At 59.8% G+C, this 139,799-nt stretch overlaps 2 protein-coding genes across 2 annotated transcripts; one reads left to right on the forward strand and one right to left on the reverse strand.

Moving 5' to 3' along the window:
- Positions 1-1,260: 1,260 nt before the first annotated feature.
- On the forward strand, positions 1,261-7,363 carry GINS2 (GINS complex subunit 2; the record flags this gene model as incomplete). Its single annotated transcript, XM_080704049.1, has 5 exons — positions 1,261-1,350; positions 1,659-1,773; positions 2,969-3,068; positions 6,783-6,909; positions 7,238-7,363. 5 exons carry the CDS (start codon positions 1,261-1,263, stop codon positions 7,361-7,363), a joined length of 558 nt encoding a protein of 185 aa, XP_080560175.1.
- A 4,972-nt stretch (positions 7,364-12,335) lies between these two features.
- GSE1 (Gse1 coiled-coil protein) lies at positions 12,336-108,658 on the reverse strand (the record flags this gene model as incomplete). Its single annotated transcript, XM_080704362.1, has 16 exons — positions 12,336-12,470; positions 13,117-13,220; positions 16,635-16,907; positions 18,999-19,370; positions 20,165-20,281; positions 21,691-21,961; positions 22,150-22,262; positions 23,539-24,149; positions 26,469-26,793; positions 27,604-27,926; positions 28,266-28,457; positions 29,006-29,203; positions 29,619-29,791; positions 33,741-33,940; positions 43,241-43,459; positions 108,622-108,658. The coding sequence occupies 16 exons, from the start codon at positions 108,656-108,658 to the stop codon at positions 12,336-12,338; spliced, it is 3,663 nt and encodes a 1,220-aa protein (XP_080560488.1).
- Between the last annotated feature and the right edge of the window lie 31,141 nt (positions 108,659-139,799).

The following is a 139,799-nucleotide window of genomic DNA, read 5'->3' on the forward strand; positions in this document are numbered from 1 at the left end:
GAGGAGAGGGGCGGGCCTTAGAGAAGACGGGCAGGCCCCGGAGGGCGGGGCTAGAGGAGAGGGGCGGGCCTTAGAGAAGACGGGCAGGCCCTGGAGGGCGGGGCTTAGAGAAGACGGGCAGGCCCCGGAGGGCGGGGCGGAAGGAGAGGGGCGGGCCTTAGAGAAGACGGGCAGGCCCCGGAGGGCGGGGCTAGAGGAGAGGGGCGGGCCTTAGAGAAGACGGGCAGGCCCCGGAGGGCGGGGCTGAAGGAGAGGGGCGGGCCTTAGAGAAGACGGGCAGGCCCTGGAGGGCGGGGCTTAGAGAAGACGGGCAGGCCCCGGAGGGCGGGGCGGAAGGAGAGGGGCGGGCCTTAGAGAAGACGGGCAGACCCCGGAGGGCGGGGCTGAAGGAGAGGGGCGGGCCTTAGAGAAGACGGGCAGGCCCTGGAGGGCGGGGCTTAGAGAAGACAGGCAGGCCCCGGAGGGCGGGGCGGAAGGAGAGGGGCGGGCCTTAGAGAAGACGGGCAGGCCCTGGAGGGCGGGGCTTAGAGAAGACGGGCAGGCCCCGGAGGGCGGGGCGGAAGGAGAGGGGCGGGCCTTAGAGAAGACGGGCAGGCCCCGGAGGGCGGGGCTGAAGGGTGGGGCGGGCGTTAGAGAAGACGGGCAGGCCCCAGAGGGCGGGGCTGAAGGAGAGGGCGGGCATTAAAGAAGACGGGCAGGCCCCAGAGGGCGGGACTAGAGGAGAGGGGCGGGCCTTAGAGAAGACGGGCAGGCCCCAGAGGGCGGGACTAGAGGAGAGGGGCGGGCCTTAGAGAGAAGTGGGCCTTGGGGGACGGGACTGGAGGAGAGGGGTGGGAGCAGCAAACTCCGTAGGGTGGGACGGGAGGAGAGGGGCGGGCCCGTGGAGGGGAGGGGCAAGGCCTGGGGGCGGGGCGTGACCCGAGGGGCGAGGTCTTGGAGGGGAGGGGAAGGAGGGGCGGGCCTCGCATGGGAGGAGCCGGCCCTGGGGGCGGGGCAGGAGGAGAGGCGGAAGCTCGTGGGGGGCGGGCCCACGGCGGAGAGCCGGGCCTGCTCAAAACCGGGCTAGGACCTGCCAATGCGTGGCCCCGTAGCAACCGTAGTCACCACCTCCTGCCGCCCCGCGGAGAGCGCCGCGTTCCCATTGGCCGCTGGCGCTGTCTTCCGGCCGGGGGCGGGCCGTGCCGTGGTGGCGGGAACAGAAGCGCCGCGGCGTCTTCCGAGACCGTGGGGCTTGGGGACTGTTCCGGCCCGGCCGCCGCCATGGATGCGGCGGAGGTGGAGTTCCTGGCCGAGAAGGAGCTGGTTACCATCATCCCTAACTTCAGCCTGGACAAGATCTACCTCATCGGGGTGAGGGCCTTAGCCGTGGGGCTCCGCGCACAAGGCCGGGCGGGGGGGCGGGGTCTCCTTGTTCTGTGTGTAATGGAGGTCGAGCCCAGGGGCAGTCTCCCTCCGAGCTGCCCCCCAGCCCTGTTTTAATTTGACACAGGGTCTCGCTAGGTTGACGAGAGTCTCAGTACTTCCTGAGGCTGTCCTTGAATGTGCGAGACCGATCCTCCTGTCTCGGCCTCCCAAGTATGGGGATTTTCCTTGTGTCCCCACGCCCGGCTCCCGCTCGTTCTCGTTCATGCCAAGGGTTTTTGTCTCGCCTTTTGCAGGGGGACCTGGGGCCTTTTAACCCCGGCTTGCCGGTGCAGGTGCCTCTGTGGTTGGCAATTAACCTGAAGCAAAGACAGAAGTGCCGGCTGCTGCATCCAGAGTGGATGGACGTAGGTGAGGCTGGAGACCAGGCGGAGGCTGGTCTGGGTTTGGGGCGAGGCCCTAGGGCGGAGGCCAGGGGCTCAATCCTGCTTGGTCCACACCCCACCCACTCCATTACCCCCTAACCAGCTGAAATCAGTTGGCCCAGACTCATCTCTTAGCAGAGTCCGCAAACCACTATCAGTAGTGGCGTGTTAATTTTTGGTGTGTTAGAGTTTTAGTTCATATACATATATATATTTTTTCAGTACTGGGGATGGAACCCAAGGACATTCTACCTCCGACCTACACCCCCTGCCCTATTTTTTATTCTTTATTTTGAAACAGGGTCTCGCTGAGTTGCAAAGGGCCTCACTAAGTAACTGAGGCTGTTGGTGAACCACAGTGCTCCCGTCTCACTCTCCTGAATGCTGGGATTACAGTGTGCACCACCACGCCCTGCTCATATATTTTTAAAACTCTTTCGATTTTCAGCTGGGCGTGGTGGTGCACACTTGTAATCTCAGTACTTGGGAGGCTGAGACAGGAGGATCACGCAGGTTCGAAGCCAGCATTAGCTACTTAGTGAGGTCTGGGAGTGTAGCCCAGGGGTAGAAAGCCCCTGGGTTCCATCCCCAGTACCACACACACACACACAAAGATATTTCAGTTTGCTTTAATAATCAAGCATTAGATGATGATAAGGAAGCGCTTGTTATGGTTTATTTATTTGCCCCCCTCCCCTGTACTGGACTCAGGGGTGATGTACTCCTGAACTACATCCCCAGCCATTTGTAGTGTGTGTGTGTGTGTGTGTGTGTGTGTGTGTGTGTGTGTGTGTGTTACCGAGCATTAAACCCAGGGGCATTCTACCCAAGTTTCACCCCCAGCCCTTTTTATTTTTAATAAAAATAACAGGTTCAAGGGTTTGTCTCAATTTGGCAGGGGAACCCGGGGCCTTTGTGAACCCTGTTTTATGTTAACAGGGTTTCACTAGGTTGTTGAGGGTCTTACTGAGTTGCTGATGCTGTACTCAACCTGTGTTCCTCCTGCCTCAGCCTCCCAAGTTCTGGGGTTACAGGCTTGTGCTGCCATGCCTGGTTCCTGACACTTTAAAATTTGCTACTCCATTAAACAGGCGGTAATCTATCAGCACGTGATAAATTTGGAAATGTTAAGAAAACCTTGTTTCGCGTGATGGCAAAATGCATTATCTCTTCAATTTCAGAAAAGCTGGAGAAGATGAGGGACCATGAACGAGGGGAAGAGACGTTTACCCCAATGCCCAGCCCTCACTACATGGAACTCACCAAGCTCCTGCTGAACCAGTAGGTGGCCTCACGGGTCCCTTTGCAGAGCCACCTGCAGGGCCCCGGGCTCCCTTCTGTCTAACCCGCTCTCCCTTTCTTCTCTGATGCCAGCACAGTAAATGGTGGCCCTGGCCACCCAGTTTTCCGTACTGGTAATCTGGAGGTCTCGTCTGTGCACACGTGAAGATTAGATAGCTGGTCTCTTGTGTGGTGACACACGCCTATAATCCCAGTACTCAGTAGGCTGTGAAAGGAGGATCTCGGGTTCAAGTTCAGCCTCAGCAACTCAGCACATTTGACAGTGCTGGGCGTGGTGGCGCAGGCTTGCAATCCCAGCATTCGGGAGGCTGAGACCAGAGGATTGCAGTTTGTGGACAGCCTCAGCTACTTAGTGAGGCCCTCTGCAACTCAGTGAGACCCTGTTTCAAAATAAAAAGTAAAATAAATAGGGCTGGGGTGTAGCTCAGATAGAATGCCCCTGGGTTCCGTCCCCAGTACCGTAAAAAAAAAAAAAAAAAACACCGACAGTGGTTGAATGCCCCTCGTTCAGCCCCAATACCAAAAAGAAAAAAAAAAAAGGGTCTGCTGGGGTCCAGCGTGTGTCACCACGCCTGGCTTTTTTTTTCTTCTTCTTTTTTTCTTTTTCTTTTTTTTTTTTTTTTGTGTGTGCGGTACTGGGGATGGAACCCAGGGGCATTCTACCTCTGAGCTACACCCCAGCCCTATTTTTTATTCTTTATTTTGAAACAGGGTCTCACTGAGTTGCAGAGGGCCTCACTAAGTAGCTGAGGCTGTCCACTAACTGTGATCCTCCTGTCTCAGCCTCCCAAGTACTAGAATTACAAGCGTGCACACCACGCCCGGCTTTTTCTTAACTCTGTGTGGTTTATTTAGTCCAGCGTTACCCCTGTTCTCTTGGGAGCTGTGGGTCTGAGTTGTGTCTTTCACAGGAGAGGCCAGAGGCCCCCATTTGCCTTTGTCCTGAGCAGCAGGGAAAGACACTTAATGGAAAAATACGCTGTGTCACTTCCATGCACACCGGCTCCCCTTTAGCTTCGAATTGACTCTTCCCGAGGCGGCCAGAGCGGTCTCTTAAAGGCGAAGCTGCTCCGTGAGGCTTCAGATGCTTGGTGCTTTTCCAGGGTTTGAGTCCAAAGTCCTGACTGCGGCGCGCGCGCAGCGCACAGCTGGTGTGTCCCTTCTCTCGTTCGGCTGTCCACAGCTCTCCCGTGTCTGCAGTTTGAGACTCGCACTGACCTCTTTGATTTCTGCAGTACCGTTCTTTGAGATAGGATCTCACTGTGTGGCCTTGGCTGCCCTGGACTGCCCAGCTCGAGTGGTCCTCCTGCCTCGGCCTCCTGAGGAGCTGGGCCTGCAGGGGGAACCCACCGTGCCCGGCTCGGTCTCTGTCACTTTCAGCCTAGTGGGGACCTCGGGACCCGGCACGTGCTGCCCACTGAGTCCGTGCGCACTGCCGCCGCCCCCTCTGGCTTGGTACGACGAGTGCCCCCACACTAGTGTGCGTGTTCCCGTGGAGGCTCTGCACTCGCCATGGCGTCTGCCTCCGCGGTTCTCCAGGCATTTGTCTGCTTGTGCCATCACACACACACCCCTTTGCACACTTGTTCTGATGCGCAGAGACTGTGTTGAAGGTGCCGTGGCCTCAGCACGGTCTGCTGTACCTGTTTGTTGAATGAATGGGTGAAATCATTTGGGGGGACAGGCAAGTGTAGACCATTATGCTGGGAGACACTTAGAATATAACTCAGGCGGGCGCGGCGGCGCTCACCTGGAATCCCAGCACTTGGGAGGCTGAGACCAGAGGATTACGGTTTGCGGCCAGCCTCGGCTACTTAGTGAGGCCCTCTGCTTCTCAGGGAGACCCATTTTCAAAATACAAAGAATCAAAAGTCAGGCTGGGGGTGTAGCTCAGAGGTAGGATGCCCTGGGTTCCATCCCCAGTACCGCAAAAACAAGTCAAGCCCTTGAAGCCCCCGAGCATCTCGTGGTTAGATGAGCAGCTCTGAGCTGAAGCCGGGCCCGTGCCTCTGCGTGATCAGAAGAGCCGACGGGGCTGGGAGCTGCGGACCGCGCTCCCGGCTGGAAAGGAGGACTCTGGCTGCCCAACACGGCCCCGTCCTTAGGCCGGCCGAGGAGCCTTCGTTCTTTAACCCGCTGTTCAGAGCACAGGATCTAGATGTTTGTTCACTACGTAAGTTTTACAGCAGAGGTCGCGCCCTGCCAATCCAGGGCTCGTGAGGCAGGTGGAGACGCGCTCGCGTGACCTCACGTCCTGCTGGCGGACCTGCTTTTGCTTCTGCTTTTATCTTCGAGTCTGTCTCTTTCTTTAAAGTCTGAAGGACAGTGACCTGTCACAAAAGAAAGCCGTTAGTGCCCTCGCTGACTTTAAACTTCACCCAAAGTCTTGCCGGGTATGGATGAGTGTTTTCATCATTAGCAACTTCTTTGTGATTTTTGTGACCTGACTTACCTGCGGAGTGGCTCGATCCCTGGCCCTCAGGCTTTGCTGAGGTTCCAGTGCTGTGCCGAGTGCTAGAGTTCCCTTCCCTGATGGGGTGCGAGCCTGGATTGCTGGCAGGGAGGCAGAACTCAGGAGCGGGAGAAGCCGTGACCTCTGAGCCAGCCCTGCATCCAGTTCCCCATGGAAGGCACGTAGCCCAGAATACCGTTACCCAAGGCCGGGTCTGACTTGGAGCTGATTCTCTGGTGCCTCATTTGCTTAGAGAAGCATGAGTCCTGTGTAACGGGGCCATGTGGACCACTGTCGAGTGTCCATGGTACCAAGCTTACCTGCCTTTTTTTGGGGGTGGGGGTGAGGAGGATGGAACCCAGGGGGGCTTTTCTACCTCCGGGCTACACTCCCAGACCTATTTTATATTTTATTTGGAAACAGGGTCTCACTCAGTTGCTGAGAGCCTCACTCAGTAGCTGAGGCTGGCTTCCAACCTGCGCGATCCTCCTGTCTCAGCCTCCCAAGCGCGGGGATGACAAGCGCGCGCCACCACGCCCGGCTTAAGCTTACCTGCTGAAGTCTTTGTTTGTTGGTGCTGGGGGTTGAACCTAGGGGCACTCTGCCTCTGAGCTACACCCTAGTCTTTTTTTTTTTTTTTTTTTTTTTTTTTTTAGTTTGAAACAGGGTCTCGCTCAACTGCGGAGGCTGTCCTCAAGCCTGTAATCCGCCGTCTCAGCCTCCACGTACTGGGATGTGTCGCCACACTACCTTGAAATCCTTACATCTGTCTGAAAGCAGAGCGAAATATGTCCTAAGTCTGGAACCCTCTGAATATCCTGAGTCCAAGTAGCATTATTATAAAAGCCACTTGTGCTGGTGCTGGTTTTGTTTACTGAATATGTCTTGTCTCCTTTTCTTTCTTTTTTCTTGGTACTGAGAATGAACTAGGAGCATTTCGCCTCTGAGCTACCTCAACCCTTTTATTTTAAAATGGTTTCACTAAAGAGACCCTGTTTCAAAATAAAGAATAATAGGACGGGGGTGTAGCTCAGAGGTAGAGTGCCCCTGGGTTCCATTCCCAGACCCACAAGAAAAAATAAAATAAAATAAAAAATAAAACGGTCTCACTAAATTGCTGAGGCTGTCCTCGAACCTGCAGTCCTCTTGTCTCAGCCTCCCAAGTACTCGGATTGCAGGTGTGCGCCACCTGGCCTGGCTGGGTGTGTCTGCCCTTCCTTATTTTACCCTATTTTCTTCAGTGCCTCAGACAACATCCCCAAAGCGGATGCAATCCGGACCCTGGTCAAGGACCTTTGGGACACGCGCATGGCCAAGCTCCGGGTGTCTGCTGATAGCTTCGTGCTGCAGCAGGAGGCTCACGCCAAGGTAGGTGTCGCCCTCCCGCCGCCTGCCCAGCGGCTCTGGATGCTGCTGTGGACCTCACACAGCACTCTGCTCTCAGGCCCCTGCAAGCAAGGCTCACGAGCTGGGTCTTTGGTTCAGGTAGCTCGTGACGGGGCGCTTGCGTGGGCGCCTGGCACTCGAGCTAGTCTCTCTTCACGGGCCAGTTACCTCCAGCCTCGGGGTTTGGTTTTTTAGCAGCGCCACCACCACATCCCAAAACAAGTCATTGCTGTCGTTTTTATTTAGTAGAGTAGCTTCAACTCAAACCCAAAGCTCCTTGGGCAACTGGCGCCGTTCTCTCTCGCTCCAGCTGGACAACCTGACCCTGATGGAGATCAGCACCTGCGGGGCCTTCCTCACGCAAGCGCTCCGGCACCTGTACAAGCTCCGCACGAACCTGCAGCCTTCCGAGAGCGCGCCCTCGCAGGACTTGTAGAGCGGGGCCTGCGCTGTGCGAGGTCTGTCCGACGGCTCGCCGGGGGCGGGAGGAACGCACGACAGCGGTGCTCCTGCTCCCGGGGCTCTGCGAGCAGTTCTAGGCTATGAGACACCCGTGCTATGGCGCCGGGAGTACATCTGGAACATGGGTGGACATGCAGCGAATTTGATCAGTCCTCAGCACTTGGCTCCCCTGAATGTGAAGCTCCCCATGTAATTCTAGAACAGCTTTTCTTTCCTTTTTCTTTTTTTTTTTTTGAGGTACTGAGGATGGAACCAGGGGCGTCCTGCCTCCAAGCTACATCCCCAGCCCTATTTTTTATTCTCTGAAACAAGGTCTCACTAAGTAGCTGAGGCTAGCCGTGAACCCGTGACCCTCCTTGTTTCAGCCTCTCAGGTACTGGCATGACAAGCGTGTGCCACCGCGCCCGGCCAGCTTTTCTTTGTGAGAGAAAGAGAAAAGCTTTAGGCAAGTTCTCCCTGGCAGAGCCCTGGGTTTTCCGCATGAAGCCGTCACCCGTGGGCATTTGTTCGGTGACGGCGCAGCCGTAGGAGCGGTGATGTGGCTAGGGGCTGCTTTTCTTTCTTGATCCCAGTTTCTTGGGCTAAATTTGGGTTCCCTACAGAGGTTGCTCACAGAGGTGGCAGACGGAGGGGCTGCGTGTGCCGCCCAGTGTTCAGTCATCTAGGTGCCCATCCACAATAAAAACACGATCGATCCAAGCTGGACAATCAGTCCGGACCTGGCTTCGTTGGGTTTGTCCTGCACAGCTACCAAGGGGAAGGAGCGAGCCCCGGGGCCAAGATGAGCCTGTGAGTGAAGCAGCAGGTGCGAGGCGCCCAGCGGGAAACCTCAGACCCTGGCCGTCTCGTGAGCTTACCAAGTTGGAGGAAAGCTAACCCCAGCGTCCCGTGCGGCTTGGGCAGCGCCAGGGAGGCGAGCCAGACCCGAATCCTGCTCTTGCTGGGTCAAGGCGGAGTGCTCCTGTGGGGACCACAGTGGCTCAGGAAGCGGTCCTCTTCCTAAGAGGATACTCAAGCCTAGCACATCTGGCTAGTTCCCTTATAGACGCTCTATTAGAGGGAAGATGCTTGTTGGTATTGTGCATTAAGCAGGTCCCCGCCTCAGCCGGCTTTTGGCTTAGCACCCAGGGGCCGCGGGAGCCGCGTATCCCGCCATCTCCTTCTGCTCTTTGAGGCCCAGTTACCTGAGCATGGTGGCTCTGGTCCGGTTGCTGGGTTATCACTGGAACGCTGCAGGGCCAGGCCTGGAGGATTGGGACCAGAGACGGGTCTCTACTGTAGGATGCTGTTCAGTGTCAGGTGCTAGGACGCGCTTTTCCATTTCAACCCGACTGAATCCTTCAGATTGTACCCTTGGGATGAGCCCACTGTTACCGTAGGGGGCCGGGGGGCGTGTGTCCCAGATCTTCCCCCAGTATCTGGCCTTTACCACCTGAACCGGCTGAGGCGTATGGCTTCGTCTCCACTTTTGACCCGCGAAGCTATGTAGTTGAGGACTTTTTTGAAGGGGGTGGGTAGGGGTGTCTTATTGTAAAAAAGATTTTCCTCTTAATATGATTTAGGAAGATTTTATTTTTTGGATGTCAGAAATTACAGCAATATATTCATAAATACCTAATTGCTACATTCAACAAATAATATTACAAGACAGTTGATCCAAACAAGTACACTTAGAGCAGGTCCAACTTCACAGCATCTAACTGCCCCAGTGACCGAGGCGCCGCGGCCCGCCCTCCTGCCAAGTCGGGTGTCTAGTGAAGCAGGGCACGCGCAAGCGGGCGCAGCCAGCGAGCATGTCCGCCTCGGGCTGAGGCAGGGCTAGGAGCTTAAGGTGAGCAGTAGATCAAAGCTGGGGACGGGCTACTGCAAGGAGTCACGTCGCTGGGTTACTGCAAAGATTAGTCTGCCAAGGGGTGAGCCTACGCTTCAGAGAGGAGCGGGACCGGTCTGTGCTAACTGGCTCCACCTCGTGGTGGACTCCGGAATTGGCTACACTGGCTCACAGGGAAGGAGGGGCGTCTGGCTTGAAATTTAGCTTTTGAGATTTGGCAGTATTGTGAGCTACTTGAGGAAAGCGTTCTGCTATAAACATTTCCCGTGTTTGGGTTCTTTGCTGCTGAAGGTGCAGGCTCCTTTTAATATTCTGAATATTCTTAGGGGTACAAGCTGCTACGTGATAGTGCCGGTCGAGTGTTTTATTCCTTTACGATTAGAACTGAAATGTTGAAAGTCCTTGTCTCGGTCACTTGTCGGAGGCAGTGGCTGGGGACATGGTAGTTTATCTTGTTGGTTTGGCTCTGATTACAAGAAACAAAAGAACAGCTTGTGTCTCCACCGTGATCTAGCACCGATGTGCCCCTCACAACTTAGTGAATTCCCTGTCGGAGGAGACAGCAGCTGCCTCTTCCTGGCGCTGCGGGGACAGTCGGGAGGGACCAAGGTATTCCCTGAATACTGACACGGGTGGCATCACGGGTTCCAGAGCAGGCGCGACACGGCACTCGGCTCTCCTAAATCAACGCAAAGCAGCTGAACGAGGCTTCGCGACTGCACGTGCGTCGTTTCTGTCGAGCCCACCTGCAGAGTTACTGTGACTTTGCGGTTTTCAGATTGTGCAGTTGCTGGGTGGGAAGCCACTGTGGGGCCCTGCCTGGGGTGCAGCTCTCTAGACGGTCTCTTACCTTCCTTCATTGACGCCCGCTGCCTTACTGGTGTGTCGTGATTGTCATATTACGTCTCGCGCACAGAACCCAGAGGTCTCCGTGGAAAGGAGAGCTGGCGAGGCAGAACGGCAGGGGAGCTCGCGGCCGGGCGAGGGCGCACGCCACATGGGAGGGAGCAGGCAGTTACTGCTGGCTAAGCGCCTCGGCTCCCACCCCGCAGACCTAGCCCTCGTTCCACATGCAGTCAACAGCCATGGTGCAAGCCAGCCAGGGGAGTGCTGCCCTTGGGCACAGGGACAGGCCCTGCCTTCCTGTAACACTGTTATTAGACCTCCTTTCTACTTTTACTTTAGCCAAGGCTGATTGGCAAAAAACACCCGCACAGTGTGGGCCTGAGGCGCCGCGGTGTGACTCCCGAGCCTTCACACCAGAAACGGCGAGGCTTTAGAGGGAGGAATCGGCCGACATCCTGACCTGACTGCTGGCGACAGAGCGCCCTCCACACACCTGCGGGACAGGCAGGCCCCTCTCTCGGGGCCTCCGCTAGCTGCTGGGTGAGAAGGCTGCTCGCTGACTGCCAGCAGGACTGGAGGCACTTTTTGTCTGAGTTTGCTAATAACTGGAAGATTCTTGGCAGACGCACAAAGCAAACTGTGTGGGGGGCAGAGTGACTCGCTGCCAGCTGCCAGCAAGCTGCTCTGCACAGCACGGGCTGGCCCAGCATGGCCACTGGGTGCAGCAGGCCACGGGGCTGGTGAAGGTCAGGCTCGGCCCCTCCCGCCCCACCCCAGGACAGTGAGCACAGCCGGGGCCTCCGGCCAGCACCCTTTCCCATGAGCTGCCTTCTGGACCTGGATCAAAGGTGTGTGGAGGAGTAGGGATGGGGCCAGGAGGCGACCCCCTGCTTCACAGCAGTGCGACCTGCCCAGGCTCTAGCCGCTCCATGCCTGTCACAGTACGTTCCAAAGGAAGAGTTCAGCCCAGAAGGTGTTGGCCCCACGTCAGGCTTTCAGAGAGCGCCGCAGTTCAACCCCACGTCCCTACCCTGCACCTGCTCTCGGGCCTCAGAACGCTACCGCAGAAAGCTGTCTAAAGGCTCCCCCGCCCTGAGTGTGCGCAGCCGTCCACACAGGCTGCCTTCTCCCTCCAGACGCCCTCCTCATTGCACAGCAGGGTCTTACTCTTCGTGGCCTTATCTAGACTGCAGCCGGGGCTGGGGGTAAGCAAGGCGTGGCTTTCTACACCGGTTTCTGGTGCAACTCAAAAATGAAGTGATCGCATAGGCGCCAGTGGTAAGCACTTTTACTTTTCTTCTTCTTTAATTTTTAAAAACACTTCAATATTTTAATGTCCTGACCAGCAGCAGTACAAACACTAAAAGCAAGTTGTTTTTTTGCCCAGAAAAACAAACAAAAAAACAAACAAAACCCCCAAACAGGAAAAACAAACAGAAATCCCCCAAAACCACATATTAAAAATGGCAGGCTTTTTATAACAATAATTAAAGTAATAAAAACATACAAAACTTTTTTTTAATATATACACAGTACAAGGCTGAAGCACCTTTGACTTTTGTCTCAAAATGTACGTTTGTATGAAAACCCACCCACTGCAGTGACAACCTGGTGGGTGTGATACATGGATACACAGAGCTCTGTACACTCTCCCCCACGAGTAATAAAAAGGTACCTTCAGTCTGTGGACTCATCTTTAGGTTAGAGCTTGTCCAGGGAGAACCTCGGACTGCTCTGTGCTCCTAGGACCTGTCGCTTTGAAAAGAATTCTGCAGAAAAGTAACTGAAGCCAGCCCTCTCCTCACAATGCACCCACCCTTCTTTTCGGGAGAAGCAAATCTCACTCCCGGGGAGGAACTTGGTTCTTGCCCCACCGTGACACAGCCACATAAGAAACAGAACCGGCCGGGTCTGATCCAGTCGCACGCACCGGGGGAACCAGTGACGCTTAGTGTTGGTAACGGAGCCTTCGTCAGATTCAGAAAGAATGGCGTGGGGGGTTAGAAGGAATAAAACCGCCTTTAGGAAGAAAACTACGGGCGTCCTACACAGGTTTCTCGCTGAGAGACAAAGGTGACTCAGTTGCACTGAAGTCAAGGTGAGTCCGTTCGTTTGCTCTGTTTCTGGAGCCTGGGACCCTTTGCTTCATGCATGGCACATTCTCGTTTTTTTAAGCTTCAAACCTCCCAGTGAAAAATATTAAATATTCAAGGTAATAAAATAGATAATATTTCTATACTATAGGTTCGGCCTAGCGTAAGGGAAACCGTCACCTCGGGAATCCCTTAAAGTAGCCCCGAGGCCAGTGCGTGGCAGGCAAGACAAGGCACTTCCGTAAGTGGTCCAGTTCTGCCTGGAGCCGCTCCCTTTCCGAGACAATCTTCTGCTTCTGGCTCCGCAGCTCCTGGGGAGAGGACAGTTGTGTCAAATCACAAGCTCTTTCCGCCCGTAAGCCGACGCGCAGACGCTGTGGAGAGCTAGACCCTGTACTCGGACTAGCACTTGGGCGGGGGTGCTTTCAAGGCAGTGGCCTCTGGGGACAGCCGGAACTCGTTCTTCCTGAATCTTGGATTCTGGCAATACCTGCTCTCAAAACCAGTGTGTGCTTGTTCAGCTCAAAGCCTCAGTCCTTAGAATCAGCAGGTTTACAGGAGCCCAGCCCCGCTCACGTCGCCACAGCCAGGAGGAAGCCTGGCGCGGGGTGAACGTGCCACTGGAAGGTGCACGGCTGCAGGGGAGCAGGAGGGGGTCTCCTCACCTCCAGAGCCAATAACATCCACTTCTGCCAGCCTTAGCAAAGGGGGGGAGACGGATGCGGGCAAGGAGCAGTCCCCAGAAGGAAGGGGTATGAGATAGCATCTCTACCCTGCCAGCAACAATACTCCCCAGGCTAGAGGTTAACTGCCCTCCTCGGCTCAATCTTCGATAGTCTGACTCCACGGTCTCCCCCGAAGACTAAAGGTTTCAGGCTCTCGGGAGCGATTCACCCTGAGACCTGTCTAAGCTGTCTTGACTGACTCCTGACGTCCTACGCAGCCCTCCCGACTCACCGCCATGCTGCGTGAGAGCTGCTCTGCCGTCAGACTGAGGCTGTAGTGCTGGGCCTCCAGCCGCCGGCACTGCGTCTGCAGCACCTGCCGCTCCAGGTTTTGCTCTGAAAGACAAGAGGTGGCGCTTTATGGTCTCTGTGTGGGGACTGGTGGCTTCCTGGCCCAGCCGTGCCAGACAGCCTCCCCACTACGGCAGGCCGCAGAGGCTTCTGAGGCTTCTCTTGTGGATGGACACTGCTCCCCGCCCCGCGACAGGAACAGATACCCATGTTCAAACCAGTGCGGTGGGATAGTGCTAAGGGGTCTTGACCTCAGGCAGAGTGCAAGATACAGATCTGGAAGATAGGAGTAAACTTATGGCTTCAAAATGCATCTTTCAAAAGCTGGGGAGCCGGGCGAGGCGGGCATGCCTGTCATCCCCACGCTTGGGAGGCGGAGACAGCCTCAGCTACTTACTTAGTGAGGCTCTCAGCAACTTAGTGAGACCCTGTTTCCAAATAAAGTATAAAATAGGTCTGGGAGTATAGCCTGGAGGTAGAAAGTCTCTGGGTTCTACCCCCAGTACCACAAAAAAAAAAAAAAAAAAAAAAAAAAAAGAAAAGAAAAAGAAAAAACTAGGCTGAATTTCAGTTTAAGCTATAAAATAAAACGTCTGCTTGAGCTAAAGCTGCCAGGCATGGTGGCCCGTGCCTATAATCTTAGTACTTGGGAGACTGAGACGGGGATTGCATGTTTGAAGCCCGGCTCAGCAACTTAAGGAGACCCGGTTTTAAAATAAACTCCTAGATGGTGTGGTGGTGCACATTTGTAATCCCGGCATTTGGAAGGCCAGAACAGGAGGATCGTGGTTTGAGGACAGCCTCAGCTACTTAGGTCCTTTGCAACTCACTGAAAGCCTGTTTCAAAATAAAGAATAAAAAATAGGGTTGGGGGTATAGCTTAGAGGAAGAATGCCCCTGGGTTCTATATCCAGTAGTGAAAACAAACAAACAAAATCTTATAGACCCTTCTCTATATAAAGTGTTTCAGAGAATGAAAAGACAGGTTGCCTGACTGACTTTTATAGAGGCTAGAATGATCTTGATGGCTAAATAAAGAATTAAACTAGTCTATCTCCATTGAAACTGAAACCCTAAAAGCACTAACAATCAAATGGAAAGGCAGAGAAATATCGGGACAAACACCAAGCAGCCACATAAATAAGAATGGAGAATACTTTGCTTTTTTGGTGGCACTCAAGGTTGAACCCAGGCGCATTTTACGTCTGTGCTGTACCCCCAGCCCTATCTTATTTTGAAACAAGGTCTTGCTAAGTTGCTGAGGCTGGCACTGAACCTGTGATCCTCCTGTCTCAGCCTCCCAAGCACTGGGGTTACAGGTATGTGCCACCACACCCGGCTTTTAGTTAACTTTTGACAGACTGCGTCATCATGGACTGGGCAAGTGGGATTCTTCTGCTTTGTTTAATGGAGCGCTGCTTCAACCTCACGACATGACGCAGCCCCAGCCAGGGCTCCTGCTGCACACAGTGCGGCAAGAAATCAGAAACCAAAATCCAGGAGGAAAAGCCACTTTTCTTTTTTTTGGGCAAAAGGACTGACCAGCCTGGGAGTCCTCTAGGACATAATCGGGTAACAAAAACAATCCAAAACTAAAACTGATACCAAGGCTATAAAAAGAAAACAGACCACAGGTTCATCATTCACAGACAAGGATGCCAATTACCCCGAAACCCACCAACTGAATGCAACTGAAAGCCCTAATAGGCGGGGGTAATGTAATGCACGATGCTAAAGTTCTCGGGGGGAGGTCAAGGGCCGAGACCAGCAGAGTGATAGCTCAGGAAAGAGTGAGGGAGCCGCTCTGGACAGCAGAGGTGCCCAGCCGGGGAGACCGAAAGCACACAGTGGGCACACCCTGGGGGGCAGGGGAGCGGGGCCTGCACCCCGGCAGCAACACACACACACAAACGCGGCCAAATGAAAAACAGTATTTAAAGCTAAGAAAAAATGCTGCCAGTGCAGTGGCCTGAAACCCTGGTGCTTGCAAGACTGAGACAGGATGATCGCAGCTGAAAGGCTGGCCTCAGCAACTGAGCAAGACCCTGTTTCCAAATAAAAAATGAAAGGGGCTGGAGTGCAGCTTGGAAGCGAGAATGATCCTGGGTTCAATTCCCAGGACCCAAAGAAGGAAATACAGACAAGTATCCTTACAGCTGTGGGGTTGTGGGAAGAATTCCACACAAGGCCAAGGCACCTAACCCCCCACCCAGAAAAGACCTGTACAGTTCATGTGTTAAAATTTTAGTCTTTATTTTGAAACAGGGTCTCACTGAGTTGCAAAGGACCCAAGTGGTAGCTGAGACTGACCGCTAACCAGGATCCTCCCACCTCAGCCTCCCAGATGCTGGGATTACAAACGTGCGCCACCACGCCCAGCTAAAATTTTAAGGTTACAGGGTAGACTGCTTCTGAGCACGTGCGTACGCACTTAACAAATGACGTGGAAGGGCGCGGTGGGCGATGGATTCAAAATGAGGGTGTCATTGGAGGGAGGGCGGGAGGCCAAGTGGAGGGCTTGGCACCCGGAGGGAGCGGCCATTCACTGTCAGTTTCCTTTTAAAGTACCTGAAATGACTGACATTCATAATCAAGGGGGTTTTGTTTGTCGTTTTTTGGGCAGTGTTGGGGATTAAACCCAGGGCCTCCTGCAGGCTAAGCGAGTGTTCTACCAATGAGCTACACTCCCGGCCCTTTTCATTTTACTTATTTATTTATTATTATTTTATTTTTATTTTATTTTTGGTGGTACTGGGGTTCCTGAAAGCCCTTCTACCTCCGGGCTACACTCCCAGACCTATTTTATACTTTTTATTTGGAAACAGGGTCTCTTAAGCCAGTGCGGCTGGCTTCGAACCTGCGCGATCCTCCTGTCTCCGCCTCCCAAGCGCAGGGATCCCAAGCGAGCGCCGCCACGCCCGGCTCCATTTTATTTTGAGACAGCCTGGCGAAGTTGCGCAGGCTGAACTTGAACTTGTGACTCGTGAAGTGGCTGAGGTTGGCCTCGAACTTGCGATCCTTCCATCCCAGCCTCCCAAGTACTGGGATTACAAGCATGCACCACCACACCTGGCTGAGATAATACCTTTCTATGGGCCAGGGCTGTGCTGAGTGACAGGCACCCCACACAGATGGACACTAAACGTCTCCAGGGTTGGGGGTGCAGCTCAGAGGCAGTGTCTGTGCTTAGCACACGCTAGAGTTCCATCCCTAGCAGTTACCCCCACCCCAAGCCAAGCCACCCTCAGGAAGAATGGCCTTGGGTTTGAACCTGTGGAATCACCACCAAGGTCCAGCCCCCTGCAGAAGCCCAGGGGACTTGCCTTCTGGTGCCTGCTCCTGGTGAACCCCAGGAGGTCAGAGCCCAGCACTGCCTCAGCAGCTCTCCAGCCTGGCAGTCCTGCTGGGTCGGAGACACAGCCCTCCCCAGTGTCCTTCACCAGTCCCCGCACCCTGTACCTTCTATGTGCTCCTGGTAAGCTTCAAAAACCGCCTCGATCCCCTGCCACTTGCGCCTGGGGGCTTCCTCGTCCTCCTCCTCGTCATCCTCCTCCTCTTCTGACTCCCGGTCCATCTCCTGTGTGGGGGGGCCCTTCCGCCCAGCGGCGGGCTCCTGCTGCCCGTTATGCTGGGGCAGGGGGACGCGGCTGGAGGCCTGCAGCTCAGGAATGTTGTAGTGGACGGAGGCGTCAATCTTGTGGTTCTGCTCCGCAGACAGCACGGCGACGCTCCCTGGGCAGAGGGAAACACATCACAGTGTGGGGGTCTGGAAAGGAGGTTCTGTCCTGCCTGCGCTGCGGTCATGGTGACGGCGGCTCTCCAGGTAGACCAGGCCGTGGAGTGTAGAGAGGAGGCATCTGTCCCAAAGCTGCGGTCTCGAGATCGTAGCCTAAGCGAGGTCAAGACACCCACGAAGAGAGTGGGTCCGAGACCCGAGTCTCGGTGAGCCCCAAGACATGATTATCATCTTGGGCAAGTTCACCTGAGTTTGTATTTCTTGGTGGGTTGGAGCATGGCCAGGGCTGGCCCTCGGTCAGTGCTGCCCCCTCCTGCATGAAAGGCACAAGTGTTCCTGTCCCAACCACAGCTGGTGTCCTGCCCTCCACCAGGAAGGAGGTAGCTGGCTGAGCGGTCTACGTGGGCCCAAGCTGCCTCCCTGTGCTGGCTTAGTTCACGGACTGCTTTGGAGCCAGGTGCGGTGGTGCACGCCTGCACTCCCAGGACTTGGGGAGGCTGAGACGGGAAGATCAAAGGTTTGAGGCCGGCCTCAGCAACATACTGAGGTCTCCCAGCAATTTAGTGAGACTCTGTTTCCAAATAAAAAAGTAAAAGCTGGGCGTGGTGACATACACTTGTAACCCCCGTACTTGGGAGGCGGGATTGAAGATTTGGGGTCAACCTCAGCTACTTCGTGAGGCTTTCTGCAACTTAATGAGACCCTGTTCAAAAAAAAAAAAAAAAAAAAATAGGGTGAGGGGTGTAGCTTAGAGGTAGAATGCCCCTGGGTTTAAAAAAAAAAAAAAAAAAAAAAAAGGAGTGTCCTCGGGCCACAGAAAAGCCTGTTCCTGGAAGGAGCCAGAGGGCAATCCGTAGTCTCTAAAAACATCAAAGAGCCCTGTGACGTGTCCTCCATGCGCTATGAACAGACTCCACTGTGCAGAGCCGAGACATCTCTGCTTCTCTTACCAAGCCTTTTTCTTGGAAAATGATTCTTCCCAATAAATTCATGACCAAAATGCAGTAGCATGCTCCCGAGTTCCGTGGCCTCTCGCTCCCTCTGGGCACTGCGGGGAGGGAGCCCAAGCCCCGGCGCGGGCTGGCACGGCTCTCCACCGCCGAGCTGCGCCCCCAGCCCTGGAGTCCTTTCATCACTGCAAAGCCCGGCACCTGCCAGGTCGTCCCTCTCCTCTCGGGGCGGCCTCATCTCTGCTGACAGCCGTAACTCAGACCCGGCAGTGTCAGCGCTGCACGTATAAAAGCGCCTCTCATCTGTTCAGCTCTAACGGCTTGGAGTATGAACACAGACAAGGTTTTGGCTTCTACCGCCTTTGAGCTCACAAACATTCGTTCCATTCTCAGCAGCTCCGTAATTATTGAGGATTTTTTTTTCTAATTTTTTTTCTGTGGTACTGGAGATAAGGGGCATTCTACCTCCAAGCTACACCCCCAGAGCCCGATTTTTTAATCTTTATCTTGAAAAAGGGTCTCACTGAGTTGCAATGGGCCCCACTAAGTAGCTGAGGCTGGCCACAAATCTGCGATCCTCCCGTGTCAGCTCCCGAACGCTGGCATTACAAATGTGCGCCACCACGCTCAGCTACTGACGATTTTTTAAAAACAAACATCAGTTTCAAGTTTCCATTCCCTGGGAGCAGGATGTGCTGATCCTCATGCTCTGACCTTCAGTGACTCCCATCAATGTGTAAGTGTGTGGGAGTGTGGCTCGGGGGCAAGTGCTGTTACTACAAACTCGCAGGCCCCCGTGGAAGAGGACGGGAGAGCCTCCTGGTGAGTTCACGGGCCACTTGTGAGGTCACTGACTACAGAATGCATGGAGGACGGCTTCTGCCACTGGGGTACCTCCCCCGGCCTTACTGAGCTCAGAGGGCATTACTGGCGAGCAGTCCCGGAAACACGGTCTAGACCAGCTGCACTGGCTTCTCCCTGCAGCCTGTCAGAAACGGCATCTCGGGCCCTGCCCAGACCAGCGCTGGACACCACGTGACCCCCGGGGTCTGAGAGGTGCGGCCGTCGTGCGTGGCCGAGTGGGGCCCGTGGCCGCGCTGAGCAGCTGCTGGCGTGCGGGACCACCAGCCGCCTTACCTTTATGCTTCTGCAGGGCTTTCTGGGTGGACTGCAGCACTGACTCGTGGAACTGATGTGCAAACTCTTCTGCCACGAAGGGCTCCCATGGCTTGCTTTTCCCGTGGACGCTGTGAGACAATGGCACAGGAATGTCCTTGGGGGCGGCGCCCCGGGTGTAATGGAGCATGCTCAGAGTCTTCTTGCCCCCGGAGGCCTCGCTCAGCCTGGCCTTCTCACCGCTGGTCGGAGCCGGCTCCTGGACCCGCGACAGCTCCTGGGGCCGGAGCTGTTCCAGTCTCGTCGTCTCCATGGCCGTGGGGACATCAGACAGGGAGGCAGCGACCCCGACTGGCTTCTCCGTCTCCAGTGCTGCCGGCTGCGTGGCTGGTTCTTTGGGAGACAGAAAGCGAGGGCAGGTTAAGGGCTGCACGGTAACAAGCTCGGCGTCCGGCACGCGAACCCCGGTCTCTAGAAGCTTACACTCAACAAAGACCTAGAGGGCAAAGAACGAGACTCGGGACACTGAGTTAACCCCGCCGCGGCCGGCTAAGGTCCGAAATGGCGTGTCTAGGAGCGAGTCCATCCTGGAACGGCGCCCCAGAGGGCAGCTGGGAAGAAGCAGATCGGAAGGAAGCACATTGCCCTGGTCACCGAGAAGGAAGAATGCTATTTAGTCCAACTGGAAGGGCATGCGGTGCGGAGCTTAGGACGGCCGGACCGTGCGGGTTCCTGGCTCCTTCAGCAGGGCGGAGGCAAAAGCAGCCGCGAGAGGAGAGAAGGTGTGGATGCAGGTGCTGGCGAGGCCAGGGAGGTGGGGTGAGCGAGACAAGAGCCCAGGGAAGCGGAGGCAGGGCGGTGCAGGCTGCTGGCTCAGGGCCTGAAGTGCGTCCTCCTGCCCTGTGTGGCACTGGGGGCTCAGGCCCCGTCCACTGGCCTCCAAACATGGCTGTGTGCCTCAGCTGAGGGATGATGGACCGCGCTGGGGAGCTGGCACCCTCCCCTGGGCTCGGCCTTCTAACTTGTGTCCTGAGGACCTGCACCGCTGTGTGTGAACCGCACGCTAGACGCGATGCAGAGGCGCCGTCTCCAGGCCAGGTTCACACCGAAGACGACCGTGAGCATCGCCTCCGACCCTGGCAGCTTGCGGCCCCAGGTGGCGGCGGGTGGGGCTCTCCTTCCCTTACCGCTCGGGGAGACGGCGGCGGGACTGTCCCTCGGAGAGTTTGTCAAGGAGTGTGCTGCGGCGGCCGAGAGCGCCCTCTGCTTCATGGTACGGAGCATTTCAACAAGTCTCTCTTTGTCTGTGAGGAAAGCAGCCCGAGGTTAAGGAGGCAGAGTGGCCTCTTGGAGAAGGGAGGAAGGTGGGGTCTAGCCCAGCTGTGACTGGCAGGTGCGCGCCCTTTAAAGCCAAGCACCGAGAGCGAGCACCACTCGACGGGGGCATGTTGACCGGAGAAGCCTTCGTGGGAAACCGCGCGGGCGCGGGGCGGATTCCAAAGGCAGCGCGTGCGGTGCTTAGGGCTCCTGGAGCCACTGGTGCCCAAGGTCTTCGTGTGACTTCTGAGGAGCTTTTCTTATTTTAAAGCCAAAGGAGGTGGCCCGCACACTAGGAGATGCCCTGGAGGCCTCTGGAGCACAGCGCCCCCACCCCGGCTACTCCGGGGCGCGGGGAATCCCAGGATCACAGCCATCGCCTGAAAAGGAACGCAGACCCAGCCAGTTCCACACTGCGGATTCCCGTTACAGTGGCGCTTCCTGCCAACTCTGAAACTTAAGAGGCCACGGCGCTGACGGCTTCCTCTAGGAAGTCAGCCAGGTGAAAAGATGTTTTCTGTGATCAACACTAGACACATTCCGAGGATCTGTGCTGGCGACCAACCTGTCACTTAACCCTCAAAAGAAAAGGAAGAACTCCAGCCTGCCGGCTACAAAGAACAGCCACGCCGGGAATAAAGAACCAGCGGAAGCAACCAGCGGACCCAGGGGCGCTTGCTTTCCCTCCTCTCCCTTCCAGTACGAAGGCCAGGTGTGGCAGAGGGGACTCCTGGGAGACGCGGAAGGAGCGTGGCCAGTACGTCAACGTCTCGGCACAGGCTGGCGGGTCAGGCCGACCAAGGAAGCAGGAACCCCAAGGCGGCGCTGTGGCCATGCCGTTTTCTGCTGTGCTCTGAATTCAAGCCCAGAGCCTTCCCCAACATGGCCTTGCAAAACTAGACTGATCTGGAAGCACCTTCCCCAGCGATCCGCCTGGATCCGCCTGTCCGGTGTGTGCGGGCTGTACCTGGAGGTCACAGCCCATCCCTATACCTCCCTCCCCGAGCCTCTTGGCATCAAACACAGACTTCAGCAGCCCGCCCAGACGGAAAAGTCTGCAGCCCTCAGACAGAGAGTGCGTGGCGGCGGAGGGCGCCCTCCCCCGCTCCCAGCGGGGTGGCCCAACTACTCCGCTCGAGGACCCGGGCTCCTCAGGCAGAGGTGGCCGAGCGAGCAGGCGGTGGGCAACTTCAGACAGGCTGCACGTGTGTGCAGTTCCAGAGTCTTCCTGTCCACAGGACACGAGACGAAACAGGCTTCGAGCGGGGAGCACGTCAGAGTGGACCCCGCCAGCTGAGTGCCCTGGGTGGGCCCGCCAGGGCAGAGGGGCTGCTCCGGCAGCACACGCTACCCCTGGAGCCCCACCTTCCCCCCCACGGGCCGTGCGAGGCAGTACCTTTCCTCTTCTCGGCACTGATGTGGGTGAGGTTGAAGATGGTCAGGAACTTCCTTTTCTCCTCGAAGTTGGGGCTGTTGTTCATCTCGTCGGGGCTGTAGCGGGTGGACAGGGCCAGCCGTGGCGAAGGCGTCTGCCGTTTACTCTGAACGGCCGGGGGGGAGGGGCTCCTCTCTCTCAGCATCCGCCGCCGCTTCCTCCGCTTCTGGGCCACCAGCTCCTCCTTCTGCTGTTGGGTGGTCAAGCCAAAAAGTTGCAAAAACTCTAGCTTCTAGATTAAGAAAGAAAACAAACAAGTGTGAAACCCCTGGTCGTGGTTCGCTTTTGCTGTCCCGGGGCCCTCCCGGGGTCCTCCGAGCCTGTGCCGTGGCCGACTCGGTGCCAGGGAGATGGAGTGGGGATTCAAGTGCCGCGAGGCAGCCTGGCATGAGACTGCCGGCCCAGCCAGAGGGCCCGTACCTCCGAGGACGTGTCCAGTTTGAGGGGCGGCTGCTCGGCCACGCAGCGGAGGTGGGCCCTGACCTCCTCTTCATCGCTCTCGTCGTAGGAGTCATCCAGGTCGTAGTAGTATCCTGGTGGCAAAAGAACGGTGGCATTCATCTAGGCGCAGAGCCTCGCTTCTGCAGCAGACATCCACTGGGGGCGCATACGAGGACAGGCCAGACTCCTGGTCCCTCTGAGCACCCACTCCTGGTCCCTTCCAACCAAGATGGGACACCTGTGTTAAGCCTGGGGTGGCGGGTAGCTGGATGCCCGGGCCCCACAGCCGCAGGGCACTATTTGCCACGGGGGCCGGCATCCACGGCAACTCCACACCGTCAGCATCCGTGCTCCCCCTCCTGCTGTGTCCATCTGGGCCCTTCCCCAGCCAGAGAGCAGTAGCCGGCTCCCCTTCAGGACACGAGGTGGCCTCCTCCTTTAGAAGATGAGTAGCCGAGAAAAACCCTGCTGTGCCTTAAATCAAGCCTAAGCAGCACCCTGGGGGATAGCAGCACCCTGGCTCCGGTTAAGAGAGGCTGAAGCCGGGCATGGTGGCCCACGCTTGTAATCCCAGCACTCAGGAGGCTGAGACAAGAGGATCACAGTTGGCAGCCAGCCTCAGCTACTTAGTGAGGCCCTCTGCAATTCAGTGAGACCCTGTTTCAAAATAAAGGATAAAAAAATCGGGCTGGGGATATAATTTGGTGGTAGAACGCCCTTGGGTTCCATCCCCAGTACCAAAAAAAAAAAAAAAAAAATATATATATATATATATATATATATATATAGGCTTAATGCAATAGAGGAAAAACAAAACTGGCCCAGAACCCCAACAGGGCAGGCCTCGGTGCCTGTGAAGGAGCTGAGCTCCCCGTCCTTCCGCACCCTGGTGGGCTCCCTGATGGCCCTGGGCTCTTGGGAACCCCAGCCAGCCGCTGGCTGAGCTTCCTCCACCGGTGGGAGCAGTGAGGATGTGCCGGCATCCAGCCGGGCCTGGGCAGTGCCAGCCATTCCCCTCAATCCCTGGACACCTGCCTGCAACTAATGCCAGCCCCGTCACCGGCCTGCTCCTGGTGATGCTGCGCTATCAATACTTAAAAACACCTCATGGGCCTCTGCTTATCACTTATTAATCGCAGCCAGACTCTGATGTGCCCTTGAGGACAATGCATGATATCGGGTCAGCCAGGAGGCCCGTTGCTCCCCAGCAGAGGCGTTGGGCCGCCACCCCTTCAAGGCTACCTGCAGCCTAGTACAGCCTCTGCTGCGGAGACAGGTGTGGGAAGAGGAAGGATGCAGGGGCTGGCACTAGGCTTCCTCGTCCTGCTAACCCCCGTGCCCAAGCAAGTCGGGTCCCGGAAGCCGGACCTTTCTCCTGGGCCTCGCGCCGCCTGCGCTCCTCCAGGTCCAGCTTGCTGACCAGCTTCCGGCGCTGCTGCAGGAACTCGTCGTAGACGTAGGCAGGGTCGGGGCCGCGGGGTGCTGGAGGCCGGCAAGGGGAGCCAGGTTTCACAGGCCCACTGAGTTCCCCAAAGGGGGCCGCTTGAGGGAGGGAGGCCCGCTGCTGCCCCAGGACGGTCCGTGTAGACTTCTCGAGCTCCGTGAGGAAGGGCCCAGGGCCATGCGGGAAGGCCTGCGGCTCCAGGCTTCCTGCCTCCCTCGGCGGGGGCTGGTACTTGTCCAGGGGGGCGGCCTCACGCTTCCGGGGCTCCTCGGCCTTCTCCGGGCAGTACACGCGCTCCACCTTCACCAGCGGCACCGCGGCGGCCTGGCGGCTGGGCTCAAAGGCAGCCGGGTGGCCATGCAGGGTGTGGCTCTCGGGCCGCCGTGTCTCCAGGGCACTGTCCATCAGGGACACTGGGTTCCAGAGGGCCGTGGGCACAGTGTGGTGCTGCGGCTTGGGCGAGATGAGAGGCGGGGGCCCGCCAAAGTGCTGCGGGGGGTCGCGGCTGCCCTGTTCCTGACGGTTTGGTCCTGACCTGTGGAGAGAGCAGATGGACCCATCAGTCACAGGGGAGTGGACCCTCAGGAACCAAGCGGGCGCCCCCTGAGAGCTGGGGCCGGGGAAGGAGGAGGCTCGAGCCACATCCACGGCCAGGGTCAAGTCCCTCTCCTGCCCTTTGACAACGGGGCAAGCGTGTACAGAGCCACTCAAAGGGGAGAGGGGTCCCCGGGCTGCAGCTGACGGGCCCAGGCCAGGCTGTTTCCTGCCTCTGGATGCCAGTTCTCAGGAGTGCAGGCCCTCAATCTTGCCCGCAGGGAACCCCTTCCTCGTGGGAGATGTGGCCCTGCCGACAGCTGGCTCTCCAGATAGGCCAAGCACCGGGCAGGAGGCGGAGGCGGGCCATGCTCCCTCTCCCTGCTGTCCTCGGGGCAGGCAGCGAGACCGAGAGAAGCCTGGAGCATCTGCCAGCTCAGAGCGGAACACACAGCAGGAAGATGCTCCCGGGAGATGGGGTCGGTGCCCTACTGCTCCGCCTCGGGAGTGTGGTGGACGACTGCACCCGACGGGCTTTTAAGGACCTCAGCAGAACACTCGGCAGGGCAGGGCACCCTCCTTTAGACAAGCGGCTTTGTAATGTGCGCGGTGGTGCATGCTTGCCATCCCAGTACTTGAGAGGCTGAGACAGGAGGCTGGCGGGCGTGAGCACAGCCTCGACAACCTAGCAAGGCCCTGTTTCAAACTAAAAAAGAAAATAGGGCTGGGAGTGTGGCTCAGAGGTAGAACTCTCCTGGGTCCGATTCTCAGTTGTCATCCAGCTACGGTAAATGTTTCTTCAGTGCACTCAACACCAGAGTCAGCTTGCAAAGGGCTGTTTTGGGTGTTGTTTTTTAAGGGAGACACGCAGGATGTTAAACCCATGCCACAGGGAGGGAAGGACGGAGGCCAGGCGCCCTCAGCCCCCAGCCGGGGCTGCCACACGGCCCCTCGCTGTTCCTTGTCACCGCAGACTCAGAGCCGGGAGCCCGGCCCCAGGAGCAGCAGAGCACAACAGGAACATTGAGAAACTATGTCCGTAGGTGAGCGACAAAGGGAGAAGCCGCTGGGACAGACACTTCACGCACCAGAGCCGAGCACAGAACAGCTTTCCAGCTGAGAGCACGCAGTCCGTCAGCCCGGCAAGCCTGCAGGCGGGGCTGAGGCCATGTCTGCGGCCCCTGGAAACAGCAGTAGCACCCGTGTGAACCAGCCTGCCACCTATGGGTCCTGGGAGGCATGGAGTCAGAACACCCAGACTTTATCAAGCAGTGCGCTTCATGCCCAAGGGACCGAGGGCAGCTCCTGGGCAGACAAGGCTGAGCCCTCCTGAGGCCTCAGGGTGGGGAAAGGTGGTCTACACCAGTGGACCTCACTCCCGCTGTGCCAGATGGCCAGGGGGTCAGGGCTGGCTCACTCTCAGCCATACCTGGTCAGCTCAGCTAACCCCCCTTGCTGCCCTCCTCTCTACAAGGGATGGGGCATGAAGACTACGTGGCAGGTGCCTGTCCCAGACACCCTAGGGCTCTTATCCTGGACAGTACTACAGCTAAAAGGCTGGAAGATGCTCAGGAATCTTCCTATCCACCCGCCTCTGCATGTGGCTGGGGAAACTGAGCCTGAGGACAGAGGCTGTGTCCTTGGGTTGGGCCAGAGCGCAGCTCTGAGACCTGGCTCTACGGGATGGGGAGGGGGAGCAGGAGGAGGGCAGGCTACGCCAGGGCAGGGTGCCCGGGCAGGGCTACGCCAGGGCAGGGTGCCCGGGCAGGGAGGCCAGAGACCAGCTCACAAGGCCAGTGTCAGCACCCAGGGGTCCCAGGGACATATAGAAAGTGCCCAGGAAGTTGTTTTATAACAAGGCTATAAAAGTGGGTATATTTTTAATTACAAAAGCAGTAAAACTCATTTTTTCTTTAAAAAATAGATGACCGAGTTAGGTGCAGGGGTACACGTTCTGGAGGTCACAAATTCAAGGCCAACTTGGGCAACTCAGCAAGACCCGATCCCTAAGCAAAAAACACGACGACTGGGCGGAGCTCAGAGGGAAGCACCGGGGCCAAGGCTCAGCTCCGCAAAACCAAAACCAAACAAACCCCGGGCGGGCGGCAGGCAGAAGACACTGGACAGGGAGTATGAGGAGCCAAGGCTCCTTCTGCTAAGTCACCACCTCCGCCCAGCTGCGTGGAAGGGGCCGGCTCTGCACCTGGGCTGGGGTCTCTGCCTTCCCTCAGGCAAGAGGGGGCCAGCCACACAGAGATCAAAGGACAGCAGGTGCTCTATAAACGCGGCCAGCGAGCGCCAGCCGGGAGTGGGCACCCACCTGGTGCTCTCGGGCCTGTGCTCCGCCTCCGTGGGCACCGGGGGCCGGCCCATGTCCAGGTGCTGCTCCAGCACCTGCTGCCGGAACTCCGACACCTGCGACTGCCGGTCTTCCTTCTCTTGCCGTAGCCGCCGCTGGCGCGCCAGCCACTTCTCCTCCTCGTTGGTACGCTGGATCAGCAGGGCCGTGGCCGCGCTGCTGCCAGGCAGAGAGAAGAGGCCATGGCCGGAGATGAGGCTGGGCACGGCATGGTGTGGAGCGGGCACTGGATGCAAGGGGTGCTGCACGGGCTTGGGCGCCTGCAGTCCTGTGTCCTTCAGCTTCTCTGTGGAGAGAAACAGTGTCACCGCAGGACCGGTACCCCGCCCCTGGAGCAGCGGTGCTGCAGAGGGCTCCTCCCCCACCAGAGCCAGGGCCCAGCCAGTCCCCAAAGGGAAGCGAGTGCTCTGCGGCCCTGAGGTGCGGAGGCTCTGAAGAGCAGACAGGTTCTCAGGACTCACAGGGGCCAGTTACTAAACACAGCTAAGCGACAGGGATGTCCAAGAAGAAGACAATTACAAGCTGGGCGTGGTGGCGCACGCTTGGGATCCCAGAATTCAGAGGCTGAGACAGGAGGATCTTGGTTCAAGGACAGCCTCAGCTACTTAGTGAGGCCCCTTGCAACACACTGAGACCCTGTTTCCGAATTTAAAAAAAATAAAAAATAGGGCCAGGGGTGTAGCTCAAAGGTAGAATGCTGTTAAAAAATAAATAAATAAAAGGGAAGGTAATTATATTCAAAGCAAAGTTGGGCCAGAGACATGGAGCACTTGGCAAGCACCAGCAAGGTGCTTGTACCCAGTACCACAAGTGAGAAAGAAAAAGAGGGCCACGGCAGACTCGTGCGTCCCGAGTACCGGGCTGTGTTTCGCCCCTGCTCTGGGGCGGCCCACCACGCCTGTGGCACCTGGACAGCCAAGCTCTCGCCTGCTCCGTTCAGAGACACCACCTGGGGCTTAAAGTCGGCCATGCGGCAGCACCTACGCCCCGGGAATGGAAGTGCTGCTAGATCAGCCCTTAACTCGCAGGCCAAGCGTCTGCACTCAGCTCGGCCCGCGGCATCCCTCAGTCTTTCCCGTGGCCGGCGGGCCGGTACCTGCTCGGGTGGGGGTCAGCTGCTCGGCCGGCTTGACCCGCTCCTCGGCGGCATGGCTGCGCAGCCCGTGCAGCTCGGCCACGGGCAGGAAGGCGGGCTCCAGGGCCTTGGCGGCCAGCAGCTCCTTCTCCCGGGCCCGCTGCTCCCGCTGGCGCTCCAGCTCGCGCTCTCGCTCCTTCTCCCGCTCCCGCTCCCGCTCCAGCTCCTTCTCACGCTCCCGCTCCTTCTCACGCTCCCGCTCTCGTTCCTTCTCCCGCTCGCGGTCAGCCTCGCGTTCCCGCTCTCTCTCCCTCTCCCGCCGCAGCTCCTCGTCCATCTGCAGCCTGGGGGGGTGGGGTGGCGGAGGGCATGGGAATGCTGGCCAGTGGGACCTGGGAGCCCGCCCGGATCCCCAGGTCTCCCCTTTTCCACTAATACTCGAAGAAACTCCAGGGTCAAACAAGCCGAAATCCCGTACGTAGCCCCCAAGTGCCATGGAGTTCCTTGGCCTGCCAGGCCAGGCCCCGCATCAGGGCTCGAAGCATCCTGCTGCCAACCCTCAGCAGGTGAAGACGCTGCGGACCCGCCCAGCCACACAACCACGGGCTGCAGGCTCCGGGCTTTCCCAACGCCGTCCAGGAACAGGAGGGATGGGGCTCCCCACCCCTACGCGGGAGGCTCACCTCTCTGCGCTGAGGCTGGACATTCGCTCCGAGTGCAGCGCCGCCAGGGACGAGTGAGAGAGCTCGGGCGGGTAGCGGACCCCAGAGAGGTGCAGGTGCATGGCCGATGGGTGCAGCGGAGGTAGAGAGCTGGGGGTGGGGATGGGGTAGAACGGGGACCTCAGGGCTGACAGGCAGTAGGAGTCGTCCATCCTGTAGGAGAAGGAATCAGTGGGTACCAGTGGGTACACACGCACACACAAGGTCGCACGCACAAGGTCGGCTTCACTGATGTGTGCTCAGCACTAAGGCCCAGCCCGTCAACAGGTGCGTCTTGGCTAGCTGTACACCTCTGCCCAGCCTCAGTCTGGCAGCAAAGGCCGTGTCTGCTGCCAGTGGCCACTAGGAGCGGCAGCTTGAGCCTCAGGGGCCCAGCGAGGTCTGACGCCTCCAGGCCAGGATTCAAGGGCTTTCTAAACTGAAGGAGAACCCGCTATGACTTCCACTGGGGTCTCTGCCACTGTGCAAAGGGGCTCCTGCTCCTTAAGCTAATGCTGAGAACAGGGTCAGCAGTTCTAGGCGAAGGGCAGGTCCCGCCAGGAGGAAGTGCCTGGTGAGCTAGGAGCTGGGGAAGGCTCTCCTTGGGCCTGGTGAACTAGGAGCTGGGGAAGGCCACGGGCTGGCCCAGGCTCTCCTTAGGCCTGGTGCTCGCTCTGCCTGGTTCCATGCCAGAAGTCCATGGGGAGGGGAGGGCGCCTCACCTGAAGGCCGGGTGGGGGAAGGGGTGCGGGGCCAGGTAACTGGGGTGGTAGTAGGCGGCGGCGGTGGCTGGGTCCAGGCCCAGGGGGGGCAGGGAGGACATGCGCAGGTCCTCAGCGGTGTGGTAGGGCCGGAAGCTCCTCAGGTACTCCTCGGTCACCGTGCTGGGGGGCACCACATGGTGTACAGGCCGCTGGAGGCTGGAGGCAGGGACAGAAGGCAAGGACACAGTGAATGTGGAGCCCGTCCAGGCTAGAGACAAAGAGTCCCCTTGAAAGCTGCCCAGAGAGGGCAGGGCACCCGCCACCCACCTTGCTAATGAGCCACAGGCCCAGCAGGAGTCTGGGACACAGCCAGCTGTGGCCCTCAGGCCTGCCGGGCCCTGGCTCCCCATCAGTGGGGGAAGACTGCTACTCAGAGCCGGGCGGGACTCCTGGCTCCCAGGACGCAGGCGCAGATAGGGCCGAGGCCCCGGGGCAGTGCCGGCCAGAGGCCCACCGCCATCTGGTGGCTGGTACAAGTTCCAGGCTGCCCAGGCCCAGCTGTCCAGAGCTGCCTGCCCCCCCCCCATGCCACCCCAGCCCTGACCTCCTGGCCCCAGGCCCGAGCACTCACTTGAGAGGTGGAAAGCGAGAGTCCTGCACGACCGAGCTGGGGGAGAGGCCGAAGGGGTAGGGGGTGCTGAGCAGGTGGGAGGGGATGGCAGGGCCCCCCGCCTTCTCCTGGGGCAGCGGCGGCTCCACGATGAGGCGCTCCCGACCGCTGCTGCTGCCCCTCGAGCCGCTCTCCTGTGGACGACAGACACAGGTCAGGGCGCCGGCGGGGCGCACAGAGGCGGCGCGCGCAGGCCAGGCCAGGCCCCACTCTGGGAAGGCTTTAGATCCGCTCACATTCAAGACACCCCCTCCTCCCCTGCGGTTCTCCACCCCGAAGGCAGAGCACGGCACAGGAGAAAGGACTGCAGAGGAGGCACCGGGCCACACAGGAAGTCTGGACTCCAGTCCCGGGGAGCCCCCAGACGCCAAGGCGTGACCTGGAGCCCCCGCCCCCGAGTCACGGGGTCACCGGGATGCAGGCACACAAGCAGAGAAGCCCACGCTGACTATCAGGACCTCCGGCATGAACATGGGTCACACCACATGACATGGAGGGTCTGGAGGCTGCTGGCCGTGTCTGCCATGGCCCTAGCAGCCCATGGAGGGCTGGGGCCCCAGCAGGCTGGTGGTGGTGCCGCCCAGCCAGCCCTGGGGCTGCCAGGCAGGCCTGCTCAGGCTCACTGGGGGACCGGGTGGGGACACCTTCTCCTACGCTTGGGCTGGAGAGGGGCTCACTCCAGGCCCTAAGTAGGAGGAGCCCTGAGGCCTGCTCGCCGACTGAGGATAATACCAAGAGGGGCCACGCACCCCTGGCCCAAGAGGGGTGTCCTGTATACCCATCCACGCTGTGTCCAGCCCGGAGGACCAGCTGCCAGCCAACACCAGCAGAGCCCTGGCCCTTCTCAGATCGTCCCTGAAAGGAGGGAGGGGGCACACCCACCCCTCCCCTGGCCATCCTCCACCCTTCCTCAGCAAGCCAGACTCAGACAGCAGGCAATGCCCCTAGGCCACCATCCCAGCTCTGCTACCCAGAGCGCACGCACGCCGCACAACGCCAAATACTGGGGAACAAGAGAGCTCAGGCCCTCAAGCCTGCAGCAATGACCGCTGGACGTGCCATGGCCCCGGGTGCTGTCTCCCTGTCAGCACCCCGCTTCAGCCAAGCGCCACAGGGCAGCGAGGGCATGGAGCCCTCAGGCACCCTGCCGGCCATCCGTCTTCGCGGCTGCAGGGGAGGCGGAGGCGCCCTCACGGCTCTCCCTGACAGGCGCTCTCCAGAAGACAGCCAGCTACAATTAATTGGAGGAGACAGGCCGCTGATTGGAATCTCTAATGAGTGCCAACATCTGTCCCCTTCCCTGCTCAGCTGGGCCTGCGCGCCCAGTGGGGTCCTCGTAGGTTCATGACCTCCGACCTGCCCTTCCCAGAGGGGCGTTCACAAGCGCCTTTTGCCCACCGCAGCCGGCCTCGGGTCCCCCAACCGCCTGGGCCGACAGCAGGGCGCACTCCTGTCCAGTTCTGGAGCCCCCTACACAGGTCCCACAGTGCCTCAGTTTCCCTATTTGCAGACATGCTGACCAAGGCACAACTCAAAGTATGGGGGTCAGCTGCAGAGATGCAAACGGAAGGCGAGGTGTGGGCTGGGTCCAGGGTTCCACACCCTCGCTGTCTACACCAGCACCTATGGGTGCTGGCCGGCAGGTCAGCTGTATTCCCCTTCTCTCTCTGCCCTCTCCCTGCCCAGCACCAGAAGAGCTGCCCCTGCGCCCGAGGTCTGGGATGGGCCAATCAGGAGCCTGCCCAGCCTCAGATGCTCCGAGATGAGAACCTCGTACCAGGCTGGAGCCCCGGGGACCTGGCACAAGCTTCCCCTCAGGCTGGTGGGGAGGGGAAGGAGGCGTCAACCATCAGTCACCCCGGCACCCGGTGACTCCAAGCTCTTGAAGGAGAGACCTCCACCCGAGGCGGCCCTGGGCAGCAGCCATGGCCCGTCACTTGCCCTGGGACTGGAGTGACATGACCCCAGGCGCCCGGCCACCTGGGAAGAGCCTGCCTCTGCCCCACCCCCAGCCTGGACTGTCCCTGTCAGCCCCCTCTTCCCCACGGTGGGGGACAAAGGCCTGCTTGAAGGCAGCTGGGCAGATGGCACCTTCCTGGTCTGGCTGGGGGAGCGGCCAGTGGGCAGGGCGGGGGGCTTGGGCGCCAGACCCACATGTCTGTGGCTTCCGTCTGGCTGGAGTCCGGCCAAGCTCATGCCAGGCACCTGGGAATTAGGTCAGCCGGGCCGAGGTGCCGCATGCGCGGGGCAAGGACAGCCAGAAGACGCGGGGTGGATGGACTGGAGGCACCCCAAACCTGGCGAGGCGCCCCCGCGGCAGCCTGAGACAGCACATCAGGGCGCATCTGTGGGCAGCTTGTTATTTCTGAGTGCGGCTGTGGGCGCAGCTGCTGGGAGGGGAGGAGGGGGAGGAGGGGGAGGGGACCGCCATTCTCCGTGATTATAGAGGTCTCCACAGTCCGCTGTGCCCCGTTGGCTGCGGAATAGACTAGCTTTCATTTCGTCTCTCCTTTCCCAGCTCCCACTGCCTGGGAGACAGCGGCAGCGGGGACCCCCAAGCAGGGCCCCAAAGTCAGCCCCCCACCTCCCCACCCGTGTCTGCGGCCCGGGAGGCCCGGTGACTCATGGCCGCTCTGCGGGGAGGGATTCCTCTCCCCACCAGGATTAAATTCTCCGCTGAGCCTTTGTGCCCGAGCTGATGAGCCTCACACCATCTGCCCGCCGCCGCCGCCCCCTCCCTCCCGCGTGGCACCAGCCTCATTAACCGCCGGCAAACCGCAGAGCAGAGCCTTCACGGCCCCTTCGCCAGGGTGACAAAATGCTTCTGAGGCAGTGAGGACTCTCTGAGGAGGGCCAGGCTCTGGGCAGGGCCTGAGCTTCCTGGGTGCTAACTCACCTAGGGCGAGGCAAGGGACTCTAGTTGGGGACGGGCTCCTGGCCCAAGGCAGGGGCAGAAAGTGACCTCCGACAGGCTCTCGCTGAGGTCATGAACCAGCCAGGCCCAGGAGAGGAAGTCAGGTGACCGGGGTCCCCACCCCAGCAGGAGATCTGATGACTCCCTCCCCAGGGTCCCTGAAACCAGGACCAGGCCATCTCAGGCAGCTCCAGGACCTCTCTGCAGGTGGCAGCAGGACCTGCCTGTCATCTCTCTCCCGGCTGCACCTGAGCAGAGGGGGCTGAGCCGGGAGGCTCCCGAGCGGGGCCAGCCCCAAGCACGCGGTGGTCTTGGCCACAGAAGACGTCCAGGGAAGCAAGGACCAAGCAGGGCCAAGGCCTGGGTTTGGGGATCTGGAATGCCCCCAGGGACCCGTGGCGCTGGCAGTGCCGACAGGCAGCTGGAGGGAGAGCTGCCCCCCCCAACCCGCCGTCTTTGTGGTTTAATTAGTACTTTCAAGTGGAGCCATCCCTCTGGGAACTTGGCAGAAGAATCCAGGAGAAACCACTGCTGACAAAGGTTCTTAACTAGGAAGGGCCCGCTCTGGCAGGGTGGGGCCTGACCGGGCCTCGGCCACCGGCTCCCCCCGCTGCCCAGGAAGGGCACCCTCGCGGGGCTGAGGTAGGGGGCTACAGACATGAGGACCCTGGCTGGGGAAGGCCTCCTTGGGGGCTTTAAAGGTAGAGGAGGAGCCACGGCAACCTTGGGGTTTCCTGCCCAGCCGGGCTGTGGGCCCCGCTGCCCTATTTCAGTTCCTCATTAAGAGAACAGTAGCAACGGCCACTGTTCCCGAGGGTTCACAGCCCGCAGATGCCACCCGGAGCACCGTCGACCATCCCCATCCTAACCCAGTGCCTCTGAAGGTGACTCAAGCCCAGGGCGGCCCTGGCAGCCTTCTCAGCAGGGCACAGACACGCAAAGGGACACCATGCGGGGAGAGAGGACACGTCACCCGGAAAGCACGCCATGCCCTGGGCCGCCCGGCCTGTGGTAGGTCATGGCAGCCAACACAAATCGCTGTGCCCTTGGACCTGGGGCGGGAGCCACGGTCAGACCGGCTCTGCAGAGATGGGATGCAGGGCAAGGGGGCCCCGACCCCCCAGCTCCGGACAGAGCCGCCTGCCCCCCCACCCGCCCCAGCCACTCACCTGGCGGCTCTCGCTCCTCCAGACTCCATTGACAGTTTTGGTCGGGGCGATGGTCACCACAGGGGGGGTGCTGGGGACGCTGTGGCCCCCCGGGGGCACGATGATGGGGCCCATGGGCACGCGCTTGGGCGTGCTGGCGGGGGAGCTGTGGTTGGTGGCTGGAGAGGACACGGGCGACGACTCGCTGCTCAGTGACGACCCTGCAGGAGGGAGCACAGTTGCTGAGGGCGCACGCTGCCACCGCCCGCACCCGCACCCCCAGAGCAGCCACACCGGACCCCACCTGCACACGGAGAGGACCGGCCAGCTGGCCCTGCCCCCGCCCCACGGGCTTGGCCAGCAGGCCACGAAGCACAGAACGCACCAGCGCCCAGCCCAGTCGGAAGGGACGGGGAGGTGGCGCATCCTGGGAGAGGAAAGCCCCCGAGCGGAGCGAACGTGTGTCCGCGGGTCACCACCCCGCGGGCAGCCAGGGCCGTGGGTGTGAAGGTCACCCTGCCCGATGGTCAGACCTGAGCGGAGACAAGACCCCCAGTGTGGCTCACACGAGGACTGGACGTCCCTGCTGGACCCCAGTGCCTGGAGCCTGGCAGGGGACAAGGAGAAGGCCCTCCCAAGAGGCCAGGAAAGGGGGCTAAGCGGTCAGTGCTGCTAGAGGGGCTGGTGGCGTGCAGGGGTATGGGCGGGAGGCCCAACCCAGCTGGCCAGGGAGACAGGGTGGGGGTGGGCGTGAACGACGACATCAAAGACCTGAGGTGCAACCCAGCATCTCAACGTTGACATTCAGGACGGCGGGCCCTGGCGGGCTTGCTGTGGGCCCTGGCGGGCTTGCTGTGCTCTGCGAGCGTCACCACAGGCCCCCACAGCACAGCATCAGCCCAGGGAGAGGCCGCGGCCCTCAGCGGCAAGCCAGGACGGCGGGCGGGGCGGGCGGGGGCTCAGACGCTTGACCCAGAGGCAGAGGCCCCAGGGGCCCCGATGAAAGGACAGGTGCTCCCTGTGGGCGCACACCTGCAGGAACAGCCCCGGCCCCTCTTGCATGGCTCTCTAGGCTTGTATGTGGCTTACAAACCACACAGGGACGTCCCGCAGGGAGACACCCGGTCTAGCCAGATCTACTCCCACAACGGCCACACCCCACAGCAGCCCGGCAACCCCAAAGAGCGAGGCCAGGCATCCGTCTCGTCCATGCTTCCACCCATCGGAGCCAGGTTCGGCTGGGCCGCGAGGCTGAGGGCTGACGAGGGCCCCAAGTCCCCACGCGGACCAGAACGCTGCTGCCCATACCCCAAGAGTTCTGCAACCCCAGAGTTGGGCCGGGCGGGCGGGCTATGGTTTAGAACCACACTGCCCCCTGCCGCTCAGGCAGCAGGAGAGGCGCCCCGGCCACCTACCTGCCACCCATCACACAGGTGACGGGAGAAAAGGACCAACTGGCCCCTTCTCCAGTGGGCAGAGCCCTGAAGTTTTGAGACAGGCTGATTTGGCCGAGATGGTGAGACCCACCCAGGAAGCTGGTGTCCAAGGACAGCAAGAAGGCAGACCACGGGGCCAGTGCAGCCAGCCTAGGGGCGGAGCCCAAGGCTGTTGACAGCTGGCTACGGCCACTCTGACAGACCTCAGACCGGGAAACACTGGCCTTGGCACCAGCAAGTGCTCGCACCCTAACCCTTACCCGGCACCAGTGGTAGCTGGGTACCCACCCAGCACAGAAGGGCTCCTGACCTCCAAAGACACACAGCCCCAATGTGCCCACGCCGTCCGCGGCACGCTCCCGGACAGAGCACCCATGGCGGGGTCTGACCACTATCCCACACAAGACACAATCGTGGGGACGCCCCGGATGGACAGGAAGGCCCACAAGGGCCTGGCAGAGCGGCACCCGGAGTGGCCGCAGGGCCCCGGGACGGGTCCCCTTGAGAGCGAGCAAGAGGTTTAGACTTTGATTTCTGTCTCCTTCTCCCTCTTTGTGGTTCTGGGGGTTGAGGCCAGGAGCGCCCCACCTCTGAGCTGCACAGTGAGCCATTGTTTATTTCCTGTTTTGGAGCAGGGTCTCGGTAGGTTGCTGAGAGCCTTATTATGTTGCTGAGGCTATTCTCGAACCTGCAATCCCCCTGCCTTGGCTTCCCAAGTACTAGGATTACAGGCATGCACTACCATGCCTGGGCTGGATTTTCCTCCTGGGGACTCCGCTGGCCCCTTCTGGGTATACGCCATCGCTGAGACACAATTCCCGCACGACACGATTCAAACACGAAGGGGCGTGGCTTCTGACAGGTTCCGCCATGCAGCCATCACCACCGACAACTTGGAGACATGCCCATCACCCCCAAAGAGACTCGCCGGCCGCCTCGTTTGCCCTTCACCTCAGCAGCCACAATGAGCTCTCGTCTGTGTAGCTTCCAGACGTTTCCTGCAGGGGATTCACAAGCTCATCCAGGCTGCTTCCGAGCAGCCAGGAGCCTCCCGCCGGGTCAAGCACAGCGCCCCTCCAGCTCCTGCATGGCTGGGCAAGGCCCCCGTGGACTCTGCTCACCTGTCCCTTAGTGGTTGGACACCTGGGTCCACGGGCAGCCCTGCGAACGGTGCCGCATCAGCCACTGTCCAGGAAGGCCCACTGCACACCCTGCCCAACACCCATCTACACACGCCACCTGTGGGGTGGGGGCCCGGATATCTGCGCTCAGAAGCCGAAAACAAACAGGCCGAACACACCGAGAGCTGGCACCTGCGAGGCCAGCGCCAACACTGGTCTACAGCCACCTGGAGAAGATGAGGCCGTAGGCCAGGTAGGCCCTGGGCCTCGCGAGGCGCCGGGCAGATGGAGCAGACCCTGCTATGCCCCAGGCACCAGACACTGCCGCACCATAGCTTGCTTTATTTACTTATATATTTATTTATTGTGGTATTGGAAATGGAACCCAGAGGACTTCTATCTCCGAGCTACACCCGCAGACCTAATTTTTATTCTTTATTTTAAAACAGGGTCTCATTCAGTTGCAGAGGGCCTCACTCAGTAGCTGAGGCTGGCTATGAACCTGCGATCCTCCTATTTCAGCCTCTCAAATACTGGAATCATGAGTGTGTGCCACCACGCCCAGCTGCACTCCAGCTTTAGACATGATAACTTTGCAGCTGCGGCCGGCCAACACCAGAGGCGGCCCGGCTCTGGACCCACTTGGTTCTGTCCCGTGGAATTAGCCTTGTTTCTAAGTGCCAGTGGGTAAGAGGCAGGAGAGCTTGTCTGGGGCCAGATCTGGTCTGAGGCTGGACGAGGGGAGGCCATCTCCCCTCGGCAATTAGCGGCCTAATCCCCTTGGAGCTGGGAGGCCGTTCCTCGGCAGAAGGAGCAGCGGGGATCGATGGCTCGACAGCGTGCTGCCAATTAGCGAGGCTGGCGCCCGGCCCCCCTCTTACCGCGCGGCTGGAGCAGGAAGGTTCGTGATCATTGTAATTAACTGGCGGTATTCAGCCAGGAGGTAGTCGATGACACGGAGCCCGATCGCAGATGACAAGCTCCAGAGCGCATCCCTGTCACCTCCGCTGTCTGACCTCGCCGATTAGCGCCGGGCCCGGCACACACGTAATTAACAGCTGAGACCCCGAGCCAGCCGGGAGCGGGGGCTGGGGCCGCAGAGCCGCAGCAGCACCTGCCAGCTCTCAGACAGGAGCGTGAGCAGCCACGCCAACAACTGCCCAGCACCAGCGGCATTCAAAGAGACGCCGCTGCCCAGACCACAGGGCCCCTCTGCGCGGGGTGATGTCAAGGGCGGGCCAACAATGAGCGCTCCAAAAACAGAAAAGACGCAACGGTGGGGACTTGGTGCAGGCTGCCACCCCTGTTCTGTGCATTCTGTGTTCCCTGGGCGCCTGGCTCTGGGACTGACAGAAAGCTGAGAACACGAGACTTTTTATTTTTTGCGGTACTGGGGATGGACCTGTGATCCTCCTGTCTCAGCCTCCCAAGTATTACTGGGATTACAGGTATGCACTGCAGCCTGGGTGTTAGGCTTTTTTTTTGGGGGGGGGTACTGGGGACTGAACCCAGGGTCATCTACCTCCAAGCTACATGCCCAGGCCTATTTTTTATTCTTTATTTTGAAACACAGTCTGAGTTGCAGAGGCCCTAAATAGCTGAGGCTGGCCATGAGCCTGTGATCCTCCTGTCTCAGCCTCCAATCCTGGGATTACATGCTTCTGCCACCATGTGCAGCTCACTGGAGACTTTGAAGGGTTCCCTTTAGGATCCCTGGGCTGTGGCCAGCTCGGCCGGGTCACTCGTGGCCACCCCACCTTGTCTACCAAGAGCTGCAGGATGGGTCGCAGAGCGTCCAGCCCTCCACAGCGTCCCTAGCCGGACCGTCCCACTCCCTGCCTCCCGCCATAGCAGGGGCCATACCTGCTCACTGGGGACACTTCCAGCCCCCAGGTCAACCTCTGAACTGTCTCCAGGCAGAGTCCTCCCAGGAGGAGCACTGCAGTGCCTAGGAACACGCCTCCAGCCTGAGCGGGCGCCAACGCCCTCCCGGCGTCTGTGTTCCAGGCTCCCATAGACCCCAAGGTGCGCTCCACCTCCCTGTCCTCACCCAGGACCCAGCCCTGGAGCCTTGGATGGGGGGTGCCTTGTCTAGCCCCTTTGCTTGAGAGGGGTCCCGAGGATACCACCCACAGCCACTGGGCAGGCAGGGCAGAGGCGGGGTCATCAGCCTCCAGAGCGGTCCCGGGGGAAGCAGGGCTTGTGAGCGCAGCCGGAGAATCCCACAGCAAGCATGCAGGTGACGGGTGCTTGGGGAAGCCCCTGGGAATCCCCGTGGGCCCTGGCAGTGGGGACAGCCGAGCACACGCCACGCAGCCCTCTCGCCGATGTCTGCCACAACCCGCAGGTCTGTGGAGCTCCGGCCAAACAGAGCCGCAGGAGCTGCCATATGCTGCTCTGGCCGGCGCCTGCCAGCCTATGCTGTGCAGCCGGCATGGGAACGAGCCTGCATGGAACCAGGGGCTGTGGGCATGGCGCATCCTGTGCCCAGAGCCGGTCGGTGGCCACCACCGGGGGAGGTGAAGGTCTGTCTTTATTTGAGGTAACATCACTAGAGCTAATGATTTGCTAAAAAGCCTGGGCCTCCCCAGCAGGGGACGGGCGAGCCTCCTGATGTGGGCGCCACTGAGCCCTGCGTCCTCTCCACTGGCCAGGCACCCGGGACAGCACCTTGCTGCGCCCACTTGGCTCCTGCACCCCCAGGCTCCGGGGGACAGAAATGCCGCTCAGGACAGCCCACCACGCTCACACCTGCGCTGTGAGACAGATGGGGCTCCAGACACGGCGCCTCCGCGAGTCCTGCCAGCCACAGGCTGCCGCGCAGCGCGGGGGAGGACCGCCCGCAGGCTGGCTGTGCTGTTTTCTTTGAAGGATGGAGTCTGTGTGGCGGCAGTGGTAGGGCGCCTCCCTGGACCCCGCCAGGCCAGCTCCGGGCAGCCCCTCAAGGCCGGTTTGTCACTGAGGTGGGGACTGTATCTGGACGTGCCGGGGGGTTGGGGCGGTGGACAATGGACATCTGTCCTCCACCTCCCGGGGCTGCGACAAGACTTGGTGGCCTCCGTGTACTGTCAGAAGGTCCAACTCCGTGCTTGTCCAAGAGGGCGCCGTGAGCCCGGGAGTGAGGCTCGGATGGCCTGGCTCTCGACGCCCCTCAGAAAGGCCAAGGCAAGCGTGGTCCAGGCCGTGTCCCGGTGCGACCAGCCTCAGCCACCAGAATGAACACGGGTTCTCCGACGTGTCTTTGGGAGTAGGGGAGCTGGTGACTGGGTGCTCCCCCGTCCCCATCGCTGAGGACTCACGGGCCCCCAGGACTGCAGCAGTCCCCTGGGCAAACGATATCCACTCCAGTGGAGACCCTCACAGGCTGAGGCCCTGCAGCAAGCCTTTGCAAAGGCAGAGTGGGGGCCACGCGGCTCGGCCCGGCACAGACAGGCATTGAGAGCGCCTCGGGCACCCAGTCACTCAACAAGCTCTGCTGAGACCACAAGACAATCTGGGATCCCTGACACCGCAGGCCAGGCAGCTCAGGACGCACGGCTGGGACCCAGGCCCTCGGGACCCCCAGGCTGGTGCTGCGGGGGCTGGACGGACTCTGCAAAAGAGGCTCTGCCACAGGCCAAGGCCGGAGCCACCTGGCAGCTCCAGAGGCTGCGGGCAATGACCCTTCAATGGCCACAGAGAGGAGGAGGAGGAGCTCCGGCAGCCAGGGCAGGACAGGACACGGCCTGGGGGTGAGGGGTAAGACCACAGCACAGCGGGGGACCGACCCTACCCCAGTACTGGCAGGGCCCCCCCGGGTGGCGCTAGTGGCCGACGCAGGCGGTAGCAATGAGGAAGGTACAGAGTAGGTGGCGGCTAGGGCCAGGAGGGGACAGCGTCGGCGCCCACCTACCACGCACGCTGTCGGTGCCGAGTCCTCACCGACCGTGGGTGGAGATGTCTGCTTATTCTAAGATAAAGCGGAGGCTCAGAGACGGCATCCACCTGCCCGGGTCACGCAGCAACAAAGGTGAACAAAGGTGTCGTAAGGGAAGCAGAGCCCGTAGGCCCAGCCCTCGCTGCGGGAGGGGTGTAAAGGCTCAGGTGCAGGGCCCTGCCCAGCCCTGGTGACCGGTGACATCTCGGAGCCCGGGGAGGCCGTGTGGAGCCACCACAGGGGGCCAGCTGGGCCTGCGGCTCCCTCCCCAGGCTCCCACTAGGGGCACAGCAGACGAGACGGTGCACGGATTGCTTTGTCTGAATTCAATTTCTTAACTGCACCCTGGAGACGCGGCAACGTTATTCCGAGAAGCAAGGCAGGCGCGGTCACGCAGCTCAACACGAGGCCCGGCTCCCAGGAGCTGCGGGCAAGGGGCAGAGCGCGCCCAGGCGGCGCGCCGGCGTGTGCCAGGCTGGCAGAGGGGGCAGTGCCAGCCCCTGCAAAGCTCCTGTCCCTGCCTCCCTGCAGCCTGGGAGCTGCAGCCTCTTCCCCTGCCCTCTGCTGAGGCGTTGGCAGCTGGAGCTGGCGGTAGGCCCCAGGTCTGTCTGCTCGGACGCTGGACGGCACGGGCAAGCCCCGCTTGGGCCCCGTGGGGGGACACACAGCAAGCGGGACACAAGCCTCTGGTGTTTGCAACTGCTCCCCTGCCGGCTTAAGGACTGGGCTGGAGCCAATTGAAGCCCCACACAGGCAGGGTGCGTTGCCTCAGCCTCAAACCAGGCACACCGCTGCACGGAGAGGACTGAGCGGCCACTGATGGGGGGATGCCGGGGACCTTCAGGACAGAGCCAAGACAGCTGCAAACCCCAGAACAGGGAGTTGACAGCACCTGAACCATATCTAAGAAATTAAAAAATACGCCCTGCCTCCCACCGCCAAACCCACGCGGTTCCTCCTCCGGTGCTGGCCAGGAAGAAGGGGTACGGAGTCCCTGGGCTCTGTGTGCCCACCTCCAGCTTCTGGGGGCTTCCAGAAGCCAATAGCACCCAGGAGGTAGAGTCAGCCCCAGACCCCTACACGGCAGGGGCAGTTGCTGGTCAGGGGCCTTCTCCAGCTGGGAGCATCTGCTCAGGACCCCTAACTCCAGCTCTGAGTCTACTCAAAGTGTCAAGCCACAGACAGCAGCTGCGAAGGTCGTGTGTGTCCTCGCCCACTGTGACCACAGGCTTGTGACTTGGCCTCGCTGAGCCTTGGCGCCTCCCGGCCGTTCAGTGGGCCAACTCGGGGCTGACAGGCAATTCTGCGAGCAGAGGAACTGCAGAGCCAAAGCTGGGGGACAGAAAACCGGGGCCCAGTGTGGCATGTGGCTGTGGATGCCAAGAAATGACTGGGGACTTCTTCATCAAGACAGCAGAGCCCAGCAGAGACCACACGCGGGGCTGTGAACCTCAGGCTGGCCTCATGGCCGCCAGATGCCCGCGCCTCCCAGCAGGCAGACATGAACCCAGGCCCAATAGCATCGGCGCCGAGGGCCTGGGTCCCACGCTGCTCCTTGGCCACGCACGTGAATCTCACACTTGGCGGTATAACCCTCAGGGGAGTCCAAAGGCAGATGACTGCAAAGTCCTTGCATGCTTGGGTGCCTGCCATAGTGGAGAGGGAGCAGGACCCTGTGGCCACCAGCACGCAGAAGCACACGTCCCCTGTCGCAGAGGCCCAGCCACCGACTCACCCGCTTACCACTACAGCCAGCGCAGGAACAGCCCAGGGCAGCAGAGGAAACCAAGGCCCCACAGTGGACCCTGCACCAGGCCCATGGGGGACAGACCCTCTACAGGCTTTTCCCCCATCCCTGCAAGGCCGAGAGCTGCCATCCATGGCTGCTCCTGTGCCTCCGGCCCAGAGAACTCTCTAAAGCCTGTGCCAGCCAGGCCTGCTCCGCGTGTGCCTGGACAAAGAGGGACAAGGACAGGCACACCACACCCCAGCACGGGGCATACCACACCCCGGCAGCTTCTCTCCTCAGCCTCTGCCACGAGGGCCTGGGTCTGCAGCTGCGCTCAGGGTCCCACGGCCGCAGCAGGCGGGGACTGCCTCTGTGCCCCTTGCTCGTCCTGGGAGCCCGGATGGGCTCGGGAGGCTTTCCTGCTAGCCTAACCTCTGCCCCTGTGGACACAATGGCCCCGGCGAGAGCTGGCAGCAAGGTGCGTCCCTGCAGGGCAGAGGCAGCCCCTTCAGGGCCGCTGCCCCATCCGTCCACTCTAGCTTCCTCCCTGCATCCATCCCGCTGCTGCCCAGACAACCACGCAGCAGGAGGGACCCAGGCAGGGGGGAAACCCAGCACTTCCAAGGCCCCAGCCTTGGGCAGAGGCCTGCCCCATAGGGCTGGAGGCCATGGTTTCTGCACAGCGCTCCTGGTGCCCTGGATCTAGAACCCTGAGCTCTGCAGCCTCACCCAGGTTCCTGGTCCTCAGCCCCTGCTCTGAGCAGCGAGTTCAGGGGTCCAAGGGACCCAGGCAGAATCCACAGCAGCCGCAAACTGCACCTCCCTCCCCAGCACTGACCGGCAGCCCATGGTCGCCATGGGCCCCGAGCTGGGGAGCCGGCATTTGCTCAGTCACCCACCACGTGAGCCCAGGCGATGCCCGGAGCCAGGGCTCCGGACCCCCAGGAAGTGGTGGGGTTGGGGTCAGCCCTGCTCCGAGGCTGACTGAAGTCTCTAGAGAACCAAGCTTTCTGCCTCTTGGAGAGAACTGGAGCCAGGCTCCAAACGCGCTCCAGGCTCCTGCGGCCAGGAGTCCAGCTCCCCACTGAGGAGCGCCCGCCCTCCCAGCGGCCTGGGGTCCTGCGAGGAGGCGGGCAGAGCACACAGAAGCAAAGCAAGAGAGGCTGTGTTTCAGCGACAGCGCGGCCCGCGGGGGTGGGAGCGAGCGTGCACGGCGGCGTGGCGCTGGCCAGAGGGCGGCTTCCCGGGCCGGTGAACGGCCGTTAGCTGTCGCCGCAGGAAGGGGGTGCCCGGCGCAGTGGCAGCCGTGGCACTCTTACCTCTGGGCTCCTCGGCCTGTTTGGCGAGCTTGCGCAGCGCGGCGGCAAAGCCGGAGGACGGGGCGGCCTGGGCCGGCAGCGAGCTGCTGGTGGCCGGGCTGCCGCTGGGCACCAGGGCGCCATTGAGCGGCGAGGGGGTGAGGGGGTTGACGGTGGCGGTGGTCCTGGTCGCGGTGGAAAGCATTCCTAGTGACGGGGACTTAGGCTCATGGCTCATGCCTGAAACAGGAAAAAAGAACCAGGGTCACCCAGAGAGCAGAGCGCCAGCAGAGCATGCAGAGAGGGGGCGCGGGCGGCCCGCAGGCAGGCAAGAGTGGAGAGGCCAGCGCTGCGCAGACGACCGTGCCGGGCCCGGGCTTCTCACACCAGGCGGCTCGGTGTGAGCAGGGCCTCTCCCGGCAGCCGGCGCGAGGAAGACCTCGAAGCATCGCTGGAAGGGCCCCACACCACCAAGGCTGAGCAGGGAGACTGAGGCACAGGCCAGGGACCTAGTGAACGAGGCAAGGAGCTAGGGGAGTCCAGGACCAACTAGACCACCGCTGCAGCAGCCGGAGGGCCAGCACCGCTACCGTCCCCACAGCACAGGAAAGAACACCCAGGCTCCCAGCCAGCCGAGCCCATGCGGGCAGCCACAGCAGACCCAGGCCCTGAACTAACACACAGCCACCCCGGGCACCGGCGGGTCTCTGCTGGAGCCCCATGGCCATCGGCCCCGCGGCAGGTGTAAGGGGAAGGAATGTGGCCACCCACAGCTTGAGGCCCCTCACTGGCACAGAGGATGCTGCCTGGACAGGCTTAGAGCAGCAGATGACCAAGCCAAACCTCCAGGAGGCCGGAGCCCAGGCGCAGCAGGGGTGACCAGTGAGGGGTCAGCGAGGAGGTCCGGCGTGCAAATCGACGCCAGCCCTGCTCCGTCCCGGCCATCACAACACCGGTGCTGGTATGCCACTTGCCTTCTCAGCACAGAGCAGGTGCCCTCAAGGCCAGAGGCCTCACAACTGCAGAGATGACAGGGTCACCGGCAGGCGGGAGCATAAGCCGCAGGCCCACCCCACCTCTGCAGCCACCTGGGCCCCCACAGCTGACAAGCGCAGTCCTGGCCACAACAGGCCCCCCAGGGGACCACACAGGCAGCCCCAGTGCCCTCCTCTGTCTACCTGCTGTCTCCAAGGACACAGCCCTGGACACGCACCCTAATTCTGAGTTCCAAAGAGATGGGCCCAGTGGGCCGCCACCCTCACAGGGTGCTTGGGGGGTGGCTGACAGGTGGAGCCAGTGGGAGGGAGTGCCACCCTCTTTAGTAAGGGAGCAAAAGACCCATAAGTGCCCCACGCCCACTGCAAGCAAGCTGGGCTCTCAGCCTCTGGGCGGGGCCACAGTTGGCTCCTCCTGGGAGGGCAGGGTCCCTGGACACAAGGACTCCACCCACAGCCCCGTCTCCAGAAAACCCCAGCTTCCCCCAGGAGCCCTGGCCCTGCCGGCCATTCCCACGAGTTTGCCATACTCAGCGGGTCCCAGTACCCAGCTCCCTCCTGGTCATGCTTGCTGTACCCCGGGGCATGCCACCCTCTGCTGGATCTCCGGAACACCGTTCCTTATCCCAGGGAACGTAAACGCAGGAGAGAGAAAGAAGCTGGAGCGTAGCCGTGTGATCTCGGACCCAGTACCTGGCCTCTCTGGGCCTCTGCTTCCTGGTCTGTAACACAGGGTAAGAGCCCCCTAACGCAGGAACAGGGCCTTGGAGCCTGCTGGGACATCCCAGCACTGACTGCTGCCATTATACACGGCCTCTTGGCACGAGCCCCACGCTGCCACGTTTGCTCTGCCCACCCCTCCTGGGAGGCAGGCCTGCATGGTGTCTCCCGGCATCAGAAGCCGCGCGGGCCACCCAGGTGGGCGCCCCTGCCTGGCAGGCCTCCCGCCCACCCTGCCGCAGCCCACACAGGGCAGGCTCTGTGATTCCAAGCAGGCAGGGCGGCCAGGGATGGCTGACCCACAGGACACCCTGGGAAGGGTGCCCAGAGCTCTCGCCCCTGGTGCTACCACCCCTGAAGCACTGTGGGCTCCATCTCAGGGAAGCTGGGCACCGTGGATGTGAGCAGAGACCCGAGGACAGAGACCGCCCCACCCAGGGGCAGCTCAGCAGCCCCCCGATGAGCTCAAGGAGCCACGGCCAGTCTGTCCCTGAATCCCACCCCCACAGCCGTCCTCGAGATCCCAGGCCACTAGCGAGCACAGGTGGGAAAACCAAGGCCAGGTGCTCGGAGGCACGCCTGTGGTTGCAGCTGAGCAGCACGGCTTGGCCCTGACCTGACCCCCGGGCCTGGATCTCACGTCCCTGCTGCAGTCTGTTCCCCCTACCCAGCCCCAAGCCCGTCCATGGCGCCCGACCCAGGCACACACACAACAGCTGGAACGCACCTGGCTCCAGTGGGGTAGGAACTGATGCCCACCACGCCTGCCAGCCCAGACCTCCGGAGGCTGAGGCAGAAGGATCTAAGTTGGAGGCCAGTCCAGGCAACTCAGGGAGACCCTGTCTCCAAGTTAAAAATCAAAAAGGGCCAGGCGTGGTGGCACACAATTGTAATCCCAGCATTTGGGAGGCTGAGACAGGAAGATCATGGTTTGTGGACAGCCTCAGCTACTTGGTGAGGCCCTCTACAACTCAGTAGACCCTGTTTCAAAATAAAGACTAAACAGGACTGGGGTGTAGCTCATAGGCAGAATGCCCCTGGCTTCCATCCCCACTACCAAAAAAAAAAAAAAAAAAAAAATCAAAAGCGCCAGGGTGTTGCTCAGATAGAACACCCCTGGGTTCACTTTCCACTACTGAGAAAGAGAAAAAACCCACTCTGTGCCAATCCTAATGCCCCACAACCCTAATACCCCACTCTTGCAGAGAGCGGAGGCAGGGTGGCGACCACGTCCACTGCTCCTGTCCTGCCCTATGAAGCTGCTCAGGGCTCCAGGTCCACACCGCCATGACAGAGGGGGCGTAGGCACCTGCAGCTCGCTGCGCGTCCAGAAGACCTGTCCCCGAGGCCCAGGGAGCGGATGCCAGGGTCCCCTTGCTCAGGGCCCGGAGACACCAGGCCCTAGGATCCCAGGGCGGCAGGAGGGAACGGTTTAAGTTTTTTACCTCTGTGTTCTGGTTTTTCTGCACTGACCTAGGTTTTCAAATACAGGTCTCCTTCAAGACTGACTGGACAACATTAAGTTGGCACTGCGGACAGGTACCTGGGGCGCCAACCCTGAGCGACCGCGTGCCTGCAAAGGTGAAGAGGGGGCGCTGGGGTGCCCGCCAGGGTCTCGCCTGCAGCCCCCAATTCCCTGATGGCCTGGGGCCAGCCCATGGTCAGCTGGCATCTGCTCCTGAGGATACCCCGACAGTCACACCCCTTGTAAACAAAGCCCAGCTCTGCTCCCGGGGGTGTCAGCCAATCTACAGCTCAGGGTGCACCCTGGGGGACCCGAGCCCGCGTCTCCGCGTCTCCGGCGGTGTCAGCGCACTCCCAGCCTGGGAAGCTGCTTCACTGATGTCAGGTCACTTAAAATAGAATCCCAAGCAGCAGATTCATTAGAGGAGTCTAAAATTAGCATCCTTATTTATGTGCACAGCGGCCGCAGGCGGGGCCGCAGGATGGTGGCCGGTGCAGAGCCCCCGGGCATGCCGTGGTGGACAGGACCGGTGGCTGCTGCGCGCCCTGCCTCCCCCGCAAGGACAGGCCACCTACACACAGGTGTTCGCAGAGTCGGCCCGGCTCACTGGCAGGGAGGGGAGAAGACAGAAGGAGACCCCCGGAGGGGGCGCGCAGGGTGCTTCTCCCTCTGCCCTCATTAGAGGGGTATTTATTAACTTCTGCGCTCCTGGCCATTGACTGGATTCTTGTCTACATTATCAGCTCCTGTGAATTCATTATCCTAACAGCTGGGAATAAGCGCCACAGCGTGAAGGCCTATGATGGATGAGGCGGGGGCGGCGGGGGCTCTGCGTGGCCCGCTCTCCTGACATGTGCGGCTCAGCAGGAAAACAAGCCGGGGCTCCAGGTGGGGCCACCTGGAGCCTCCCTGCCTCCTGCTCTGGGCAGCCTCCTTCCTCCCCCATCTAGACGCTGCAGGCTCCTCAGCTCCTCTGCCGGGGGGTGCCCACAGTCAGAGGGGGGCGGGGGCTCCCCCCCAGCCTCAGCTTTTTTTTTTTTCATTTTTGCGGTACTGGGGATGGACCCCTGGGGCATTCCACCTCCAAGCTACACTCCAGCCCTATTTTGCATTCTTTATTTTTAAACAGGGTCTCACTGAATTGCAAAGGGCCTCACAAAGTAGTAGCTGAGGCCATCCTCCTGTCTCAGCCTCCCGAATGCTGGATTCCAAGTGTGCCCACCACGCCCGGCGCCAGCCTCAGCCTTCTGTGCCCAGGACCTGTTCAGAGTCCCTGAGCCACTGCCGGGAGCCAGAGGATCGGAAAGAGGAAGGACGGCCCACTGTCAGCGCCACACTGCGGCTGGCCCCACCTCAGGGACCACCAAGATTTGGAGAGGACAATCCCAGGGCACGCAGGGTGGGCTCGCCTGCCCTGCCAGCCCCCAAGTGTGGCTTCTTCCACCAATAAGCCTGGGCTCCCAATACTGTCAGAAACAACATAGTGCTCAGGAGAAAAAGCCAAAAAAAAAAAAAAAAAAGAAAGAAAGAACAAAACAGGAGGAAGAGCCGCTGGGTGTCTGGACAAGGTCCCAAGCCCACCCTGCCCAGGGTCCCGCAGAGCAGACCCGAGTGAGCGGGGTTTCCAGAGGGGGGAGGCCTCTGCTGCGCCCTCGCCACGCTGAGGGGCTATTAATCAGCACAAGGCGGCGCCCACCCCCAGCCCCCCGCAGATCCCATAATTACCGCTTCCTCTCCTGCCTGCTCTTCCCGGCACCAGACCTCAGGCCTGCTCCCTCCACGCTCCGTAATTACAAGCTAATAGCCCAGATGAATTTTCTGCTGGGTCCTGGTTCAAGCACCAACCGCCCCTCCCCCCCAGGCCGCCCGCCCCCTCCCCTAGGGTAATTATACCCTGTGAGGCTGCGCCCAGCAGGGCTTCGCTCTCGGGGCCGTGCACAATCTGGACCTGGCTTCTCTAATCACCCCTCTTGGTAATTTTTCATTACAGCAGAAAGAAATGTTTGTGAACAAATAGAGCGTCCCCCAGCCCGGGCCCGTGGTCCCCGCTGCCCCCAGGGGTCAGGCTTCTGCTGCAGGGACCCGGAGGCTGGGCTGGGGTGGCACGGGGTGCCACGTGACCCCGAGCCAGAGCAGCTTCATAATAAATTCATGTTTGCCTTTGGCGTGTTCTGCGCTCACATGAGGCCGTGTGTGTGTGTGTGTGTGTGTGTGCGCGCGTGTGTGCGCTCACCCGCACGCGCGTGTCTTTCTCTCTCTCCCCAGGGGTGGGGGCTTCCGGCTCAGGCGCACAGGAGGCTGCCTGGGCCTGGGCCAAGCGCACCCCAGGCTATGCTCACCCAGTGCTGCCAAGGTCACTGCCCACAGAGCCGGCTGGCCAGGCCGGGGCCAGCACCAAGCGCCAGGGCAGGCAAGGTCCGAGCAGGCAGCCTGGCCGCAGAACCGGCAGGTGCTGGTGGGGCGGCTTGAGCACCCACAGGAGCCCCTCCCCAGAGCAAGGCGGAGGGTGGCCAGGCCTCCCAAGCAGAGTCTCTTCTGGGGTTCCCAGCAGCCATGGTGAACCCCATGTTTGCCCTGTGCTGCAGGCAGCCCTCACACCCACAGCTCTGCTGCAGACAGGGCTGGCACCTGGGCCTGTCTCCCCAGCCCTTCCCTGTCTACAGCCAGGCTGAGCTGAAGAATCAGGGCACAATGAGAAGGCCTTGGAGCGCTAAGGAGCCAGGTAAACCCCCCCCCCACCCCGCGTGCCTGAGGCCAAGGAGCTGATTCCACGGCAGCCAGAGGGACAGGTGCCCAGGGAGGGCGCCACCGAGCTGGTCCACAGGAAGGCCCAGCGCAGGACGGGGCAGGCGCTGGGCGGGCTCACGGGTTGCCCACGAGAGGCCTAGAACTGAGGTTCAGGGCCATGGACTGGGAGTCCTGGGAGTTCCCAGTGCCCGCGAGGAGCAGAAGTCAGGCGACAAAAGGCAGCGACATTTGACATGATTGCTCTGAACAGCCACTGTGTGAGGAACCAGCATGGACAAAGACTGCAGAGACGTGAGGGGTGCCGGGCGGGGGAGCTGACCCCACGGCAGGAGAAGACAGACAGGAGGCCAAGGCGAGGCCAGTGCCCAGGGCTGGAGGGTGGTGATGGGAGCCCATGACCTGCCACCCCAGGCCACCAGCAGACCTGACCCAGCAGTCGCCCGGCTTGCCTGACAGGGTCCCCCCCATCGTCCCTGTGCTGGCGGGCACCCAGGCTGGAGACAAGGGCATCACAGGACTTACTGGGCAGTCTGTTCTACACAGCTGGTCCCTAACCCCAGGCCCAAGGATTGAACCGAGGTGGGCAGCAACTGGCATCTCACTGGGCTCAGAGGCCAGGAGCTGGGTGTAGCCAGCGCCTCACACAGACAGGGGACAGTCCTACCACGGCTCCCTGCAGTGCGGCAGCTACCCGGGCACCCACGTGCACTGTGCCCGTGGTACAAAAGGGGGCCAGGACGGGAGCCAGCACTGCCAGCAGAGAGCGTGTGACGTCCACCCACCCGCGGCACCTGGACTAACCACGCAGCCTCCTCTGCCCCCCTCGCCACAAAGGGCCCTTCTGGCGGAACGGTGTCCCGCAGAGGCGTCTGATGCAGGGCCCAGGCACAGACACCCCAGCTGCCAGGACACAGCCACCAAGGCCTCCAAGTGTCCACAGGCCGGCCAGCCACGGGGTCAAGGTCAGGCCCCTGGAGGAGCGAATGATACCGCGGAGCAGGAGGCGGCTTGGGAAGCCAGGAAGCCAGGCGTGCAGCCCAGCTCCCCGAGGCCCATACATTCCTGCAGACCCAGGATTTCACAAGCTCCCGCCTGCCCACTCAGCAGACCCGGAAGCTGCGCCAGAAAGGGGTGCGTGGGGAGGAGGGACCAAGGACTTAGGAGGCGCACCTGGTCCTTTACTGCAGAGCTTGAACACTGCACCCAGGGGGAGTGCCATCTGAACCCCTCCCCAAGGACCAGACGCACCTCAACAGGCACCCACAGATGCGCAGAGGTGCCAGGCTGAGCTGGGGGAGGTCCAGAGCAAGGCAGGCAAAGCAGCCCGCTAGAGACAGGCCCCCGGTGCCCAGCTCTGTTAATGCCGGTCTCCCCGCCCCAACCATACACAGGACAGCCCGGCAGGAGCACGAGGAGCCCAGGTCCCGGCCAGGCCCTGTAAGCCAGAGGCCACCATGGGTGAACTTTATCTGGGACGCAACAGGAAGAGGACAGGGCCAGGGCCCGCCTCAGGGAGGCCAGGGTTCTAACAGGCGTCGGCGAAGGTGGGACTCCCTTTAATCAGAGATAGTTTGTTCAAGCCAGGACTTGCCCAAGTCATACATGTTATCTGCTTTTGCAAAAAGATCTCTAACTCTCCCAGTGCTGTGGTTCAAAGCAGTAGCCAGACCCTCTCCCCTGAAGCCCACATACCCACGGAACGTCACAGGTAGGCCACCTGTGGGGCCCACGGGGGCTACGGGTGGCCCAGAACTCAGGCTCCCAGTGGGTGCCTACGGCAGTTCTCTGAACAGCAAGCCCTGAGTGCTAACACCCTGCTTGTCTACCTGGACCAAGAAAATACCCGGCGCCTAAGGTAAGCTCCAGAGTAAGTTCCATGGGCTCATGTACCATCTTCAAAGCCCCACATTCTGTGCCCAGACATTGTTAAATGCCTCCCTGGACAACACACTACTTTGTTGGAAAGATGGACTTCTCAGGAGGGCCGCTGGAGAATGCTTCTCAGTCATAAGCCAGGATCGAGGTGCTCCCTGGTCCCAAAGCCTGACCCCAGAGAGGGCGCACGGGGGTCAGTTCTGGCTCTGACTGGCCTCCAGCAGCTGCCGAGTGGCCAGCTGCCCAGCCTTGTGCTCTTAACATACCCCTCCGTAACTGCAGCTGGGATCTTTCTGCCTGGGGCACAGCGCTGGTGTCAAACAGCGTCTGACCCAGGGGCGTTTCGGGTGAGGGATGTCCAACCTGTATCATTCTTTTCTTCTTTTGGTACTAGGGATTGAACCCCGGAGCACCGGCAGCCCTTTTTATTTTTTTTTGTTTTGAAACAGGGCCTCACTAAGGTTGCTAAGGCTGGCCTTGATCGAACCTGGGAGCCTCCTATCTCAGTACTGGGACGGCAGGTTGTATCTTTAGGGGTTCATACACTCGGTCCCTGCCACTTTCCCTTTAAGGAATCCACTCAGTGGAACCCCTTGGGTAGGCTTCACACGCAAGGCCCTGGTTGGAGAGACCCCGACACCCACAGCCAACCAGAGAACACAGCACGACGCCCCTCCGCTGACAAGGGGGGTTCATTCCCAAAGACAGCGTAAGCGGAAAATACCAAGAATCTAAAAACATACTTACTACCCCAAACCTGCAGACGGCCTCAGCTCGCAGGCTGCTTCCCCTCGTGTCAGGGGAACCCAGATCCAAACTGCGAAGGATGGCTTCTACCGGGGGCATACTGCCCTGGCTCTGCCAGGCTACGCTGACCCGGCGTGACCCGGGCCCTCTGTGCAGCCACCAGGACCCCAGGGCATGGAGACCCACTCCAAGAAAGCTGACCAGCCCCAGCAGGCAGCCCAGTTGCGGGAGTGTTTCCCCGTGCCCAAGCGAGGGTCTTGGTTCTGCATTCCCACTAAGGACCACCGGGCCCAGTCTCCAGCAGTTCTCTGCAGACGCACGCTCGGGGGGGGGGGGGGGGGAGCGAGCCCAGAGGGCTGTGTTGAAGGACAGCGCGTTTGAGGCAACAGCTACACTTGTTTGTTCAAAAGCAGACCCGTCCCAGTGCCCACCTCCTCTCCCCAGCTGTCTCCAATGGTCAGTTGCAAGAAATCTTCGAGAGACCAAGCCAAAAGGTTCCCTGACACTCGGAGACCCGGGCCAAGCGGGGCACCGGGCCGGGCATTCCCAGGGCTGGTTCTGACACTCTGCTTTCTCATCTGCGAAGTGGAGCCGCTAACCTTCCCCTGCCACCCAGAGGGCAACGGACAGCCCCAGAACTTGAGGCGTCCTGGTTCCGTCTTGGAGCTTCTGCAGAGTCCAGCACCAGCCACAGAGCTATCAGAACCTCGCTTATTTAAGCAAACCGAAAAAATACCATATACCAAATGCAAAATAAAACTGCAGTCTGCTCAGAGGTAAATGCACTCTGGAAACTTGCTAGAAGAACCCAACTGTGCCCAAGACCCGGTGAAGAGTGCCCACTTAACCAGAGCCTCCCTCCACCAGCCAGAGACCCCCCCCACTGGGCGATACAGGAGAGCTCTGCGGTCAAGTGGGTCCTAGAGTCTGGGACCCACTGATGCTCTCGAGTGGGCAGACGCGGGGACCTTGGGCCTTTCTTCCTGCTTTACCACCTACATTGAATCATCCTTCCCTGGCACGGCAGACCCTCCCGGGACAGGAGGGGACCGCTGGAGGGGAGCAATGCCCTTGTGCCCCGCACACAGCACAATGCCTGGTGTCTGAACACGAGCTGGGGCTGGCGCCAACCAGGAGGCCACTGCACCTCAGGACACTGGTTCTTCCCCATCTGGAGTCTAAGTCTCAAAACCAGCTGGTGAACTCAGATCAGGAGCTGTGCAGACGGTCCCGGGAGGATGGGCCAGGTGGTCTGCCCCAGCCCCCCTACCCTCGAAGCGGAAAGCCAGGGGGCGACACAAAGGAACCGGAGGCCGCGCCTGGCAGCCCCCCATCCCCCGCCCGCCCGCCTGCTCCCACCTGCAGACCCGTTGTCCTCGGGCTGACACATGGATTTTCCTTCGGGACGGCTTAACCTGTCCAACATCAATACAGCTCTGACCGAAAGCGCACAGATCGATCCCTTTTACTGCTGCCTGAGGCCACAGACTCACCATTTGCCCACAGGAAGGGCAGGGCTGGGGGAGGGGCGGCCACTGGCTAAAGCCCCATTAGCATCCTCCCGGGGCATGCCTGTGCACCCACACCTTCCTAAGACAGACCCTGGGTTCCTGGGGGTGGGGGGTGAGGCTCTGAGCCCAGCAGCAGAGACTGGGTCGCTAAGGGCTGGTGGGGGTTGACCTGGCACCCTGAGCATTTGCGTCATCTTGGTGGGAGAAAGGGGAGCAGTCCACCCTCGGCCCTAACACCGCAGTGGCGAGGAGAGCCTTTGGGATTTGTAATTAAGACCCCAGGGGCAGAAGCAAACCCCCTACCTGCCTGCCAGGCACTACAGCCAGAGCAAGTAATAAAGCAGGGGACACAAGGTCATTCCTACTGCCCTGGTATGAAAGCCAAGGTCCAGGCGTCAAGCCAGGGTCACCCAGATCAGCCTCCAGCACTCTAGCAGCTTGCCCATTTCACAGCCAGGAAAACAGCCTGATGGGGCTCACCCAGAGCCCCCACCCCACGCGGCAGCCCCAAACCCACAACATCTGGGCAGTTCTCCAGCTGGAAGAACCGGCCGTGGGCCCGCGGGGCTCGACCAGTGATGCGCACAGGCACAGAACCCAGCCGTCCAACCATGACCTCACCGCGAAGCCCTCCTAGGGAACAGGCCGAGCATACCTGGGCCAGGCATGGCATGGCATGTCACCTTTCCCATTCCACCCAGGGTGAACCCAGAGATGCCAGGGGCCTCCCCGGCCAGAGGACAGGCACCCAGGTCCTGCGGGGGGGGGGGGGAATGCACCCTGAGCCTGTTTCTCCTCCAATTCTAGAAACAGGACATTCACTCTGACTTCCAGGTCGCCTTCCCCAGGGCGAGGGGATCCTAGCCCACTCCTTCCCATAGCGGTGGGACGTGTACCCAGAGATCCAGACTTGGCTGGTGAGAGGCATGGCCTGGCATCTGTGCTTCCCAAGTGATTCAGAGTGGCTGGAATGAGAACCCAGGGTGGAGGCTCCTTGCTACCCCCTTCCCACACCCTGTGCTCTAATGAAAAATCCTCCCTCCCCAGAAACCCTCCAGTGCCACCTCTGGTCCTTTATCAGGGCAGCCCAGTAGCGAAGGGCAGGCCCAGGGCCGCCTCGGGCGCTGCCCCCTTATCTTCAGGCCTGACCTGGTCCTGCTCTCCAGCCCCATCCCTGACGGAGTGGGGCACGGGGTGTTGCCAGGACAGGAGTGGTCTGGGGCTGGCTGGAGAATTCCAGGCCCAGGGGCAGCCCAAGCAAGGAGAGGGCCCGCCAGCCACAGGACCCCACAGCCCCGTGTGGCTTCCTCTGGCGGAGCGGAGGGCGCACGTGAGGAGGCTGGTGGGGGAGCAGAGCTGCAGAAGCAAGATTAAAAGGCCCCCGAGTGTGCGTTTTGGCAGGCGTGCAAAGGGCTGCTTTTGGACGCACTCCTGTTTTATCTGCCTGTACACCTCCCGGCGGCAGCAAGCGCTCGGCTGGGTTCAGAGGAGGCGCTCAATAAATTTTCATTGACAGGAACACTCAGGAACGTCACCTCCCAGGCTGCGGGGAGGGAGGCCAGCGAAGGGAAGAGAGGCCAGCAGCACGCGGCCCCGCCACCGGCACTTGGCTGGACCGCTGAGATCTGAGACTCCACTGGGGAGAGATTAAAGCAGAGACGGTGGGTCTGCGGCACAGCCCCCAGGCTGAAATGCCACCTGAAGCGTGGATCTCCGCAGGTTAAAAACCAGCTCTGGCCGAGAGCTGGGGAGCAGCGGAGGGCAAGGAGGAGGGCAGGAGGCGTGGGCAGGCCCCACGTAGCCTGTGGTTTTAGAAGACGCGCCTGTTGCCACAACACGGGTAATTAACATGCTACCCCAAAGGGCTCCCATCCAACCCCACCAGGCTTTGGACTTGGAGTAGCCCAGGCTGGGAATTCCGAGGCTTCTGTCGGAGCCAGGAAAAACCGGCCCTGCTAGCTGACTCCACATGCCCCTGCGAGTTCCGGGGGCAAGAGAAAACGGTGGCGGCCAGGTCTCACTCACCTGCGCTTCTCTGGAAGACGAGGCACCCACCAGCACCGTCCCCAACTGAGGGACGGCAGCCCCAGACCCGACCCGTCCTCCTCCACCACAGGGGTGGCACCTGCCCAGGATGGCCAGCCTCCAGAGGGGAGGTGCAGGTCTTGCCTCCACCACAGAGTGGCGCTGCACCGGCCTTGTTCTCCTCCCTCCGGCTAGAAATGCTAGGCCAAGAGGAGGCCCCGCTTGAGTTCCCAAACCACAAAGCTCTCTGGTCTGCAGCCCCCAGCTTCCTCCAGAGACAGGGAAGTCACCAGCAGCCAGAGGCCTTTCAGAGGGGACAGTTCTGCCAAGGCTACCGGAGGCCTCCTGCTGGGAAGCCCTGTGCCAGCGCTAAGGTGTTGGGCACACCAGTAAGGGCGGTGAGCCGGGCCCCAGCTGCCCACTGGGATCACTGGGCCATCTCTGAACCCGCCCAGGCCCGGCCCACAAAGCCAGGGGCTTCACAGGGCCAGGGGCTTAGGAACTTTACAATAGCCAGTTAGAATCGGTGGTGTGTGCTTATAATCCCAGCTGGGGGGTTAAGAGGCTGAGACAGGAGGATCGGTTTCAGAACAGTTACAACTTGGTGAGGCCCTCTGCAACTCAGGGAGCCTCTGTTTCAAAATAAAGATTAAAAAAAAGGGCTGAAGGTGTAGCTCGGGGGTAGAGTGCCCCTGGTTTCCAAAAAATCCCAGCTAGAGGACTTGTCCTGAAAGGTTCCCCTTTCAGCTCTGACCAGCCGGGACCCTACACGGGATTCCCAACTGGCTGAGGCACACTGCCTGCCCAGCTCCTGGTGTAGACAGGACAGGGCCTGGAGCCAAGATGGGCACAGACCCCAAACTGGAGGAAAGCAAGACCCCAGTGTCAAACGCGGGGCTGGCTCCAGCTCCCCCCCACCCTCCCTGGCTGCGGCCTGACCTAGAGTCAAAAGCCGGCCACCAGCCAGCCTCGGGGCGCCCCCCACGGAGGTGGGGTTTTCTCTGACTGCTCTATGAAGAATCCCTGGAGAACGCCCAAAGCTGCCCCCCCCAGCTTCCCGGTCCAGGAGGCGGGCGGGGCTCCCTCCAGCTGGGCGGCAGGGATGACACCGTCGGGCCTGGCCCGGGGCCCCTCACCTGCCGGCGGCTGACTCACGCAGCCTGTACCTCAGGTTCCTCCGTCGCGGGGGGGGCGGGGGCGGCTGTAAACACAGGGTGAGCCAGCCTAAGTGCCGCTCACTCACACCAAGGGAGGTCCCCCCACCCCTGGGCGGCAGAACCCCAGGAGGAGGCCCCAGCCTACACAAGGACAAGGGGACGCGCGGCCCCCAGCCCCCCAGGGCCGGCCCGCCCTTTGTCCCCAGCCTCCTGGAAGTCGGCTCGGGCGGGATGCCCCCTCCCGGGGCGCCGGGCGCCTTTTGTTCCGACCTCTTTCACAAAAGCATCTCTGGTTTCTTTTCCGATTGGTGGTCTGGCTTTTTGGTTCCAAACCCCGGCCTGCGCGGGCCGAGTCCTGGGCCCGGATAAGGCGGCCCCGCCCGGTGCGTTTCAGAGGCGCCCGGAGACAAAGGCCGGCTCACGGCGCCGGGGCGGCTCAACTCGGCCGGCACCCACCGCACCCACCGCGGCGGCCGAGCAGGTGCTTCCCCGCCGCGCCAGGGCGCCCCTCCCGGGCCGGCGCCGCTCGAGGGGCGGCGGGGGCCGGGCGGGCGAGCCCCATCCCGCCCCGCCTCCGCCGAGGGAATCTAATTAGCCTGCCGGCGAGGCGGCGGCGGCCGGGGAGGTGTCTGCTGCGGCGACGTAATTGCCTCGGCTCCACTCGGGCGGGCGCTCGCCGGCGGCGGCGGGGGCGGGAGCGCATCCAGGCGGGGCAGGAAGGCCGGAGCGCGAGGGCCGCGGGCGGGGGGCGGCGGATGTGCCCTCGCCTCCCACTCCGCGCCGGGCAGCCATGTTCGGCGGGGGAGGGGCGCGGGCCGGGGGGGGGGGGCAGCGCGGCCCCGCCCCGGAGCCCCCGCCCGCACCTGCGCCGGGCGCACGCCCCCCGCCCGCGCCGCCGCAAAGTTTTCCTCCCGGCCCGGGCCCGGCGCTCGGCGGGGAGGGCGCTCTGGCCGCCCCCCCCCCCGCTCCGGCCGCCCTCGCGCTCGGGAAGTGGCCGCGCGGGCCGGGGCCGCCGCGCACTCACCTCCCGCGCCCCGCGCACGCCGAGCGGCCCGCGTCCGTCTGGCTCATCCCCGCGGCCTCCCGGGGGGCGGAGCTTCCGGGGCCCGGCCCAGAGACACCTGCTGCGGGCGGCGGACACGCCCGCCCCCCCCCGAGTCGGGTTGCACGCGGGCACGCACGCCCACGGCCAGGTGAGCGGGCGGGGTGGCCGCGCCTCCAGGGAGCCCCGCGCCGGCCTAAGTAACTTTTGGGAAGGGGGGGGGCTGCAAGGAAGCGACACCCCTGCGTGCAGAGTCCACGCAGGCGCCGCTGCGCCGGGGTCACGAAGTGGCTGGGCTGCGGTCGGCGGCGAGGCCCCCCGTCCAACAGCCGCCCCCCCCCGGCGCCCCCCGCCCTACCTCGCCCCGGCCCTCGGCGGATGACTCAGGGAGCGTCCGAGATTCCTGGGCACCCACGGCGGCGCGGGAGGGGCTGCGCCCGGCCGGCCCCGCCCCGCGAGGCGGGCGCGCAGCGGGGTCAGCGGGGGCCGGGCGCGGGGTCCCGGCGCCCAGGGCGGCCCCCGCCCCCTCCCGCCCCCCGGCCCCCGCGCTCGCGCCGGCCGCGCAGACGCCCCGGGCCGCGCTGCGGGTCCCAACTTTCGGCCCCCGTGCCAGCCCGCGCCCCCAACCTGCCCGGGGACATGCCCGCGCCCGCCCCCCCGTCCATCGGCTCCCGACGACGCCGTGCCAGCGGGGGCAGGAGCGGCGGTGCCCGGGCGGGGACGGCGGGCGCACGGCCGCCCGGCTTGCACAAGGCTCGGCTCGGCCACAGACGGGAAGGACGCCGGCGGCGAGGCCCGGCCGTTGGCGGCGCGGCCTGCGGGCGCCGGGCGGCCCCGCACCGGAGACCCCGCCCCGCCCGCGGGACCCCCGCCCGCCGCCCGGCCCGCGCCTCGCTTACGCACCGCCCGCAGCACGGCCTCCGGAAGTGTCCTCCCGCACCGGCCGGCGGATTCACCCGGCCCCAGGCGGCCGAGGGGGAGGGGCGCCTCCACCCCCGCCCGGAGTCACGAGCGGGGGGAGGGGAGGACAGGGAGGTGTCGGGGAGGATTAAACAGCTGGCCTCCAGCCCTAAAAACAAAAATTAAAACCTCCCCGGCGGGCTAGGCCCCTTCCCACCTGGATTACAGGCGCGGGGGGGGGGGTATGCAAATGAGGAATCGCACCTGGCCTGGCCCGGCCGGACTGCCTCCCAGCCTGGTTCCCCAGGTAACGACACCTAGGCTTACCTCTAGTCCATTTCCCGCGTCCCTAGAGGAAGGCCCTGGGGCTAGGGGTGGGGGTGAGGCCAGCGCTGCCACCTGCTTGAGCCGGCCACCCGAAGGCCGAGTGACCACCGAGTGACCCGTGATCACCTGCCTTATTCTTAGGCTGGCTGCCCCCACCTAACTTCTGGCCACACCGGACGACGAAAGGGGTGGTCTATAATCCCGGTTTCAAATGAGGAAGTCGAGGCCCAGAAATGCCCGGGGTCACGAGCATGCAGGGAAAACAGGAGCCCTGCCCCTAGCTGCTCACCTGGAGCCTGTCCCCTGCTCAGCTGGCCCGGGGAACCAGGAGCTGCCCCGTGCCCCAGAGGCCACCGGAGGGCAGCAGTGGGCTGCCTATGCACCTCCGCCAGGAGCCGCCCGCGGCCACCAGGCTGCCTGGCACCAGGAGACGGATGATATTCCCTGTTAGTGCACCCGCTGGAGGAAATTAGTAACCCGGAGCCAGCCTCCCAGTTGATGGGTGGGAGCTGCTTTCTTGCTAACGAGGTCTGTTGCTGACCTCAGTCCATTCTTCCACTGTCCCCAGCCCCAACCAGCCAGGAGCCTTTCCTGGGCACAGCTCTCCTTCTCTGGGCCTGGAACCCAGCCAGGAGAGGGGTAAGGGGGCAAAGGTGCCTGGGACGGTGCAGCCAGAGAGTAAGCCACCAAGCACCTCCCCAGGGTCCCCTGTGCAGCCAACCCTAGAACACTGCCAAGCCAGGCCTCCCAGAGTAGGGCGGGGGCCCCAAGCCCTTCACCAGGCTGAGAGCCTGCTTCAGTGACACCTAGGTGGATAGCTGCCCAGCCCTGAGCCCATGGGCTCTGGCACCTACAGAACTTGAGGCCAGCGAGATGCAAAAGGCCTCCATTGCCGTACACAGGACCACTGTGGTTCCTTTAGAGGAACTATGGGGCTAGGGCAAAAGGCCCAGAGGGATTTCAGGAGAGGTGTGTGGTGGCCCACGCCTGCAATCCCAGTACTTGGGAGACCGGGGCAGTGGGGTGGCAGTTTCGAGGCTAGCCTCAGCAGCTTTGCAAGATTCTCAGCCACCAAGACAGACCCTGTTTCAAACCAACATTCTCTTAAAAAAAAAAAAAAAAAAAGACTTCAAGTGTAGCTTGGCGATAGAATGCCCCTGGGTTCGGTCTCCAATACAGAAATAAAGAGGCACGCAGCGTTTAACAGATGCTAAATGGGGGGGGGGGGCACTGCAAGACAGCAAGAAATTAGAAAGGTGAGAAGCTGGGTAAACAGCCTAGACCAGCCAGGTCAGGTACCAGGTGCAGGCAGCCCTGGAACCGGTCACCCGCTGCCTGCACCTGGGACAGGGGCTGCTCTGGTCACAGCAGAGGAGCGCGGGCCCCCTCCTCCATCCAACACGGGGCCTCCTCGTCCCCACCAGCTGCTCCAAGCACCGAGGGTGCGTGACACCTTCATCTCCTGGCACCGCACCTGATGCCAGGCATCAGGGACCTGCCTTCAGTGCAGGCTGCCACTTACCCCGCAGCTGTTCAGCTTCCGTCGCCACCTCATCACAGAGGGAGCGTGGGAAGGTTAATTAACTTGCCCAGGGCTGGAGACACTGGAACACAAGCCCGGTGCGACCGCGGTGGCTGTCCCCAGCGCGACCTGCCTGGCTGTCCTCATTCCTAAGAACGCTCAGCCGGCTGCAAGGTGCTGAGGTCTCAGCCTTCCAGGCCTCTGTCCGCCTGGGTCCTGCCCAGCACCCCAAAACCACTGCTCTGAGGGGCCGCGGAGCGGTACTGTGCGGGGCTGAGCACCCAGGTCACCCAGGCCTCTGCATGATGGTCCACCCACCCTCCACCACCAGGTCGTGCACAGACTCCAAGAGGGCAGCACACAACGGGGGCTAAGAAGGGTTGAGGGACAGGACGGGGCATCCATTCCTTGGCCGCTCCCGCCCACACCACAGCCAGCTTGCACCTCCACTGACCACCACCCTCTTTCTTCCCTGCCTGGCAATCACAGGCCCAGGCATCCTCTGCACCCTTTATATATCCATTCATTCATTCGTGTATTTGATGCTCAGGCATTCTACCTAGAAGCTGTGCCCCAGCCCCATTTTATTATTATTTTTTTAAACAGGACCTAAATTGCTGGGGCTGGCCTCAAACTTGTGATCCTTGGTCTCAGCTTCCCAAGTACTGGGATTATAGGCGTGCACCAGGCTCTCCCTGCCCTTTAAAGACCATCTTAAGTGCTCACTTGTAGTCCCCGCGCTGGGGAGGCTGAGACGGGAGGATTACCAAGGCTCGAAGCCAGCCTCAGCTACTTACTTAGTGAGGCCCTGTTTCCTAATAAAATATAAAATAGGTCTGGGAGTGTAGCCCAGAGGTAGAAGGCCCCTGGGTTCCATCCCCAGTACCACACACATGGAAGCCCATCTCAAATCTTATCTCTTCCAAGAAAGTGTCCCCATCCCGGCCTTTGGAACGTGTCTTCACCAGGTCCTGTGCCCCATTCTTAATGACCCCACCAGGGAGCAGTTTTAGAAGATATTTAAATATAAGCTGGGCATGGGGGCGCACGCTTGTAATCCCCGCGCTTGGGAGGCTGAGACAGGAGGATCGCGCGGGTTCAAAGCCAGCCTCAGCTACTGAGTGAGGCTCTCAGCAACTTAGTGAGACCCTGTTTCAAAATAAAGTATAAAATAGGTCTGGGAGTGTAGCCCGGAGGTAGAAAGCCCCTGGGTTCCACCCCAGTACCACACACACACACACACACACACACACACACACACACACACAAACAATAAATACAGCTTCCCAGGCCCTGCTGGAGCCCAGGTCTCCCTGCAGGCCGGGGAAGGAGGGGTCCCCCCCCCCCCGACACTGTGATTGGTGAAGTTTCAGGCTCCTCTCCACAGCCGGGCAGGGCTGCCCACAGGGAAGGGACTCCTGTCTCACCCCAGCCCCACCACCTCTCCCTCGGCAAGCCCTGTGTTAGCAGGGTCTCAACAAGCAGGATCTACTGGATGAGTCAGGTGGAGGACAGAGGGGCAGGAGGCTGCAGGGCCCCCAAGGAGCCCTGGCCCATGGCCGACAGCGATCTTCCAGCGTGGGGAGGCAGGGTCACTTGGTGCGCAGGAAGGGGCTGAGGCCCGCAGCGCCCCCTGCAAGGTCGGGGAGCGTCCTCTTGACCCTGCGCCTGGGCACTCCCCGCCCTCCAGCGCCGGCTCCCAGCCGCGCCCCGCACACAGCTGCACTCCTTTACAACCAGTTAACAGCTGTTTTGCATAGATTTTCAATTCTAATTGCTTGCTTTGTGAGCCGCCTAGCCCCGGTGAATGGGGCCGCAGCAGCGCGGCTGGGAGGCGGGCGGGGAGGGGCTCGAGGGGAGAAGGGAGCCAGTGTGCGCACCGCGCTGCCGGCTTTTATTTCTCTAAATAAGAAAAGAATACCCCTGCTGCCAACTGCCCAGCTCCTGCCTGGAGCCAGGGGATCTGCAGTGTGTCCTCCCCCAGGCCCCCTTTGCCCCTGCGTGGTCCAGGGGGCAGCTTCCAGCTCACCCGGGGCTGCAGGAGCCCTGGCCCCTCCCCGCGGCCTCCTGCCTCCCCCCCACACACACCCAGATACGGGAACCTAATTGGACAATAAAGTTGAGCCGCAAAGAATCACGCTCTCTGGAGACAGCTGGCATCTATAAAAGAGAAATATTTGCATTTAAAACCTTTAAACCTTACATGGCTGAGGCCGGGGCCAGGCAGGGGAAAGGCTGGGAGGGGGGGCTCAGACCCTCCCGGGGGTAGTAACATGGGGGACAGACCCTGGGGCTGCTACTTCTGGTCTCTGGGGTCACCAATGACCCTCTGCCACACACACACCCCGGGGGCCCATCACTGTCGGGGACACAAGCTGGTCTCACCAGAAGCAGACCGCGGGACTCCTGGGCTCCTCGCCTTGGCCAAGGGCAAACCCTGGGATGGTTGCAAAGCCCTCTGGCCCCGGCTGAGCCTGGGGGCAGGGTCCTGGAGCAGTGCCCAACCGGCTCCTCCGCCCAGGCCTGTACCGGGGCAGCTCTTTCTGGGGGTGTCCTGTGGCGATCTGAATCCCCCACCCCAGGCACCACACATCTGCATGCTGCCCCTGACGGCCATGCGGAGCCGGCGCCACCCTCAGCCCCTGAGCCATGGCGCCCTCCCCGCGCCTGGGGTGGCGTGCCAGGTTGTCAGCGCTTCGCCAGCCCAGCTCCCATTTTTCATATTTGAGCGAAACCTGGCCAAATTTTCCGACTGTGAACATTTGTGATGTAAAGCGGAGAGAGACCGTGTCCCTGGGTGCTCTTATTTTAGCTTTCAGAAAATCGCAGCGTACTCAGAATCCTCGGCTGAATCCCAGCTAGCTGGCAGCCTGCGGGGAGCAGGAGGTGCCCGGCAGACATCCTGGGCCTGGATTCAAGGGCAGAGTGCAGGCGCTGCTGGGGTGGGGTGAGGGGCCCCAGACGGCCCCAAAGATGGCCACAGGCCTAATTCTCAGCAGCATGGTTTGAACAAAACCACCCCCCAGGAACAGGGCCTCTTTTTCCTGTATGTGTGTGTTGTGGGGGGGTTCCTGGGGATGCAACCCAGGGGCAATCTGCCTCTGAGCTGTGCCCCAAGTCCTTATTTTATTTTTATTTTTTATTTTTGGTTCTGGGGATTGAACCCAGGGGCACTCTACCACTGAGCTGTACTTGCAGCCCTATTTTTTATGTTAAAACAGGGTCTCCCTAAGTTGCTAAGAGTCTCACTGCTTGCAAAGGCTGTCCTTAAACCTCAGTCTCCCAAGTACAGGGATTACAAACCTGCGCCGCCATGCCCAGCTTATCTCACTAAGTTGCTGAGGGCTATCAGTTAAGTTGCTGAGGCTGGCCTTGAACCTGTGATCCTCCTATCTCAGCCTCTCCAGTACTAGAACACAGGGCCCCTGCCACTTGCAGAGAGTTATCAGTTAAGTGGCTGAGGCTGGCCTTGAATCTGGGATCCTCCAGTCTCAGCTTCCCAGTACTAGATTACAGGAATGCACCACTTCTGCCTTTTTGACTATCCCTAGAGTGGAACAATTTGTTTCTCCCCACCTCTGTTCCCGTCAGGAAGTACTTGCGGTCCCACAAAAGCAGTGTAGCTCCTGGGCCACCCTGTCCCAGCTCGTTGTTGAAGGCCTCTGACCACCTAGAAACACTGGGCCACTCTCGGCCCTCTGACCACCCTGCAGTCTCCAGGGCCTCAGCACCTCCAACTCCACCCCCCACCCGCTGACCACGTCCAGTGACCACCTGAAAAGCACATTTCAGCTCTTAGTGTTGTTTTTTTCCCCCCCAGAGTTGGGGACAGCTGGCATCTATAAAAGAGAAATATTTGCATTTAAAACCTTTAAACTACACGGCTGGGGCCAGGGCCAGGAGGATGGCGGGGGTAGCACGGGTTCCCTCCAGGGGACAGTGGTCACAGGAGACGCTCTGGGGCTGGTGCTTCTGGACTCCAACATCACCAGTGACCCCACCCCCGCCCATGTCACTATCTTTGGGTCAACCAGGAGTAGCCGGGCCTCCCTGCCCCACTCAAGCGTAGTGCCCCTGACCTCTAAGAAGCCAATCCCCAAGCATGGCTCCCAGGAAGTCCTGGGGCTAGACTGAGCAGCTGGGTGCTCCCTGCAGGGCCGCCCCACCTCCGCTGTATCCAGGTTCTCCAGCTGTTGAAGTGTGAGGGACACGGTCTGTCCCCCATCTGCCTGGCACCAGACAAGCAAAAACTAGACAACTCCTCGGCCAGTGTGGGGACACAGTCAGGGCCCACAGAATCCCTCCAGCTCCGTGTAAAGAAAGAGGAGGAAATACACGGGGTGGAGGGCAAATAAAGTTTTATGAGGAAGGGCTTTTTGGCGCCAGACCAGACAGGAGGGGAGGCACTGAGTGCCAGAAACAGCCATCTTCCCCACCTGCCATGGACCACATGTGGGGCCACTGGGGGGAGCAGAGCCCCCGTGGGGGCTTCAAGTCCTGGCAACTGCGGGTTACCTGCAGACTGTGAGCAGGGGAGGGGTGGGAGCCGCAGGGCACCATTAACCGCACCCAGGCAGGCTGACCCCTGCACCCAGCCAGCCCACTGGTACATCCATGGACCGACAGGTGAATAAAACATGTCCAAGCCTGGCGTGGTGGCACACTCTTGTGATCCCAGCATTTGGGAGGCTGAGACAAGAGGACTGCGGTTATGGACAGCCTCAGCTACATTGTGAGGCCCTCCACAATTTAGTGAGAGCCCGTTTCAAAATAAATAATAAAAAAATAGGGCTGGGGATATAGCTCAGAGGTAGACTGCCCCTGGGGGGAGGGTTCCATCCCCAGTACTACAAAAAGTAAACTAAAATAAAATAAAAAATAAATAAAAGGGTTAATTTTATGTTATGAGAATTTCACCTCCATCTGGAGGCTCCAACGAGAAGGCCTGGCCTGCTCCCCGGAGACACAGGGCAAGTGGGTGGTTTCCAGAAGGCCCGCGTCAACGCCAAGGGCGGCACACCCCGGGAACTTCAACACAGCTGCCCTGTGCCCTTGGCTTCCAGAAATTTCTCCTGCTCAGCCTCGCGCCCCCTGGCAGAGGCATGCCTGCCACGAGCCCTGGGCCGCAGGGGTCGCAGCGTCCCTGCCCCACTGAGCTCCAAGCTGCAGTGTTCCTTTGCAGTCCTGCGGCACTCTGTCCAGCCCCCGGGATCTCCCAGCAGCTGCAGGTCCTGACACCAAAGCATACACACCTGTCCCCAGGCAGGGCTGGGGAGCAGCTCGGCCACCTGGCCACCTGGCTGGAGAGTGGCCAGCCATGATCCTGGGCAGGCCTGGGGGGGCCACGGTTAGGGCACAGACAAGCCAGACCTGCAGAGCTCACCAGATGGCCGGGCAACCGCTAATCCAGGATCCCGCCCCAGGCCAGCGTGGCCTCCCTGGGCGGGAAGTCCAGCCTTCCGCTGGACCCAGACAGCTAGGCAACTCCTGCAGGGAGAGCAGCCCTGCTCTGGGAGGAGGAACCAGCTGTCCTTGCTGGCCTCCCTGCCTGCAGGCCCGCAGGGAGCATGGCCACGCCAAGACCCCCGCCCAGGTCCCCACACAGAGACTGACAGGATCACTTACCCAGGGGAGCGCCCCCAAGGGCAGGCAGGGTGCAGGGCCCCGAGGCCCCGGACAGACTGCTCCCCGAGACCTCCATGTGCACCCACAGGAACCTCCAGGAACCTATTTCAGCGCCTCTCTTCCCAGAATCCCTTTGCCTGTTTCAAACCCTTTAATGCTCCTTTTTTTTTTTTTTTTTTTTTTTTTTGGTACTGAGGATGGAACCCAGAGGCAGTCTACCTCCGAGCGACACCTCCAGCGCGATTATTTTATTCTTTATTTTGGAACAGAGTCTCACTGAGTTGCAGAGGGCCTCACTAAGTAGCTGAGACTGTCCGCGAACTGCAATCCTTCTGTCTCAGCCTCCCCAGTATTGGGATTACAAGTGTGCGCCACCATGCTGGGTTCTTTTAAGTGTGGAATAGCATGGACCAGGGCCCTGCATCCCGGCCTGCCCTGCGGTCTTCAAACAACCCCTGATCACTGTGCTCCGCAGATCTTCCTGGTGGCCGCTCTGGGCTGGTGACACGCCTTGGCTGAGTGCCCGCTGCAGGCTGTGGGGCTGGGCCGGGCACCCAGGGAACCCTGCTTTAGGGCAGCTCTTTCCGCTCCCGCCCCCCAGACCCCATCCCCCCACTCCTGACAAACCTCTTGATTAACTGTCTTTCTGTCACTAAAGCCCCAGACTGTCACAGTCCCAGACTATCACCTGGTCCATCAAATCCCTGTGGCCTTTATGGCTCCCAGACTCCACAAGCAAGGCACCGGAGACAAGACCCCAAGACCCCGAGGTCCTCAGGAACCAGCCCTCCCTTGCCTGCAGCTGCCCAAGCAGAAACCACAGCCCTGGGGGCGACGGGGTCAAGGCCAGGGCCCTGTCCCCTGCTCAGACCCCATGGCCAGCCTTCGGCTCTGTCTCTCTTATTTATGTCTTTATAATTGAGTTTGCAAATTGAAATAAGGAAGGAAGAAAGGTTGGATCTGAGTCGGCTACAAATCATGGGGGTTACAGTTTCAGCTGGCCACCTGCGCTGCTCAGCGGGCACCCCCCTGCCTCACTTCCACCTTCTGCTGGGCTCTGCTCCTCCCAGCCGGGGCCTCTGCTCCCTCCTGTGCGTCCAGCCTCAGTCTACAAAGTTCCTGTCCTCAAATACTTCCACCCAAGTCCCCGGTCCCACGCGGCGTCACCCGGCAACCTCCAAATCACCTCTACCCTTTCCTCCAGCTCCAGAGCGGCCTGGCAGACATCAGCGGCTGCACCCCTCTCCTGGACCACGCCTGCTCCCCTCCCAGCTCTCCCGGGGAAGGCCACCCTTCCTTCTCCACCCTCCACCTCACCCTTGGGCCCTGACAACTGGCAGCCTTCTCAGACTGCCAGCCCTGCTTCACACTCCTGCGGGCCCTCCGCCTCCCTCCCAGGACTGTGGGATTAGCGGCCTTCACCTCACTCACACACTGATCCCTGGCCCTTCCAAAGCCCCTGGATCCAGCCGGCTTAACCCTTCCTACATAACTCCAAACCCAGCGAAAAACCCTGCCTCCTCCAGGGAGGCCTCGAGTGGCTCGAATCTCATCTCTAGCTCACCCACTTCCTGCAGCATGCACAGGAGACCATGCAGGGAGGCAGGACAGCCCGGCGCCTCTGGCCCCCAGGCCCTCTGCTGACGGGTCCAAATGCTGTGGGGCAGGGCCGGGCGCGGTGGCGCATGCTTGTAATCCCCGCGCTTGGGAGGCTGAGACAGGAGGATCGCACAGGTTCGAAGCCAGCCTCAGCTACTTAGTGAGGCTCTCAGCAACTTAGTGAGACCCTCTTTCCAAATAAAATATAAAATAGGTCTGGGAGTATAGCCCGGAGGTAGAAAGCCTCTGGGTTCCACCACCAGTACCACCAAAATGAAAAACAAAACCAATAAATAAATAAATAAATAAATGAATGCTGTGGGGCAGGCCAGGGTGGGTACAGACATCCCCGGCAGCAATAAAGGCCGCCCCCAAATAAACACGGCTGAACAAGGGTGCAGGTGACCCGCAGGCTCGCTCCAGAAGGCCGGACACTTCTAACCAGAGGAGACAGTCATGCCCCCGCCCTCGGTGCCCACATCGGTGACAGCAGACCCTCCTCCCCATGTAGGGGCTGGCGCACACCGCAGAGTCACCAGGAAGGCAAATGTGGGTCTTTGCTGCTTTTTTTTTTTAATCCTTTTACAGATGGTTTGAAAAGAAACACATGACTAAAGCCTTTGCAGCTTCAAAACCAGCTGTCGCCTCCCGCCAGCCAGAGTTCAAGACATCTTCCTCTCCCAGAAGTGACAGGTGCCCTGAGAAGGGCCTGGCCCGGCCGTCCCCTGGGGCTGAGAGCTCCTGGCCCTCGCCTCCTCGGCCCGCACGAGGGAGGGCTCTGCTCAGGCCCGCAGCAACCTGAGCCCAGGGCTGGCGCGGCCCTCTCCCAGCCCTCTCCGATCTCTCCCTGGCTCAGCCAGCTCAGCGCTTTGTGACCTTGGGGAAGTCCCCACGCTGCCGAGCCCAGCCGAGTGCTGGCGTTCGCGGTGCCACCCTCTGCTCTGAGAAGCCAGGCCGTCTTGGACATCCTCAGAAGCCAGAGGACCCTGGGTCTGCCACTGCGGAAGCCAGGCTGGCCGGGCGTGGCGGCGCCCGCCTGTCATCCCAGCCTCCTGGAGGCTGAGACCGGAGGATCGCAGTTCACGGACAGCGTCAGCTACTTAGTGAGGCCCTTCGCAACTCAGTGAGACCCTGTTTCAAAACAAAAAATAAAAAATAGGGCAGGAGATGGAATGCCCCTGGGTTCCCTCCCCAGACCTGAAAAAATATAAAATAGGGCTGGGGGTGTTGGCCTGGAGGTAGAATGCCCCTGGGTTCTATCCCCAGTATCACAAAAAAATAAAGAAAGCCAGGCTGGCTGAGCAGAACATGGGAGCCGCCCCAGAGGCCACCAACAGCCAGAGGTGGCTGGTCAACCAGGGCTTCAGGCCACTCGGAAGGACGGCTGTCACCCTCCCACATCACAGCGAGGAGGCTCACCCTTGCCTGCAGCTGGGTGACAACCTTGCCTGCCCCCCAGGTGACAAGTCTGTGAGTGTCCCAGACAGGTGGGAGCTGGCTGGATGTCAGGAGGAGGAGGGAGGGGGCAGGCCTGGGCCAATCCCTCTACGGTCTCCCCCAAGCAGGTGAGGTGAAGATGCTGTGGCCAGGCCCCTAGGCCAGGTGCACAGGCTTACCGCCTCCGTCATGGTGACCCTGGCCCCCAGCTTCACATCTCAAGAGCCACCTGGCCAAGCCGGGCGCCATGGTGCACACTTGTAATCCCAGTACTTGGGAGGCTGAGATAGGAGGGTCACAGGTTCACAACCAGCCTGTTACTTAGCGAGACCCTATTTCAATAGAATGCCCTGGGGTTCCATCCCCAGTACACACACACACACACACACACACACACACACACACACACACACACACGCACACTGCCTGGAGGTCACTGTCCGGCCTCTCTCAGGTCCTTCTGTCGTCCACTCCTGACTCCTGCTGTGATCCTCTTTTAAAAATTAATCGCAAATTATTCCTTCTCCCCTGTCTCCCTCCCTGAAAGCATTTGCGGCGGGCGGCGGCATTACAAACCTCTGATACCGAGGCGTGTTTATTATTTTTACGATTTCTCCAGGAAGCTGCAGGGAACTGGAAGGGGAATTATATTCAGAGAGAACTGGGTCCCCAGCGATGTCAACATTATTCATTTAACAACTTCTCTCGGTGCCCGGAGATGCGCGCACCAGCCTTCAGCAAAGACATCTCCCGCGGTTACTGGGAGGTTTAATTCACAGCATCCAAGGGGAATTACGCCTGGGAGCAGGAGGGGCAGGGTGAGCCCAGAGGTGCCCTGATGCCAGGGGAGCGGGTGCTTGGCGCTTCCTGTTACTACCGCTGCAGGTCACCTGGGGCACCCACGGCCCCTCCGCTGACCGCAGGTGCAGGACCCTGCCCTGGCAGGCCTGAGGAGACTGACCTCCTTCAGGACTCAGTCCAGGGGACAGCAGCTCAGAGGGGCACCCTGACAGCACTGTAGGGAGTGGTAATCCCGGTACTGAGTGGGAAGGCTGAAACAGGAGGATTGCAGGTGTAGGCCAGGCATGACAACTCAAGACAGTCTCAGCAGCCTATCAAGACCATGTTTAAAAAAAAAAAAAAAAAAAAACAAAGAAAAACAAAAGACACACACTTGTGATCCCAGCACCTTGGGAGGCTGAGACAGGAGGATCACAGGTTCAAGTACAGCCTCAACAACTTAGGGAGGCCCTCTCTGCAAACTAGTGAAATCCTGTTTCAAAATAGAAAATAGAGCAGGGCGTGGTGGCGCAGGCTTGTAATCCCCGCACTTGGGAGGCAGAGACAGGAGGATCGTGGTTCAAGGACAGCCTCAGCTACTTAGCGAGCCCCTTTGCAACTCTGTGAGACCCAGTTTCAAAATAAAGAATAAAAAATAGGGCTGGGATGTAGCTTGGAGGTAGAATGCCCCTGGGCTCCATCCCCAGTTCTGATAAATAAATAAATAAATAAATAAATAAATAAATAAATAAATAATAGGGCTGGAGGTGTCACTCAGAAGTAGAATGCCTCTGGGTTCAATCCCTAGTACCACATAAAAAGGGGGGGGGGGCTCAGGGTGTAGCTTGGAGGTAAACTGCTTCTCCCAAGAAAGAATGGACATCCCAGGTGTTCGCAGCCAAAACCCCTGCCCCACAATCTGCTCGGTGCAGCAGCACCCCTGCAGAACACCCTCCTGGCCCTGCAGGGGCTCTGGAGATGGCGCGGGAGCCTGGGGCCCAGGCGGGGGGGGGGGGGGGGGGATTAGCTGTCCAGGCTGAGCTATGTGGAGTGCAGGTGCTTTCTCAAGCACACTGTAAATTACACTGGCAATCCCTGAAAGATCAAAGTTGGCTTTGAATGTGCATTGTTTGGAGGCAGAACACAGTGCACAAGGGCAGACCCCCAGGAGGGGCCGGGAGCTCCTGGGGACTCCGGGGCCTGCAGATGGGGCCAGCCGAGGCCTGGTGGCCAGGCTCTACTGGGGCCGCCTGTCCAGACTCAGCACACACAAGAGGACCCAGGAGGCAGCGGCTAAGAACATTCTGGGCCACCTGGCCCGGCCTCCCTCCTGGGAGAATAGAAAGTGAAGACTACACAGGCAGAGAAGGAAAACGCCTTTGCTGGCCATCTTACAGATAGAATAAACTTTGCCCGAGACTGTCCAGCGTCCAGAGTTCTGAGGAATCTGCCTCCGAGCACGGCAGTCACGTTTATGTTTTATGGTTTTAACAAGTGCAGTCTCCAAGCCTGGAGGAATGCTACCATCTCCCCATACCACCCCCCAAAACAGCAGGGTACCCCTCCCACACGAGCCCAAGTCGCACGGCAGCACAGACAGAATGAAAACTCAAGCCCAGGTCCGGGCTTGGTCCCGTCTCCCTCATCAGCGGAATCCAGAGACCGAACCTGCGACAGGGAAGCCCAGAGCGGCCCATCGTAGTTCTCCCAGAATCCACTGTGTAAGCCCGGAATGGCGCGGTCGATAGAACCTTCTGAGATGAAGGGTCCAAGCTCCATCCACGCTGTCTGACAAAGTCACCACCAGCACACGCGGCTGCTAACCAAGCACCTGGAATGCAGCCAGCGCGGCCAAACAACTAAATTTCTTCCTCTTCTTTTTTTTTTTTTTTTGGTGGTACTGGGCTTCCTGGAAACCCTTCTACCTCCGGGCTACACTCCCAGATCTAAAATAAATATATATATATATATATATATATATATATATTTTTTTTTTTTTTTTTTAATTTGGAAACAGGGTCTCTTAAGCCAGCCACTGGCTTCGGTGGCTTCGAAACCGCTTCGAAACTGCGCAATCCTCCTGTCTCCACCTCCCAAGCGCGGGGATTACAGGCATGCGCCACCATGCCCGGCCAAAGAACTAAATTTCTTTTTTTTTCTTCTTTTTTTTTTGGTGGTACTGGGGTTCCTGGAAGCCCTTCTACCTCCGGGCTACACTCCCAGACCTATTTTTTTTTTAATATTTTTATTTGGAAACAGGGTCTCTTAAGCCAGCAAGGCTGGCTCCGAACCAGCGCGATCCTCCTGTCTCCGCCTCCCAAACGCTGGGATTACAAGTGTGCGTCACCACGCCCGGCAAAGAGCTAAATTTCTAATTTTAAGAGGATCGCGCATGTTCGAAGCCAGCCTCAGCTGAGTGCCACTCTCAGCAACTTAGTGAGACCCTGCTTACAAATAAAGTACAAAATAGGTCCTGGAGTGTAGCCCAGAGGTAGAAAGCCCCTGGGTTCCACCCCCAGTAGCACATAAAAAACAAATTATAATTTTATTTAACTTTCATTTTAAATTCTAAAAATAGCCATGCATGCAGGTGGTGCCATACTGGGCTGCATGATGTTAGACCCTGAAAGCAATCAAATCCTCTGGGCCAAGGTTGAAGGTATTTGGTCAGAGAGGCAGCTGTGGGTGGGTAGATAGGTGGGTGAAAAAATGGGTAGATGGATAGGTAGATAGATGGAGGAATGGGTGGGTGGACAAATGGATGGATGGGTAGGTGGCTGAGTGGTTGGATGGGTGATTGAGTAAGTGGATGGATAAAATGATGGCTAGGAATAAGAAGGAAAGGGAGAAGGGTAAAAAATAGAAGGGAGCCGGGCGTGGTGGCGCACGCTTGGAACCCCAGCATTCGGGAGGCTGAGACAGGAGGATCGCGGTTCACGCACAGCCTCAGCTACTTAGTGAGGCCCTCTGCAACTCAGCGAGACCCTGTTTCAAAATAAAGAATAAAAAATAGGGCTGGAGTGTAACTTGGAGGTAGATGCCCCTGGGTTCCATCCCCAGTACCACAAAAATAAATAAATAAATAAAAGAATGGGCGAGATGAAGAAAGTGTTTGAATGATATCCGGGGCGTGGTGATGACGGGAAACAGTGTGTGCCCAAGTCCCAGAGGGTTTGCCACCCCACTGGTGGGTTCCAGGAAGGAAGACACAAGCGTTCTGATCAGCAGGGAAGCCTGCAGTCGGCCCAGGGCTCTCAGCCGGTGGCAGCTGGCTCCCAGCTTGGGGCCTCCAGCCTTGGAAGCGGTGACGACCCTGAGGCCACCTCTGGAAGTGGGGAGGCCAAGCTGGGTGCCCAACAGGAAGGATGCTCCCGGGGCCTCTCTGAAGGTGTGGTCTAGGCCCCCAGGCAGCTAGCGAGGAGAAGGCCTACCAAGGATGCAGTCGGCCTGGGGGAGGATGCAGAGCCAGCGGCCGGTGAGGGTGCCTGAACCCTGGTCAAAAACACGAGGGCTTGGAGCGCTGCCCTCCTCCCCACACTTCCCTCTGGTTCTTCCGCCAGGCAGGGCCTCCATTAGCGGCTCTGGGGCCTCTGTGAGCGCCCAGGAGGGTGGTGCTGGCGCCGACCCCAGGAGCAGCCGTAATTAGCGGTCAGCACCCGGCAACATCAAGCGCGGAGCATGTATTTAGCGCCGCGTCCCTGGCGGGCTTTACCCCGCTCTGTCCTTTGATCTTCTTAACAAGCCCACGAAGCAGGGACAATAACCATTCCCCTTCCACAGAAGAAGAAGCAGGCGGCGAAGTCAAGAAACCGGCCCCAGAGTCATTCTGGGGGGAGTTGGGGGCGAGTCCTAGACCCACCGGCTCCGGCCAAATCCACCCGTGTGCTGATGAAGCCTGTGCTCGGGTGAATGTGCGCCCAGCCAGGGGAGGAAGGCGGGACGGAGGGTGGGCAGCGGGAAGCAGTCCCCAGGGTCTAGGGGGCAGCGGGACCACAGACAGCCCCAGGACAGCCTGCCCAGCCAGGACCCACAATCCCCCGGAGAGTCCTGGGCTCACAGATGGGCCTGCAGCGGGTGAAGAAAGGAGCCTTCAGCAGGAGCAGATGGAGAAGCTGACCGCGGGCAGGGAGGCCTGCTGATCCAGCCCCCGGCCGCAGCCCCGGGGAGCTGCTCGCGGGCATGCCGCCCCTCCCCCTGGCTACAGAGGAGTCAGATCTGCCAGTCCACCAGGACGCATTAACCCTGCTCGGGTGATGAATGGCGGTGTGGGGCGCGCCTGCTCGGAGAGGGAGACCCCAGCCACCCGGCAATTTTCCAGGCCCTGCTTCCGAGCCCTCGGCCGGCCCCGCCCGCCCCCTCGCAGAGGAGCGGCAGGCTCCATCCTCAGAACCACATTGTTCCGGCCAGAAGAAGCCCGGGCCCAGCAGATGGCAGGTGTGAGAAAAGCAGCTTGCTGTGGCCAAACCAATTATTTATCTAATTATGATTTACCACTTAACCACATGATCTTTCTGCAGAGTTGCGGGCAATTAAAACCAGGGTGACTATGTGGATTATGCAAATGGGCTGGAGCCCAGCGAATAAAATTGGAGATTAGACATTCACACAGGCGGGCGCTGGCACAGGGCAGGGCCTGGGGGGAGCCTGGGGCGGGGGAGGGGAGGCGGGGCAGGAGGGAGGGGCCGGGGTGTCCCCTCCCCTGCCACAGCCTCTGGGCCGCCCACGGTGACGCATCAGGCCGTGGGAGGAGAAATTGAGGCAGCCGGCTGGTTGGAGGCCCAGGGGTCAGGGCAGAGGAGGCAGGGAGGCTGGCTGGGCTCCCAGGAGCCAGGGTGGGCAGCTGCCACCCTAGGAGCTGTCCTGGCCCCCTGGCTGGGTGGTGGCTCGGAGGTGGGGAGGGGCTCCAGGCCCAGACACTGGTGACCGCTAGACACCCCGGCCTGTCCCCTCGTTCATCCTTGGCCTCCATCTTTGAGGCCTGGCCACCAGTGGCCCGTTTTACAGATTAGGAGACGGAGGCTCTGGAAGGTCGTGGTCACCCGTAGTTTCTGCTTCTGGGCTGACAGAGGCCAGCTGCCCCGCCCGTGCATGCATCAGCATGTACCAAAGGAGAACAGGACTGTCAGAGAAGCAACCCACGGGAGAGCAGGACACCAGGCGCCTGCCCACGCGCAGCTGTGTGGCCCCCAGCAGGTCGCGTGTGGTCTCTGGGCTCAGTTTCCAAACAGGGACTAGAGATGGCTCCGCTCTCCTCCCAGCTCGAAGGGGCGGGTGTCACTCACAGGCACCCAAACGCCACCCAGTGCCCCCAGACTGGCCGAGCAGAGGGACCGGAACAGAGAGAGGCGGCGGGTGGGGTGTCCAGGACCTCAAGCTATATATCCAGGCTCCTCTAGTGCTGATAAATGCCAGAGCTGCTGGGGTAAAGGCTGCTCCCTGCCCACGGTGTCTTATACCTGGTAACCTGGCACACACCTGCGAGGTGGGTGCCGCTGCCCCCACTAAGAGTGGCACGGAGAGGCGCTCACGCTGTCCAAGGACACACAGCTCTTTTTTTTTTTTTTTTTTTTTTTTGCAGGTCTGGGAATTGAACCCAGGGGCGTTCTACCTCCAAGCTACACCCCCAGCCCTATTTTTTATTATTTATTTTGAAACTGGGTCTCATTGAGTTGCAGAGGGCCTCACCAAGTAGCTGAGGCTGAGCAAACCGCGATCCTCCGGTCTCAGCCTCCCAGATGCTGGGATTCCAAGCGTGCCCACCACGCCCGGCTGACTCAGCTCTTAAACAGCAGAGCTGACCTATCCATAAGCTCATATTCCAGACGTCCTTCACCTGTGGGGGACCCGGGTTGCCAAGCTTGGGGACAGAAGTGGAGTGGTCTGAAAGACCCACCCAGGAGGAGGTCCTCGGGGGTTGCGTTCTCTGGGGTGAGTGAGGTTTGTGTGTCATGGTGAGAAACGCTTCTGCCGCCCCTGCAGGTGCTGGGTGGGCCCTCGCAGACACGGGGCAGGGGCCTGTGACCTGGAGAGGGGCCGGGGAGCCCCAGGGACACCTACTAACGTGGAGCTCCTCCCGCCTGCTCCCAGGGCCCACGCAGAGCCGCTTCAGCAGACCTGGACTTTAAAGGTAAGCCCCCCTCTCTCAGGGCTCCAACCACCCGGGGCCTGTGGGGGAGAGGGGGAGAGAATGAGAATTGAATTCAGGGGAAATTTATATCCAAGCTATACCTCAGCCCTATTTTTTATTCTATTTTATTATTTACTCATTTGTGGTACTGGGGATTGAACCCAGGGCCATCCTACTTCCAAACTAGACCTTATTTATTTTTTTATTTACTTATTTTTTGTGTGTGTGGATCTGGGGATGGAGCCCAGGGGCATTCGATCTCTGAGCTACACCCCAGCCCTATTTTTTAGTTTTTATTTTGAAACATGGCCTCACTAAGTTGCGGAGGGCCTCACTAAGTAGCTGAGGCTGTCTGCGAACCCACGATCCTCCTGTCTCAGCCTCCCAAGTACTGGGATTCCAAGTGGGTGCCACCACACCCCATTCCTGTTTTTTTTTTTTTTAATTTTTTTACTTTGAAATAGGGTGTAAGTTGCAGAGGGTCTCACCAAGCTGCTGAGGCTGGCCTCAAATCTGTGATCCTCCTGTCTCAGCCTCCTGAGTACTGGGGTCACAGGCATGCACCAGTGCACTTGGAAGCCGGCAACACTGTTTTGCTCATAACACATCCTGCTGCAGGAATAACCCCAATTTTGCCGCCAATGCCAGGGGTCTATGGCCTGGACCCCTGCCCTGGGGTCTCCTCCAACAGAAGGAGAAGGGACGCAGCAGCAAGCTTACGCTGGCCTCCCTAGCACTGGTTGAAGGGCGGTGGCCCTGGGGACAGGGCCCTGGACCGCCTGGACCGCCGGCCGGACCAGAGCCCTGCTCTGAGCCTGCCTGGCTCCTCTGCAAGCCGGCAGCCAGCGCGGCAGGGGACCAGGCCTCAGGGGTCCTCCTTCCCGCCCGTCCCGGATAAGCTGGGGACCCACTTGTAGGGCGCACCCTCACACACAGATATACTTATGAGGCACGGCATCTAACACAAACACACACAAACACACAACGTCACATAACACTCCTTCCTAGAAAACAGGTCCCAGAAGGCGGGGAGCTGCCGAGGGTCCCAGCTGTGGGGGGAGCGGTGTGAGCCCAGCCCCCGGCGCACACACCGTCTCTCCACGAGTGCACGCACACACACGTTCACACGACGTCTCTCACGTCGCACACTTGGTGTCCACACCTCAAGCTCATCCACGCGACACGCAGTGCTGCTTAAGTACCACCCTCTTAGGATTTGGCTAAACAGACGCCAGAAGCCCACCCCTTCCCAGGAGGCGAGGGCCACTGAGCACGGGGTGCTGCCCGCAGCTCCTCTGCGTCTCTTCAGGAGCCCGCACGGCCCTGCCTGTGAGCCAGGACCCGGAGGCTGAGGCAGGAGGAATGCAGGCTCCAGGCCGGCCACCGCAACTGCATGAGACCCTGTCTCAAAGTAAATAAAGAAATAAACAAATAAATAAATGTAAGTAAACAAATGCGTAAGTAAATAGAGCTGGGCGCCGATTCCCAAGTAATCCCAGTACTTGGGAAGCTGAGACAGGAGGATCACAGGTTCAAAGCTAGCCTCAGTAATTTATCGAGGCTCTCAGCAACCTAGTAAAACCTTGTTTACAAAAAGGAAGTAAAATCCAGCTGGGATTGTAGCTTGGAGGTAGAATGCCTCTGGGTTCAATTCCTAGTACCAAAAAGGGGAGGGGGCTGGGACAGGAGGATCATGGGTTCAAGGACAGCCTCAGCAACCTAGCAAGAGACTGTTTCAGAATAAAAAATAAAAGGGCTGAGGGTGTAGCTTGGATATAGAAGGGTACTAAGGGTTCAACCCTTAGTACCAAAAATAAATAATAATAACCCCAGGACCCAGCAGCCAAGTGTCCAGCCCCACGCACCCACCCATTTAGGGTCCAATACCACAGACCCCAATGCCTAGGTTCCGTCCCATGTCCAGTGGACTTGGGTCCACAGTCCCGGCTCAGCCTCATCAAGCTGGCCCGCAGCTCAGAGGTGGCAGCGTGGTCCATCTACCCAGGCCGGCGAGCTGCGGGGCCCGAGGGCCCAGAAGCCCATGGAGTCTGCTGCCCTGCAGGTGCTTTGGAGGCACCCCTAGACCATGAGCAGGCCTGAGACCCCGGGGACACAGTGCTGCGATACTCCTCCCAGCCGGGGCTGGGTGTGGGGGGGCCCTAGGCCTGAAACACCGAGGTGGCAGGCAGGGTGGGGTGCGAGGGAACAAGGGAGCTGTGAGGGTCCCCATGTGCCCCCCAGCCTGAGGGCGTGCCAGCCTGAACCGGGGCAGGCAGGCGCCTGAGGGGCAGGTGCCCTGGAGGATGGGGTGCCCCTTCTGGGCCCACCTGCAGGAATATCCCCACCCCTGCTAATGCACCAGGGGAGACCTCCCGGGCTGATGGAGAGTCATGCCGCGCTCCTGACACTTCTGGTCCCTGCAAAGGTGACGGACGAGGCCTATCAATCCCCAGGAATAATGAAGGTCCTGGCTTTGCTTGTTCGTGGGCGACAGGGGAGAGGAGCCTTTAATCACCTCCTTTGGAGAGCTGGCTGGGGCTGCATGTCGGCGGCGGGATTACAGATGCGACATTAATTGACCAGATGTGGGGGACTCCTGAGGATCACAAAGCCGCCCTCACACTGCCAATTAGCAGCTCAGGGCCCAGGCGCACGGCGGGCAGGGAGGCAGGGCTGGCCATCCAGGGAGCAGCCCCTGGGTCTGCTCACATCCAGGGATGCTGGGGCTTCAAGGCCGCCCTCTATGGAGCCACACCGCTGTCCCAAAGGGGACAGTGGTGCTCTGAGAAGCTAGGCAGCCCCTGACCCGTCTGGTGTGGGGCCCGAGCAGGAGGCAAGAAGCCATGGCCCCTGTAAACTGAAGCTTTAAGACCACTGCCCCTCCCACCACCCATGGTGGGCACCATCCACGGCCTCTGGAGAGGGAACGGAAAGACCGCACCTCTTCTGCAGGGAAGACGAGGTGCGGGTGGCAGCATGCAGGAGCGTCGCAAGAAGGTGACGACGGCTGGCAGGTGGCCTGGCCAGGCCAGGGGCCGAGGCAGTGGGTCCTGGGGCCTGCCAGGGGACCAATGGGGAGCCGTTTAGGCTCCCCCAGCCCAGATGTGGGAAGGTCTGCAAAGGGCCCAGGAGGCCCAGGGGTTGCTCTTTACTGAGTTCAAAAGTATTACAGCCTCCCACACCTCCCTAGACTAATTTTTTTTTTTCCAGAACTGAGACTTGAACCTAGGGGCATTCTATCTTTGTGTTACATCTGAAGCCCCCCTTTTTTGCAATACTGGGGATGGAACCCAGGGGCGTTCTACGTCCAAGCTACACCCCAGCCCTATTTTTTATTCTTTTTTTTTTTTTTTTTTTTTGTGGCACTAGGGGTGGAACCCAGGGGCTTTTCTACCTCCGGGCTATACTCCCAGACCTATTTAATATTTTATTTGGAAGCAGGGTCTCACTAAGTTGCTGAGAGCCTCACTAAGTAGCCAAGGCTGGCTTCGAACCTGTACGATCCTCCTGTCTCAGCCTCCCAAGTGCTGGGATTACAAGCGTGCGCCACCACGCCCCGCTTATTCTTTATTTTGAAACAGGGTCTCACTGAGTTGCAAAGGGCCTCACTAAATAGCTGAGGCTGTCCTCCTGTCCCAGCCTCCCAGAATGCTGGGATTACAAGCAAAGGCCACCACACCTAGCTTTCATCTTTAATTTGAAACAAGGTCTCACTAAATTGCAGAGGGTCTAAGTAGCTGAGGCTGGCTGTGAACCTGCGATCCTCCTGTCTCAGCATCCCAAGTACTGGGATTGTAAGCGTGGGCCACCACGCCTGGCCCACCTCCCTAGACCAAATACCCCGGCACGGCTCACTCCTGAGCACCCAGCTGGGCTCTGGGCAGAGGTTCCTGGGGCCCCTGACACTGCTCCCCCTTCTGCTCAGTGAAGCAGCAGAGCACACCCAGGGCTGAGAAACCCCACGAAGGCCAGCTATGCACCTGGGCAAGCTGGGGTCAAAGTCACACCACCACCGGCCGGTCCCCAGGACCCTGCAGGTGCGCCTCGGCCCCACGCCCCTCCTCCGCACCCGCCCACCCGGAGCCCCACATGCACACGGCCGCCGCCCAATCAATTCTGCTGTAATGTGTTTTATGAACATGCAGATGGCATGGCCAGGGCCAGGGGGAAGGTTTTACCTTGGGATAAGAAATTAACACTGGCAAATAGCAAATTTACTGCATGTATTTTCATTTTCCTAATACCAGGACCATCTGCTTGCAATCGGGGCTCCACATCCATTTTCCCCCTTTATTTCTCCCTCCCGCTCTTTTTTTTTAATTTTATTTTTATTTTTTCATTTCCCGCAGCCGGGCTCTCCAGATACCGCTGGGCATGGGGGTTTAACCAGCAGACCACAGTGTCCGGGCTGTGACCTTTATCCTCTAACCATCCCTTGTTTCTACTTTCTCCAGGCTGGGAGATGGCACACGTGTACAAGAGAGCATGTGCACACACACACACACACACACACACACACACACACACACGCACACAAACACACATCATGCCTTAGTGTGGGGGCACAGCCCAGCAGGGAGGGAGGGCAGGCCTGACTCAGAGAGTGTCCAATCCCCCTGGTGGCTGAGGACCCTCCTCCTCCCTGATGACTGGATAGTTGAGAATACAGAGTGAACTCTTGGTATCCTGCCAGAGCCCACTCGGGCGGAGGAGAGGGTGGCTGGGGACAGGAGGGGGGTGGGCTGCAGCTCGGGGTCCCCTGCCATACCAGAAGGGCCCCTTGAACTCAGGTGTGGAGGGGAGCAGCTTTCCCCTATGCAAAGCGGCAGGGCTGCAGCCCGCGGTGGGAGGGAGGCCGTGAGCCCGTCTTGTCTTGCCACACAGCCTGGCAGGGGCTGCTGGTGTGGCCCGGCTCCCAGGAGGGCGGGAATCCATCCTGAGCCCTGGCTGAGGAAACACACCAGGCGACTGAGGATGCTCTGGAAACGGCCTTAGGCTACCCAGGAGGAGGCAAGATCAGAGAGGCCTCAGGAGAGGAGCCAGGAGGAGGCCTCCCCGCCTCCCACACACAATGTGACCAAGCCCAGCGCAGCTCAGAGTGCCGGAGCTGGAGTGAGCCCGGGTGTTGCTGCTGCGGCTGCCGGTGAGCTGAGGCCCACAGGTGTGACCACGCTCAGAACAGGGTCAGTGCAGGTGTGACTACCACCACAGGTCCCACCAGAGCGGGGCCCTAATCCAGTGCGACCCACCTCCTTATAAAAAGGAGCATTTGCATGTGGACAGCGGGGGAAGCCGTGGAGCTACAGAGAGATGGTATGAGGGGCTGAGGAGACAGGCCTGTCTGAGGCAGCCCCTCCCTCCCCGGCGCCCTGGGGAGAAGCCACCCTCTGCCCTCCGCCATGACACATTCGTCCATCGCTGCAGCCGAAGCCGCCGGGTCAGCAGCGCCACAGCCGCCCGCGGCAGGGGCACACCTGGCTGACCTTTCTAGACGACTTTGAAAGCCCCAGTGGTCCCATCTATAACACAGGCGGAGCCACTGCCGTCTCCCAAGTGATGATGGAGATTCCGTGTCTGCAGTGATCCTGGCAAAGCCCCACCTCCTGCCACGACACAGCCCCGCCCCCACTGTACAAGTAAGGGAACACCAAGGCCATTCCGCTCTCCTCAAACCCAGGCCTGATGGCTCCCACTCGGCCGCAGCCCCCCACCCTCCGTGTAACACCCCTGCTCAAAATGAAATGAGAGGCAGCTAGGGCGGGGATGCGGACCAGAGCCTGGCTCAGACACGCCCAGGGAGGGACACGCAGGAACCATCTCCCGACAGCTTCACAAAGGGCACAGCTGAGGCCCAGGGAAGGTGCTGGACTTGACTGGAACAGGGCAGGAAAATCTCCTTTCTTTCCCTCTGAGCAAGCAGAGATGCACCTGGGCAGAAAGAAAGAAACCCTGGGTTGTAACCCAGGCCCCAGCTGAGGCCTGGAGAGGCCATGGGGGACAGCACACAGCCCTCCAGCTCCTGGTGCTCTGATGGGCTCCTGGCTCTGGGCTCAGAGCACCGGGCTCCATCCCCGGGTGCCCCCTGCTTCCAGAGAGGAGAGGCCTGGAGGACAGCGCTCTGGGAGCCAGAGTCGGGCAGCGCATCTGAACCCCAGGATGCCACGGACTTCCCTGGAGGTCAAGCAGGCGCCGTCCTGTCCTCTGCTGCTAGCAGGTGGGGACCGCAAGGCTCGGTGACAACCACCTTTCCTTGGACCTTTTTTTTTTTTTTTTTATACAAATCCCAGGGGCATTCTACCTCTGAGATATACCTCCTGTCCTTTTAATTTTTTTGTTTTGAAGCGGTGTCTCCCTAAGTTGCTGAGAGCCTCGCTAAATTGCTGAGGCTGGCCTTGAACCTGACATGCTCCTGTCTGGGTCTTCTAAGTCCTGGGATGACAGGCGCCCCAGCTCCTTGCACCTTAAATAAGAAGTCCTCCCAGTTTTTCCTTTCCGATAGCCAGGGGAAATCAGGCCTGTCGCGTTAGATGTGGCCTTGGGACCCTAAGGTTCCAGTTCCTGGGGCCATCTCGGATGGGTCTGATCTCTGAGACGCCGAGACCACCCGGACCCCGCTACTCATCTCCAGGAAGGTTGGGTTTCCCTGCTCGGTCGGCCAATGCTGCCCTTGCGACTTTTCTGGCCAGAGGAAGCCGGAGCGTGAGACTGGAGGAAAGAATTTGATTTGAAAGAATTTTATCACTTAGCCCAATGGCAGCTTTAAATATTAAAAAGGCATAAAACGGAGGGGGAAACGGAAATGCGGTACCAAGCACCAGCCTCAGCCAGCTCCTGCCAAACACGCTGCCACGTGAGATAGCTCGTGTGTGTGTGTGTGTGTGTGTGTGTGTGTGTGTGTGTGTGTCCCCACGGGGAGAGGGCTGCCTCCCCACCCGCCGCTTCACAAGCCTTTCCAAAGCAGCCCCAGATCTCCCCAACCTTACCCAAGACAGGTAATACATTCATTATTGATGGATCAGTACCCGGAGAGTGTAAATTACCGAAACAAACACAGCGTAATTAGGGCATTAGAGGCGGCGTGGGGGAGGCGGGCGCGCAGCTTGGCTGTGGGCTCCACCGCACAGGTGCTCATTTGGTGTAGCCAGCAGACCAACCTGCTTGCCATATGCACAGCCCAGCTAGCCAGTTCTCAGCTGGGAGGCCCACAGGGGACTCCCTCCTGCCCAAAAGGAGGGGAGCCGGAGCCCTGGGTCGGCAGGCCCGTCCGGGGGCAGGCAGAGCGGGAGAGAGCGGGTCTCGGGACTCGCCGGGGCACGCACCCCGGGGCGCGTGCACGCAGACACGCGAGCACGCGCACACAAAGACGCAGGGCCGGGCTGCGGGCTGTGCAGCTGGCGGCTGTGTCTGGTCCCCGTGTGTGCCCTCAGGATTTCATGACAAGAATGAAAGTGGTCGGGCAGCCTCCAGCTCCGTAATTAGGGCCAATTGAAGGCAACGAAGCAATCTGCAGAGATCACAGTGGGAAGGTGGTGATGAGCCCGGGCTCGGAAGCCCGGTTTTGTACCCGCTGGACCATCACGGGCGACACAAAAGCTGCCCGCCTCCCTCCCGCGCGCCCTCCCGGGGAGCAGGGCCGTGGCGGGTGCAGGTTACACGCAGCCCCGACTGCCTTTTCTGGGCCAGGCCTGGTTTCTGCTGTACCGGTGCGGGAGGTCGGGCGGGCTGCGTCTCCTGGTTAGTCCTTCGAGCTTTGTTGGTGGACAATGGCAAAGGGCAGCCTGGGAGGTTCTCCCTGGCGCGCAGACCCTCTGCTAGGCGGCTGGCTGGCGCGTGGGCACGTGTGTGGCTCTGCGTGAGCATGGAGTGAGGCTGTGAGCGTGCACGTGTGCACATGTGACCACACCAATGTGTGAGTGTGTGTGTGTGTGTGTGTGTGTGTGTGTGTGCGCGCGCGTGTGCTGGTGGAGGGTGGGGGAGCCAGAGTCTTGGATCCTAAGGAGCTGGTGGCCCCATGCTAGCTCTTGCTTGACTTTCTAAAAAGTTCTAACAATAAAACCAGGTCCAGCCAGACATGGTAGCACGGCCTGTCATCCCAGCGTTCGGTGGGAGGCTGAGCCGGGAAGATCGCAGGTTCGAAGCCAGTCTTGGCAACTTGGTGAGGCCTTCTGCAACTTAGCAAGATACTGTTTCAAAATAAAAAAATAAAATAAAATAAAACAGGGCTGGGGTGTATAGCTCAGAGGTCCCTGGGTTCAACCCGCAGTGCCTTAAAAATCAAACAAAAAAGCCGGGCGTGGTGGGCACGCTTGTAATCTCAGCATTCGGGAGGCTGAGACCTGGCGGATCGCGGTTCGCGGACAGCCTCAGCTACCTAGTGAGGCCTTCTGCAACTCAGTGAGACCCGGTTTCAAAATAAAAAATAAAAAATAGGGCAGGGGGGTGTAGCTCAGAGGTCAAATGCCCATGGGTTCCATCCCCAGAGACCCGCAAAAAAAAAAAAAAAAAAAATCAAACAAAAAACAAAAACAAAAACCCAGGCCCCAAAGAGGAAAGTGAGGCTGCAGGGCACAGTTGCCAGGGTTGCCCTCTGGGCTTCAGAAGTCCCTGCACACAGCCACCCACGGCCCCCGGGTCTGGGGGCGTCAGAAGCCGGCCTGGTAGGAAGACAGTCACAGTCACGGAGGCAGGAGCAGGCCCTGCGGGGAGGACTCAGCAGCTCCCGGCTGGCACCCTGAGACCATGCCAACCTGCTCTGGCACGCTGTGTGGCTTCTCTTCTTGTGCCCACGGTAATCCTCCGACTTTACAGCAAATTATTAAAACTCACTTATATTTAATCTGCCTTCTGGAATTAATTGAATTTTTACGCTCAGCAAATGCCACAGCGCGCTGCTTCCCGATCGCTGGCTTGGAACAGCTAAAATGACAAGAAAGCCGACCAGCCGGGGGCTGTGCAGACGGGCCAGGGCGAGGACGCGCTCGGGATGCGCCCATCCCTGAGCCCTGAACCACGGGAAGCCCCAGCGATGGGCGCAGAGAGGCCAGGGCTCAGCTGCCCAGGCGGGCGTGGGGCAGCTCAGAAAGTGACCCGTCTCGCAGGGCAGAAGGCGGATACGCAGGGCGGCTCGCTCACCCAGGAGCCTTGGGGTGGAAGCCAGTCTGCAGGGAGGCAAGGGAGCCGGCCCCAGGACAGCAGGGGGCTCCCCGACTCTGGTCAACTTCTGCAGAGGCAGCAGCAGCCCCAAGGCACGGATCCAAGGTCACACTGAATCCCAGCAGCTCCCTTCTCCTGGAGACACATTAATCCCGGGGGTGCTGACACCGGGGAGGGCGGTGATGTTTTCGGAGTAGCTAGGGTGCTAAGTGCATCTTCTTACATTTGCCAGGTTCCGAGTTTTAGGTGAGATGACACCAGGACTCCTCAGGCAGAGCAGGGGATATTCCATCCCGTCCCAACCGCCGGCAGAGAGGCTGAAGCAGAGACGCAGACAAGCCCTCGGCTTCCCTGGCCCCCAGCAAGGCCGCCTGCAAGTGTCTGCCTCCTAAGTCCTTGGACCATCCTTTGGGGGCTAAAAATGCAGGCTCCTAGGCCCTTGGGTGGGATTTGCTGGGTGGCAGGGGACCTGAGGGGCTGTAATTTTTCTTCCGTTTCGTGAGACTCAAATGCAGCCAGCTGGGCTGGAGCCTCCACCCACCCCAGGGAGGCCACCCAACCTCACCGCAGCTCAGGCAGCGCTGGGTGGCCCCTACGGTGCAGCCCCCACCCACAATCCACTGGTCCCCCAAGCCAGGCCCGGAAGGTCAGGCCAGGCTCGGTGCCCACAGGACATAAGTTACTAGGTCACGCCCTTGCTAAGCTCTCTGCTCCTCACACATGCGCGCGCGCGCGCACACACACACACACACACACACACACACACACATGCACACCTGCTCACAGACTTACCTTCCCTGGAAGAGCTGAATTTTTAAGGACCAGATTTTCCAAGCCTTGGAATCGTCAAGCACAAACTCCCCAGAAACAGGCAAGGGGTAAAACACCCCCACCAGCTGTCCCAAACCCTCACCCTAAGACCCAGCTCACACTGCCCACTCCACCAGGATTTAGCGGACAGCACACCTATAATCTCAGGACTTGGGAGGCTGAGATAGGAGGATCTCAGGTTCAAGGTCAGCCTCAGCAACACAGTGAGACCTGGTTTCAAAATGAAAAGATAAAAAAGAGCTGGAGAAGTAGCTTAGTGGAATAGCGCCTCTGGGTTCAGTCCCCAATATCCACACCCCCAAAAAAAGGGATTTAGCAAAGAGCGGGCCTTGCTCCCAGGGCCTCCCCCAGCCCTCCAGGGCTCCGCAGATAAGACACAAGGTCTAAACTCTGGCCCCTCCGGGCCCTGGCCTGCCCAGGCAGACAGTTCCAGCCAGAGGGGAGTTAGCGTTCCTTTTCACCAAACCAGCTGAGCACAGGGGACCCCAGCAAGCAGCCCTCGATGTGGGAGTGACGTCAAAACCCCGCCTTCGCCGGGCATGATGGCGCACGTCTATGATCCCAGTACTGGGGAGGCTGAGATAGGAGGACCATAGGTTTGCAGCCAGCCTCAGCTACTTTAACAAGGCCCTCCTTATAACTTAGTGAGGCCCTATTTCAAAATAAAAATGGCTGGGGGTGTAGCCCAGAGGTAAAGTGCCCCCGGGCTCCACTCCTGGTACCACAAATACCAATCAATCAATCAATCAATCCATTCTTTCCCGAGCTGCCTACCCACCTGACTCCTCAGGAGGGTGCGTGCTCGGTCAGCCCCTCCCCTGGCTGGGGGGTCTGCAGGAGGAGGGGCGCCAGGCAGCCCAGTCACTGTACGGAGTAATCCAAGTCGGACCCAGAAAATAGCATCCGGGCCCTACAGCCAGGGCCTTAGCAACTAACGGTATACAGCAGGTGCCATAACCAGACACCAGGGTCGGGGGCTTAAACAAGGGGACTTCTTTCTCTGGTTCTGGAGCCTTCAAGTCCAAGGCCAAGGTGTGGAGGGGCTGCTGGTTTCAGTGAGGACTTTGGGGGCTTGCAGACAGCCGCTCTGCGCGCAGTGTGTGTGAGGGGAGGGTCTCCCCTCACAAGGGCACTCACCCTGTGTGCCAGGGCCCCGTGACCTCTGAGCTGCTCTTTGAAGGCGGGATCTTTAAGCAGGAGGGCTGCACAGGGGATGCAGGAAGGACAGGAGAGTCTGTAGCAGGCAGCCCACGGGACTCTGATGTGTCGGCAGGCTGCGTGTGGGCCCTGCTGTGGGCAGGGGCCTCCACGGCGAGGCTGGGCTATCCGCACAGCCCGGCGCCCCCTCGGGTTCCCCAGCCCCCAGGAGCCCAGGCAACATCGTCAGAGGGGAAGTGTGGACCGGATGCCCAGGAGCCGCGCTGAGCTCCTCCCCCAGGGATCCGCAGGCAGCAACTGAAAGGCCCTCCCCAGCGAGCCCCCAGAACCCCGCTTCCCTCTCCCCACGGTGGCTCTCCTCCGTGGCCCTGATGGGCATCTTACTTTGTTTGGGTTATCGTACACCGTGCCCGCGGAGGCGCTTGTGAGGTCTGTCTGCAACCTCAGTGCCCAGCAACACAGCCAGCTGATGGCCAAACAGGGTGTGTGCCCATCTGCAGAGGCACAGCCAGCCCCAACCTGGATGAACTCTCAGGGCCAATTCTGGCTGAAAACCTTCAAGTTAGTTCTATGACTTTCTCCCCGGCCCAGACCAAAGAGGAGCTTGCGATGGGAATCCTGGATGTAGGGCTGGGGCGGGCTCCCTGGGCTCGGTGGGTGCACCTGGTTCAGGGACAGGAGGCCAGGCATCCGTGGGTCCCCCAAGCTTAGGCTGGGAGCCCCCAGGCTGTCCCCAGATCTTCAGGATTGCTTCTTGGTGCCTCTCTGTGGGCCCCTCTGCCCAGCCAAGGTCCCAGCCATAGCCCGCAGCGGCCCAGGCTCCCAGCAGACTCCGGCTGCCCAGCAACAGAGCCAGGCTGGATTACCATACATTAAGACATAATTACTCTGCGGAAATTTACAATACAAAGCGCCCTCCCCACGTTGGCTGCAGAAGGATCCCGAGGACACAAAGCTCCGCTGTGTCTGCCAGGGACCCAGGAGCTGGCCCCAGCCAGACTTTCAAAAGGAGTGGGTGGGTCAGCTTCTGCCTAAACCCTGCTGACCCTCCAGCCAGAAGCCCCGCCCCGGGGAGGGCCCGCTGGCTCCAGGCCCTGCCTGGCCCACCCCCTTCTCCCAGATTCTCCCTCTAAGCCTTCTCTGTTAGGGACATGGAAGCCCCGAGGGTTGAAAGAACCAGAAACACTAAGCCCCCTATAGGAGGGGCGGTGTCCACGTGACCCATGGATTATGCACCACTGTGAGAGACGGCCACAGCAGAGGAATCAGACCTGATCTCCGCATTCTGGGAGAGCTTGCTGTACAGCTAGACACACACACACACACACACACACACACACACACACACACGCCATCAGGTGCCACCAGAAAGTTTACAAACGCAGTGGGCACAAGTGACCAGGATACATGGAAGTTAGAGGGCCTCCTGGCAGAGATGGCATTTGAGTAAAGGTGTGCAAAGGCCTTGAGGTAGACCATGCATGGTCCTGGAAGGTGGGAGACAGATCACAGCAGTGTGGCCAAGTCCACGGGCTTCCGCTTTAAGGAAAGGGCCACTTTTCCTAAAGGCCTGAGGGGCCCTCGGCCAGGGCTCTCAATCCTGCTTAACCACCAGGCTGGCCACAGGATCCCGGGCAAGAAGAGGAGCCTCAGGCCTCTGCTTCTCCCCGCAATGGCCGTGACAACAGCCACCATGGGTGTGCCGCAGCCAGGAGAGAGTCCGGCCGAGGCTGACTGGGTGGGCCGGGGGAGGCGCTCAGGCCTCGGCGGCACCCAGCGGGCACCAGCTTGCAGCCAGGGGCCCAAGACCAAGCCCAGGCACCCTGCCTCTTCAGTCGCCCGCGGGGCTCAACCCTTACACTCAGCGTTAACCCAGAAACCTAGGAGCTGCTGTGGGCACTGCCGCCCTCCCGGGGTTGGCTTGCCGCATCTGGGGCCAGGCCCCTGCCAATCACCTTCCGCCTGCTGGGCGCAGCCAGAGGGGAGGCTGGCTGGGAGGAGCCGCCTTATCTGGTGAATCCAGGGCGTTCCACCAGCCTCACAGGCTCAAGAACAAAGGCTGCAGCCTCCCTCATGCACCAGCTGGCTGACAGCTGAGCGGGCTCAGAGAGGGGAAGGGCCTCGCCTGGAGGCACACAGCCGCTACCCCCAGGTCTGTGCAGGGCAGAGGGCAGAGGGCACTGGGCAGAGGGCAGAGGGCAGGCTGCCGGGAGTGGCCCTGGGGTTGGTGGCTGGGTGAGGTGGGACCTTGAACCTTGGTCTTTATCTGCCCCTCATGCAGGAGTCGCATCGGCTGACCGGGCCAAGGTGAGGAGAAGCCCATTCCCGGGGGGCATGGCAGCAGCGACCTAGGCCTCTGTGCTATGCTCCCGCCCGGGCAGGGCTGCCTCTCGGGGGCCCAGCTCCCTCCCCGGTCAGGGGGACGGGGTCAGGAGAGGGCAGAGGGAGCCACACCGGGCACCGGGCAGGGCAGGGATCAGCTGCTTCGGCCTGCTCCAGGCAGAAGCTTATCTGGGGCCTTTTAAAACCTTGGCTCAAGTGCTAGGGACAGGAGCAGGGTCCTCATCCCCAGGCCCAGAAGGGCTCCCTCTAGGCCTGCGCCTCCAGGCGCTCCTCATGGCATCGCTGCTTTCTAGGGACCCCGAACTCCAGGGCATCACCCCCACCTACCATGCAAAGAACCTCGGAGCAAATGAAGACCCTCCAAGACCCCGCTTCCTGTCTGCAACGACGGGTGTGGGCGACACGGGGCACCCTGGCAGGGAAGGGCCTGCCTGCCCTTGTAAGCCAGGAGGCCTGGCACAGACGGGGTGGGGCAAATGAGGGCCCCCCCACCCCCGAGCGTGCCCCTGGGGTTGCAGTGGCGAACTCAACAGAAGCGTGACATCCCCAGATGCGCTGAGTCAGCCTGGAACCCAAACCGTCACCCAGGACAACACGGCCTTTAGCCCTACCATGTACCCCTCGGGGGGGAAAAATGTTTGTAAAAGTCTACATCAAGGATAGAGAACCCAGGCTGGGCGTGGGGGCGCACGCTTGTAACCCCAGCACTGGGGAGGCTGAGACAGGAACATCGCGGTTCACAGACAGCCTCATACTTAGTGAGGCCCTCTGCAACTCAGTGAGACCCTGTTTCAAAATAAAGAATAAAAGATAGGGCTGGGGGTGTAGCTTGGAAGTAGAATGGCCCTGGGTTCCAAAAAAAACCCTACCAGTGGGCTGCCGTGCATGCCTGCAATCCCAGTAGTACGTGAGAGGCCGAGACAGGAGGATCACGGGTCAGAGGATAGTCTCACCAACTTAGTGAGACCCTGCTTCAAAATAAAGAAAAGGGGGGCTGCAGGTGTCGCTCAGAGGTAGAATGCCTCTGGGGGTTCAATCCTTAGAACCCCCCCAAAATGCCTAACACACAACATTCCTTGGGTTTCATTTATTTATTTTCTGTGTGTGTTTGTGGTACTAGGGATTGAACCCAGAGGAATTCTACCTCTGAGCTACACCCCTAACCCAATTTAATTTTATTTTCAAACAGGTCTCCCTAGGTTGATGAGAGTCTCACTACTTGCTGAGACTGGCCTCGAACCTGCGAACAAGTGTGTACCACCCCGCCCGGCTTACCCCTGCTTTGAGGAAGGCCCAGTTTCTGGGAAGAAAAGCCCCCGGGTCACATCCCGCTGGCTCTCCACGGTTTCCCAAGAGTCCTTCCTAAAAGGATCGACTACTTCCTTTCCTCTTTGGTTCCATAAAGCCCACTGACTTCCAAATTTCAGAGCTTTCAGAGACTGCATCTCTTTAAGTACGCCTTTTCTCTCTAGAACCCAAGTGACGGCGGGGCGTTGGTGACATCGTATATTAAGGAGGTACCATAAAAATGAATTGCACTGTAAAAGTGGCCTCTTCACAGACAACCTTGGCTCCAGGGTTAAATGTCTAACTCGTACTGTTACCAGCGGAGAGATCAGATAAATCAAGGGGCCGGCTTCCCCAGCCCCGGCGGGTAAGCCGGGCGGGCACAGGCGAGGAACCTCTCCCAGGTAACGGTCCCGTTGCTGCCTGAGCGCCGTCAGTGTCTGTGGGACCAAATGCTCTCAGAGACAGCTGTCAGACACATTAAAAAAAAAAGGGAAAAAAAACCCACACGCGCGCTCGCACCAAATGCCAAAATATAATGAAAATTCAAACAGCTAAAACAAATATAACCATAAAAAGACTGGGATCCTAGACGCAATCTCTACAATTAAGCAGTTTTCTGCTATATAGCGATAATCACCTAATTATACTATTAATGACAGTTCAACCTGCTTTGAAATAAAAGGACATTCTTCCATAACAGGATGCCAGCTGTTAGTTACAGATGTCAAACATCTTTAAAGTGTTATTATTAAGGGGGAGAACTGGAAAAAAAACCCTATAAAATGAATACATCCATACTCTTTCCCCCCTCCGTGGAAAAAAAAAATCACAATTAGCGATTTTCCTTTTGCAATGCCCTTGTGAAAAAATAAAAATAAAATATAAAAGCCCACGGAGGGGGATGAGAGGAGAGAGGAAGCTGCCCCTCCCGGCCGTGCCGGCCGCACCGCGCCCAGCCAGCAGGCAGGCTCTGTGTGTATTTTAACGGCATCTTTAATTCCTCCCAATGAAATAACCGCCGGAACCAGGATGTTTATGCCGGATAATAGATCTCCCAGCGATTCTGCCAGAGCTGCCCGGTAAACACAAATGTGGAGGGCCTGGTGGGGAGGCAGTTAGCTTGCGGGGGCCGCGGGTCGCCCTAGGTGGTGCGGCCTGGCCGCCCGGGCCCTGCAGCCATAGGCTCCGGCTCACTCCTGCCGGTATTTCTTCAAACCCTGTGCGCCTGTGACATTCTGTAGCGCCAAGGTGTAATAAATATCCAACGATGTCTTCTGACAATAGGCAGCCACATTTAATTAACTGAAGCGTAAAAAGCCAGGGCCAGGAGAGGGGGCTCGGGGCCAGCTCCGGAGCGGGGGGATTAACCTTTTAAGCCGCCGCTGGCGGGGCGGGCGCAGCCTTGTCAGCAGGGTGTGAAGACAAGCTTGCTGAACCCCAAGGGGTCAAGTCCCCGGCCTGCCCGCGGGCAGGGCTCCGCTGCAGCTGGGCACCAGGCCTCTTGGGGCCTGCAGGGGTGGATGCCCCCGGCTCAGCAGAGCAGACGGCTGCTGTCAGGCGCCGTCTGGAAGCACCCGCCCCTCACTGGCTCGTGGCCCCCCGGGCCCTGGCGATGCCCGGGGAGGAAGCGCTCACTCTGGTGGCCCCCTGACCCCGGCCATTGTCCAGCAGAGGAAGGGGAAGCTCTCTGGAGGTGGCCACAGAGGCTGTGCCTGGGGGGTCCGGGGCAGCTGGCGCCCTGAGCAGCACGGGGTGTTGGGATGAGCCCCCGGCTGCACCTCCAGCGGCCCTGCCACCGGGATGGGTGGCCCTGAGCAATGGACTGGACACGGGGATTCTCCCCGGGGCGGGCTGAGGAGAGACTTTCTGGGTGCCTGCTACCGAGGGTCATGGCTCCAGTGTACGGCTTCCATGCCAGTACTCAACAGCTTCCTCTGCCCCACAGGAGAGCGGGGCCAGCCCAGCCCTGCACGGCCTGGAAGCCCTCCAAGAAAAACCCAGGCTGGGGGCCGCCTGTCAGTTGCAGGCAGAGCCAGGTGCCCTGCGAGTGGGAGGTGGCCGGCCCCTCTGAAGCCTGTCCCGGGGATGATCCCACGGAGGTCCTGCATCTGCCCTGAGATCCCACCCAGGCGCCCCAGCCGCGCTCTCTTTTTCTATGAAATTCAGCTTGGGAGAAATGCTCTCGATTTCCCAGGAAGTTGTGCAGAGACGCAGGGAGGCCACGCCTCTGCGGGCTGGGGTAGGGAGCTTCCCACGCAGACTGGCAGAGCCGCCGGCCACCTGCTCTGGACTAGCCCCGGGCTGCTATTAATAGCAGCCACGAAAGTCACGGTTCAGCTCCTCAGTTTCCAAATAAAACCTGTCAGAGGACACAGACGGTAAGGCACAGGGACATGGCTCCATTCTACAGCTGGGTAAACTGAGGCTCGGGGGAAAGGCTGGCGGCTCTGTCCAAGGATAACACAGTGTGAGATATAGACCCCGCAAGCCCACCTTGGTACACAGCCAAGAGGAACGGAACCGGGTCCACATAGAACTTGTGCACAGATGTTCAGAACGGTGCCGTGCACAAGAGCCCCAAGGGAACACTGCCACGCATCGTCAATAGAGGACAGATCGATACAGCGGAGCCCTGGCTGGCTGAACAGTGGAATATTACTCAGCCACAAAAAAAGCTCTGAGCCAGGCTGTGATGTGAACAAACCCTGAACGCGTGATGCTGAGTAAGAGCAGCCCGTGCTTCATGATCCCGGAGGCAGGGCCCGGGGCAGGTGGCCCCCGCAGGAGAAAGCAGGTCCGTGGCTGTCGCAGGGGATGGGCAGGAGGGGAAGATTGCCAAAGGAGACAGGGTGGGGTACTTGTGCAATTTTGTGAAATTGTTTACGATATGGTAAATACTCTAAAGGATATCTATTTACTTATTTACTTTTGTGGGTCTGGGGATGGAACCCAGGGGCTTTCTGCCTCCCAGCTACAACCCTAGCCCTATTTTGTATTCTTTATTTTGAAACAGGGTCTCACTGAGTTGCAAAGGGCCTCACTAAGTGGCTGAGGCTGTCCTCGAACCACGATCCTCCTGTCTCAGCCTCTGGAATGCTGGGATGACAAGTGTGTGCCACCAGGCCCGGCTCTGGCTTGTCATTTTCTTAACCAAGACTTCAGGAGCTGGAAGGACCCGCACGCGGTGGCAGAGGCAGGACTGGCCTCTGCGTAGCCCGCAGCTTTGTGACCTGGAGGGGTGTAATGCAGCTGAGTGGCTTGGACGCCGGGCACAGCTGCCTCTGGAATCAGACTGTTGGGGTTCAAAGCCGGGCTCTGCCACCTGCTGGCTGTGTGACCTTGGGCAAGTCGGCTAGCCTCCCTGTGCCATCTCTCCTGGGCAAACAGGGCTGAGATAACACCTCCTGCCTGGCAGGGCTGAGGGGTGGATAAGTCAATCCATGGAGGCCCCTCCAGGCCTAGCCTAGGGTTTGGGGTGCCCCGTGCCCGGGAGCTACACTCTCCCCCAGCCTCCACTGTGGGCCTCCTCTCTCAGGGAGGCCCGGCCTCTTCACTCCCGCTCTTCTCCAGTAAGGGCCACCTCCCCCCCCACCCCGTAACAGCCCCCACGCCCTTCCAGGAGTTCCTAGGGACCTCTGGGCTCCCCTCTTTGGGTTTTCTCCAGCACTTAAAGATGTTGCTGAGGTCCCTCAATGGTGGGCGACAGGGCTGGGGAGCCCCTGGAACCCAGGAGGAGCACTGGGTCCGGAGCAGCCTCTCTCCAGCTAAGAGTCCCAGGGGGAACCCGGTTTCCTTCTCCAGAAAAGAAGAGTTAGGCACAGCCTGGGGGAGGGATGACACTGGACTCCAGAACAGCTGGTTTGTGGGGCCCACCAGGCCCCCAAATCCAATGGCACCTTAGCATGGAATCACCCCTTTGGTCCTGAAACCCACCCTGGGAGGTTTCTGCCCCCCCCACCCCCACCTGCTTGAGGTCACCCAGGTTCCAGACTCCCTGGCCCCCACCCTCTGCTTGGGCTCCTCCTGCTTCTGACCCGCCCAGTTCCAGGGACCCCTAAGACACATGGAAGACCTACCTTCCTGGGTCCCGCGGAAGACCTGGCCACCATCCCAGGCCCTTGCGGGGGGGGGGGGGGGGGAGGCAAGGCTGTGGCTCCTTCGTCTGCCCCGGGGCGGAGGTCTGCACCGCCCAGTATAACTTCCTGGGAGGCAGAAATGCTCTCTCTGGGCCGCCAGCTCCGTGTGGGTGCTGAGCACTGGAGATGGAGTCTGTATCGCCACGCAATCCAGGTTTTGCCTTGGCTTCATTTTGGTTTATCTTAAGTACAGTCACACGTGGCCAGAGTGTCAGGCAGCGTGGGTCCGGCCTGGGTTCAAGCATGGACCCCGCTCTGCACACTGGGGCCTGGGCCTTGAAGGGCATACCTGGTTCCAAGGACCAGGGGATGGGAGCAGAGCCGCGGCCCTTTCAGACCCACTGAGTCGGAACCTGTCCTTTAATAAGATCCAGGATCCTTCAAGTGCGTTGTAGGGTTGGTGACACCAGAAGGGAAACCTCTCTCCTCCTGAAAGGCCCCCTTTCAGAACTCCCTAACTCACCAGCATCGGCTCAGGCACCAGCTCCTGAGGGAAGTCCTCCCAGATTGCCCCTGCCAATGGACCGTCCAGTGCCTGTTATAGGGCCTAGGACTCCGCCACCCCCGGGGAGGGGACTCGCAGGCCATCGAAGGCTGAGCCCTGCTGTCCTCTGTGGCCAGGCAGGGCTGGCAGGAAGGACCTATGACTTACTCCCAGCCCTCCCCTGCCCTCCGGGCCTGGCTTGCAGCAGGTGCTCAGGACGCAGCCAACGTCTCTTTCCAAACCAAGGCAAAGAGAACAAAGTTGGTTGCAGGCTATTTGCTTTATGGCTCCTCCTGTTCTGCTCACCCCACCGGTCCAACCCGCCAGCTGCCGCCTGGAGGTGACAAGAGCCCTGAGTCAAAGCAGGTTCCAGAACCAGATGAAAAGCCAGGCAGGTGGCATTACAGGTTTCAAAAAGCCAAATAAAACCTTGTGTGCTTCTCGTGACCCCCTCTGCCAGCGGCCTGGCTGTCCGGCTTCGCCACCCCGCAGGCGGCAGTTCTCAAAGGGCTGCGAGGACGAGCCAGCTGCGGGAGCCCCGGGAGGAGGGTCAAGGGGCGCAGGACTTGGTGGTGCTCCACTGTAACCCCAGTGCTTGGGAGGCTGAGACGGGAGGATAATAAATTAGAGGCTAGTGTGCTGTAATTTATAGCAAGATCCTATATCAAAATAAAAAAATTATATATAAAAAGACCTGAAAAGCCGCTTGTAACCCCAGCATTTGGGAGGTTGAGACAAAAGGATCATGGTTCAAGGACAGCCTCAGCTGATGAGATCCTGTTTCAAAATAAAGAAAAAAAAAATGGGGCTAACGGTGTAGCTTGGGGGTGGAATGCCTCTGGGTTCCATCCCCAGTACTGGGGGAAAAAAAAAAAGCTGCAGGTGTAGCTCAGAGATAGAGTCCCCCTGGGTCCAATCCTCCCTCCCTCCCCCCCCCTCACACACACACACACACACACACACACACACACACACACACACGGAGTGAGGCTGCACACCTCTGGTAAGCTCTGGGCTCTGAGGATTTCGTCTAACACCAACGCCCCTGAAGGCCAACCCTGACCACATGCCAAGGTGGTACACAGCGCCCGCCCCAGAGGGGGCCCCCACGCCTGGCTGCAGCCACTGGGCTTCCTAAAAGCCGCCCCTCTGGAGAGCTGGCTGCAGGAAGAGGCCGCTGAGCCTGGGGACCCGGAAGCCGCCAGAAGCCTCCCTGCCCCAGCCTCCACCCTCAGGCCCCAGCAGGAAGCGGCTTCCCCGGGGCTGCAGTTGCGGGGCCTGTCCAGGCGAGGCAGGTGCAAGGCCCTCCCAGGGGCACCAGACAAAGCCACCCGGGCTCACAGGGTCCGGGACGTCCCCAGGGCCCTCGGCTGAGGCCACCTGTAGCCAGAGCGCCCGTCCTGCAGCTGGGGCTGGGAGACAGGCTTCCCGGGAACACGAGGACGACCTCCGCAACACTAATACCAACAGAGAGGGCCGGCCTGGACGGAGCCTTTTTGCTCTCACAACAACCTTGGGGAACACCTTCCGTGTTTTACACTGGAGTAAACACAGAGGCGCGGGGACTTTGAGGACCTTGTCCACGCTCGTGTAATGAATAAACAAACGGCAAAGACGGTATGCAAATACCCTGGCTTCTAGGAAGAGACCCACAGCCCAGTGCTGTGGCCCACACCTGTAATCCCAGTACTGGGGAGGCTGAGACAGGAGGATCACAGGTTTGAGGCAGCCTCAGCAACCTAGTGAGACCTGTTTCAAACACAAAAGCCAGGCGTGGTGGCGCACACTTGTCATCCCAGCACTGGGGAGGCTGAGACGGGAGGACCGCAGTTCACAGACAGCTTCAGCTACTTAGTGAGGCCCTCTGCAACTCAGTGAGACCCTCTTTCAAAATAGAGAATAAAAAATAGGGCAGGGGGTGTAGCTCAGAGGTCAAATGCCCCTGGTTTCCATCCCAAAACCAGAAAAAAATAAAAAAATAAATAAAATAAAATAAAAAAATAGAGCTAGGGGTGTAGCTTGGAGGTAGGATGCCCCTGGGTTCCATCCTCAGTACCACACACAAAATAAAGCAAAACATCTCCCTTAAGGTACAGCAGGGTGACGAGGGCGGGTGGTCAGCCCTAGGGAGCCTGGGCCTGAGGTTTTAGACTTGGAGAACAGCGTGGGCTGGTAGGACGCAGTGAGGCGAGGTGCCCGCAGGAGACCTGGCAACACGGGCTCAGCACCACTCAGCATTCAGGGTGGGTCTGAGTCCGGGGCAGGCCCTGTGGCATGATCCCAATGGCCACAGCCATGACCGACCACGCTCCAGAAACCAGGAGCATGGCCCTAGGGGGCTCCGGGCAGGAGCAGAGGTGGGGAGGCCATCCTTCCGGTGTCCCAGGGCTGTGACCATGAGCCAGGGGTGTCCGCCGCAGCCCGCACCCCGCTCTGACAGCAGCTAGTGCCTGGGGCGTGAGTCACGGGCCCCACCTACACATCAAGAAACTGAGGGTGCAAGGAGGGGCTCCCCAAGAGCGTGGCCTGCCCAGGACTCAGAATCTGGGTCAGGAGCCTGGCTGCTGCTCCAGCCACTGATCAACCCCGTGCCGGAGTCCACAATGAATATTCATGAGCCTATCCGGTTCCACACTTGCATTTCTGGTCCAAATTAATAATTTACCAAGGAGGTTCATAAAATCAGGCATGGCTCATTAGCAGCTCCCCAAAAGGAACTCCGGCCTGCCCACTGACCCCGGGGAGGAGCTGCTCTTACTGGGACAAGAACACCCGTATTTTCAGACTCGCCCTCCCCTGTAATTTTTTTGGGGGTGGTAAACCTGATCCTGGGAGCCAGGATGGTGGAGACCAACGCTGCGGGGGCCACCAAGGGCCCAAGGTCTCTGCTCTAAGCCCTCCGCACACTCCTTCCAGACACCCTGGAGTGGACCCAGGCAGCTTCCGGGCCAGGCCTACCTGGGGAGGAGACTTCACGGGGCCCAAGTGGGTGGCCGGAGCACCTCTCCGCAGGCTGCAACACCTCCCATCCCACAGCCTCCGGTAGGTTTCCACTCCCCCATGGAGGGCTGGATTCTCCTCCAGCTGAACCTGGGTGGGCTCAGCCCTCTCCTAACCCAAAGAAAGCGCTGTGGGTGCCACAGTGACCCCCCCCCCAAGACACCAGCTTCCTCCCTGGGAGCAAGAGCCCTGAGGCCGGATCCCACCAGGATGCAGGGAGGCTTCCGGCCATCAGCAAGCAACCAAGACACCCCTTGAGAGGACGCAGACTCCAGCCCGCCAACCCCTCACCACCCAGCTCCCCAGTCTGCACCCCATGCCCCTCGGGAACTCCTGACCCACGCTCTGTACAAGCCGCAGTGGTTTTATGGCCATGGCTCCCTCCCTCCCAAGAGCTCTGCTCCCCGGAGATCCATGCCAGCCCCGAGCTGTGCGTGTGACCTGTTCGCCCAGGAGCCGGTTGGTGTCTGGTGTCTTGGGGTTAGCGGTAAAGGAGATGCAGGGAAGGCTCTAATCTGCCTGGGAGTCAAACTTCCTGCTAGGGTGGGGGGGGGACACCTTGTCCCAGGCCTCAGGATCTCAGATAGAGGAGCTGCTACTCTTGACAGGTTCCCAGGGCTACAGGAAGCCAGGAGTAAACCCCCGGGCAGCTGCAGCCCTGAGCCTGGCACCCCCAGGCCCCTCGCAGTGAGCTCCATTAAGACCCAAGCATTATCTCCCTTCTCTTCCTTAATGCCCCCAGCGGCCCCCCTTCCTCTTGTCAGATAATCACGGAAACCGGCAAACGGTTGACACAGTTACCAAGACAACAGAGGCAGGCGTGCGAGGAGGTCTGGGAGCTAATCCTAACTGAATTACAGGACAAGATGACAAGGGCTGGCCGTGGCAGGACCCGTTCAAAGCGGGCCTGGCCCAGACAAGACGCCGGCTGCCCGGGGCCGCGCCACTTGCTGCTAACGGTGACGCTGCAGCCCGCCGGGGGGCTGGGCGGAGGAAGAGGTCCGTGACAATGAGGTTCTCCAGTCAAGAGGGTCTGTCCAAGCCGGGTGTGGTGGCGCAGGCTTGTAATCCCAGCATTGGGAAGGCTGAGACAGGAGGATCACGGTTCGTGGACAGCCTCGGCTACTTAGTGAGGCCCTCCACAACTCAGTGAGACCCTGTTTCAAAAAAAAAGAATAAAAAATAGGGCAGGGGGTGTAGCTTGGAGGTAGAATGCCCCTGGGTTCCCTCCTCAGTACTGCAAAAAAAAAAAAAAAGGGGGGGGGGTCTGTTCAACTCTGCTAGAGACAGAGAGACTAGACTGGAGGGTTGTGGGAAGGAGGGGCCAGGACCCGCTAATCTAGGGCTACCACCTTGGGACAGCCATTTCAGAAGCCTGACCCGCTCCTACCCCATGGTGGCCACTGAGCAATGTCCTCTGCAAGGGACAATAGAGACGGCTGGCCAGGGAGAAGCTCTGCACTGACAGCAGTCTGGAATCTGAGACCTGGGCAGTACAGAGTCACAGCTGGGAAGAATTAACCCCGACAGTAATTACAGCTAATGGTTCTGCGGCACTTGGCCCAGCTCCCCACCATTAACCCTCCACATGAGCTCCCCAGGACCCCGGGGAGGCAGGCACCACTCCTGGCCCCGTTTAAGAAGGCAAGGACGCTTGTAATCCCAGCATTCGGGAGGCTGAGACAGGAGGATCGTGGTTCGCAGCCAGCCTCAGCTACTTAGCGAGGCCCTCTGCAATTCAGTGAGACCCTGCTTCAAAATAAAGAGCAAAAAATAGGGCTGGAGGTACAGCTTGGAGGTAGAATGGCCCTGGGTTCCAGCCCCAGTACAGGGGGGAAAAAAAAAGGCAAGGAAAGAGAGGCCCAGAGAGGGCAGTAACCTGCCCAGAGTGACACAGCTGGGAAGCAGAGGCAGGAAGGAATTTGGTGACCTGCGCCTGTCTCTGTGCTCCAGAAGAGCTGGTGCCAGACCCGGCCAGGACACCCCGTGAACCCCACCTGCAGGAGGCGAACAGGCTGGACCAGTCTCATGGAGCGCTTGCAAAGGCAGGCCGCCCGCCCTGCCCACCAAGGGGGCCTCTGAGGACCAGGAGCCTGCACCCGTAGCCTCTTCAGCCAGGACTAGACGGGAACTGATCAGGTGAGTAGAGGGGTCTGCCGGCCTCCACTCAGCCTCCAGGCTTCAAAGCCCAGCCTCTCATCTCCACGGTGCAACCAGTCTTGGCCACCTGTCCACTCACCTGGGCTGGACAGTCGCCTAAGGCCCGGGTCCCCAGCTGTCCTCCAAGTGGGCAGGCTGGCCTGGCAGCTTGTGGGCAGAGGGCACACAAAAGCTCCTGCCTCATCCCGTTCCCCCTCTGCCACACGGGCATCCCCGGGGTCTCTGGACCTTTGCACGTGCTTGGCACATCCTCTAGAATCTCACTGGGGCTAACGCCTTCCTTTTTTTCCTGATCTCTGGCCACCCTCTATAAAACAGCCTCCATCCCCACACTGGTTCCCTGAACACCCGTTATTTTCACTCCTGGGATTGCAATGGGGACACTTCTGCCGAACGGTGCAGTCCTTTGGGGCTTCTCGGCCGTGGCTCCATGGGCCTGGACCCATGCCTGGCACATGGAGACACAGGCTGGGTGGGTAAGTAGAAGCACTGGTTGCTTAAACACCCTGGATCCCAGCGGGGCGTGGTGGCGCACGCCTTTAATCCCAGGACTTGGGAGGCTGAGACAGGAGGATCCCAGGTTCGCAGCCAGCCTCAGCTACTTAGTGTGGCCCTCAGCAACTTACTGAGACCCTGGTCCAAAATAAAGAATAAAAAAATAAGGCTGAGAGTGCAGCTTGGAGGTAGAATGCCCCTGGGCTCCATCCCTGGTGCCACAAAAAAACAAAAAACAAAACAAGACATAGGACTGGGAGGGAGCGAGAGGAGACGTGTGTGTAACTCAGAGGTTGAACGCCTCTGGGTTCAATCCCAGCACACATTAAAAAAGAAAAAAACAAAGGCCAGGCATGGTGCAACACACCTGGGATTACACTTGGGGGCTTAAACACCGAGCGTCGCGGGTTCTCAGCCAGCCTCAGCTGCTTAGCGATGCCCTCTAGCACGCAGTGAAATCCTGTTTCAAAATAAAGAATAAAAAATAGGGCTGGGGGTGTAGCTTGGAGGTAGAGTGCTCCTGGGTTCCATCCCCGGTACTGGAAAAAAACAACAACAACAAAAAACTGGGTCCCATCCACTGGAAACAGAATCAGGTCCCCCTCACTCTACGACCATTAAGACCAAACATGAAGACTAAACATGGATCCAAGCCTTCCTGCCTTCTATCACGCTATTTGCCCCTCACTGGACAAGCTCTCCTCCTCCTTCCTGCCCTCCTGGCGGGCAGGGTGGGGGGTCATAGAAACCACTGGCCCCTCCCAGCAGGGCCCACCTGCATGCAGAGGGCAGGGGCCGGTCCTGGTGGCCTCCCTCAGGGCACAGCACCCGGGGCGCTGGGTACCCACACTGAGGGGCAGAGGGGCCAGCCCCCCAGAGCCTCTGGCCACCACGGCCCGTCTGCACAGGGCGCATTCGGCTGGCCGCTCAGCGCCCTCTGCTTCTGGAAGGGGCTTGGCAGTGCGGAGGTCCCCTGGGAGGGTCCCCACCTCCCAAACAATGCGAGCTCCGGGCCCACCACTAGGGGGCGCAGGTCGGAGCAGGGCAAGGCGCTGGCTTTCTGGCCAAGTGCTACCAGAGTAGAGGGCCCAGAGCAGGAAGCTGAGCAGCCCTCCTGGAACCCCCAACAAGTCAAATGGCTGCCTGCTCTCCTGTCCAGAGAATCCACCGGCCTCAGCACCGACACCAGCACCCCATCCCTCAGTCCACGCCACGCCGGCTCAGTGGCACTGCCTCCCGTCCCCCTCCCTGGCCTGCCTCAGTCGCCCCCAGCCCCACACTGCTGCGCCGGATCCCCTGTGCCGCCTCTTTCCGGGAGGCCCCTGGCTGCCCCTCAGGGACACTCTGGAAGGTCCCAGAGGGCTGGCCTTGCTCAGCCCTCGCCCTGCCTGTCCCGGGAGTCGCTTAAGGACAAGACACAGACCTCCCTGACGGCTCCTCCTGGCAGCCCAGCGCACCTGTCCCTGCCGGACCAGGTAGGCCTGATGGGATGAGGCTCAGGAGAGCAGAACTGGGTCACAGGCACGCACACGCTCGCTGTGAAAGCCACGTTCTAACAAACCCCCGGCGGCGGTCTGGCCGTGGGCAGGCGTGTGCCCAGGCTGGGACCCCAGAGAGACCAAATCCAGAGAAAAGGGTGGCTGCGGCTGACCTGAGGTCCCACCCACGTCCAAGGCTCCCCGATTTCCCGACCCCACAGGCCATTAAGCAAGTGGCCAAATGCCCAGCGGGCGGCGGGCCAGGACTGGTCAGAGGGCGCTTCCTGTGCTGCTGCGGGCGGGGCAGGGGGAGCCGGGATCTGACCCTGCGGGCCAAGGGCTTCCGGCGGGGCTCTGGGCGGGAGCTGGGGGTGGGGCGGGAGCCGTGCCAGCTCCCCTGGACCCCGGCCAGCCCCCACTAAGCTGCAGGGGCGCCCAGTATAGCCGCAGGGTAACCGGCAGGCCAACAGCTGTGGGGGGCCTGACACTTAAAGGGGTAGCCGGAAAAACACATTTCCCCTAAAGACTTATAAAAAATTCTCACCGATTTCTTTCTCCCTTTTACCCCAAGCTTTCCCAGTTCTAAATATGCCACTTAGTAATTTTATGGGCGTACCAGGCTATACATCACACCGTTTTATGTTCCTAAATTAACAAAAGGGCTTTAAATCTATATGGGGCTCTTAAAAGAAAGGAACACCATGTCTATTTTTATTTCCTTACCCCCAAATTCCCTCTTCCCTTTTGCTGGGGTCTCCTGACAGAGTGGCCGGACCACCAAGGAGAGACCATTCAAGTACAAGGATTTCTCCAGGGAGGAGGTTTTTGAGGGGCTCCATGGTCCCGCTTCTGTTTTGTTTTGGTTTTTTTAGTAGTACTGGGGGTTAGTTAGACTCAGAAGCATACTACCTCTGAGCTATAACCTCTTTTTAATTTTTTTGTGTGTGGTACTGGGGATGTTGAACCCAGGCAGGGGCATTCTACCTCTGAGCTAACCCCCAGCCCTATTTTTTAATTCTTTATTTTGAAACAGGGTCTCACTGAATTGCAAAGGGCCTCATTAAGTAGCTGAGGCTGTCTGTGAACCATGATCCTCCTGTCTCAGCCTCCCAAATGCTGGGATTACAAGCATGCGCCGCCATGCCTGGCTCCCCCTTTTTTAAAATTTTATAGCCCTTTTAAAATTTTTATTCAGAAGCAGGGTATCCCATGTGTACTCATTCGAGTCACCCCTCCATGCCAGTCTGGTATGGAGCTGTACCTATCCTCTGTATTTCTATCTAATAAACTTCTTTAAATCTTCAACAACAACAACAAAAAAAAGCAGGGTATCCCTAGGTTGCTAAGAGTCTTGCTAATTTGCTGAGGCTAGTCTTGAACCAGCAATCTTCCTATCTCAGTCTCCCAAACGCTGAGACAGCACTTATAACTTAGATGCCCAGACCAGAGGATAGTAGTCCGCAGACAGCCTCAGCCACTTAGTGAGACGCTGTTTCAAAATAAAGAATAAAAAATAGGGCAGGGGGTGTAGCTCAGAGGTAGAATGAATGCCCCTGGGTTCTACCCCTAGACCCGCAAAAAAGAAAAAGAAAAAAGAAGAAAATAAAAGAAAAGCCACTTTCAGACTTAGGAAACTCAATTTTTCCCATGCAGAACATGAGAGGCAGAACAGGTCTCACATCTACCAACCCAATCACACTAAGAACTCAAGGTGATAAGATCTTCAGCTTCCCCGACCTGCTTCCTGAGCTGCACAACTCCAGGGTAGACCAGATGACCAAACCGCACTTGGCACTTGGGTTGGGGGAGGATCTACATCCAGGGAGAGACAGGACAAGAACACTGGGCTGGGGGCAGAAGTGTTCTCCGGCACGGGCCCCCTGTTCAGCTCTGTCTGGTTTCTGTGCAGCGACGCTCCGCTTTCTCCAGCAGGAAGGCAGGCAGCTCTACCTCGGCCCATCGGCCGATCCCCAGGACCACGCGGACCATTTGCTCCAAGGACAATGGGCCCCTGACTTGGGGGGTAGGAAGCCAGAGGCTCCCAGCCGGGCCTATCAGATTCCCACCCGTGGCGCGGAACACCACCACACCGCGGCAAGCAGAGGCCTTAATAAGAACCAAACTGAGGCAGGGAGGGAACCAGAGCCGGCCCCTCCTAAGGGCTGGGCCACAGCTGGGACAGAAGGGCCCCTGGCTTTCCCAGCGACAGATGGAAACGTGGCGGCCCCTCCCCAGTTCTCAGGGGTATCACGATTAATTGGCGACTGCCTGGGAAGTGCTAGATGGGAGCCTAGTGCCTGTCCCCGCTGAGTTTCTGAGCTGTAAGTAAGGAGCTTTCTCAATCGCAAGGAAAATAGCAACTGTCTTCCTTTGGTCAAGGTGCCCCAGAGAAGGCCTGGGGCGGAGGCGGCCGGGCCCAGAGCTCCGGTTCCACGTGTCTATGACAGCTTTCCATGACCAGCCAGAGGCTGGGTACCAGTGGTCACAGCTGCAGCTATGGGGGACCCCTCACCCCAGCTTCAGCTCAGACACCAGTACCTAGTGGAGACCCACAGTTCTGGTCTGGCCCGCCCCCTCCCCCAGACACTGCCCCCAGCCGAGGTGGGCCTGGCCAGAGTGCCACATCCAGCAGGCACTTGCTAGAAGCGGTGGGGGCGAGGTAGAGAAAAATCTGCGTGGCTCCCTGGGGGTGAACAGAAGGGCCCAACTTCACTCTTCCAAGCGTTCCTAGCAGGGAAAGCCCCAGCTTCTTACCAGCCCCTCCAAGGCTGTCCCCCGAGGAGACCAGGCCAGGCCCAAGTCCCCTGAGGCAGCCAGGACAAGAGTAGCCCCAGCAGGCTACTGGGCGCAGGGCCAAGGCCAGGCCTCAGTTTCCTCTGGGAGGGCCGGAGCATCCTTCCCGCCAGGGCACAGGGATCCTGACAGGAGGCTGGGGTCAGCGAGAGTTCAGCATGGGTGGGTGGCTGAGGGCTGAGGAGGCCCTCCCTCCCAGGAACACCAGGAAGAAGATAAGGGGGACAGGAGGGCGCCACCGCCAAGACCCAGGGCCAGCTCCCTCCCTCACACTCTGGACAAATATTTATGAAGCAGACTCTGGAGCCAGGCTGTCCGGGCCAGAGCCCGCGAGGGCATTTATTGCTCCGGGGACCTCAGCTTCTCTGTCCCTCAGTTTCCTTGGCCGTCAGGAAGGACAGGCGTAGCCGGACCTCCCGGAGCTGTTCTAAGGCGGGTGTAAACGAGCACCACCTCTGGCCCCCCGGACGGACACTGTGTAAAGAGCGCTGCGGCCTCTTCTTTCTCCTTGTTATTATTTTTTAAAAATTTCATGACCGTTAGTATTGGCCTGGCATTGGGCCCAGGACAAAGGAGACAGGCGGTCCCCACCTGCGTGGAGCTCAGCGCCTGGCGCGGCTCACACGCTCCCCGAGGCTGGGCTCCCTCTCAGCCAGTAAAAGAGTAGAAAGAGGCAGGACACCACAGGCAGAGGTGGTCATGGAGGCCAAAGCCCGGTCCAAAGACCCAAGTTCAAGTCCCCGCCCGGCCGCTAAGAAGCTCTGACGTTCACTGAGCAATTGCGTTTTGATAATAGTAATAACCACCCCAACGAGAAGAGAAGCACGCTCACAACCACTCATTAGACGTTGGCTTCATCCTGGGCGCCTTTGGTCAGGCCCAAGGGGAGGATTTGCTGCACAGATCAGAAGTAAATTCCTCAGGCCCGCCCGCCCATATGGTGTGCTGTAACACTCAACTTTGCCACTGTGGTGTGAAAGCTGCCAGAAAGGAGACATAAAAGAATGGGCGTGGCTGGGTGCCAATAAAACTTTATTTACAACCGGCAGTGGCCGGCACCCCTGGCATCTCAGACACCCAGGGAGACGCCACCGTGGATCCTGGTTCACAGATGGAAAAGCTGACGCCCTCTGGGGCGCTCCGGTCACCTGCCACAGTGGCAGTCCGGGCCAGCCTCGGCGCTCCTGCCTGTCAAGCAGGAGCGGCCAGTCCCTGAGCCAACCTTATGGGCCCCAGGCAAGGCCGGATGGGCAGGTTCTGGGCCCCGGCTCCTGGTGGTTACAGACACCTCCATGGGGGATGGCTGTGGGGACAGAACTCAGGGACCAGAGGGTCCTCTGGGGCCTGGGCTCTGCCTCCCACCTCACGGACCACAGGGGACCCGGATGCCCACTGCGTCCTTGAGCCTCGCCCGCCCACGGTGGTGGGGGCACCTCCACGCAGGGCCCCTCTGGGCCTCACACTACTCATCTGTGAAGTGGGCAGGCGCCCACACCATCTTGGTGGGGAAGTGGGGTCCAGAGGAGGGGTCTGCAAATCACTATGCTCACGGATTAGGCTCCTGCTGTGCCCGTCCCCCCACGATCTGAGATTGGACTGTGGCCCGCGGAACCAACCTGGCCGGGTTCTTCCCGGTCAGGCTCCACCCTGAAGAGTAGACTGGGTGCAAACCCCGGTAGGAACATTTTAAAACAACACACTTGAGAGAGAGAAACACCTTTAGCTGCCAGCTGAGAACCCTCATCTCCCCAGGGTGCGGGCGGGGTGGGGTGGGAAGGGGCAGGCGGGAAGAGTCCTCCCTGCTGCCAGCCAGCCCCAAGCATGTGGCAGGCTTTATCACAACCCGGGCTGATTCTCCCTAATTGCTTTGAATTTCCCAGCCTGACACTTCCTCCTCTTCTTTCTGAGGCTCTAAGTGTAAACAGAAGAAAGTCGGTCACCTGATTAATATGCACCAGCAGCCACCAATGGCAGGTGAAGTGGGGTGCAGATTACAGACACCTGTGCTTCCAAGCCGCCCGCACTTCAGCGGCACCCCTGAGCAAGTTCCTCCAGAGGGGGGGGGGTCGGGGGAGACGCTGGGAAGGGGGGGATGCTGTCCCTGCCCTCCTGGTGCCACCCAGAGGACACCCGCAGGGTGCTCCGTCTCAGGCCTAGGTCCCTGGGGGAGGCCCCTGGGTGCCAGCTCCCAAGCACCACCTGTCCTGCTGGGGGGAGGCAGACAGGTTCAGCCTAGGAAGGCTCTGTCCTTTGCGAAGCTGGGGGTTCCCGGTTCTAATTTTGGTTTTGGTTGGACCTGCTAAAGTGCGGGGAGAGGGGGGGGTTGCCTCGAGAGGTGGCTGATTTGCATTTTAGGCAGGAAGAGACAGAGAGACAGAATATGAAATGGAGACCCTGAGAAACACCCTTCCTTCCTATAAAAATGGTGTAGACATCAGCAGGACACAGTCCTAGCCAGTTACCGGGAGGGACTGGAGCCACAAAGGCAGAGTAGAGCCGACATCCCACGGGGAACCTCTTCATTGGTTGTGCTCTGTTGGCTGGGCTCCCTGGTGACCCTTGGCCCTGCTCTGTTAACTTGGTGACCAGCTCGGCCTCTCAGGGCATCCAGGGCCACGGGGGGGGGGGGGGTGCCAGGCCCGCCGTCCATCCGCTCACGTTCTTCCTGGGGCTCCAGGCCCCCAGAAGCGACAGATCCTCTGAACACAGGGGGGGGGGCACAAAACCCAACCCCCAGCCACGTGCGCACCTCCCCGGCAAAACAATTCAGAGGGAACCCGCAGGGCCGCCCTCAGCAGCCGAGGGCAGGGCCGGCTCCTCCAGACAGCACCCCGACATCCGCAGTGCCCCCCGCCGGGGCCGCCCCAACTTCACAGCCACTGTCGCGGCGCAGAGAGGAGGGAGCGAGGTCAACACACGGCTGGTGCCTAGAACAGGCGGCCACACGCACAGCCTCGGCGACCTCGGGGCGGCGGCCCCACCCGGGGGCCCGGGCACTCCGACCCCAGGGCGCTAGGGGGAGGGCCCGCGCCCCTCCCTCCCCGGCCCTTCCTCCGGGCCCGCGCCGGCTCCGGGCTTCCCGGAGCTGGGAGTGTTTGCAAGGGCTGGGGTCCCCGGCGGCCAGCTCGGGAGGGGCTCCCCCGCCCCCCGGCCGCCCCCCGGGCTGCACGCGCGCCCGGCCGCGAACAGAAAGTTGCGGGGCGGGCGGCCGTCAGCGCGCAGGGCGGCGGGGGGCGCGGGAGGCGGCGGCGCCCCCGCCCGCCGCAGGGCAGCCCTCCCCGGGAACCCCGCCGGGGGCGCGGGAGGGGCGGGGGCGCCGCCGCCCGGCGGGAAAGTAACTTCTCGCCGGCGCCCCCGCCCCAGCCGCGGCGCGCACGGGCTCGGGCAGACAAAAGGGGCGGCCAGCGCTCCGGCCGGCGGGGAGGACGGCGGGGAGGACGGCGGGGAGGACGGCGCGGACCGGGCGGCGCGGCGCTTACCTGGTAAGTAATACAGAGGCGGCTTCAGTCCAAACATGATTCGGGTTAGAATTCCATAGTGCCAGAAGGGACGGAGAAGGAAACGGAAAATATATACTTAAAAAACAACCACCCAGCAATGGAACCCAGAGCGCCCTCCGAGCCCCGGCGCTGCGGGACGGCCAAAACAATAAAATAAAAGCAAAAAGAGCGACGGGCGGGGGTGCGGGAGGAGGAGAAAAGCTATCAGTTCTGCCCCAACCGCGGGCTGGCCGGAGGCTGGCGCTGGCCGCCCGGCCCTGCCAGGTCCGCGGAGGCGACGGAGCAGGCGGCCAGCCCGGCGCCGGCGTCCCCGCCGCGTGCGTATTTTCTGCCTTTTGGACTTGAGATGCAAATAAAAAGGGCGGGGAGCGGCGGAGGGGGGCGGGCGGGAGCGCGAGGAGCGAGCGAAAAATACAGGGGAGGCGAGGGTGATGAAACTGGGGGCTGAAGATCTCCGGGGATTACTCATTGGCAAGGAGAGGAGCGCGGAGGGGGCAGGAGGAGGAGGGAGCGCGGCCCCCGACGCGCGCGTAGCCGTCCTTCCCCCGTGCGGCCATTTGAATGTCAAGGGCGAGGGTCAAGAGACCTGTTTCCAACAGGGTTTCTCGTTCAGAACCCGGAGGGAAGAGCCAGGGGGCGGCGGGAGGGGGTGTCTCTGGTTGCCAAGGAGAAATCGGCTTTGTTTTCGTTCCCCTTTAGCTACCGGGGGAGGAGGGGGAGGGAGGGGAGGCGGAGGCGGAGGGGCGCGCGGGAGAGGGGCGAGGAGAGAGGAGGACATTAATACCCAAACAGCCCAGAAGTACCGGGGGGCGGCGGCGCCGGGCACCGAGAGAGGCCGGGACCGCGAACCCGTCCCGGGCCGCCGGGGCCGGCGCCCCTCCCCCTCGCCTGCAGCCCCCCCACCCCCCTTGGGGTCATCTCCCCGGCCGGGCGTCCCACCCCCGACTCAGACCGGGGGGGTGGGGAGGGGAGGAGGGCGGGGAGGAGGGGGAGCCGGGGAGGCGCGCGCGGGGGCTCGGCCCGGCCGCGGGGCGGCGCGGGCGCGCGCGGCGGTGGAGGGCCCCTCGATCAATTTTCATGCGAGAATCATTATCGGTAAATTGGAAAGCTGGCCGCCTGACAGCAGATTTGTCTCTCCTAATGAAAGCGAAAGGGTAGGGGCGCCGGCGGGCGGCGGCGGGCGGCGGCGGCTCCTTCCGTTTCCAGCCGCATCATCTCCAGGAGCAGCTCCGGGCTTCGCCGGCGATAATGATAGTTTCACGTGCGAGCTGGCCCTGGGCGCCGCGGCCAGGCCGGGACGGGCGCCGGGCACCGGGCACCGGGCGGTGCTGCCCTGCGCCGACGCGGGCCGCCAGCGACCCAACCCCGCGCCCCCCCACGCCTGACAGCCGCGCGAGCCGGCTCGCCCCGCACCCGGAGGAGGACCCCGGCCCCGGTCGCCTTTTGTGGAGCCCACGCAGGGCGCCCCGTGAGCTCCCGGGCGAGCTGGGCGCGCTCCTTTCTTTTCCTCGCCCCCCCCCGCCCCGCTCCTTAAAAATCCGTGTTGCAAGTGTAATCAAATGCTTGATGCCGTCTCCCACACTCTCCCTGCGCGGGCGCATTATCAGATCCGGGAAGGCATGCTTCCAGGCAAATAGACCTAATAAACGCTATTACCGGGATTCTGCAAGCCCCGGCTGCACCATAGTAACGAGCGCCCCGGCTAATTTGGTTTAAGAAACCGATCAACTGCACAGAGCGCGTGTGTGAGCGAGCGTGGAGCCGGTATCTCTCCTCCCCACGCCGCCTCCCTTTCACACCAGCTCAAGAAGGCCCCATGTGATAATTCCCCAAATCGAAGGGGAAAAAACCCTGCCGCCAAACCACATCCTGCGCGCTCTGTCCAGCCCAGCGATTTTAAAGAGACAGGACCCCTTTACCGAGAGCCTCCCCCGCCCCGGGCACGCTGCAAAGCCGCCTCTCCTAGTGACGATTTGTTTTCAAGCCCCTTTGCCTCCTGAAGGGCCCCTGGGGGCACCACCAGCTGGGAGCCATGGCTCGGTGTCACTAGGGAGACACCTTTTGACCCTAGATACAATTATGGTTTCAGGAGCAGACCTGAGCCCGCAGGTACGCGCAGCGGGCCACCGCGGTCACGCCGGGCTTGGGTTTCTGCCGATCTCTCCGGCCCCTGCGTAAACTGGGGGTCTCCAGCGACAACACCAGGGTCCCTGATAAGCGCGAGTGGGGGGTGTTCGGATGACAGTTCAACCTGGAATTGTGAGTCTCTAGGGGAAAGAGATCCGGAGGGCCAACTGGAGGAGGTGGCGAGGACCCCTCACCAACAACCCCCCCCCCAGGAAAATCTTAGATGGGCTGGGCGGAGCGCTCCTCCCCGAGCCAACAGCTGGGGCGCTGCGCGCAGGCGGTGCCTTTCCCCGGGGTGCACGCAGCCCAGGCCCCGGGGAGGGCGCCAGGCCTCGGGACCTGCAGGAAACTGGCCGCCGGAGCCGACCGCGCCGCCGCCAGCAGCCGGCCGCTCCGCCCCCGCTGACCCGGGAGGTCGCGCCGGCCCTCGGCGGCCGCGGCCCTTTGTTTCCGGGGCTGCGTGCGGCGCCCTCCTAACACCCGCTGGCCCGGCGAGGGGGCGCCGGCGGCGGGGTCTGGGGCCGGCGTGGCCTCCGATTGCCCCTTATCACCAGCCTAGGCCCCTCTGGGAGTGGGGGGGGGGTGGCTGCCCCCACCCCAACACCTCACAAGCTTGGAAAAACTCCCATTCTACTTGGAGGGAGAGAGGAAATAAAACTACTTTTAAAAGACCCTAAACTACTCGTTTCTGTTGTCATTCTTTTATTGGTTTTTAATTCTCTGGGATTACGTGAACAACAGTAGTAATTAATACTAAACCTTCCTCTACTGTATATGTTAATGGCAGGAGCCATAAAAATTAATTTGCAAACATGTCATTACACAATAGCTGCACAGGCAATAAACCTGTAATTATGGGCCAATCATAGGCAGGGTACAGAGGGAGGGACGCTCCCCCAATCTGCAGGAGCCCCCCTTCCCTGCTAAAGGGAGGAAGAGATCCCTGCAGGCGCTCCCTTCCGGAACCACCTGTGGAGGATGCCCCTGGTCCCAGGAAGGGGCCGGTTTCTGTCTAAAGCTCCAGGTGGCCTGACCTGGGTGCCCCAACTCCTGGAGACAGCCACTCAGGGGTCAGCTGCAATGGCGGAAGGAGAGTTCACTCAAAACCTGGGGGAGCGCCAGGGTTTGGCGGTGAGCACCCGCTACTAGGAGAGAGAGACACAGGGCAGAAGTCCCATGCCCGGGTGGCCAGCTCCAGCAGCTGCTAGGGCTTCCATGTCTAAGGCAAACATCTCCCCCAAAAGCATTTGGATGCCTGCATCAAATTATCTTAAAAGGCTCCAGCCAAACCCTAATTGCTTGGAGCCACACCCTGGGAAGGAGGGAGCTCTGAGTCTAGGGACAGCCAAGCCTTTGGCCCTGAGTCTGGGTGTTTGTAGGAGCTTAGGGACGGTTCCCAGTGTGGGGACCTTTGTCAAAGAGGCCAATCCAAGACCCACTGTGGGAGGGAGTCTGGGCCACAGCTAGCGACCAGATGCCAAAACCGCAGAGTGCGGCCCCACCCCACCGTGCCTCGCTCAGTGGCTCGGCTGTCTACCTAATGTGGCTGAACGGGCAGTTGGATGGTTTTGTTCTTTCCCACTGGCCCGTGTGGCTTGGCTGTGCTTTCTGGAAGCCCTCCCTGCAGCCATTCATACCCAGGGGAGCCAGCCCTCCTGGGGCAGGGGGGCGCCTTGGCCTGCCTGGCCAGGATGGCAGATGCTGCTGGTCCAAGCCACACCTGGACCAGGTGCCCAGATGCTCCTGCTGCACCCCTGGGTGTGACAGGACCCTGTCCCTCCCCTCCTTGGAGTCTCCGCCGGGAGGAGCCCGGCTTCTCTGGAAGACAACTGCCAAGGACTCCAGCTTGCCTCTGAGGGCTGGGGACACTGCAGGGAAAACCGGCCCCCACCTCCCAGGGAACCCCAGCCCACACTGCAGGCCAACCCACTTCTTTAGAGAGAAGAAAAGTGGGGCTCTGGGTTCTGGAGGCTGCCTCTAGAGTAGAGAAAGAAGGAAAGAAGAATGCAGCTGCCTCATTTCTTGATGGGGGAAAAAAAGCCAGGGCTGGGCCCAAGAGGCAGCCCCCCTCCTTACCAGCTGCACCTTCAAAATGGAGGGGCCCCAGACTCCCTCTAGTGGGGCCGCCCCTGCCACAGCATGGAGACACCGCAGCAGAATCAGTAGAACATTGTAAAAATAGCTTCCAGCACGTGCTGACGGCGCCAGCTGTGCCCAGAGTGCCTGGGAGCCCCGGCTCAGGCTGGAGAAGGTAAGGGCGCGCTCCCCCTGGGCTCCGGGAAAGGGAGGACAGAGGCCGTGAAGAGGCTGGCGTGTGGCTAACCTGGCATGCCCCGCCTGGGGGGGGGCTGTCTCCTGCAGGACAGTGAGACAGCCAAGACTTCCTGGTGCCCGGTCTGTGCCCACGGTCATTCTGAGCCCCTTTCATGGATAACTCCGTGGATCCTCGTGACAGACAGGTAAGTGCCTAGCCCAAGGGCACAGGGTGGGCCTCCGTGTGCCTGGATTTGGGTCTGAGCTTTAGCGAGGGCTGGGTGATCTTTTCTAGAACCTGCCTACCCCCACGCCACACACCCCCTGCAGGACCGTCAGTCACCAGGTCAGTCACCACACTGAGTCCAGAGAAGGGCGGTCACTGGCCCAAGGACACGGAAGGAGGGAGCAGGCACACCCACTCTCCCTTATCTGGCCCACGTCCTTAGGTAACTAGGCCTTGTCTACACACATCTCAAGCCTCAAGATACGCAAGTCCAAGGACGGAAGAGAAAGGGGACCTCTGTCCAGTCACAGCTCACTATGACATGTAAGCCGGGATGTCACCCTCCGGAGCTCTGGGGAATGCCACACCCAGGGCTGCCTGGCCTCACGGTCCGACTGGCCTCCTGGGCTCTGGGCCCCATCCCCACCCTGTGTATCAGGCTGACTGGCATCCTGCTCAAACAGGAACCCTGGCACTGGTGCCCAGGGCAGTCCTGTGACATGAAGCGGCGCAGGTGTGATGCATCCTGGGTGCCAGAGCGCTTTCTGGGCTGAGGCTGGGCCCTAAATCCAGAGGCAGATGTCCTTATAAAAGGAGGAGCATGCTCTGAGTGTGGTGGTGCACACTTGTAATCCCTGCTACTTGGGAGGCTGAGACAGGAGGGTTCCAGGTTTGAGGTCAGCTTCAACCACTTAGTGAGACCCTGTTTAAAAAAAAAAAGTCCAAGGGCATAGGTCAGAGGTAGAATGCCTCCAGGTTCAACTTCCAGTACAAAAAAAAAAAAAAAAAAAAAAAAGGAGAGGGGAGGCCAAGAAAGAAGACACCAAGACAGCACACGGGGAAGAAGGCCTGGAGCCCCCAGGAGCTGGGAGAGGTAGGAAGGGGCCTCCCTGGAGCCTCCAGAGCAGCACAGCCCCATGACACCTGGAGTTCAGCCCTGGCTCCTCCAGCCCTGCATCAATAAATTCCTGTTGTTTTTATCTGCACCCAGTTAGGAAGCAATTTGTTACAGCAGCTACAAGACTCATACGGCATGTCACCTGTGTAACAGTGGAACGCCCTGTCTTGTAGCCCTGGGAGGTACCTGGGGCTGGTGGGCAGATCTTTCCCTTGGGTCTACACCAGAGCTTGGATTAGCAAGCAGTGCCCAGCAGAGGCTCTGCAAGGGGGGGGTGCGGCTGGGCTGTGTGTTCCCCTCCCCCGAAGCTGAAGTCAACGCCCCCTTGTATGAGGAGCTTCCTGGCAACACGCCCAGTTCAATCTTATCCTTCCTGACACATGCAGGCGGGGGCCAGCTGCCCAGGGAATGGCCGGCCAGCCTTCCTGGGGCTCGCCCTGAAACGACAGGTTAAGAATCCAGGGCGGCCAGCCTTCACCTAGCCCACGCCCTTTCCTCCCAGCCTCGCATGGCCATGCTGGGTCCTACGACCTGGCCCAGCAAGAAGACCCAACAGAAGCAATGGGCCTGCCCCAGAACCACCTCCCAGGGAACCTCAGTGCTCTCTACATCTGTGCAGATGACACCTCCTCCCAGGAAGATAGCCACAGCCACACCCTCATCAACCTGGCGGTGATGTGCAGACAGAAACCCTGCCCCAGCCCTACAGACTGGACACACCACCCCATGGTTTTGCTGTGACGGGTGCTGGCCCATCAGGGCCTCTTTGTTACTGAGGCTAGCACTGGATCAGCTCATACACACCCTCAGGTCTCCTTTACAGATATTGACCTAATGGCCCCGAAGCTATCTTGCTTTATCTTCACAACGAAAATACATTTATCATCATCCCCTTTTTTTTAGATACATTTATCATCATCCCCTTTTTTTTAGATGCGAAACTGATGCTCAGAGACAAGTGATCTGCTCTAGACCACACAGGCAGGAAGAGGAAGAGCTCAGACTTGAGCCCAGGCTCAGGCCTAGCTTTGGGGCTTGTGTGTGTGTGTGTGTGTGTGTGTGTGTGGTACTAGGGGTGGAACCCAGGGGCTTTCTACCTCCGGGCTATACTCCCAGACCTATTTTATATTTTATTCGGAAACAGGGTCTCACTAAGTTGCTGAGAGCCTCACTAAGTAGCTGAGGCTGGCTTCGAACCTGTGCGATCCTCCTGTCCCGCCTCCCAAGTGCAGGCAGGGTCTAAGTTGAGGAGGGTCTCACTAAATTACTGAGGTTGGTCTTGAACCTGCGATCTTCCCTGGTACGAGGATTACCAGTGTGTGCCACTGCACTGGGCACCGGCCTGGCATTTTGAGCTGCTCCCTGGGTCCTCCCTCCTCTCTCTGCAGAGGGAATTTGCAGAGGCTCCCTCCCAGAAACCTTTTGTAATTAAAAGCAAAACAAACAAAACAGGAAGGGCACAGAAACAGGAAGGGCAGGAACCTGCATCTCCCAGTCTCCATGCAGAGCTGGCTGTGACCTCCAGCACTGGCCTGCCCCTGGAGCAGCTAGCACTAGTCTAGAGCTCTGGAAAATACCTGATTTACAAAACAGAGGCAGAGATAGTGCCCAAGTGCTCCTTCCTGTGCACCCAAACCACACCTTCTGCAGGAGAAGTATCTGCTATCAGTCACTTAAACTCCAGGGGGACTTAGCCCAGCCTCTGCTCTCGGTGGAATCAAGGCTGAGGCCCTGGGAGGCATCTCAGGGCTCTGGGAACAGCTCTTAAGATAAGATGTACTTGGGAATCACAGATCAAAGGAGCCACGCTGCCTACAGAGGCGCAGGGCAGCACTCAGGTCCTGCATTCGGGACCCGCGGGCCTTGCAGTGCGCCCTTCAAAGGGGACCCTCCACCTGTCCTCTGATGCCTGTGGACGCAGTGAGCCACTTGTGCCTGTCCATGATCCAAGAGAGCTGTGCCCCTCCCCTCAGTGTTCTATTTCATGCAGTCTACACAGGCCTGCTGTACGGCTGGAGAGAGGGGGGGGGGCAGGCATCGCCTCAGCTCCTGCTCAGCCACCCAGGCAAACCAACAAGGGTTTTTCTCCCCACGGGAGACTATGCTCAGAGACCAGGTGAAACCCAGATCAAGGGAGAGAGGCGGCTCTGAGCAGCCCTCACTGCCCTCCGCGGGGACCCGCGGCGGGAGAAGCCACACCGCGAGGTAATTACCTGCTTGCGGACTGCGGGAGAGCTCGCTGTCTATCCCTGGGCCTGCTGCTCTGGTCTGTGTGGGCCTCTAGCTGACACGTGTGATTGATAAATGGTGGCGCACTGCCTGTCTTCCCCCACGGGGGCACTGGCTTCCCCATGTGTCAGGCCCGGGTGGCGGTGGACGGCCCACCAGCTGTACCAGCAAAGCGGGAAGCCTCGCCCTTCCTCACGGCTCTCCCTGGGCTGCGCTGGGCTCTCTACTTGCCCTCCCCTGGGCCGAGTCTGACCTGATGGTGGTCCTGGATGGTCCCCAGCACGGGTGTCACGCAGAACGGCTCCTCCGCCCCATCCTCTCCAAGGCCTGGGATGGCCCAGGTCGTCCTCTCCGTGTGACTGGCACTGGGGCAGCGGTCTCTGTGCCTGGAGGCCACCGGACACAGGAGGATGTTCTGCAGCATCCTTGGTCTCCGGGTATCCCTCACAGCAATCCGGGGTCCCCGGACATTGCCAGCCTCTCTGGGGAGCAGAGTGCCCCGCAGAGATCACCTCTGTAGCCTGGGTTAGAGTCACCAGCAGGAGAGACCTGAGCCTGAGACCTGCTCACACCACTGGCTTTCAACCCACCCCTGCTGCTCCAGGTGAAAAGCCCCAGGATGGGACAGGAGCCCAGCTCCTCAGACTGTGTCTGACTCTCCAGCGCTGCTCGGCGACCCGGGTCCCAAGGTGGGAACGGGCTTATGACTCAGGAAAACAAGGTCAGAGATGATCGGACCCAGCGGCCCTTCCCCTTCCCCGAGCAGTGCTCACAGAGAAAATGTCAGGGTGAGGCAGGCGTGGTGGTGCATGCCTGTCATCCCAGTACATGGAGACGAAGACAGGAAGATCACAGGTTCAAGACCAATCTCAGCAACCTAGTGAGACCCGGTCTCAAAACAAAAAATAAAAAGGGTATATATATATAACTCAGAAGTCCCGGGTTCAATCTCTAGGGCCTAAAGAAAGAGCTGTGCTGAGCGTGGTGGCACACGCTTGTAATACCCGCACTTGGGAGGCTGAGACAGGAGGATGGTGCAGGTTAGAAGCCAGCCTCAGCTACTTAGTGAGGCCCTGTTTCCAAATAAAATATAAAAGTAGGTCTGGGAGTATAGCCCAGGAGGTAGAAAGACTCTGGGTTCCACTCTCATCCCTACAAAAAAAAAAAAGAAAGAAAGAAAGAGCCAGGCCTGGTGACACACTCCTTTAAACCCAGCCCGAGACAGGAGGATCACAAGTTCAAGGACAGCCTCCGCAAGTAGTGAGACTCATCAACCTAGCCAGACCCTGTTTCAGAATCAAAATAAAAAAGGGGCTGGGAGTGTAGCTTGGAGGTAGAATGTCTCTGGGTTTAATCCCAGTATCATACACACACACACACACACACACACACACACACACACACACACACACAAAAGGAAAGAAAGAAAAGAAAGAGAGGGAGGAGGAAATACCAGGGTGAAGACAACGTGTTGGTAGACAATCCTGGCACCTTTGGCCTCTCCATCCCCCCTTTCCTGTAGCCCTCTTTCTCCCCAACCTAAGCAAAACCTTCTGTGAAGAAGTATCTGGAATCTGTCATCCCCCTCTCTCCTGTGCCCCCACCCAGGCTCTACCCTCCCCACAGCACCAGGGTTCTGGAGTGAGCTACAGGAGGCCCGTGCGATACGCACAGCCTAAGGTCCATGCTGCCCACTTGGGCTAAATACAACCCCTGCTTTCGATTGCCTAACTTCCTGTGATGAGGTCCACTTCTGGGGCCCCCGCACAGCCACTGCCACAGGCGGGGAGGAGCCTCCGGCCAGTGCTAGACACAGGAGTCATGTGACACAGATATCAGGGCCACCAACAAGCCTGGTGTCGGAGGGCCGGGTCCCTGCAGCCTCAGTCTCCCGACGGCACAGGGCACGCTTCTAATTGTGCCAAAGCTGGCCATCCCGGCCCTGTGCCCCAAAGCCAGGCTTCCCGGTGGCTCCTGGAGGTCGATCATTCTAGAAGCATCTCCCATTCAGCTTCTGGTTGGAGGCAGGTGACCCTCTGGGGCAGGGGAGCACGCACTGTGAGGTTCTAGGCACAGGAGAGGATCTGGGTCCTGACACTTGTGCCCGTCACAGGGGCAGTGTGGCGCTGGCCTCCTCTGGCCCTCAGTTTCCTCCTCTGCGGGACGCTTGGACTGAATGATCCCATGGGCCTTGCAGCTCGGCGAGCCCATGATTAATAAAACTCAGACGCGCCATCTGCTCGCTCCGACATTTAAGAAATAGAATGGGTTTGCGAGAGAAAGCTCCTGGGCAGCTCACTTTCCCTCCTGTGCCTGAGGGTGCCGAAGCCCGCTCACCCTCCCCGGGCCCCAGCCCTGATTTGAAATCTCTCCCATCACTCAGAACCCCCCTGCCCCTGCCCAAAGGTCAAAATCAGGGTCTGCTGTTGGCTGATGCCCACGCTACCACGGCCTCAAAAGGGAACCTAGCCCTAGAAAGGCCTCTCCATCCTGAGGGCAGGCCAGGGTCTCTCATGATAACGGTGCGGCCCCAAGCTTCGCACAGCTGACGTGGCTTCCTGACTTGTTCAGCTCCTTCGCAGAGCGGGGGGTCCTCGCACACCAGGGAAGGCGAGAATGCGGACCTGAAGGCCGGGGCCCAAGCGCCACAGAGCTGCTTGGTGCCCCGGAAGCCCTGTTCCCCGCTGGCCCTGTCTACAACAGCTGGAGGATGGCGGGCGGGTCAGGTGGCTCCGCTCTCGCACGAAGCCCCGGCCCTGCTGTGTTGGAGGCACGGCCTGTGCACTTGGGCCAGGCTAGACCCCAAACCCCAGAGGTGGGGTGAGATCAGAGAGGCCTGCTGGCAGCTTCGTGCCAGTGGTGCCTGGTGGGCCCAGCTTGCGGCCTCCTCCCGGGCCCTTGGTTCTGCCTGCAGGGGCCTGACAGAGGAGCTGCTAGCCAAGGCTGGGCCCGGCCCTGGCACTCCAGGGGGGTGGCCAGCTCCCTCCCGGGCACCCCATCCGGTAGTCCACTCTGCATGCCCGGCTCTCCACCCTGCTCATCCGGACCATTTTGTACTTGCCTTCCTCTCAGCCCCTGGGCGTGGCTGCCCAATCCATCCCCGGCCACACTGGACAGTCTGCTGGCCCAGCCACCGCGCTGAGCACGACCCTCGCGCTCTGCTCCCACGCTTGGTCTCTGCTCCGCCCCATGGCGCCACCCAGCTCGAAGCGGCGGCATGGATAGCTGCCCTAATGGCTCATAAAAATCAATGCCCAAAGCTGGAGTAAGTCATACCCAAGCCAGGAGTGGCGGCACAACCCTGTAATTCCAGTTCTCTCTTGAGAGGCTGAGACAGGAGGATCGCAGATTCCAGACCAGCCTTAGCAATGTAGTGAGACTCAGCAACCTAGCAAACTCTGTTTACAAACAAACAAACAAACAAAAATAACCAAATAAATAAAATTAGCCTGGGAACCAGGCCTGGTGGTGCACGCTTGTAATCCCAGCATTCGGGAGGCTGAGACAGGAGGATCGCGGTTCGCAGACAGCCTCAGCTACTTAGTGAGGCCCTCCGCAACTCAGTGAGACCCGGTTTCAAAATAAAGAATAAGAAATAGGGCAGGGGGTGTAGCTCGGAGGTTGAATGGCCCTGGGTTCCATTCCCAGTACCGCAAAATAATAAATAAATTAATTAAATAAAATAAGACTGAGGCTATAGCTTGGAGGTAGAATGTCCCTGGGTTCAATCCCCAGGGCCACACAAACATACTCCAACCCTTTTTTTGTGTGTGTGGATCTGGGGATGGAACCCAGGGGCATTTGACCTCCAAGCTACACCCCCTGCCCTATTTTTTTTTTTTTTTTATTCTTTATTGAAACAGAGTGGCTGTTTCAAAACAGCCACATCGGTGGGCACCTGCCCGAAGCAAATCCAGGTACTCCGGAAGAAAAGCACCTAGATCCTGGGCTTCCAAGAACCCTGCAAAACACTTCCTCAAACACACTGACCAGCACACAGTCAAGGCTGGCCAGACACAGAGCCAATCTGCTTTCTAACTGGAATCAGCAGAAACAAGACCCAGCAGAAGCAGGTCGGTAGCAACTCCACAGGGTGGATCTCAGGAGCCTGGACTTCTGCTCCCCAGCAGGACGCAGGGCACCCTTAGGGCAGAGGAGATTGCCACAGCAACAGTGGCGCCCTATGTGTGTGGGGCTCCGTCTCCCCCCCAGCAGTCTGGGAGCAACGCCCGGGGGGGGGGGGCAACAGGACCTCCCAGGTATCTGCAAGCAATCTGTCGGAGGACACCCTGGACTGCGGCCCCTCTCGGCAGAGAGGGGAGAGGAGGCGACTAACCCCACATCTCCCTTCAGAGTGCCGCCTCTCTGCAGAGGTGGGTACGAATGAAAAACCCGCCACCGTATGAACAAACGGCCTCCGAGGTAGAGAAAAACCATCCAGAGGTGTAATGACTATTGCAAAAAGCCGAATCCTTTTGGCCAAAACAAGCGCCCCCCCACCGCTATAATTTCCAGCTCTCCCTTCTTTATGGGGCCTTGTGGCCTCGGCTTTCAAAGCCGTTGCCAGGGCTTCCTTCTGCGGGGGCAATTCTGGTGCCTGCAATTAGCTGAACAGGCATCTTTTGTCCCTGCTGAAGCACTCAATTGCAGGTGTAATTAGGTTCCCTCACCCCTGCAATCTGCAGAGAGCGCCCGCCTCGACTAGCTGCACCCACAATTAAGTGCTTACGGGCCTGTGGCTGGAGCCGGCGAACGCGCGCACGGCTAATAGCGGGACACCGAGCAGGTTTTCAAAAACAGACACTGTGCTGCGGAAACCCAGCCTTTCTGCGTTTGTTGTTCAAACGGCTCTGTCCAGCTGGGAATGATGAAGAAAGACAAACACGCCAATTAGACTTAGGTCCACACATAAATAAACCACACAGCTTCTTAATTAAGCTCCTTACAGGAGTGGGCGGGGCGGTGAGGAGACGGGGAAGGGAGGGCGCTGCCCCTTGCAGGGCCCAGGAGCGGGACTGCTGGCCACTTCAGCAGAGGGACAGCGATGGGTGGGAACTTGGGGGCTGATGGGCTTCAGGAGATGCCGAGGTTCCCAGAGGCCCCCAGGGCAAGGGAGGCTGGGTCGGGAGAAGAAGCAGAAGTGGCTTCAAACCGGTGTCCAGAGAACAGCAGGAGCTGGCGTTCCTCGTGATTTGTAAGAACAGAAACAGCCTGGCATGCACCTCCCTGCAAGTAGCAGCACCTGCTCCTTCTCTGCCTCCTCCTCCTCCCTAACCTCCTCCTCCTCCTCCTCCTCCTCCTCCTCCCTAACCTCCTCCTCCTCCTCTTCCTCCTCCTCCTCCTCCTCCTCCTCCTCCTCCCTAACCTCCTCCTCCTCCTCCTCCTCCTCCCTAACCTCCTCCTCCTCCTCCTCCTCCTCCTGGCAGGTGGGGAGACCAAGGTCAGCTCCTCTAGCCACAGACTGAGACCCTTCAGGCTCTTGTAAAGCTCTTGGCTGCAAATGCAGGTGTTTGTGTGTGTGTGTGGGGGGGTACTGGGGGTGGAACCCAGGGGCTTTTCTACCTCCAGACTATACTCCCAGACCTAAACAGGGTCTCACTAAGTAGCTGAGGCTGGCTTCGAACCTGTGCAATCCTCCTGTCTCGGCCCCCAAGCGCACACCCAAGCGTGTGCCACCGCGCCCGGCTCAGATGCAGGTTTTAAGACAAACAGGAGTCTGGTGCACGGGCGCACACCTGCAGTCCTAGTACTGAGGCTGAGACGGGAGGATCGCAGGTTTGAGGTCAGTGTGCTGTTAAGTCAGCAAGACCATTTCAGAATGAAAAGGGGCGGGGGTACAGCCCAGAGGTGAAACATCCTGAGGTTCAGTCCTCAGTACTGTACACACACACACACACACACACACACACACACACACACACACACACTCCGGAGAAGAGGGCAGCCCGTGGCAGGAGGTGAAAGGGGACTGTGGTGACTTCCGTGTGCCCCTCCCCAGTCGGTTCTAAATTCCCTGATAGCAGCTGCTTTGTTCTGAACAATCAAAGCAAGCCGACTACAGGTACCTGAGCAGGCAGAGAAAGCTCTCTCCCCTCCTGGGAGAACCACCATGGGGTCCCTGCCCGCTGCAGAGCTCTGCGCTCCTCTCTGAAAGCAAAGGGCAAAAGTAATATTTAGATAATTAAAAACCTGTTGCTGACAAAACCGGCAGACAGCAGCGCGTAGCTCCGGGGTGGACCAGTGGCGGGCCAGCATGGTCTGCCTGGCTGTCCCCCACGCCACTCTGGCCAGGAGCTCTTGGCGCCAGCCACAGCGGCAAGTGAAAGCCGGGTAGACCAGTGAGGATTCCTTCCCAAGGAAGATGGGCTTCCAGGCCCCTAGGAGACATGGCCCCGCTGCCTCCCAGCCAGCCTCCTCCGCTCAGGCCACCTGGCTGCATCCTGCCTCCGGGCCTTGGCACAAGCTGCACACCCTCAGCTAGAGCTCCTTCCCACAGGCCGGCCTTCAAACATCCCCACGTCAGAGTCCCGGCAGCCCCGCGCGGCCGCCCTCACCCCGGCCTTGCTCTGCGTTTTGGTAGCCTGGATCCCTGAATTTACTCAAGTATCTTCTGACCCCCCGGTTGCCTTTCTCCCTGGGGCTCCATGCAGGGCCACGCGGGGTGCGGGTGCTGTTACTGGACACGGGAATAGGTTCTGGTGCCCAGCGTGTAAGGGAGCCACCCAGGACACTGCTCCGGGGAGCAGGCCGGGAGCTTCTAGGGAGGGGCTGGAAGGGTCTTCCTGCCGCAGCCCTGCTCCCTGGAGCTGGGGGTGCCCAGTCGAGGCCCCCGTGCTGCAGCCCCGGCCACCCAAGGCCTTGTTCAGCTCTGCTTTGAATGTTTTGTTTTGGTGGTACAGGCGATTGAACCCAGGGGCGTTGTACTTCTGAGCTATTTTTAGTTTTTATTTCCAAACAGTCTCACTCGGTTGCTGAGTCTCACTACTCGCTGAGGCTGTCCTCAAACCTGAGATCCTCCTGTCTCGGCCTCCCAAGTGCTGGGATCGAAAGCGTGCGCCTGGCTTAGCTTTGTGTGTTTAAATCCAGCCCGGATGCGGGGAACCACGGCATTCCCGGAGCTTGCCCCCTCCTCTGTCGGCCCCTCTCGCTGCCCCCCCACCCCACACCCAGCATTTGCCTGTGAAAATCAGAAGCAAGATGGGCTCCCTGCTTCTCTGTTGTCATGGGGACAGCGGTGCAGGTAGCCTGGGCAGTAACAGCCCCACTCAGCTCCGGTCGTCCAATCAAACGCTGCCCGATGCGAACCAGCTGCGAGGTGAGCAGCCTCCATTTCACGTCCCGTTTCGCTCCCTCCTCTGCCCTGAGCCTGCCGGGGGGAAGCAGGGCCCACCGCCCCAGCCTGGCCCTGCGTGCCCCTCTCCTCCCGTCTGCAAACTCTCGAGCACACAGGATGTACCTTGCTGTGACCAGCGGTCATGCCGAAACCCCAAACCTCCCCTCCTTCGAGCCCCCGTCCTCAGCCCCTGGGGGCGGTGTGTGGGACCACTTCCTCTTCTCAGAGCCGGACACACGGAGATGGCTGTGTGGCTGGGCGGGATGACCTAGGTCCAAGCCCCCCGCCCCTCGTGGCCGGCAACCTCTCCCTGCCTTGGTCTCCCTGCAGGACTGAATATGGATGGAGGGGCTAGCACCTGGAAAGGGCGGCGTATTCCCGGCCCCGTGAGGCCCAGCCATTGTGCCGTGAGCCCAAGATCAGGAGGGACACAGCGGGCACCTGGGGACACCTGCCCCGGGAAACCAGACCCTGATGGCTACCAGGTGCAGCTCGGGGGCTCCAGGAAAAGCCCTGCTTCCGGCCCCGCCACACCTGAGCCAGAGCAGGGGCAGCCACGCTGTCCTGGGCCTCGGCCACCTCCCTGAAGGAGGCCCAAGGCAAATTTCAAAACTTCCTGGCCTGTGGCCAAACTCCCAGAGACTCTGCTGGGGACCCGGCAGAGCCCTGCTAGTCCCTGGGCAGTCACAGGGCCTCCCCTGTCCCCTCTGCAGCTGCCACCCTGATGGCTCAGCCCCTGTGGTGTTCAGCAAGGCCCCGGCCCCGGCATACAGCAGGTGCTTAATACATGCACGTCTCGCCAACAGCAGGTGCTCAGCGTGTGGTGTTGGGAGGCTGTGAGGCCGGCACCTAAGGGACTTCGGGAAGCAGGCGCTTGACCCCAGCGGTGGAGCACTGCTCTTATCAGCAAACGTCACACCCTGGGTGACAGTGCCTTTGCTTTCTTATCCTCTCTGGGGAGCCTGATAAGGTGGCCAACCTTTACCCTCTGCTGTTACCAGCCCTGGCCTGAAAACCTCCCCTGAGCACAGGCAGGAGGGGCTGGCCTTCTGGATCCTTCCACCTGCTGCCCTGGGCCCAGGCCGAGAGGGAAGGAAGTGCGATGCTAACGCTGAAGTTCCCCATTTGGGAGGCCCTCGCACCCCGAGGCCCTGCTGTGGTTCAGGCCACCAAGGCCTCGGTGAGGGTGTCCTCCTGCCCTGGGCCGGCCTGGCGGCTGGTGGGGCCCCGTGTGCGGCCCTGAACTTGCTGATTACCACCTCCGCACCGCAACGCAGCGCGGGCCCAGGGCTGCCAGAGGCTTGTGGGACAAACCTCGCTCTGGATGCCCAGCCACTGGCACTGCCCATCCCCCACAGTGGCTGGTAAAGGTCTCCTGCGCCTGAAGTCCTCTGGGGCAGGGACCAGTCTCGCTGGGCCCACAGTCCAGCCCCAAGAGGCCCATGCCGGAACCGTCCTGAGGGCTGCGGGCGGCAAGCCCGAGCAAGCGTCCCGCACAGCTGGACACGTGAGGGCACGCACACACCAGCTGTCCCCAGCCCCGTCCCCAGCCCCATGCTCACGGGACAGCCCCACCAAGAGGCACCCGTTACTGGTCCAAAGGTGGCCAGCAAACCACGCTGACCCACAGTCCACACTCAGCATTAAAAGGAACAAGCCAGCCATCGGCACACACGAGGGACCACGGCACAGACGCGCGGCGCCAGGGAGCAGGTGGCGCACGAGAAGGCGCTGCGGGCTCCTCCACGGCGGCTCCCCGCAGCAGCCTGAGCCTCGGCCATGGCAGGCGAGCGGGGTGCCGGCACCTGCTCCCTGCTTCCCGGCATGCTCACAGACGCCCAGGCAGGCCCCCGAGTGCCCATCGAGGGCGCCAGAAGACCAAGACGTGGTGCGCAGCGCAGGCCACCAAGTAACCGCACGTGGACAAGAGGAGGTCCCCACTGGGCGCACGCTGCACTCGGAGCAGTGCAGGCTCAGAAGACGGGCGCCGCGGTACCCCACTCACTTCCACGCGGTCCCCGAGGATGACGCAGGGACTGGGCAGGAGCCTGATAGGTACAAAGCTTCGTTTCACAAGTCCCAGCGGATGGTGGTGGTGCCTGTACGGTAATAACGGACTTGGGCCAAGCAGCGTACGCCCGTCACCCCAGCTTCTTGGGAGGCTGAGGCAGGAGGACTGCAGGTTCAAGGCCAGCCTTAGCAAATTAAAGAGACCCCGAGAATGATGAAGACAGAACCTCAGACCCAGAGACCCCGAGAATGATGAAGACAGAACCTCAGACCCTCAGCAACTTAGCAAAACCCTGTCTCAAAATAAAATAAAAACGGCACAGTGGTTAAGAGTACCCCTGGGTTCAATCTCCAGCACCAGAAAATAAACAACAAATAATAACGTACTAAGTGCCATTAAATTGTATGCCGTTTATGTTATGTGTATTTTAGCCCAATCACAGAAGAAATAAACAACCACCCTAGCGGATGGACGGGGAATGTGTGGACCCTAAAGCCTGGCTGAAGTGGAAAGAGGGTAAGGGGTTTTCTGGAGTTCCGGCACCACGCCTCGCCCTGGTGGGGGCTCACGGGAGTACCAGTGAGAGGCCCCAAAACAGGTTTATTTCACTGAAAGCAAATTCTACCTCAGCATAGATACACTTATTATTATTTTTTTTTCCCTTGGTGGTACTGGGGATGGAACCCTTCTACCTCCAGGCTACACTCCCAGACCTATTTTTATATTTTTTATTTGGAAACAATCTCTTATGCCAGCGAGGCTGGCTTCAAACCTGCGCGATCCTCCTGTCTCCGCCTCCCAAGCGCGGGATTACAAGCGTGCGCCACCACGCCTGGCAATTCTTTAATCTTCAGAAAAATTTGTGGTGCAGCTGGGCGTGGTGGCGCACGCTTGTAATCCCCGCGCTTGGGAAGCGGAGACAGGAGGATCGCGCAGGTTCGAAGCCAGCCGCGCGCGCTGGCTTAGGAGACCCAGTTTTCCAAATAAAAATGGAAAAATAGGTCTGGGAGTGTAGCCCGGAGGTAGAAGGGCTTCCAGGAACCCCAGTACCACCAAAAAAAAAAAAAAAAAAAAAAAATTTGTGGTACTGAGGATTCAATGCAGGCGTACTCTACTACTGAGATACCTCCCCAGTTTTTTTTTTGCAGTACTGGAAATTGAACCCAGGGGCGTTCTACCTCTGAGCTACACCCCCACCCGTTTTTTATTTTGAAACAAGGTCTCAATGAGTTGCAGAGGGCTTCACTAAGTAGCTGAGGCTGCCCGCGAACCTGCAAATGTCCTGTCTCAGTCTCCCAAGTACCGTAGTGTGCACCACCGCGCCCGGCTCCCCAGTCCTTTTGATTTTTGTGTGTGTTTCAGTACCAAGCCAGGATTGAACCCAAGGGCTTTCTGCCCACCCCCAAAAAAGCCTGTAATCCTGGTACTTGGGAGGCTGAGACAGGAAGATCCCAGGTTTGTGGCCAGTCTTAGTAATCTTGTGGGGCCCTCTACAATTTTATGAAACTCTGATTCAAAATAAAAAATAAGCTGGAGGTGGCATGCACCTGTTATCCTAGTACTTAGGAGGCTGAGACAGGAGGATCGCAGGTTTAATGAGTCACAGCAAGTAACGACACTCTCATCAACCTGTAAGACCCTGTTTTAAAATAAAAATAAACTAGGGCTAGGAGTGTGTTTCAGAGGACGAATGCCCTTCGGTTCAATCTCCAGTCACACACACACACACACACACACACACACACACACACACACACACGGAAAAAAGTAGGAAAAAGCCAGGTGTGGTGGTACACTCCCACAATCCTAGTACCTGGGAGGCTGAAACAGGAGGATTGCAGGTTTGAGGCCAGCCTCAGCAACTTAGTGAGACCCTGTTTCCAAATTAAAAAAAAAAAAAAAATGTAGGGCACAGCTTGGAGATAGAGTGTTCCTGGGTTCAATCCGCAATACTACCCACAAAAAATAAACTCAGTGAGGACCTGTTTCCAAATAAAAAATAAGAGGGTTGGGGTATAGCTCAGAGGTTGAATACTCCTGGTGTCCATCTGCAGTACCACACACACAAAAAGAAAGAAAGAAAGGAAGAAAGAAAGAAAGAAGGAAGGAAAGAAAGAAAGAAAGGAAGGAAGGAAAGAAAGGAAGAAAGAAAGAGAAGGAAAGAAGGAAAGAAAGAAGGAAAGAAAGCACACTTGTAATCCCAGCATTTGGGAGGCTGAGACAGGAGGATCTCAGTTCGAGGGCAGCCTCAGCTACTTAGCGAGGCCCTCTGCAATTCAGCGAGACCTTGTTTCAAAATAAAGAACAAAAAATAGGGCAGGGGGTGTAGCTCAGAGGTAGAATGTCTTTGGATTCCATCCCCAGTACTGCAAAAATAAAATAATATAAAACAGCAAATATCCCGAGAGCGAGCAGGTTGTTGTCAGCAGCTGTGGTCCCCCGGGTGCACGCTGCTCGGCGGTCCCTGCACAGGCGCAGGTCGGGGTGCACCGGGGAGGGGAGTCGGCCGGCCGCGGAGTCTCCTGTCCTACAGCCTGTGAGCGAGCGGTGGGGTTACGTTGTCCTTTTCCGGTCCTGGGCCCAGCACCTGGCCCCTCCCTGTATCCATTGTCTCAGGACCCAGGGCCATCCGGTCTGTCCTGAGGGAGAACAAGGGAGCCCCCCCCCCCATTTCCTCAGACTCCAAGTCCCTTGGCCCAAATAAACACAGGCACATGAAGACCAGCAGAGGTGACCCTGGAGCCGAGGGCCGGGGGAGGCGGAAGGGCCAGTGGCCACAGTTCCCAGGGCATTCTGTCCAAGCTTCCGCAGGGGCCAGCCTCGGGTTCCAGGCTCCCCAGCCACCAGCCACTGGGGCCTGTGAGGAAGGACCCACCCAGAACCCATCCAGAGGCAGAGGCTGGGTCCCAGCATGCTGGCCAGCCCAGGCCCTGCCCGGGGCACCCCTTGCTGTCCTGCCCCCTACCCTGCAGAAGTGCCAGCTCCTCCAGGGCCCCACGCACCCACCGCCCAGAGCACCCACTCCTCGGAGCCTGCTCTTCTGCTCAGGGGTCAGCGCCCATGACTGTAAATGCTGCCCCTGCCCCGAAATTCTCTCTCTTTTTTTCTTTTGGTGCTGGGGATGGAGCCCAGGGGCATTCTACCTCCGAGCTACACCCCAGCCCTATTTTTTATTCTTTATTTTGAAACAGGGTCTCACTGAGTTGCAGAGGGCCTCACTAAGTGGTAGCTGAGGCTGGTCGTGAACTGTGATCCTCCTGTCTCAACCTCCCGAGTGCTAGGATTGCAAGCGTGCGCCACCACGCCCGGCCCTGCTCCAAAATTCTAACAGGGGGTCAGTGGCCCAGCAGCAACCCACAGGAGACCCCCACTACCACCCTGTGCCTGGGCTGCCTGTGCCAGCACCTGACCCTGCCTGCGACCTGGCTGCTGGGGCAGTTCTAGACCTAAGAGCCCACACAGACAGGTAGAAGGTGTGGTCACCATGGCCCCCAAGCCCCTGGCACTCCGCTCTGGGTGCCCACGGTGGACTGAGGGCTCCTCTACCTGCTCCCCACGCCGACCCCCACCAGTCCTGCATCCCCACCCCAGCAAAGCGTGTTCAGAAAAAAGTTCTCCACTAAGGCCCGAATCCAGGCAGGCTGGGCGTGCACTGGGGCGGCTCACGGTGATCTCCTGGGAGCCAGCGCTCAGCCCTGATACACGGGGCCTGGCCGGCGAGAGTCAGCCAGGGGTCCACCACCAGGGCCCAGGAACCTGCACGACTTCCAGGGGTCAGGCCAGAAGGCCTTCTGTGGGCAGGCCAGGCCACGGGAGGAGCACTGTTTGTATGCGGCCTGGAGCTCTCCTGCCTTGGTGGGCCTCCGTCTTCCCTCGAAGGAGCCCTTCTTGGAAGGAATCATGGACCTTCCTCCTACCATCCATTGATGGGAGCTTGGGTCCATGGCTGGCGAATCACTGAGGCTTCAGATAGCCAAGATCTTCCGTCTGCGTTTCAATGTTAATGAGCCTGTGTCCCCTGGGCCCTGGCTGTGGGTGGTAGGCCTCCTGGGGCAGGGACAGGCCCGTCACCAGGGGCTGGGCGCCAGTCAGGTTTCTGCCAGGGCTTGACTTCTGCAGAGAAAGGCTCCCAGGCCTCCCCACGGGCGCGACGTGGAGCCGGCTGCAAATCTTGGGATTATGATTTCTTTCCGACATCCCGGAGTACCTCGCGTCCCCAGATGGAGAGCGCAGTTCAGCTCTGATAAGATTGTCTCGCTGGGAGGAGATACATTTTCGTCCGGCTCCCTCTGCCTCTGGCTAACATCATTCCTTTCTGATCTCGCCCAGGGCACCCAGGCGGGCTGGGAGGCAAACAGGGTAATCCATTTTAGAGAGATGGATCAATATCGTTAGGAGCCTTTTAAATGACTCCACAGGCTTTGAGGAGCCAGGGCAGACGACGGAGCTGGAAACTGGGGGCCCAGGGGTGGCAGGAGGGCAGGCGCTGCCCACAGGGGTTTCTAGACAGCTCTTCTACCTCCGACCAGGCTTCAAAGGCTGGTTCCAATCCAGGCAGGGAACCTGGGTATGAGTGGTAGGTTACGTTCCGCACAAGGGGCTGGGCAGCGGGGACTGGCCTGAACTCTAGCTGGCCTCTCTGGAATCTGTCCACCCAGGGGTGCTCGTCTACCACAGGCTATATCCCCAGCCCTTTTGATTTATTTATAATTTGTTATTATTATTATTTTGGTGGTACTGGGGGTGGAACCCAGAGGCTTTCTACCTCTGGGCTATACTCCCAGACCTATTTTACATTTTATTTGGAAACAGGGTCTCACTAAGGTGCTGAGAGCCTCACTCAGTAGCTGAGGCTGGCTTGGAACCTGCGCCATCCTCCTGTCTCAGCCTCCCAAGCGCAGGGATTACAAGCGTGTACCATCATGCCCGGCGTTTTTTTTTTATTTGAGACAGGGTCTCACTATGTTGCTCCAGCTGGCCTTGAACCTGCAACCCTCCTGCCTCAGCCTCCCACGTAGCCGGGGTTACAGGCATGTGTGCGGCACTGTACCATCTCTCTCTTTCTGCTTTGCAGCAAGGTATCCTTTGGGCCACCATTGGCCTGCTGGCAAGGACATGTGAGCCCAGGCTCCCAGCTGCCTGGCTCGGTCTCCCAGGAACCAGGAAGATGCCGCCCTGGCACAAGCCTTCGGCCTAATTGGCCACATCCTGGAAGCTTTCCTGCCCCGCCTCCACCGCCTCCCAGCTCACAGGCCTCGGGACCTCCCTGTTATGAGGGCTTGTTCAGCTGGGACGCGGGAGCCAGAGCTCTGAACTCTGGCTCCTATGCCATGCCGGGAGGGCCAGCCCAGCAGGGCGGGCGCCTGCGGGCCGCAGAGGGGCACAGGGCCCTTCCCATGGGGCAGACCGGCTCAGCTCCTGCCCACAGTGCCCTGGGGCAGCGGAAGCTGTGGGGTTTACATGAGAAAAAAAGTCAGTTTTTTCTGGATACTAGCAATAAGCTTTTTTTTTTTTTTTGAAAAAACAAAACCCCGCAGAGAGACAAGAGGGTCGCAGGTTCGAGGCCAGCCTTGGCCATTTAGCGAGACCCTGTTTCCAAATATGAAATAGGGCTTCCTCCTGGGTTCAATCCCCTGGTACTTCCAAAATAACAACAACAACTATTACAACAATAAATGCAGGAGTGGTGGGCACGCTTGCAATCCCAGCATTCAGGAGGCAGAGACGGGAGGACCGTGGTTCACAGACAGCCTCAGCTACTGAGCGAGGCCCTTCGCAACTCAGTGAGTGTTCTGTTTCAAACAACAACAGCAGGCCAGGCACAGGCCCCCGTCAGCCCCGCATGGCTCCACAGCTCCCCAACGGCGCCACCTGCGCCCGCCCCTCCCCCCCGTGGCTTTCTGGGCCAAGTGCGGGACATGCTGCTCCTTGCCCAGCCCTCCTGATAGCAGAACCCTGCTTCTTCCATACCCTGCACAGGCCCTGCCAGCCGTGCCAGGCAGGCCTCACCACCCCTGCACAGCCTCCTGTGGCCTCTGGCTGCCACTGCGCCCCCTACAGCCCACTCTCGGTATAGCAGGCCGAGGAAGCCGGTTTCACCACAGGCAGCTTCTCCCAGAACCCTCCATGGCCCCCACTGCCTTGAGTAAGGTCCTTACAGTGATCTCTGGGGTCTTACGCTCCCTGCCCACTGCTCCCAGTCACTAGGCTCCTGGTTTCACAGGGCCTCCGTGCTGGCCTTCCCCACGGCCACGGAGCTGCCTTCCCAAACATCCACAGGAGCAAGGGGATGCCTTCAAAGACCATGCGGGCGGCGGCACTGACAGCTGGGGCTCTCCCCCACGGCCCTCAGGGCCCCTCGAGCTGCCTGGCCTGCCCACGAGGCCCCTTGCACCTCTGCACCCTCTCCAGCACCATCCCCGGGTCTCCCTCTGCCGTGGGCCTGCTGTGTGCTCAGCTTAGGCACACACTCTCCTCTTCCCAGGATGCCCTTGTCCTCCCCACCTGCCAGGAAGACTCCTATCCACCCTTGAACACCCTGTGAGGGAGTGCCCTGCTTTAAGAAGTATTCCCTGCCGGCTCCCCCCGGGAGCTGCTGTGGCCTGTCCCCAGGCCATCTGATGTGGCACAAGGTTGGGGCCTCCTTCTGCAGGGTCTCTGCGACCCCCGGCCGAGCTGGCTCCCGCCCTGGGACTCCCTTCCCTGGCAAGCCCTTCCTGCCAAAGGTTTCTCCTTGGTTTCCCTGGCTCAAGGCTGGGGCTCAGCCTCCCCATAATGCGCGTGCCTCCAGCGGGAGCGAGCGCCGGGGCACCCTGGCACAGGTGTGTGCACTGGCAGAGGATTCAGACAGGCGGGGTGGGGGGCGCCCACGGGCGAGGGCCAGGGCCGGTCCCCAGGAGTGACACAGGGGTGCCCTCCTGCTACAAGCAGGGTGCTGGAAGGTGAGGAGCCTCGCCCGGCACCACCCCAACCTGCCAAGAGACAGCGGGGAGAGGTGGCCCCAAAGTGCCCGCGCCGCGGACGGTGTTTTCCCAATACCGTTTTGGCTCTTTCGTGAACTTAATTTAACGTCCATATTGCTGCTACTTAATTAAATAGATGAACTCATTTTACATTTACAAGCCTTAATTCATCCTGAACAAAATTGGCCATGTTTAGATCTTTATACTCCAGCAGCTCCCTGGAACAAGTAGTGGCCTTTGCGAGTTAACGACGGGGACAGGTTAAAAGCTAATTATCGGCTCCGCTCGCCTGTAAGAGAGCGGGCGACGTCTTTATCCATCATCGGAGCCGACAGAGGGCCGGGTGACGTCCTCCTCCCCAGGCCCCAGGCTGGCAGGCACCAAGTGGCCCTGTGTGAACTCTGGGTGACAGGGGTGGCCTCCAGGCGGCCCCAAGCCCGCCTGCCTTTGCTGCTCCCCAAACCCAGTCCCCCGGCCTGTCACCCACAGCCACCCTCCAGGGATTCCCTGACCCTGGGGCCCACCCCTCCTGCCATGGCCTGGCCAAGGGGCCACTGCACCTGGAATTCTGCAGATCACGGTTCCAGGGCTGGTGTCCTTGGCCGTGTGTGTGTGTGTGTATGAGAGAGAGAGAGAGACAGACAGACAGACAGAAAGAGAGACAGAGACAGAGAGAGAGAGAGAAGGAATAGAGAGAGAGACTGGGGATTGAACCAAAGGGGTATTCTTTTTACTTTTATTTTTTTGTGGGTCTGGGGATGGAACCCAGGGGCATTCTGTCTCCAAGCTACACCCCAGGCCTATTTATTTATTTATTTATTTATTTATTTATTTATTTATTTTGGTGGTACTGGGGTTCCTGGAAACCCTTCTACCTCCGGCCTACACTCCCAGACCTAATATTTTTATTTGGAAACAGAGTCTCTTAAGCCAGAGCGGCTGGCTTCGAGCCTACGCGATCCTCCTGTCTCCGCCTCCCAAGCGCAGGGATTACAAGCGTGGCCACCACCACGCCCGGCTCAGCCCTATTTTTTATTCTTTATTTTAAAACAGGGTCTCACTAAGTTGCAGAGCGCTTCACTAAGTAGCCGAGGCTGTCCTCAAACCGGGATCCTCCCGTCTCAGCCTCTGGAATGCTGGGATTACAAATGTGCACCACCACGCCCGGCTAACCCGGGGGTATTCTAACTTTCAAGCTATACCCCAGCCCTATTTTATTTTGACACAGGGTCTCATAGATTAACAAGAGTCTCACTACTGTTGAGAATGCCCTTGAATTGGCGATCCTCTTGCCTCAGCCTCCCAGGAACCGGGATTACAAGTGTGCACCACCATGCCCCGCTCCTCACCCCTTCTTCTTAGCCTTGGCTAAGTGGGGGACGCGGTGGGCTGCTACCACCCCCTGAGGGCCAGGCCGGAGTCTCTCCAGGCTGCCCTCATCCAGAGGATGGGAATGGTGAATCCAGGCGGCTCGGATGGCGGTGGAGGTCCACCGAGCTCACCTCTGGGCACCACAGCCCTGGCCACCATGGGTGCTGGGTGCATGCTGGGATCAGGGGTCAGTGTCTGGGGTCCTGGGGGAGCATGTCAGGTGTCTACCTCTGGGCAGCTCTTCCTGGGGGGGGGTCCTGCCCGCCCTGGGAGCCAGAACAGCCCCAGGTAGTGGTCAGAGGAGAATTCTGGCCCTCGCACCCTGGTCAGAGGCCTGGTGAGGTCCTGCCTGCTCGTTTGGTTCCCAGCAGCATTAATGGCGGGTGCTCTAGAGGGCAGCTGGGGCTGGAGTCTACACCTCCCGCTGCGTCCAGCTTGGCTCCAGCTCGGCCCCCAGCCCACCAGGTAGGCTTTCTCAGGAACCCTGCACGCAAGGCTCAAGCAGCCCTGCATGGGGAGGAAACCTTACCACACCCATTTCCCAGGAAGAAAACTGAGCCCAGAGCAGTTAAGTACCTTGTCCAGGGTCACAGCTAGCAAGTACAGAGATTTTTTTTTTTTTGGTGGTACTGGGGGTGGAACCCAGAGGCTTTCTACCTCCGGGCTATACTCCCAGATCTTTTTTATATTTTTTATTTGGAAACAGGGTCTCACTAAGTTGCTAAGAGCCTCACTGAGTAGCTGAGGCTGGCTTCGAACCTGTGTGATCCTCCTGTCTCAGCCTCCCAAGCGCAGGGATTACAAGCGTGCGCCAACATGCCCAGCTTGCAAGTACAGAGATTTTTAAATTTTTATTTATTTATTTATTTTTGAAGTACTGGGGATTGAACCCAGAAGCATTCTACCTCCATGCTATACCCCCAGCCCTATTTCTTCCCTCCCTTCCTTCCTTTTTCCCTCCCTTCCTTCCCTTCTTCTTTTTCTTTCTCTCTCTTCCTCCTTCCCTTTCTTTCTCTTTTTTTCTGTGGTACTGGAGATGGAACCCAGGGGCATTTTACCTCTGAGCTATGCCCCCAGGCCTGTTTTTTATTCTTTATTTTGAAACAGGGTCTCACTGAGTTGGGGAGGGCCTAAGTAGCTGAGGCTGCCTGCGAACTGTGATCCTCCTGTTTCCACCTCAGCCGTACTGGGATTACAAGCCTTGCCTGCCACACCTGGAGATGAGATTTGAACTCAGACCTTCTGGGGGCAAAGGCCATGGTCTCACCTTACCCACACTGCCCCTGGGGAGCAGGCAGAGCCCCAGTGGTCTGTCTATAGTGCCCCTGTCCCAGTACCTGGGCAGCTCCCCACCTCCACTGCCACGAGGGGCTGCTAGGCAAAGGAAGCCCTGCTGGCCAGTCGTGGACCTCGGGCCAGGGCAGGGGACACCAGGCGCATGAAGACTGAGCTGGCCCCAGCCCTCCAGCCCAAGGCCGCTCTCTGTGATGACCAGTCAAGGCTCTGCCAGGGAAGGCTGGGGTGGGGGAGGGGAGCACGTCCCAGCTGGGGGCGGTTTGTGTCCCCCCTTCTGCCTTCTCCCCACCTTCGGGGCTACAGAGAAGCAGGCTGGCCAGAGGCTCGGCCTGCCTCAGAGCACCCTGGGCCATGGTCGGTGGGCTACCCTGGTTGTGGGTGCTGGTGACGCAACCCATCTGGCGGGTTGCGGCAGAGACCACGGGAGGCAGACGATTCCCCCAGGGTGCAGCTGGTTGTTTGTGCAGGGAAGGGGAAGCTAGGGATGGGGGAGGAGGGCTCATTAGCTTTTAATCCTGCTGTGGACACGCTCAGGGAGTCTCTGTGGCCTCAGGGGTGTTGGAAGAGCCCAGACTTGCCCGGAGGAGGTGAGAGTTCTGGAAAAGCCCCATGGCCTAGACTGGCTGCCTCAGTTTCCCCAGGTGTCCTGCGTAGGCTTCCCCCACACCTCTTAACATACACAGGATGCGGGCGCCATCAGACGCCTGGCAGGGTCAGCTGACCGGCCCCGGGCCCCTCGCCCCACGCTCCCTTGATCGCCGGCCTGGCCCCAGGCTTCCCAGCCCAGGAATGTGGACAGATCAGAACAACGCCAGCCCTGCTTCCTGGCTGCAGCCCGGAGCCCACTGCGGCACACGCCGGGGCGAGGGCTTCCTGCAGCCGGGGGCGTCCTTGCGGACGTGCGGTTGTTCTGAGCCACGGGGGCAGGCCCATTTCTAGATAAGCAAACAGCCCAGAGAGCCTGGGTTCCTTTCCTGGCGCCACACAGCGGCAAGAGGCCTGACTGGGTAGGATCCCGGCATATCAGCGGCCCCAGCTCCCACCACCCTGCCATGGCCTTCTCCTACTGAAGTGGGAAGGGAGCTGCAGGGAATCAGGGGGACCAGGGCGTCTGCGGGGGGCCGGCCCCTCCACCCAGGAGACTGAGAAGCAATGCAGCCCTCCACAAGCCCCAGCCGCAGGGGCCTCCTCAATGAGCCGGGAGCCAAGTCAGAAACCTGGCCCCGGCCCAGGGCTCACAGCCCTCCACACCCCTCCTGCCCCCAGCACCTCCTGGAGGCCGCCTGCCAGTTGACTGCTGGGAACAAGGGGTGAGCCCTCCGGGGGTTCTCGGCCCGGCCCTGGCACTTGGAACTCCCTGGTTCCCCCCCAGGGCCAAGGATCCCGCCCAGAGGTTCTGGGGCACCACCAGCTGAGAGGAGGGGCCCCTCCTCCTCCCTGGGGAATTGCATCAGCCCTCGCTCCAGGCGCAGGGAGGGTGGGGCCGAGGGGCTGGGGTCCCTGGTCCTGCTTTTATCCTGCCTGCCCCCTCATCGGAGAGCTTTCCTCAACTCGTCCCAGCCCAGAGGCCACTCCATCTGGCAGTCAGTCAACAAATATTTACCCAGCGTCTTTCCCCAGCAGGCAAGCGCAGGGATGGAGCTTTAACAAAAGCTAAGGCCACAGAACTGTGGCGAAGGGAGGGCTGAGACCCACGCACACGTGACCACACACACGCCAGACACACGTCTGCATACATGTGCACGCACACCAGCGCCCACCACACATATATACAACCACACGCGCACATAGCTCCAACACCCCAACACACTCGCACGCACGCACACACTTGCCCCATCCCTGGTCAGAGTCCTTCCTGGAGCTCTTGCTCTTGGGCAGGTCCCTTCTCCCAGGTTCCCTCCTGAATGATATCATGATACCTGGACGGTGCCCAGCACAGCGCCCTCATAGCAAGCCCAGAAACGGGTCCCAGAGAGAGCCTGTGAGCAGGATTCCACCTGTGCAGAGGGGGCGGAGGAGGGGGCAGGAAGACACAGCCATCCCAGACGGGTGCCACAGGATGTGGGGTGCACCGGGCCACGCTAACCCTACCCGTGTCACCACCCTGGCACGGCGCGGCCACAGCCCCGGGTGACCTGACAAAGGGCGCGGAGATGCCTTAGCTGCCTCCCGGCAAACCCTGCTCCCCTCAGGGACTGCTCCTGGGGCAGGGGCCGAATGAAAGCCTGACAGCCGTCCCTCCAGATGCGATTCAAGCAGCCTGTTACAAACAGGGAAACGGGGTCAGAGAGCACAAGGCCATCGGCCTCAGTGCCTGGCCGGGCCTCCAAACGCCCTCCCCTGAGGTCCATGGAGGTTTCTAGAGGCCCCAAAAAGGCCCCCAGGGGGAGCAGGTCCCTGCCACCTCTGCTGGGTGGAAGGTGCCGCAGCTTCTGGGAGCCACGCCCAGGCTCTCCTGGGCATGCTCGGCCGCCGCCTGGCACTGCAGGGCCTCATTAGTGGGGCATCTTATAGCAACGTGGAGAGCCTGCATGACCTCTAGGCTGGGCACCAGGCGGCTCTGAATTTTACAGGGTGAGAACAGAGACAGAAGGAGGTCGGCCGGTCCAGGGCACACTGGGCCCTGCCCCCACACCGGCCCTTGCTCCTCCTCGGGCGATGGAGCTGAGAACCCCCTCCTGCCTATCGGGTGCTGAGCAGCAGGGAGGCTGCAAACGCCAGGGAAAGGTGACCCCGTGGAACGGGGACCTCAGAGACACCACTGGATAGAAGGGGAAACAGCGGTCCAGAGACGTCCAGAGCTAGCCGAGAGCTGGTCTGCAGTGCATAAAGCCTGGTCTGGAGCCCAGGCCTCCCATCCCACAGCCAGCCCTGGGCAGGAGGGGGCCAGGGAACCAGGGAGGCTGGGGATGAGAGGATAGTGCCAGGCTGGGACCAACCCCAGCTGCGTTACCGCTGCCCGGTCCACTCCTCCTCTCAGGAGAGTTCCCCACAGAACTATTTATTTATTTATTTATTTATTTATTTATTTATTTATCAACTTTTTATTTATTTATTTTTTGGTGGTACTGGGGTTCCTGGAAACCCTTCTACCTCCGGGCTACACTCTCAGACCTATTTTATAGTTTTATTTGGAAACAGGGTCTCCTAAGCCTCCTGTCTCCGCCTCCCAAGCGCGGGTGTGGTGGCGCACGCCTGTAATACTAGTACTTGGGAGACTGAGACAGAAAGATAGCAGGTTACTGGTCAGCTTCAGCAATTTAGCAAGACCCTGCTTCAAAGAAAAAAAACATTTTAAAGGCTGGGGGGCGGGTAGCTCAGAAAGAAAAGAAAAGCAAACTGGCTCCCAGGCCTGGGGCCCTCTGACCCCCACCTCAGGGCCCTGTTAGATCCTCTATGGCCGTGTTGACCCCTGAGGCCTTAGATGAACTGGCCAGCTGGGCTCTCAGACCCCCAACCCTGGCCTAGGCCTTTCACCTCCAAGCAAAGACTGGCTCTGCCTGTCTCTCTGCCAAACCACTTCCAGGAGGTGCTGGCCCACCGGAGAGGCCTGAGGGACCCAGCTCCACAGCCAGGGCTCCGCCCACTTCCCCATCCCCAGAGGCCGGCTCCTGTGGGCGCCCCAGAGCCTTTTTACCAGCACGAAACAAGAACAGGGTAGAGGTATGTGTCTGGGGCTCCAGGGCTCTGAAAGGCCAGGAATGGGAATAAAAACAGAAACAGAAAGTGGGTGTGGTGGATTACAAACCATGCTGGTAAGCCCAGTACTTGGGAGGCTGAGACAGGAGGATCATGGTTTGAAGAGTCTCAGCTACTTAGGCCCTGTGCAACTCAGTGAGACCCTGTTTCAAAATAAAGAATAAAAAAAAAAGGGCTGATGGTGTAGCTCGGAGGTATAATGCCCCTGGGTTCCATCCCCAGTACTGAAAGGAAAAAAAGACAACCCACCACCACCAACAACCCAGAAGCAGAGCCTGGAAGCTTCTCAGAGGAAGGAGGACTCCTGGGGATTCCAGCGGGCCCATGTCTTCCCCGGTGTGTGTAGGGAGTCTTCTGTGTCTGGTGTTCTCAACCCCCACATCCCTATGTGGGGATTCAGCCCCCAGGGGTGGTGTTGGGAGGTGGCTGAGGCCACAGGGTGCGGCTTCACAGAGGGCATCAGAACCTTGAAAAAGAGACCAGCACAGCGCTGTCCCGAGGCATCTGGAGCAGAGGGTTCCCGCTCTAGAGCTGTGAGCCACCAATTCGCCTCTTCCCAACCCTCGGTCCGTGGTACTGTGTCCCAGCAGAGCCACTAAGATGGGGTCCTCGGCTCCCTGTGCAGAAGGCCAGACACCTGATGTTCTGTGGCTACTGCCGAAGCCTCTGGGGCCTGACCACATCCAGAGAGGCAAGAAAGACCCTTCCCCGCGGGCCGGTGGCACACGCCGGTCGTCCTAGCAACTTGGGAG

This window comes from Muscardinus avellanarius (assembly GCF_963383645.1).
Source record: "Muscardinus avellanarius genome assembly, chromosome: 10".
Lineage (NCBI taxonomy): Eukaryota > Metazoa > Chordata > Mammalia > Rodentia > Gliridae > Muscardinus > Muscardinus avellanarius.